At 38.8% G+C, this 144,179-nt stretch overlaps 1 protein-coding gene across 6 annotated transcripts; it reads right to left on the bottom strand.

Annotated features, from left to right (window-relative positions):
• Nucleotides 1-44,557: 44,557 nt before the first annotated feature.
• LOC137046365 (zinc finger protein 502-like) lies at nt 44,558-136,393 on the bottom strand. Of its 6 annotated transcripts, XM_067423555.1 has the most exons (5): nt 111,524-112,949; nt 110,535-111,116; nt 110,111-110,220; nt 46,043-46,148; nt 44,558-45,858 (listed from the first exon to the last, which is right to left on the bottom strand). In XM_067423555.1, exons 4-5 carry the CDS (start codon nt 46,098-46,100, stop codon nt 44,999-45,001), a joined length of 918 nt encoding a protein of 305 aa, XP_067279656.1. In that variant the 5' UTR covers nt 46,101-46,148; nt 110,111-110,220; nt 110,535-111,116; nt 111,524-112,949; the 3' UTR covers nt 44,558-44,998. The 6 variants fall into 6 exon arrangements, 4 of the variants coding, with proteins under 4 accessions (XP_067279656.1, XP_067279654.1, XP_067279655.1 ...); XM_067423553.1 differs by lacking the exons at nt 110,111-110,220; nt 110,535-111,116 and adding an exon at nt 136,314-136,384 and having other exon boundaries at nt 111,882-112,013; XR_010898943.1 differs by lacking the exons at nt 44,558-45,858; nt 46,043-46,148 and adding an exon at nt 72,507-74,880.
• Nucleotides 136,394-144,179: the final 7,786 nt, after the last annotated feature.

Here is a 144,179-nt window from a genome sequence, read left to right as displayed (position 1 = left end):
TCCAGTGCATCCAGTGAGATATATCTTCCTGTTTGTGATGTGAATTGCTTAAGCTGCGGTCAAAGAACGAAAGACGCCATTGGAAAGACCGAAGACAGTCGTAGACACTAGGTCAACTGGAAGCAAGTCAGATAAGGTATGCTTTCAGCATGTGTCATCTATCTATCTATCTATCTATCTATCTATCTATCTATCTATCTATCTATCTATCTATCTATCTATCTATCTATCTATCTATCTATCTATCTATCTATCTATCTATCTATCTATCTATCTATCTATCTATCTATCTATCTATCTATCTATCTATCTATCTATCTATTCATCCATCCATCCATCCATCCATCCATCCATCCATCCATCCATCCATCCATATATAGGCATCCATCCATCCATCCATCCATCCATCCATCCATCCATCCATCCATAATAAAATTATTTTTGTTCCTCAGGAACATTTAAGGAGCGCTGACTCAAGAAAACATAGGAGTTTAACAGTTTCTATAAACAAGAACTATGGACCATGCTGCCAAGGAGAAGACCCCTCCAAAAATAGATCAGCAATAGGAATAGAAAGACCTCCACAGGTCACAAAAAGTAGTAAAATGACTGCTTTACTCCATCCACAGCACTGGCTTAGCTGTAATGAGATTGATTTTGCATCTTACTTGCTTGCAAGTGAGTACTCAAACATAGATGGTTTTCAATCATGTCTTTTATACAGTGTGTTACACAATGGCGGCATTGTGGGTACTCCAGGTAGCCCATTTATACAAATAATACACACAGGTGGAAACCACTGGGTAACTGCAAGCAACTTTTTTGCAAGAACAATCAAATGTGTATATATGATAGTCTTTCCACAGTTCTGCACAGTAAAGATGAGCAAACTTTTTCTCCAGTATTTCAATATGTAAATGGAAAGTATAAAGAAAATATAAAACTTTCAGGCATCAATTTAAAATAAATATAATTCTTCTGAAGTTGTCTTTATAGGCCTCTGGAGTAGAACAATATATATATTACAGTACTAGTCGGGTCATTCTGAACAGGAATCAATTAAAATATTGAGCAAACTTATAAAGAAAAACATTTTATGAATGTTGGGAAATGTGACATGGTGCACATTTGGTATTGAACTTTGGTATTGAATGCACTTTTATTGTTGGGGTATTTGCCTTAAATTTTCTAAAAAACAATACAGTAAAATAACTTGTAAATTAATACAGCAATAGGCAGGATAATTCTGAACAGGAATCAATTGAAAAACGTGGAAACCTATTAAGGAAAGATTTTTAATGGGTTTTTAAAAATTGGACGGTGTAAAATGATTTTTGGGGCAAGTTTGATTGTACTTTTCTCCAAAACTATACAGTAAAATGACTGGAAACATAAAGTCAGACAGGTTCACTCCGAAAAAAATATCAAATGACAGAATAAGCCAACCTATAAAGGAAAGATTTTTATGAATTTTGAAAATTGGACTGTAAGTGCTTGAATATATTTTGGGTCAAATTTGACTGTACTTTTCTACAAAACTATACAATAAAATGACTTTAAAAGAAAAACAGTAATAGTCAGGGTCCCTCTGAAAAAAATTCAAATGATGGAATGAGCAAATCTATAAAGGCAATATTTTTATGATTTTTTTGAAAATTGGACAGTGTTTAAATTCAATTTGATTTTAGGGCAAGTTTGATTGTACTTTTCTCTAAAACTATACAGTAAAATGACTCGTAAATAAATACAATAATAGTCAGGGTAACTCTAAACAAAAATCAAATGACAGAATAAGCAAACCTATAAAGGAAAGATTTTTATGAATTTTTGACAATTGAACAGTTTGAATTCACTGACATTTGGGACGAGTTTGACTCTACTTTTCTCTAAAACTATACACTAAAATGACTTGTAAAATAATACAGTAATAGTCAAGGTCACTCTGAACAAATATCAAATGACAGAATGAGCAAACCTATAAAGGAAAGATTTTATGAATTTTTGATATTTGGAGTACAAGTGCTTGAAAGAATTTGGGGCAAATTTGACTGTACTTTTCTCCAAAACTATAGAGGAAAATGACTTGTAAATAAAAACAGTAATAGTCAGAGTCACTCGGAACAAATAACAAATGACAGCATGAACAAACCTTTAAAAGGAAAGATTTATATGAATTTTTGAAAATTGGACAGTGTAAGTGCTAGAAGAGTTTAGGGGCGAGTTTGTTTGTACTTTTCTCTAAAACTATACAGTAAAATGACTTGTACATAAATACACTCATAGTCAGAGTCACTTTGAACAAACATCAAATGACAGAATAAGCAAACCTATAAAGGAATGTTTTTTATGATTTTTTGAAAATTGGACTGTAAATCCTTAAATGGTTTTTGGGGTAAGTTTGACTGTACTTTTCTTCAAAACTATACAGTAAAATGATTTGTAAATAAATACAGTAATAGTCAGGGTCACTCTGATCAAATATCAAATGACTGAATGAGCAAACCTATAAAGGAAATATTTTTATGAATTTTTTAAAATTGGACACAGTGCAAGTGTTTGAATAGACTGATTTTTTTGCAGTTTGACTGTACTTTTCTCCAAAACTATACAGTAAAATGACTTGTAAATAAAGACAGTAATAGTCAGAGTCACCAATAGACTCCTCATGTTTCATCAGTAGTTCAAGTATAAACTTTTGAACTAATTTTTGGTCAAATAGTCTTTGAACTTTATATTTATATATATAGACTTAAATACTTTCTGAAGTGTCATCAGTAAATCAAATATAACTTGTTGAAAAAAAATTCTGACTCTAGATTCTATGAACTTGATCTTCTATGCATAACAATAGACTCCTTATATTTTATCAGTAATTCGAGGATGAGCTTTGAACTTATTTTTTCCACAACGAGTCTATTAACTTGAGCTTTTTTATGCATACCCATTAGACTTCTGTTTCATCAGTGTTCAGGAATGACTTTATTTGAAAAAATTCTGACCCTGGATCCTATGAACTTGAACTTTCTATACATAGTATTGGATTCATCAGTAGTTCCAGTGTGAAATTTTGAATAAATTTTTTGGCCAAGCAGTGTTCGAACTTTAAATGTATAAACAGACTTATGACTTTTATGGTGTTTCTTCAGAAGTTCAAACATGACTTTTTGGAGAAAAAAAAATCTGACCCTGGATTCTGTGAACTTGAACACTTTCTATGCATGCCAATAGACTCCTTCTGTTGTTTCATACGTAGTTCAAGAAGGAAGTTTTAAATTTATTTTTACCAGAGTGTTTGAACTTTAACTTTCTATATAAACTAATAGATTCTGTAGTTCAAGGATGAACTTTTGAGCTTATTTTTTGCTTAAGAGTATTTGAACTTGAACATTCTATATACGTATAGATTCCTATAACGAATAGATTCCATCAGTAGTTGAAGGATGACTTTTTTTGAAGAAAAAAAACATCTGAACCTGGATCCTATGAACTTGAACTCTCTATTCATAGTAATAGATTCATCAGTAGTTCAAGTGTGAAATTTTGAATACATTTTTTGGCCAAGGAGTGTTTGAACTTTAAATGTAAAAACAGACTTATGACTTTTATGGTGTTTCTTCAGAAGTTCAAACATGACTTTTTGAAGAAGAAAAAAATTCTGACCCTGAATTCTGTGAACTTGAACTTTCTATGCATACCAATAAGACTCATTCTGTTGTTTCATACGTAGTTCAAGAAGGAAGTTTTGAATTTATTTTTACCAGTGTTTGAACTTGAACTTTCTATATAAACTAATAGATTCCAGAGTTCAAGGGTGAACTTTTTAACTTATTTTGCCTAAGACTATTTGAACTTGAACTTTGTATATACAAATTGAATCCTTCTGTAGTTTCATCAGTAGTTGAAGGATGACTTTTTTGAAAAATAAAAATTCTGACCCTGGATCCTATGAACTTGAACTTTCTATACATAGTATTGGATTCATCAGTAGTTCCAGTGTGAAATTTTGAATATATTTTTTGGCCAAGGAGTGTTTGAACTTTAAATGTATAAACAGACTTATGACTTTTATGGTGTTTCTTCAGAAGTTTAAACTTCAAACATTACTTTATGAAAAAAAAAAAAAAAAAATCTGACCCTGAATTCTGTGAACTTGAACTTTCTATGTATACCAATAAGACTCATTCTGTTGTTTCATACGTAGTTCAAGAAGGAAGTTTTGAATTTATTTTTACCAGAGTGTTTGAACTTGAACTTTCTATATATACTAATAGATTCTGTAGTTCAAGGATGAACTTTTGAACTTATTTTTTACATAAGAGTATTTGAACTTGAACTTTCATATAGATTCCTATAACGAATAGATTCATCAGTAGTTGAAGGATTACTTTTTTTTGAAGAAAAAAAAAATCTGAACCTGGATCCTATGAACTTGAACTTTCTATTCATATTGTTACGACCCCCGGTCTAGGGGTGCAGGGGTGAACATAAAAAAAAAACAGTCCCAAAACAGAGTACGTTTAAAAGGAACGTTCTCGGGTTCCTGATTTTAATTTCTTTGTGAGGACAAAAAGGTGAGTATTGCCACAAGTCAAAAATGAAAAGTAAATCAAAACTCAGGGATAACTTCGGGGCTAGGCCAGGCCAAAATAACAAACAAAAAGTAAACTAAATTATACCAGAAGAAACTAAATTCCCTGTCAAACGAAAAATAGAACCAAAGAAAAATACTATGTCTTACCTATCTCCCTAACTAAACATAAACAGGAGAAAAAATGTAATTAACAAAATAAAAGGCACCTAGCCCCTATGGTTTATAAATGACAAGCAAAATAATATTACAGTGGCACACATGCCACTAAAGTAACCAAAAAACAAGTGATAAAGGAGAGGGAGTAACTTAACCAATGGCTCACTCACTAATAATTCACTCATACAACTTGTGTTTTACAACAGTACACAGGACTAAAATCACACGGATCAGTCTCTAGCTCTCTCCCTCTCCCGATCACGCGCTTCCGCTCCTGTTTTAAAGGGCCGCCGCACCGCCGTGACCAACCAGCGCTCTCTGTCACGTCCAATTTGGGGCGGAACAACCTATTAGAAACAATAGGAGGAGAGACAGTGGAAAACAACGGGAAGAGAGAAAAACAGCAACATATCCGAGAATACAGTCACAGATGTAACAATATTAATAGATTAATCAGTAGTTCAAGTGTGAAATTTTGAATACATTTTTTGGCCAAGGAGTGTTTGAACTTTAAATGTTTAAACAGACTTATGACTTTTATGGTGTTTCTTCAGAAGTTCAAACATGACTTTTTGAAAAAAAAAAAAAAAAAAATCTGAGCCTGGATTCTGTGAACTTGAACTTTCCATGCATAGCCATAGACTCCTTCTGTTGTTTCATATGTAGTTCAAAAATGAAATTTTGAACTTATTTTTTTCCAGAGTCTTTGAACTTGAACTTTCTATATATAACGAATATATAGAATAGCAATATAATGCAATACAATAGATTCTGTAGTTCAAGGATGAACTTTTGAATGTATTTTTTGCATAAGAGTATTTGAACTTGAACTTGAACTATATACATAGATTCCTATAACGAATAGATTCCATCAGTAGTTGAAGGATGACTTTTTTTGAAGAAAAAAAAACTGAACCTGGATCCTGTGAACTTGAACTTTCTATACATAAACAATAGACTCCTTATATTTCATCAGTAATGAGGTTTGAACTTATTTTTTTTCCAAACAGTCTATGAACTTGAACTTTCTATACAGAATAATAAATTCATCAGTAGTTCAAGTGTGAAATAATTTTGAATACATTTTGGCCAATATCTCTTTATTGCACCGGGATAACTAGGATAACTAATCTTATTGCGCAAGATCTATGCAATGAGTTTTTTATGCAATGCAAAAGCAATAATCTCCCCATTGCACAAGTTTTTTTTTTGCATGCAATGCAATGCAGAATAACTAATCTTATTGCACAAGTTTTTCCGTATTCAATGCAATACAAAAACACTTACTCTCAGTGCACAGTGACTTAAATGCAATATATTAGAAACCACTAATTTCTTGAATGCACAAAAGGTTTTTGTATGCAATGCATGCAAAAGTCTTCTATGCACGAGTTTTTTCGTATGCAATGCAATGAAATGCAAAAGCACATCTCTTTATTGCACCGCGAATTCTTATATGCAAAGCAAAAGCACTAATATCTTCATTACACGAGATCTATGCAATGAGTTTATTATGCAATGCAATGCAAAAGCAATAACCTCCTCATTGCACAAGTTTTTTTGCATGCAATGCAATGCAGAATAACTAATCTTATTGCACAAATTTTTCCGTATTCAATGCAATGCAAAAACACTTACTCTCAGTGCACAGCGATTTAAATGCAATCAATTAGAAACCACTAGTTTCTTGAATGCACAAACGGTTTTTGTATGCAATGCATGCAAAAGTCTTCTATGCACGAGTTTTTTCGTATGCAATGCAATGAAATGCAAAAGCACATCTCTTTATTGCACCGCGAATTCTTATATGCAAAGCAAAAGCACTAATATCTTCATTACACGAGATCTATGCAATGAGTTTATTATGCAATGCAATGCAAAAGCAATAACCTCCTCATTGCACAAGTTTTTTTGCATGCAATGCAATGCAGAATAACTAATCTTATTGCACAAATTTTTCCGTATTCAATGCAATGCAAAAACACTTACTCTCAGTGCACAGCGATTTAAATGCAATCAATTAGAAACCACTAGTTTCTTGAATGCACAAACGGTTTTTGTATGCAATGCATGCAAAAGTCTTCTATGCACGAGTTTTTTCGTATGCAATGCAATGCAATGCAAAAGCACTTATCTCTTTATTGCACCGCAAATTCTTATATGCAAAGCAAAAGCGCTAATATCTTAATTGCACGAGAACTATGCAATGAGTTTATTATGCAATGCAATGCAAAAGCAATAACCTCCTCATTGCACAAGTTTTTTTTGCATGCAATGCAATGCAGAATAACTAATCTCATTGAACAAGTTTTTCCATATTCAATGCAATGCAAAAACACTTTCAGTGCACAGCGACTTAAATGCAATGCATTATACGCCACTAATTTCTTGAATGCACAAAAGGTTTTTCTATGCAATGCACGCAAAAGTCTTCTATGCACAAGTTTTTTCATATGCAATGCAATGCAATGCAAAAGCACTTATTGCACCGCGAATTCTTATATGCAAAGCAAAAGCGCTAATATCTTCATTGCCCGAGATCTATGCAATGAGTTTTTTATGCAATGCAAAAGCAATAATCTCTTCATTGCACAAGTTTTTTGCATGCAATGCAATGCAGAATCTTATTGCATAAGTATTTCCGTATTAAATGCAATGCAAAAGCACTTACTCTTAGTGCACAGCGACTTAAATGCAATACGTTAGAAACTAATCTTATTGCACAAGGTTTTCCTTATTCAATGCAATGCAAAAACACTTTCAGTTCACAGCGACTTAAATGCAATACATTAGAAACCACTAGTTTCTTGAATGCACAAAAGGTTTTTGTATGCAATGCTTGGAAAAGTCTTCTATGCACGAGTTTTTTCGTATTCAATGCAATGCAAAAACACTTATCTCTTTATTGCACCGCAAATTCTTATATGCAAAGCAAAAGCGCTAATATCTTCATTGCACGAGATCTATGTGTCACAGAGTGACTTAATGTGGCGGAACCTAAAATGGCGGAACCTAAAATGGCGGAGATTGTTCCGCCCGGACCGTTGTCCATGAAACACGCGACCAGTTCCGGTAACTCCGGGCAACTGAAAGGGAGGATTATTAAGAACAGGTGTGCGAATGGACGTGGCGATTGATGGTTGGACAATTCAGAGAAAAGGAGGCATATAAATAAGGTAACCGGAGAACAGGAAAGGGCGAAGTTGATTCTGGCCAACGCTGCAGGGTGGGTGAAGTTGATTCTGGCCAACGCTGCAGGGTGGGTGAAGTTTATCCCGGCAAATGCCGTGGGCGAGATGGAGCGATTGGTGGGTTGGAGGGATGGATTGAGGTGGATGGTACAGACTGGGCGAAGTGAAAACAGAGCTGGGCTGAAGAAAACATGGAGCTAAGTGTTTGAAGCATTCCCTTGTTGAAGCAACTGTGTTGATTGTTTACATTGAGAAGTCATTGGGAACGTATTGAGAAGAGGAAGGAGTGTGCTAAAAGGTTGTGGTCTTGATGTTTCCATATGATCATCCTCTGCACCGACCCTTTCTACTATCCAGGACCTATTTCCTGGCCCAACGGGGTGATCCTGACCCTAATTCACCGTGAGTGTGGGTGGAGTACAGTGGGTGAGTCTTTTTGATGTGTCCACCTGAAGAATTATAGTGTTGTGCTGTGCAAACGTTGTCAGCGATCCCTCCCCAGGCCGAAGAGGAAGCCCTGCATTAGAGGAAGCGAATTGGTGACGATGGGCGATTGTTGCATATATATATCTCCACCCGACTGTGACTCGTCAACCCCTTTCCCCCACCTGGTGGTGGCGGGCAACTGTATGAAGTAAGAGCTTGCGGTGAATAGTGTGTGGAGTATAAAAAGAAGGGGAGTTGAATTGGCTGCTGTGTAGAAGGAGCTTATGTGCTGTCTCTGGATAATCGTATGTCTGTGAAGTGCTTTCAGGACTGAGCCAAGGGCTCTGCGTCATCGTGGGACTGTTCTACTATGTGTGGGAAGTCAACGTCCACGTGTTCCTTAGAAGTCTGTCCTAGTGAGGAAGGCTGGAAGTCCGCTGTGTGTAAACACACTAAAGCTAAGAGCCCAGTGTACTGCCCTGTATACTCACCTACACGTCCAAAGCTAAGAGCCCAGTGTACTGCCCTGTATACTCACCTGTACGCCCAAGACTAAGAGTCCAGTGTACCGTCTGTATATTCACCTGTAAGCCTAGGCTTGTACGAAGAAGAGAGAGCTGGGAAGATCTGTTGAGAGTCAGAAGCGACTCAGATCCCAAGGCCCCCAGTCCTAGAGGGCTGGTTCCCCCTCTTTTAGTATCCCTTTCTCCCCTTTCCTATAAATCTCTTTTTAAATTAATAAACCTTGTTTTTAACTTACCCTGTCCTCGTCTGTCTGGTCATTGGCGTGTTTCTGGGACCTCCTCGGGGTGGAAACTGGGGGGAGGAGCGGGACTCGCGCTAGTGGCGGTCCGCTCCGGCCTGTGACATATGCAATGAGTTTTTTATGCAATGCAAAAGCAATAATCTCCCCATTGCACAAGTTTTTTTTGCATGCAATGCAGAATAACTAATCTTATTGCACAAGTTTTCGTATTCAATGCAATGCAAAAGCACTTATCTCTTTATTGCACCGCGAATTCTTATATGCAAAGCAAAAGCGCTAATATCTTTGCACGAGATCTATGCAATGAGTTTTTTATGCAAGTGCAATGGGGAGATTATTGCTTTTGCATTGCAAAGTTTTTTTGCATGCAATGCAAAAACACTTACTCTCAGTAAGTGTTTTTGCTTAATGTTTGAATTTAGTCAACATGCTGCTTGGTACTGCTTTGTATTTATTTTACTTATTTGATTTATAAATAAGTACAATCATTTATAATTAACATAGTTATACTTAAATATACGCAATTATTCTTAAATATACATAAAATCCCCCCCCCCTTGGTTTAGTGTATAGTTTTGGAGAAAAGTACAGTCAAACCTGCCCAAAAATCATTCAAGCACAGTCCAATTTTCATAAATTCATAAAAATGTTTCATTTATAGGTTTGCTCTCTGTCATTTGATATTTGTTCAGATTGACCCTGGCTATTACTGTATTTATTTACAAGTCATTTTACTGTATAGTGTTGGAGAAAAGTACAGTCAAACTCACCCCAAAAAATCAGTGCATTCAAGAACTTGCACTGTCCAATTTAAATAAATTGATTAAAAATGTTTCATTTATAGGTTTGCTCATTCTGTCATTTGATATTTCTTCAGATTGACCCTGACTATTATTGTATTTATTTACAAGACATTTTAGTGTATATTTTTGGAGAAAAGAACAGTCAAACTTGCCCAGTCCAATTAAAAAAAAATCATAAAATTCTTTCCTTTATAGGTTTGCTCATTCTGTCATTTGATATTTATTCAGAGTGACCCTGACTATTATTGTACTTATTTACAAGTCATTTTACTGAATAGTTTTGGAGAAAAGTACAGTCAAACTTGCCCCAATAATCAGTGCATTCAAGCACTTGCACTGACCAATTTTCAAAAAATTGTAAATATGTTTCCTTTATAGGTTTGTTCATTCTGTCATTTGATATTTGTTCAGAGTGACCCTGACTATTACTGTGTTTATTTACAAGTCAGTTTACTGAATAGTTTTGGAGAAAAGTACAGTCAAACTCGCCCCAAAAATCAGTGCATTCAAGCACTTGCACTGACCAATTTTCAAAAATTCGTAAATATGTTTCCTTTATAGGTTTGCTCATTCTGTCATTTGATATTTGTTCAGAGTGACCCTGACTATTACTGTGTTTATTTACAAGTCAGTTTAGTGTATAGTTTTGGAGAAAAGTACAGTCAAACCTGCCCAAAAATCATTCAAGCACAGTCCAATTTTCATAAATTCATAAAAATGTTTTCTTTATAGGTTTGCTCATTCTGTCATTTGATATTTGTTCAGATTGACCCTGACTATTACTGTATTTATTTACAAGTCATTTTACTGAAAACTTTTGGAGAAAAGTAAAAATCAGTGCATTCAAACACTTGCACTGACCAATTTTCAAAAATTCGTAAATATGTTTCTGTAACAAGTTCGATATAGTAAGGAAGGAAGAGGACACAGGGGTCGGCTGGACTGTTGATGCGTTCTCTTTATTTTCTCTTTAGCAATGTCAATAACACACTTCTTCGTGTGTTTTCAGTCAAACTCATAAGCAACAATAACTTCCGGTTCGCGGCACTTCCGGCTTCCGGGTCAACTCAGTCTCTGTGTTTTCGCACCAACAGTCCGACTCTCTCTCTCCCTCGTCTGCGGTTCCACCGGTGTTTTATACCCTCTCCGCGCCCATTACTGGAACAAGAGACAGGTGTTATTAATCTGCTTCCAACCCACTCACTTACCGCTCGTCCCGCGGCTCTCTCTCCCGCTGCAGACCTCGCTGAAACACGCCCCCCTTGCCACATACCCCCACCGCCCGACTCAGGCCGGGGAGCCGAGCGCTGAAAGGTAGCGGGCGCCCCGAACAACCCGAAAGGAAGCGTAACAAATTGGTGCAATCCAAACGGCGTGGTGAAAGCTGTCTTTTCTTTGGACAATGGAGACAAGGGGATCTGCCTATAGCCCTTCGTTAAGTCCAATGTCGAATAAAATCGAGCCGTGCCCAGCCGATCAAGCAACTCGTCAACCCGCGGCATTGGATATGCGTCGAATTTCGACACTGCATTCACCTTGCGGTAGTCCACACAGAACCTGACCGAGCCGTCGGTCTTAGGGACTAAAACTATCGGGCTCGCCCAGTCACTGTTGGACTCCTCTATTACTCCCATATCGAGCATTGCCCCTAATTCTTCCTGAACTACCTTTTTCTTATGTTCAGGCAAGCGATACGGCCGGCTGCGAACTACCACGCCCGGCTCGGTCTCGATATGGTGCTGAATTAAGTTGGTACGTCCCGGTAGGGGCGAGAACACTTCGGCGAACTCCGCCTGTAGTTTTGATAAATCAGTGAGTTGGGACGGTGAGAGGTGATCTCCCCCAGGGGCCAGCGCGACTGATTGTGCTTTGATGCTCGCCTCTGGCCCGAGATCATCCTCTCCCCCGATCACCGTCGCCAGCAACACTGATTCCACCTCATTCCATTTCTTAAGGAGATTGAGGTGGTATATTTGACGTGCCCCGTTCCTATCGGATCGTATCACTTCATAATCGAGGTCTCCCACCTGTCGTGCGACCTCAAACGGCCCCTGCCACTTTGACATTAATTTAGAGCTCGATGTAGGGAGTAATACGAGCACTTTCTCTCCCGGTGTGAATTTGCGTAGTTTCGTACCCCTGTTATATGACCGGCTCTGGCGGTCCTGGGCTTGCAACAAATTCTCCCTAGATAGCCGCCCCAAGGTGTGGAGTTTTGTTCGCAAGTCCAGCACGTATTGAATTTCGTTTTTGGCCAAAGAAGGTCCCTCCTCCCAAGTTTCTCGTAGGACATCCAGCACCCCCCGTGGCTGCCGTCTGTAGAGAAGCTCGAAGGGGGAAAACCCCGTGGAGGCTTGTGGAACCTCCCGCACGGCAAATAAGAGGGGTTCTAACCACTGATCCCAATTTTTGGCGTCTTCTTGTACGAACTTACGGATCATGGATTTAAGAGTGCGATTAAACCGCTCGACCAAGCCGTCCGTTTGTGGGTGATAGACGCTTGTTCGAATGGATTTAATGCCCAATAACCCGTAGAGTTCGCTCAACGTGCGTGACATAAACGCCGTGCCTTGGTCAGTGAGGATTTCTTTCGGAATCCCCACTCGGGAGATCAAACGAAACAGTGCGTCCGCAACACTTTTCGCGGAGATGTTGCGGAGAGCCACTGCCTCCGGATATCGTGTTGCGTAGTCCACGATGACTAACGCAAAACGATGTCCGCGTGCGGATCGCTCTAATGGCCCGATGAGGTCCATCGCAATTCTCTCGAAGGGGACCTGCATTAATGGAAGGGGGCGCAACGGCGCTTTTGGGGAGGCCAGTGGATTCACCAACTGACATTCAGGGCAAGACGCGCACCACCTGCGCACATTGTCATGAATGCCTGGCCAAAAAAATCGGGTCATTAAGCGATTCAGTGTGGCCGCCTGTCCCAGGTGGCCCGCCATCGGGTTCGAGTGAGCCGCCCGGAAAAGCATTTCCCGGCGGCTCTTTGGTACTAATAACTGGGTTGTATCCACACAGCAAAAAACATGTTGGGAGATTTATCACCACGGGTGTTAAAATTATCACTTTCCGGGTGAACATACAGGTCCATCTTTGCTAGTGTTAAAACAACACTGACGAAAGTGTTCGTTATACAAACACTGTGTTAGTGTTTGTTTTTAGTCACTCAAGGTGTTGAGAAATGTATTACTCATAAGTGTACATTTAACACTTTATGGTGATTAATCTCACACACCCAGTGTATTTAATGTTTATTTAATGTAAATACTTAAATACTAAAATGGCACTGTGAATGAAATTTAAAACAATTTATATATATTATTTTATTTTTTCCCCCAAAAAATCAAGTGACTACAAATTTATTTGAATATTTATTGAAATTGTAATATATCAATTCCATTACATTTATGTATTTGGCAGACACTTTTATCCAATGCGACTTACACTGCATTCAATACCATTTTTAATAAAAATAAAAAAAAACATTTTTGTCAGTTCTTGCTTTCGCCGGGAATCGCTACAGTAAAGCCATTGTAGTCACACATACAATTGAATAAAACAATTTCTTGTTATACTCCAATGCTATAACATCTTACCATGATAAATCTCTACTGCGTTTCAAACAAGATTAAACAAAGAAACATTCCTCAAGTAATGTTTTAATTGAAAATACAAAAATTCAACATTGTATATATTAAATCAACCTTAATGTTAAAAAACTGTCTGGTTTGTAATTCATTCTGATAAAAAATACTATTCCTTTATAAATTAATACATTTACATTTGTCAGATGATTTTATCCAAAGCGACTTACATTGGATTCAATGTACGCATTTTTACATTTTGTCAGTTCTTGCTTTCCCAATTCATCGATCCCACGATCTTGGCGTTGATAGCGCTCCTCAAAATGATCCAAACACATAGTATCGCTCCTGTTAAAGAGACACATTTGGTTAAAACAAACACATTAAAAAAATCTAAGATATAAAGTTTCAAACATCTTCAATCAACAAGCAGAGATACTTACATAGCCTGTCTTCCTTTCAGGATCGTTTAGGTTTGTAGAGTAATAATGCCAAGGGCATACATAGATTGTGGCCTTAAGTGGTTTCCTTCTGCAATAATAAACAATATTCCATGAAACAAAAATCCTCCAAAGCAGAAAGCAAACTAAAAGACTCAAAATAATCAGGTCACTTTGTGTTTTACTTCAGGTTATCTTTATACCAACACATAGCAAGAAAACGTTATATTCAAAACATAAGCACTACTGTTACAGATTTGCAATACTACAACTAGAAAAGGCTAGAACTAAGTTGTACAGAAAAAATCGCGCATGGAAGGGCACTAATGCATGTCTGCTCGACTAATACAAAATAAGACGAAAAATGTCAAATAGTATGAGTGTGCAATGTCGTGGAATGTATAAGCCAAAACTCATTTCGGCGTGCATATGATACACACTTTATGGCGTATATATGACACGCTCTCTTGGGTAGGTTTAGGGTAGTGGGGTGGGGGGTTCGTATGTATAATACGCCATAAATTGCGTATCATATGCACGCAAAAAACAGCGTATCATATGCAGGCCAAAATGAGTTTTGGCGTATACATTCCACGACATTGCACACTCGTACTCGATCTTGAGTTTCTATATGACTGAGGCAGTTCATGAAGAAAAGCGTGTCCTACGATGTTTTCGACATTTTGGAGCGCTGTACAGAATGGTCGGCGTATGTTATCAAAGTACAACGAGAAGAACGCTAGAACACACAGAGCATTTCACTCGCAAAATGTTGCAGGCCGATCAGTATGCGCAGCGCCGACAATGATGGACCGTGCTATCCGTGGGTGCTCGGGATCGAGCCCCGGCGTCACACAAGAAAAAAAAAATTAAGAGCAATTAATTCATTCGATTAACGTCTGCTTTCTCATTTGAATGACATTTCAAAACACCAGAATTAACTCGTAGTTACGGGGTGAAAGATATAAACGGTCTTATAAAGGTTGGAAGCCCTAAAGATACTTAACGTTATGCCAAATGAGAAGAAATAACTATCCAAGTCCAGTGAGTTAAAAAATGACACATAATGTTAATGCTGCTACATTATTAAAAAATTAATACAACGAAATTAAAAAAACGCTAAGAGTTAAGTCATCCACATCGGCTACGTTACTCATTATACAAGCTCATTAATAAATCACAAGTTGATAAGATAATAATACTATACTATACCTTGTCCTTGTAACCGTTGTGTGTGCAGGGAAATCCATAAAGATGGAGAGACCGAAGGATGAGCTGGGAAATTTAAAATGCTCTGCACATGCGCAGATGTTGATTGTTAACACCCAAAGGAAACACTGTGCTTTATCACCCAAAGGAAACACTGTGCTTTAACACTAAACAAGTGATAAAGCATATAATATTTGTAAATTAACACCAGATTTTATCACTAGATGCCCAACACCAGGTTTTTATCCCTCAGTAATTTGCTGTGCACTTTTGTCTGAGTGTCTTGGGTCACTCGATACAACCGATCCTTAATTATGGCAAAATAAGGATACGTGACGGGCAATGCGGGTTGGAGAGACTGACCGTCGATAGCGCGGACCTGCTGAAATGCATGTTTTAGGGTCTCATCTTGAGACTGCTCCAGAGGGAAGTCATCGCGGTCCGAGAGAATCAGCCTCTCGACCCCGCTCGGTTCCTCTGGAGCTGTTCCCAAGGGTCCCGTATCAGTCTCGCCGACCTGCACTCGCGCCGCCCCGTTCCTAGCCTTGTTCTCCCAAGCGGCATCCGCGCATAACGACCCCAATAACGTCGGAAAGGCGGGCCAATTCGTCCCCAGAATTAGCGGATGCCGGAGGTGGGGACTAACCGCCACCTCAATGCTATGTTTTTCTCCCCTGAACTGTATCGTGACTGGGACCAGCGGATACTCCACCACATCCCCGTGCACACACCGCACCTTAACCACGCGGCCAGTATCCAATGCCCCAGGCTGCATCAGGCTTTGATGGATCGAGGTTTGGTTACATCCTGAATCCACCAAGGCCTGATATGTACCCCCCTTGATACTCACAGGAATTTGGTACTCTCCTGCTTGATCGGGGGTGGTCCGCTGGAAGTCCGGGACCCGGATCATTGTCCCGACGTCCATCATCGGACATCGGTCCACAATATGGTCCGGGTCGCCGCACCGCCAGCAGGCCAGCCCAGGCCTACCCGCCGCCCCTGCGGCGGGGAGTGGGTTGGAAAATGAGCGCGGAGGGGGGGTGGAACCGGATCCGTTATCCCCGCCCGACCCCATATAGTAAGGAAGGAAGAGGACACAGGGGTCGGCTGGACTGTTGATGCGTTCTCTTTATTTTCTCTTTAGCAATGTCAATAACACACTACTTCGTGTGTTTTCAGTCAAACTCATAAGCAACAATAACTTCCGGTCCGCGGCACTTCCGGCTTCCGGGTCAACTCAGTCTCTGTGTTTTCGCACCAACAGTCCGACTCTCTCTCTCCCTCGTCTGCGGTTCCACCGGTGTTTTATACCCTCTCCGCGCCCATTACTGGAACAAGAGACAGGTGTTATTAATCTGCTTCCAACCCACTCACTTACCGCTCGTCCCGCGGCTCTCTCTCCCGCTGCAGACCTCGCTGAAACACGCCCCCCTTGCCACAGTTTCCTTTATAGGTTTCCTCATTCTGTCATTTGATATTTGTTCAGAGTGACCCTGACTATTACTGTATTTATTTACAAGTCAGTTTAATGTATAGTTTTGGAGAAATGTAAAGTCAAACCTGCCTCAAAAATCAGTGCATTCAAGCACTTGTACTGTTCAATTTTCAAGAATTTATAAAAATGTTTCATTTATAGGTTTGCTCTTTCTCTTTGTGTCATTTGATATTTTTTCAGATTGACCCTGACTATTACTGTATTTATTTACAAGTCAGTTTAGTGTATAGTTTTGGAGAAAAGTACAGTCAAACCTGCCCAAAAATCATTCAAGCACACAGTCCATGTTCATAAATTCATAAAAATGTTTCCTTTTTAGGTTTGCTCATTCTGTCATTTGATATTTCTTCAGATTGACCCTGATTATTACTGTATTTATTTACAAGTCATTTTACTGAATAGTTTTGGAGAAAAGTACAATCAAACCTGCCCCAAAAATCAAGAATTCATAAAAATGTTTCCTTTATAGGTTTGCTCTTTATGTCATTTGATATTTGTTCAGATTGACCCTGACTATTACTCTATTTATTTAGAAGTCAGTTTAGTGTATAGTAGTCAAACTCGCCCCAAAAATCAGTGCATTCAAGCACTTGCACTGACCAATTTTCAAAAATTCGTAAATATGTTTCCTTTATAGGTTTCCTCATTCTGTCGTTTGATATTTGTTCAGAGTGACCCTGACTATTACTGTATTTATTTACAAGTCAGTTTAATGTATCGTTTTGGAGAAAAGTAAAGTCAAACCTGCCTCAAAAATCAGTGCATTCAAGCACTTGCACTGTTCATTTTTCAAGAATTCATAAAAATGTTTCATTTATAGGTTTGCTCTTTCTGTCATTTGATATTTGTTCAGATTGACCCTGACTATAACTGTATTTATTTACAAGTCAGTTTAGTGTATATTTTTGGGAGAAAAGTACAGTCAAACTCGGCCTAAAAATCAGTGCATTCAAGCACTTGTACTGTTCAATTTTCAAGAATTCATAAAAATGTTTCATTTATAGGTTTGCTCTTTCTCTTTGTCATTTGATATTTTTTCAGATTGACCCTGACTATTACTGTATTTATTTACAAGTCAGTTTAGTGTATAGTTTTGGAGAAAAGTACAGTCAAACCTGCCCAAAAATCATTCAAGCACACAGTCCAATTTTCATAAATTCATAAAAATGTTTCCTTTTTAGGTTTGCTCATTCTGTCATTTGATATTTCTTCAGATTGACCCTGACTATTACTGTATTTATTTACAAGTCATTTTACTGAATAGTTTTGGAGAAAAGTACAATCAAACCTGCCCCAAAAATCAAGAATTCATAAAAATGTTTCCTTTATAGGTTTGCTCTTTATGTCATTTGATATTTGTTCAGATTAACCCTGACTATTACTCTATTTATTTAGAAGTCAGTTTAGTGTATAGTTTTGGAGAAAAGTAGTCAAACTCGCCCCAAAAATCAGTGCATTCAAGCCATTGCACTGTCCAATTAAAAAAAAATAATAAATATGTTTCATTTATAGGTTTGCTCTTTCTGTCATTTGATTTTTGTTCAGAGTGACCCTGATTATTACTGTATTTATTTACAAGTCAGTTTAGTGTATAGTTTTGGAGAAAAGTACAGTCAAACCTGCCCAAAAATCATTCAAGCACAGTCCAATTTTCATAAATTCATAAAAATGTTTCATTTATAGGTTTGCTCTTTCTTGTAGATTGACCCTGACTATAACTATTTATTTACAATTCATTTTAGTGTATATTTTTGGGAGAAAAGTACAGTCAAACTCGGCCTAAAAATCAGTACATTCAAGCACTTGTACTGTTCAATTTTCAAGAATTCATAAAAATGTTTCCTTTATAGGTTTGCTCTTTCTCTTTATGTCATTTGATATTTGTTCAGATTGACCCTGACTATTACTGTATTTATTTACAAGTCAGTTTAGTGTATAGTTTTGGAGAAAAGTACAGTCAAACCTGCCCAAAAATCATTCAAGCACACAGTCCAATTTTCATAAATTCATAAAAATGTTTCCTTTTTAGGTTTGCTCATTCTGTCATTTGATATTTCTTCAGAGTGACCCTGACTATTACTGTATTTATTTACAAGTCATTTTACTGAATAGTTTTGGAGAAAAGTACAATCAAACCTGCCCCAAAAATCAAGAATAAATAAAAATGTTTCCTTTATAGGTTTGCTCTTTATGTCATTTGATATTTGTTCAGATTGACCTAACTATTACTCTATTTATTTAGAAGTCAGTTTAGTGTATAGTTTTGGAGAAAAGTACAGTCAAACTCACCCCAAAAATCAGTGCATTCAAGCCCCTGCACTGTCCAATTATCAAAAATTCATAAAAATGTTTCATTTATACGTTTGGTCATTCTGTCATTGATATTTGTTCGGAGTGACCCTGACTATAATTGTATTTATTTACAAGTCATTTTAGTGTATATTTCTGGAGAAAAGTACAGTCAAACTTGCCCAAAAATAATTCAAGCACGTACAGTCCAATTAAAAAAAATTCATAAAAATCTTTCCTTTATAGGTTTGCTCATTGTTTCATTTGATATTTATTCAGAGTGACCCTGACTATTGTTGTACTTATTTACAAGTCATTTTACTGAATAGTTTTGGAGAAAAGTACAGTCAAACTCGCCCCAAAAATCAGTGCATTCAAGCACTTTCACTGACCAATTTTCAAAAATTCGTAAATATTTCCCTTTCGAGGGAACTTCACACTGCGTCCACTAGGGACAGCTTTGGGAATGCTCCCAGCGTGATAGCGTCTGATGCCTGTATGTCAACTCAGCCAATGGCAAACGTGCACGGGCGGGTGACGTCACGACCAGGAAAGGATAAATACACCTCTGATCCGATCAGACCTCAGCTTTTCTGCCTCAGCTAAGCGATCTGTGTGAAAACTGTCTCTGTCTATTTATTGTTGTCTGTCAAAAACACAATATTATATCTGTAACAACAACGACTTATGAGTTTAATGTCTCGGGGAATAATTAACTCAAAAAGGATTTAATATTCAATATTCATGAATTTATGAATATTATTTGCCAGTTGTTCATTACGTATTAAAATTTTCCGATAGGGAAAATTGTTTAATTAAATACAAGTAACCCTTTATGAAATTGCTTGAAATTATCCTACTAAGTTTGTCCAGCAAATTAGTTATAGACTTTTCAAATCAATTCTCAATAAGGGATTACTGCTTTACGAGCGCATAAGAAACATTAACTTTACTGATCAGGACAAGTTCAATATTTCAAATGGTCATACAGTTTACTTTACTAACATAGTAGCATAAGCAGTTAGGTAACTTTAGATCGCAAGTTTCATTGACTTCGTGTATGTGGCAGAATAACAGATTCAACTCATTAAATGTCTTTTGGAGGTTTAATAAACACAGACTAAAAATAACACTACAATTCACACAGAAAGTACATACTAAATATGCATCAAGAGAGTAGAAGTATAGATATTAACGAAAGAATACATAAAAGAGAATAATGAATAGACTGAAGTTAGAGAGAGATAAAAGAGAGAGAGAGAGAGACAAAGAGAGGGAGAGAGAGAGACAACGAGAGTGGGGGAGGGTAAGAAACAGCTTTCCTTCAGTTCCTCAAATACGACCTTCACGGAGTTAACTTGTCCCAACGGAAAAATAACACACCCTCTTTACAGCAGTTGAATTTGGAAGATAATACTTGCTCTAGTTGTGGCTTCTCACGTGTGTGCGTTTGTTCCTGCGTATCCGGTGGTTCTTTCCGAGGAAGAGAGGAAAGCGGCTTTTCTCTAGCGGCGCTTCGTGTTGTTGAAGATCGGATTGTAGAAGAGAAGATTTTTGGAAGAGATGAGGCCTGCTTGGAGGGCCTGCATTGGTGGCATGGCTTAAGTGCCAGCCCCCCCGTGGGTGTTGGCTCCCACAGGGAGAGAGTTGGAGAAGTAAGAGCAAGAGATTTTCGGAGAAGAGAAGAGGGAGAAGATTGTCTCCACTGATCTTTTAAGGTCTGGAAGAAGTCCCACCCTCCAGGGTTAGACTTAACCAATGAGAGTGTTGGGATTTCCCGGCGGGAAATTCCTCAGCAGATTTTATAGCTCTTTGTTCTGAAAGTTTGACTCAGTGGGTCTCTGAGTCTTCATACTATAATTAATGCAACAAACACACACTGCATTTTCTGAATAAGTGATATACATGGAAGTGTAAGTCGTGAAGTGAGCATTAATTTGATAGGAGACATGACATATATGAGGTTATCTGAACTAGTACTTTGTTAAGACACAGACAAAAAGATGCAAAATACCATACAGAATAAACATTTTACAAGACAGTTATGTGTTTACATATAATGTCCTGGGGTGCATGTTCATTTATAGATGGTTTGTCTATAATTTGAGGGAAAAGCTCTGTGTCTTAAACTCTTTGTGTCTGAAGCTTCATGTGGCTAAATTCCTTTCGGCCATAAAACATCTTATCAGATGGTTTCCAGGGTGACGAAGAATCTTTCTCTGTTGTGTTGGGGGAAGGTCTGTCAGTAAGCACAACGCTTTCAAAAACATATTTGTTAAATATTTGTTAAATGTAACTGGCAATTGTGTGTTTGATTCGCCTGAGTCGCTACATATTTAAAAAAAAAAACAGTTAAACACAGTTAAAAAAAATGGCGAATGCATCAGTATTCAAACAGTGTACTCCTCCGTGTCCCCGTTTCCTTACGGGTGGAGATACACATGATTTGTGTGTGATGTGTTTGGGAGTGGAGCATGCACTGTCAGCCTTCGAGGGGTCTGACTGCGAGCACTGTGAGAGGCTGCCGCTTCGCACGCTCCTCAAAAAGGGCGATCAGGTTCGCGTTTCCTCTGGTTCTGGACCCGCTGCTGCCGAGGCACAGCGGAGAAGGACATCATGGGGATCGCAGATGGATCTCACGGAGGGGTTTGAGACGGGCGTGAGCACTCTTTCTCTGCCTTCACCCGCGAGATCTGTCGCTCAATCTCTGGTGTCGGGAGCCCGCGCTGCGGCTTCTTCCGCCCAGAGTGAGAGCCCGTCGTTTCAACACTCCAGCTCTGAGGTGGTGGATGTGTTAAGCGTCGGATTAGGGGAAGATGATTCGCCATCTCCTTCCCCAGCATACGAAGAGCTGGTGGAGGTGATTACTCGCGCTGTGGCGAAATTAAATATTGATTGGGCAGTCGAGAAAAAAGGCGCTCGTCCGAAAAGCAAGTTAGACGAGCGCTTTTTGTCATCAAATGTGTCACCTTCACCACGGGGTCTTCCTCTCTTTCCTGATTTACACAGTGAGCTGTGTAGATCATGGAATAAACCATACAGCACGTCTTTTCAGCCCTCAAGTAAAAACATATAGTGATATAAGGGGGCTGAAAGAATATGGTTATGGGGCAATGCCTAAAGTGGATCAGACGCATGCGAGTTATCTGTCCCCTGCTTCAACATCGTCCCTGAAGGCCCCCACGCTCCCCACTAAACCATTAAAAACAACATCAGGGCTAGTGGGGAAAGCGTACACGGCAGCAGGACAGGCTGGTGCGTGTTTGCATACAATGAGTATTTTGCAAGCATACCAGGCTGAACTGCTGGGGGATTTGGATGGCGGTGAAACTATGAGCCCTGAGGCGGTTCGCGAACTGCGTCGGGCCACAGATTTATCTCTGAGAGCCACCAAGGAGACCGCCAGGCTATTGGGCGGTTTATAGCGAGGAAGGCTTCAGGCCAAAAGAGGTCCTGACGCCAACAGCGTCAGGTCTCCAAGGGCGCCCCCCCGTGGGGTGGATTGGTGTTCACCTCAGTATACGGTGCCCACTCCACTCCGTTGCCCTTAGGGGACCGTTCTGCCAACCCCGCCACCCTTGGTGCTTCGGGGCGCAGCGGTTTCCAGCGAGCTCGTGACTCATCATCCACAGGACGAGGTGTCACACACGCGGACTTCAGGGAAGTTAGAAACGCAGCCAGATCGGTTAGGTGCTGCCATTATGCTTCAGGCCACCGAGATGGTTGCAGTGGAAATATCAGAGACCAGCCTCGAGAGGCTGGTTCCCTTAGTAGATTTTCTGGCAGAATGGAAACTTCTACCAAATATATCGCTATGGGTCCTGCAGACAGTAGAAAAGGGGTACAGAATTCAGTTTGGATTCCAACCACCTCATTTCAACGGAGTGCTGGTAACGTCAGTGCGTCCCGAGCAGGCTCTGATAATGGAACAGGAAGTAGAAACCTTGTTAAAAAAGGAGGCTATAGAACAGGTTCCTGTACAAAACAGAGAGTCGGGTTTTTACAGCCGGTACTTCCTAGTTACAAAAAAGGATGGAGGGTTGCGCCCCATATTAGATCTTTGTCGTCTGAATTGTACAGTCATGAAACTAAAATTCAAGATGCTGACGCTAAGTCAGATTGTGACCCAAATCAGATCCGAGGATTGGTTTGTCACAATAGATCTGAAGGACGCATACTTCCATGTCTCCATCCTTCCACAACACAGGAAGTTCCTGAGGTTCGCTTTCGGGGGCAAAGCGTACCAATATCAGGTTCTTCCATTTGGTCTAGCTCTCTCACCCCGCACGTTCACGAAATGCGTAGATGCAGCTCTGGCCCCGCTCAGGCTGCAGGGCATACGCATTCTGAACTATATAGACGACTGGCTAATTCTGGCACAGTCGCAGGAGATGGCGGTTCGGCATCGAGATGTCGTCCTCGCACATATTCAAAAGTTGGGGTTGAGGCTGAACGCGAAGAAGAGTGTGCTTTCTCCAGTACAGAGGACCACTTTTCTAGGCGTGGTTTGGGATTCTGTAGCAATAAGGGCAGTGCTTTCACCCACGTGCATCGCTGCGATTCTGTCAGCTGTAAAGAGAGTATAACTAGGCCAGTCATTCACTGTCAAGCAGTTTCAAAAGTTGCTGGGGTTAATGGCAGCGGCGTCCAACGTGATTCCTTTTGGCCTGCTGTACATGAGGCCCTTACAGTGGTGGCTCAGGACCAGAGGGTTTTCCCCGAGGGGGAACCCTTTTCGTATGATCAAGATCACGCGGCGGTGTCTCCGCACCTTGGTCATATGGAAGGAGGCCTGGTTCCTGTCCCAGGGTCCGGTGTTGGGGGCACAATGTTGTCGAGTCACCCTGACGACAGATGCCTCTCTCACGGGCTGTGGAGCGGTAATGGAAGGCCGCTCAGCCCAGGGTCTGTGGAGGGACCATCATCTTTCGTGGCACATCAACTGCCTGGAGATGATGGCAGTCTTCAATGCGTTGAAGTTCTTCCTCCCGGACCTGAGGGGCCATCATGTGTTGGTCCGTACGGTCCGTATGTAAATCGTCAGGGGGGTCTGCGTTCGCGCCCACTGTGCAAGCTGGCGCACCAGATCCTCCTGTGTTCTCTGGAGAAGTTACTCTCCTTGAGAGCAATCTTTATCCCGGGGGCCCAGAATATAGGAGCGGACATCCTGTCAAGACAGGGGCTGAGGCCAGGGGAATGGAGACTTCACCCCGAGGTGGTGAAGCTCATTTGGGAAATTTATGGCCAGGAGGAGGTGGATCTGTTTGCGTCTCAGAATATGACACACTGTCCACTCTGGTTCTCTTTGACACATCCAGCTCCTCTGGGACTGGATGCCATGGTGCAGACGTGGCCGAGGCGGCGTCTGTACGCATTTCCCCCAGTTGTTCTGCTCCAGGGAGTTCTGGAGAAAGTTCGCCGGGAAGGGATAAGTCTACTGCTAGTAGCTCCTTACTGGCCGAGCCGGATTTGGTTCTCAAACCTCGTAACACTACTCGATGGCTCACCTTGGAAGATTCCCATCAGGAGGGATCTTCTATCTCAGGCGGAGGGCTCAATTTTTCACCCCCGCCCCCAGAAATGTGGAACCTGTGGGTTTGGCCACTGAGGGGGCCGAGCTCATAGAGTCTGGTCTCTCTACCTAGGTAGTGGAGACCATTCGTAGCTCCAGAGCTCCCTCCACGAGGAGACTATATGCCCTGAAGTGGAGGTTATTCACTTCTTGGTGTCAAGAACAATAAGTTAGATCAAGTCAACTGCCCTGTTGGTTCAGTGCTAGATTTTCTACAAGATCGTTTCTCTTCCGGGTTAACCCCTTCTACACTAAATGTGTATATGTCAGCTATTTCTGCTTACCATGCCCTTGTGGATGGTATCACTGTGGGGAGGAACCTGTTGGTAACTCGTTTCCTTCGTGGCACTAAGAGGCTGAGGCCTGCGGTGCGCACTAGAGTTCCTACTTGGGATTTGGCTATAGTGTTGGAAGGTTTATCTGCGGCTCCGTTCGAGCCACTTGACATTATCTCAGAGAAGTTTCTGACTCTGAAAACCATCTTCTTTCTTGCCATCTCTTCTATTAAGAGAGTAGGAGACCTTCAGGCCTTATCAATATCCCCGTCGTGCCTGGAGTTTGCACCAGGGACGGTTAAAGCTTTCCTTTACCCTAGATTAGGGTATGTTCCGAAGGTATTAACCAATGTTCCACGGCCTATAGTGCTGCAAGCTCTCTGTCCTCCTCCATTTGTTAATCCAGACCAGGAAAGATTGAACCTTGTATGTCCAGTGTGAGCAATGCTTATGTCCACAGAGCTTCCCTGTGGAGGAAAGAAGATCAATTGTTTGTTTGTTTTGGATCTCATAACAGGGGTCTCCCTGCGTCCAAACATACAATGAGCAAGTGGATAGTCGAGGCTATCTCACTGGCTTATGGGTCTTCTGATCAGCAGTGTCCATTAGCTGTCAGAGCCCACTCTACTAGGAGTATGGCAGCCTCTAAGGCCTTGGTATCAGGGGTTTCCCTCAAAGAAGTCTGCGACGCGGCCGGTTGGTCCTCGCCTCTCACGTTTGTGAGATACTATGATCTTGACCTGGAGTGTGCTCCAGGTTCTTCAGTGCTCCTGTCTTGAATGCGCCACAGTTTCACACGACAGGCATTTGGTATTATGGCGTTTTGGTATTTCGTTCCCAAAGCTGTCCCTAGTGGACGCAGTGTGAAGTTCCCTCGAAAGGGAATGTCTCAGGTTATAACTATAACCATAGTTCCCTGAGAAGGGAACGAAACACTGCATCCCTTTGCCATACTCCCTGCATCCCTGTGATCCCTTGCTTCGGCAGTTTTGCTGAGGTCTGATCGGATCAGAGGTGTATTTATCCTTTCCTGGTCGTGACGTCACCCGCCCGTCACGTGCACGTTTGCCATTAGCTGAGTTGACATACAGGCATCAGCTGTATCACGCTGGGAGCGTTCCCAAAGCTGTCCCTAGTGGACGCAGTGTTTCGTTCCCTTCTCAGGGAACTATGGTTTTAGTTATAGCCTGAGACAGTTTCCTTTATAAGTTTGCTCATTCTGTCATTTGATATTTGTTCAGAGTGACCCTGACTATTACTGTATTTATTTACAAGTCAGTTTAATGTATAGTTTTGGAGAAAAGTAAAGTCAAACCTCCCTCAAAAATCAGTGCATTCAAGCACTTGCACTGTTCAATTTTCAAGAATTCATAAAAATGTTTCATTTATAGGTTTGCTCTTTCTGTCATTCAATATTTGTTCAGATTGACCCTGACTATAACTGTATTTATTAACAATTCATTTTAGTGTATATTTTTGGGAGAAAAGTACAGTCAATCTCGGCCTAAAAATCAGTGCATTCAAGCACTTGTACCGTTCAATTTTCAAGAATTCATAAAAATGTTTCATTTATAGGTTTGCTCTTTCTGTCATTCGATATTTGTTCAGATTGACCCTGACTATTACTGCATTTATTTACAAGTCCGTTTAGTGTATAGTTTTGGAGAAAAGTACAGTCAAACCTGCCCAAAAATCATTCAAGCAAACAGTCCAATTTTCATAAATTCATACAAATGTTTCCTTTTTAGGTTTGTTCATTCTGTCATTTTATATTTTTTCAGATTGACCCTGACTATTACTGTATTTATTTACAATTCATTTTACTGAATAGTTTTGGAGAAAAGTACAATCAAACCTGCCCCAAAAATCAAGAATTCATAAAAATGAATTTATAGGTTTGCTCTTTATGTCATTTGATATTTGTTCAGATTGACCCTGACTATTACTCTATTTATTTAGAAGTCAGTTTAGTGTATAGTGTTGGAGAAAAGTACAGTCAAACTCGCTCCAAAAATCAGTGCATTCAAGCACTTGCACTGACCAATTTTCAAAAATTCATAAAAATGTTTCCTTTTTTATAAACTGCAGGACTCAACAAGAAATATTTGGCAGATTCTCCCACTCTGCCGCAAAATCTACTAAGGGTACCAGCCTCGAGAGGCTGGCCTCTGATGTACTCTGCACAGCGAGTGCAGCACCCTGAAACATCGTAACCCGTGAGAGCCCTCCACACCCCGGCGCTCGGGCGGGGTTGGTGGAATGACCCTGTCAGGGCACAGAGGGCCGACGGGTACCGTATAATGAGGTAAGCACCGCCTGCCCCCAGAGGGGACCACCCTCACCGTCCTGAACACACAGCCGTCAGGACTTTTTCGATGCAGGCTACTTCGAGATAATGACTGTCCTCAGATGAGTCCTACCTCTAGAAGGCTGCACCTGAGAGCGCCGCCCACCGCCCCACCCTTTCTGCGGGAGTGTGCGGGTGGCGACGATCTGCTTTTACTGCGCTCGATGGGAGGAGCTAGCACTCGGCATCTGCTGCTCTCACACAGCAGCAGATGAGGCCTGGGGTTTACGGGGAAGGAATTGCTTCAGCGCCGCTGCCTCCTTTTTGGCCTCCTTGAACCTGTCTTTGACGGTAGTAATGGCGTCACTGAACAGGCCCTCAGGAGAGCGGTGCATCAAGCAAAAAGGTTTTATCCTTCTCCTTGATCTTGGTCAGATTTAGCCAAAGATGTCTCTCCATGGCCCAGGGCTGCCATAGAACGGCCAATACATCTGGCCATCTCCTTGGTGGCACGGAGGGCTAAATCTGCCGAGGATCGGAGCTCATGAAATATATCAGCCCCGATCTCATCACTTTCCCCCAGGTCCTTCAGCATGTCAGCCTGGAATACCTGCATAATAGCCATTGCAGACATGCGGCGGGCTTACCTGCTGCCGAGTATGCTTTACCCACTAAAGCAGATGTTGCTTTTAATGTGTGTAAAGCGGGAGCTTTAATGTCAGATGCCGAATCAGGAGAGAGATGGCTAGCGAGCGTCTCTTCCACCCTCAGCATCGAACCACACTGTAAAAAGTGAACATGTGCAGTTGTTGACTTAAGGAACTATTTTTACCTGATTCTACCAATAAAAAGTAATTTTGTTGATGTAACCTACTTTAATCAAGTTTATGTAATGTAAAACAAGGGAATGCTGTTTAAATGTAATAAGGTACATTGAATCAACATACAATTTCTAACAGAGCTGGGGATGGGATGTCAACCCCAGACATAGAGGACGGTATTGAGTTGTGTCATCTACAAGCCACACTCTAGTCCAGATGGTGGTGGTAATAATGATCCAACCTGGTTGCCAACCACCATTCAAAAACATAAGAAGAAGAAGAAGAATACCTGATGGCATGATGAGAAGCAGCTGGAAGTGGTGTTTCTTGTTTGGTACAACTCATTTAGCAGCTTTAGATATTTTTTTAAGATTGTTAGAGTTGAGTGATACTTTTCTTTTGTTGGCAGAATGCATCACACAAATGTATTTTGTTGTCATGACACACTAACATTTCAGTGTAAGAAATTATTTTGGGTGTTGGAGATTTAAAAAAAATAAAAAATAAAAATAAATAAATAAATAGTGTAAATGGTCAAATAAAATTCACCAAGTTTCTTAATGCACAAAATTGAGAGGTCAAAATGATTTTTTAACGTTTAAGCAGTGTTGATTGCAAAGCATTGTGTTGTATATAAAATAGTCTTATATTGTTGTCTTTTAGAACATTAATGTGGACATGCAAAAATTGTGATGCATCTTTTCAAAGAAGATCTGTGCTCCTAAAACACTACAGACTTGACCATAACCACCATGGAAGAGGTCATTTGTATCCATGAACATATTTGACCTGCCCCTGCCGCTTTAAAACCTGGAATGCTTTAATAAGCCATTTATCAAGAGGCCATCCATCTAAGCAACAACATCAAGCTGTTGAAGCTGTTCTATACGTATGTCATGTTTGTGGCTGCAATCAGCTTTCATCAGACAGAGAGTACTTTCAACACATTAGTGTGCATCTTAAAATCTACGAGGCAATCAATTGTATATTTTTAGGTTGCTCTTATAAAACCAACATTTATAACAATTTTAAAACCCACAAATACAGAAAACACAGAAATTTCAGATTGGAAGACTTCAAGCATGGAGTTATTGAACTAAGGGCAATTTCAGGCTTGTCAGTAGAAACTGATAATACATCAGAATTTGAGGAACCAACTAAGGGATGTTCAAGTCTGGGCTTTTCCAATGAAGAACAAGACCAGTTGAATGACATTGAAGCAAACCTAGCTTCACTGTTATTAAAGCTAGAGCACATATCTTGTCTCTAGCTCAGCTATTAATGATCTTCTCTATGAGTTACGGTACTTAATTGGCTCTCTAAGAGTGCCAGCTACACAGAGCATTGTTAGTCAGGTCTTTCAGCATCACAACTACCAGATAGAGAGTGTACTGCATGAGTTGGCATCAACACTTTGTAACCAATACATGTTGGCATTTGATGAGGTACAGTAAAATGAGTTGTTTGCTTTGTTTACAGCCTGCTTTAGTTTACATTTTTGCTGTACTGCCTTTATTCATTGGTATTTACTGCTGATAAATCTTTAATTTTCAGACTACTGACAAATATAAGGAGAGAGTGTATCCTTAGATCCATCATTCTCTACCTTGGTGAGGATGAAAAAAACCTGATAAAAGACTACATGGTAAGGACAAATACACAACAGTTTTGGTTGATGATGCCCACTGTTCTGTTGTAATATCGTAACTTGTTTGTAATATGTATAAAAATTATTTTTGATCTACATTTTAAATGAAACTTATGTTATTTTTATTATTTGTGTACATTAGAAATGTGTTAAATATTGAATTTTAAAGTCCTGTTGTGTAGCTGAAGTGTTTAAAAAAATGTCATAGTGTGTGGTACTGGTTTTGGCAGGTAAACCTTTTAATTATGTGGTGTACCATTTTTCTTTACATTTCTATTGCTGTCACTTTTTAAACAGGATATAACAGATGGGCAGGAATCAGATGATCTCTCATCTGCCTTTTCTTTTCTTTTTGGCCTTATGTATTGTCTAAACCTCAGCTACCCACGAGATCTAAAATACACATTTGAGACAATCCAAATGTTATTTATGGACCTTGAAGGTCAGAAAAAGTCCAGCAAAGTGCACAATCTTTATGTGAAGTTGCTACAAACGGAGTAAGCATTTGGGTGGTGGGAGGACAAATAATTTATGTTATTGTTTTGCTGAAATATTTTTGATAACTAGGAGAGATGGTTTAAAGGAATGTAGCATCTACCCCGTTTAGGTTTGTCTGAAGTCTTTTCACGAGTTCACACTTACATCAATTAAATAGAGTAAAGATTATGCGTATTTGGCGTGCTGTCCGGGGAGGGCTCCGGGCTCGGAAAATTTGCCCGAACCCAGAGTATCCCCCCCCAACATGGATAGTTTAGAACTAGATTGCAATTTGTGATTTGTTTTGATATTTATAGCAGTTGATTTAAGTAAGTGCAGAGAAGGGGTGGTGGTGGGATGCTGAGAAACTGTCAATGACAGGAAGGTAAATCGGCTGTCTATATACACCTCCTATCATTGATTAACTGATTAGTTTAATGTGCTCCTCTTGTGTTCCAATTGGGTTAATGGTCTGAGCCTGCTCCACCTGTGTTTAGTTAGACTTAATTGTCTGCGCGTGCTTCTCCCGAAATTAGTTTGTGAAACTTCAATTCACGAGTTCAAACTTACATCAATTAAATAGAGTAAAGATTATGCGTATTTGGCGTGCTGTCCGGGGAGGGCTCCGGGCTCGGAAAATTTGCCCGAACCCAGAGTATCCCCCCAAAAAGCAAAGAGACAAGGACAGCCACCGAGCACCCCAAATACGCATAGAAATGGTGGGCTGTCTGGTTACCTAGCCAGGAGGGCCCGTGTTGCCTTTGATGGGAGCCACTCATGGCGTCGGCGGACAAGCCTACTGGCTGAAAATTTGGAAGCATTCTTAGTTTAGAACACCTGGCCGGGAGGGCTCTTTCAACATCCGATGGGAAGCCAATGCTCACTGTATCAGATGGAAAAACCCTACTAGCCAGTAACTGGGAAGATAGATGGTTTTGTAAGCCTGGCTGGGAGGGCTCTTTCAACATCCGATGGGAGGCCAATGCTCACTGTATCAGATGGAAAAACTCTACCAGCCGATAGCTGAGAAGCAGGATGGTTGTGAACGCCTGGCCGGGAGGGCTCTTTCAACATCTTATGGGAGGCTAATGCTCACTGTATCAGATGGAAAAACCCTACCAGCCAGTAACTGGGAAGCAAGATGGTTTTGAACGCCGGGCCGGGAGGGCTCTTTCAACATCCGATGGGAGGCCAATGCTCACTGTATCGGATGGAAGAACCCAACCAGCCAATGACCGAGAAGCAGGGTGGTTTGGAACTAGCTGGCCGGGAGGACCCGTGTTGCCTCTGGCGGGAGTTCACAGCGCCTGGCGGGACGGGCCCTACTGGCTGGTAAATGGAGCGGTCAGAATTTAGGGTGACCGACTGGTAAGGCTTTTTTCAACATCTGATGGGAGGCCAATGCTCACTGTATCAGATGGAAAAAACCCTACCGGTCGAAAAGGGGAGCACATGATTTAGTCCGTCCAGCTCAGCCGGGAGCGTCCCGGCTGGTGGATAGGGGGCGCGCTGTTTGGGACGGTCGATCGGGAAGGCTCAGCCCTCATCTGAGAGGAGATCAATACTCGTGATGTCAGGTGGGTGAGTCCTACCGACCGAAAGACGGGACGACGCAATTAAAAGAAACGACTGACCGAGGGGGCCCACCCAGCCTCTGCCAGGAAGAGAGGAGTGGGTCCTATCGGCCAACGGTACGGTGGAGGAGATGTGGAACACCCGGCCAGGAAGCTCTTGCCGACATCTGATGGGAGGTCAATACTCGCTGTATCTGATGGGTAAGCTTCGCTGGCAGACGGGTGGAAGGTAAAGCTTAAATGAGCGTCCAGGAGAGGTTTTGCAAGCATCCAAAAGGAGATTAATACTCACGGTATCGGGTAAGCCTCGCTGGACGATGAAAAGAAAAGGGATAGGCATAGATCTGGAGAGCTCTGTGGTGTCCAAAGGGAGAGCAAGACTCACTGTATCGGACGAGCGAGCCTCGCTGGATGGAAAAAGAAAAAGATTGACAGCAACCTCGAGGGCCCTCGCGGCATCCGATGGGAGAACAATTCTCAAGGCATCGGAAAGGGAATCCTCTTTTGCTTCAGAAACAGCATTTTTGATATCACCCCACAAGTTCTCAATTGGATTAAAGTCTGGAGATTGGGCTGGCCACTCCATAACATTAATTTTGTTGGTTTGGAACCAAGACTTTACCCGTTAACTAGTGTGTTTTTGGGTCATTGTCTTGTTGAAACAACCGTTTCAAGGGCATGTCCTCTTCAGCATAGGGCAACATGACCTCTTCAAGTATTTTAACATATGCAAACTGATCCATGATCCCTGGTATGCGATAAATAGGCCCAACACCATAGTAGGAGAAACATGCCCATATCATGATGCTTGCACCTCCATGCTTCACTGTCTTCACTGTGTACTGTGGCTTGAATTCAGAGTTTGGGGGTAGTCTCACAATCTGCCTGTGGCCCTTGGACCCAAAAAGAACAATTTTACTCTCATCAGTCCACAAAATGTTCCTCCATTTCTCTTTAGGCCAGTTGATGTGTTCTTTGGCAAATTGTAACCTCTTCTGCACATGCCTTTTTTTTTAACAGAGGGACTTTGCGGGGGATTCTTGAAAATAGATTAGCTTCACACAGACGTCTTCTAACTGTCACAGTACTTACAGGTAACTCCAGACTGTCTTTGATCATCCTGGAGGTGATCATTGGCTGAGCCTTTGCCATTCTGGTTATTCTTCTATCCATTTTGATGGTTGTCTTCCGTTTTCTTCCACGTCTCTCTGGTTTTGCTCTCCATTTTAAGGCATTGGAGATCATTTTAGCTGAACAGCCTATCATTTTTTGCACCTCTTTATAGGTTTTCCCCTCTCTAATCAACTTTTTAATCAAAGTGCGCTGTTCTTCTGAACAATGTCTTGAACGACCCATTTTCCTCAGCTTTCAAATGCATGTTCAACAAGTGTTGGCTTCATCCTTAAATAGGGGCCACCTGATTCACACCTGTTTCTTCACAAAATTGATGACCTCAGTGATTGAATGCCACACTGCTATTTTTTTGAACACACCCCTTTCAACTAATTCAACTAATTGCCCAATTGCACAGCCTTAAGAGCGTGTATATCATGAATGCTGGGTCTCATTTGTTTTCTGAGAATCTACTGAACCTATTGGTAACTTGTTTGCCACGTAGCAATAAAAAAATATACGAAAAACCTTGATTATTCTGGTTAGTCACATTGTACTGCTATTATTTTGAACAATACTGTACATGTATCCCATCACCACCGTTTAACTGCCCTGACAATCGTCGTCAGATTTGTCACAGTTAAAATCCTACACATTTAGTTTTTATTTCCTACCGCATTGGATAGCTGCACGTTGATTGCCATGTGTGGGTCTTTAATTCAGAGACTCCTCTCGTGTGTTTGCAGTTTAAATATAATGACGCATTTAAAGCTACTGGCCAAACGTGAAGACTATCATTTGGAATGTCCAAAAACTATGATTTTTGCATACATCACATTATTGTGTAGTGGCCCCTTTAAGAAATTGATCACTTGACTTATGACGTGCACTACGTGTTGATGACGTAGATTATCGGTATCTTCAGGGTGATGGCAGCAACGGTGATGATACGTATTGCTCTACCTTATAGTGATAATATTTGATTACTTTTATTTGAGACGCTGTGAAGAGTGAATCCCTCATGAGGCAGCATGTGTCTGTGTACCTATCATTAAACGTGTGAAATACGGACTTTTCGCGTTCACGCTCTTTATTTTCGTGATTCAACAACAGTTATCTGGGTCAAAGCGTTACACATTGGTCATGAGAATTTGCCTAGCATATAATGCACGGTATTCATTGACCGCACACTGCTCTGAACTTAAGACAGTCTTGAGCATTGTAGTGTGCAGGCTATAAAATCCTCTGGAAAGTGAGCTCACGTTTATTTAATGAAATCATGGCCTTGAGGTTTACAGAATCATGATATACGTTTTCTCTCCCCAGAATATGAGATGACTAGATACAGTGCAGCTTACTGTAAGGTATTGATGTTATATTCTTGACTCACTGGGGCCCAGGTCAGGAAGCAGACAAACTGGCTAAACCAACCGTCTGCTAGCTGTCTCACGTCACCAAAGTCAGCTAAATCCCAGCACATAGAGACTCTTTCACCTAGATATTATCATATAGAGACTGTGTCTGTTCCCTGAATTAGTAAATACAAAAAACCATCAAAACCATTCAACAGTAAAAATTTAATTGATGTCCAACAAATAAACAACAGATATAATACGGATGAACAATTGATAAAGCTTGGGTTGCTGAATATTCGATCCCTTTCGCCAAAAACGCTTATTGTCAATGATATGATTATAGATCATAACTTAGATGTGCTGTGTTTGACAGAAACCTGGCTAAAACCTGACGATTACATTACTTTAAATGAGTGCACCCCCCCCGAGATTATTGTTACAAACATGAGCCACGTCTGAAAGGTAAAGGGGGAGGTGTTGCTGTAATTTATAATAATATTTTCAGTATTACTCAGAAGTCTAGTTTCAAATATAATTCCTTTGAAGTTTTGGTGCTTTATGTAACGCTGTGTAGTGTAAATGATAAATCCCGTTTGACATTTGTGTTGGCTACTGTATACAGGCCACCAGGGCACAATACAGACTTTATCAAAGAATTTGCTGGTTTTGTATCGGAGTTAGTATTAGCTGTAGATAAAGTACTAATTGTTGGGGATTTTAATATCCACGTAGACAATGAAAAAGACGCATTGGGATTGGCATTTAGAGACATTCTAAACTCTATTGGAGTTAGACAACACATATCGGGACCCACTCATCGCCTTAATCATACTTTAGATCTAATAATGTCACATGGAATAAATGTTGATACTGTTAAAATTCTGCAGCAGAGCGATGACATCTCAGATCATTACCTAATATCATGTAAACTTAATTTACCTAAGGCTGCAAAGCCATCCCCTCGCTTCAAATAAGGCAGGACGATAACCACTGCCACTAAAGATTGCTTTGTACATAATCTTCCTCATCAGTTCCATCTCCTCAGCATTACAGATAGCCAAGAGGAACTTGATGCTGCAACAGAAACTATTGACTCTCTCTTTACTAGCACTTTAGACATAGTTGCTCCCTGGCGCTTAAAGAAGATTAAAGTAATCCAAAGCCGTGGTACAACGAGCACACTCGGGCCCTTAAAACAGCAGCCAGAAAAATGGAGCGCAGCTGGAAGAAAACAAAACTGGAGGTTTTTCGCAATTTGTGGAAAGAGAGCATGATGGCATATAGAAAGGCCATAAAAACTGCTAGATCTGCTTATTTCTCAACTCTTTTAGAAGAAAACAAACACAACCCTAAGTATTTATTCGATACAGTGGCTAAATTATCAAAAAATAAAGCTTCAGCTTCTGACGTTTGTAAACAACACAGCATAATGACTTTATGAGCTTCTTTACTAGTAAGATTGATAATATTAGGAATAAAATTATAACCATGCAGCCGTCTACTACCGTATCACTTCAGACAGAGCATTGTAGTGTCACTGAGGAAAAATTACACTCATTCACTACTATAGGAGGAGAAGAATTGGCTAAACTTGTTAAATCATCAAAATCAACAACATGTATGCTTGACCCTATACCGACTAGGCTATTAAAAGAGATACTTCCAGAGGTCATAGATCCTCTGCTTAATATCATTAATTCATCTTTGACATTAGGATATGTACCGAAAACTTTTAAGTTGACTATAATTAAACCACTTATTAAAAAAACGCAACTTGATCCTAAAGAATTAGTCAATTACAGGCCAATCTCGAATCTACCGTTTCTTTCAAAAATACTAGAAAAGGCTGTCTCTTCACAATTATGTTCCTTTTTAGAAAGAAATGGTATATGTGAGGATTTCCAGTCAGGATTTAGACCGTATCATAGTACTGAGACTGCTCTAATTAGAGTTACAAATGATTTACTCTTATCATCTGATCATGGTTGTATCGCTCTATTAGTGTTACTCGATCTTAGTGCTGCATTCGATACCATCGATCACAATATTCTTCTGAATAGAATCGAAAATTATGTTGGCGTTAGTGGAACTGCTTTGGCATGGTTTAAATCGTACTTATCTGACTGTTATCAGTTTGTAGCAGTAAATGAAGAGATGTCACACCGATCACAAGTTCAGTATGTGGTACCGCAAGGCTCAGTGTTAGGACCGTTGCTTTTCACCCTGTATATGCTACCACTGGGAGATATCATTAGGAAGCATGGCGTTAGTTTTCATTCTTATGCTGACGATACTCAGCTCTATATTTCCTCACGCCCTGACGAAACCTACGAATTTAGAAGATTAACGGAATGCATAGCTGATATAAAAAAATTGGATGAATAGTAATTTCCTGCAACTAAATTCAGATAAAACTGAATTTTTAATTATTGGACAGAAAAGCTCAACAAGTAGTAACCGAGAATACTGTCTAACACTTGATGACTGCTCTGTCAAGCCCTCGTCGTCAGTGAGGAACCTGGGTGTGCTCTTTGATACCAATCTTTCATTTGAAAGCCACGTTTCTAGCATCTGTAAAACCGCATTCTATCATCTTAAAAATATCTAAATTACGGCACATGCTTTCAATGCAAAATGCTGAACAGTTAGTACATGCGTTCATGAGCTCAAGGCTAGATTATTGTAATGCTCTACTGGGTGGTTGCCCTGCTCGCTTAATAAAAAAAAACTCCAGCTAGTCCAAAATTCAGCAGCTAGAGTTCTTACTAGAACCAAGAAGTATGATCATATTAGTCCAGTTCTGTCAACACTGCACTGGCTCCCTATTAAACATCGCATACATTTTAAAATCTTGCTTATTACTTACAAAGCACTAAATAGTTTAGCTGCCCGGTACTTAAGCGAGCTTTTAACACATTATACTCCATCACGTCTATTGCGGTCTCAAAACTCTGGCCAGTTGATAATACCTAGAATATCTAAATCAACTGCAGGCGGTCGATCTTTTTCCTATTTAGCTCCTAAACTCTGGAATAGTCTTCCTAGCATTGTTCGGGAAGCAGACACACTCTGTCAGTTTAAATCTAGACTAAAAACACATCTCTTTACTATGGCATACACATAGAACATTTTTACCTTTCATTATTCAGATCAATTGACTGATTGTTAGGCTGCATTAACTAGGTCAGCCGGAACCGGGAACACTTCCCATAACACCTGATGTACTCGTTACAAAAGAGTGGCATCTACGCTAATGTTAGTCTCTCTTTTTATCCCGAGGTTTATCCCGGATCTGGGCCCTGTCCGGATCGGATGGTGGACCTGCCTGGACATGACCAGCGCATACTGGAGTGCCTGCTGAGCCGTGTCAAATGGTGTCTCCTCCGAATTTGCCTCACTGGCACGACATGCTCAAAACCCGTCTTCGGCGCTATAATTCCGATCTTTAATGTATTCATACTCTTGTGTAATTGATGCCCATGTCGTGATACCATGAAATTTTGAATATTCCAATCTAATATGATTTCCGACCTGTAAGGTTGCCAGAATAACAATCTTACACGGTGTGTTAATAGGCCAGAGGAGAACTGGCACCCCGACTGAGTCTGGTTTCTCCCAAGGTTTATTTATTTTTCTCCATCATGCCCCGATCGAGTTTTGGTTCCTTGCCACTGTCGCCTTTGGCTTGGCTTGCTCAGTTGGGGACACTAAAATTATGATCTAAGTTATTCAACTTATTATACAAATAAAATGTATGAATTAGGTCTTATTTAATTCTATAAACTATAATACTGATCTGCCAACATTGTCGCTATATGATAAATCAAAATAAGCTGATAACATCACTGTTTTCTCCAGTACGACTGTACAGCCAAATCTAATTTTGTCGCAATATTGTCCTGTTTGACACTGTGAAGCCGCTTTGACACAATCGTGATTGTAAAAGCGCTATATAAATAAAGTTGATTGATTGATTGATTAATATTTAAATAACAGGGTTCTCTAAAATACATTTTACTGTTGGTCCTGATTTTTTGACGTTCGAGAAGAGCATGACATGACTCAAACGTAATGAGGTTGTTGAATTTAAAAGAAGAAACTGTTAAAATATTGAAATAGAATAATACGGACTCACTTCAATTGTAAGGTAATCATTAACCATCAGTCTGTGTTGTTACACTGTTTTAATTACAATGGTAAGGTGTATATTTCGCTCTTTGCTGCAATATGCTACCTACACGAGCAGAGCTCCACCTTTTCACTATTGGTATGTTCAACGACCGGTTCACTTCGTTTAAATCACTCGTTTCATGAACATCATGCACCAGTTTGTTCAATTCGTTTGCTAAGTTCTCCTGTTCAGAGTCAGACTCAAAGCATCTCAGTCAGTAAGGGGCATATGTGATTAGTTGAATCAATGAACAAATGCTCCGTCACATCTCGTACTTGAATGCTATGGCTTGAGGTTTGTCATTCTTTGGCAGAAATGAAAGAGTCAGGGGCTGCGTATGCGCTCGTTGCCAATGGCTCCACGCTGTTTGTGGAGGGAGGATTTGTTTTTTGGTGAACTAAATGAGACCATAGACCACACGAATGAGTGATTCGATCACCTAGAAGATTCGTTCAAGAACGAACGTGACTTTCAGACCATTTACAGGCAGTTCCTGTTTATGTCAATGTTTCTCGTCAAAGTTATCCGCCGAATGACAACACGCTGACATCAGACGCATGTCAGTTAAGCCAATCAATGACAAAATGCAGCCCAGATAGATGAATATAACTTACAGGACGCAAGTATCCATGTAAAATGTTTTAGTGTGCTAGCCTAGCGGCTCGCATGATTGCAATGTGAAACCAAAACACTTACCAAATGTATCAAATCAAATATGAACTTCGGTTCGGATGTTGGGGCAGACTTTCAGCTGTGAAAATGCCCTTAGTTGAAAATACTAGCAAGATGGTAGTACTCACTGAGTCAAGCCCTGTGTTACCAAGCTTACGTGAGCCTCGAGTTGAGAAGTGTTGAATCAAAGGCAATGCTGAGAATCTGTCAATGACAGGAAGGTAAATCGGCTGTCTATATACACCTCCTATCATTGATTAACTGATCCGTTTAATGTGCTCCTCTTGTGTTCCAATTGGGTTAATTATCTGAGCCTGCTCCACCTGTATTTAGTTAGATTTAATTGTCTGCTCGTGCTTCTCCCGAAATTAGTTTGTGAAACTTCAATTTTTTAAAAATGTTTTTATTATTTTTATTATGCACACTTGTCTTCTCTATAGGTTGCTGATTAGTTGTAACTATCAGCAAAGAAAAAATGCCAATGATAAATTGACTATTAAATACAAGAATTGACCAGATGAGAAGTTGTAATTCATTGTGTTGCGCTTATATTTGATTTTAAATGAAATCAAGTGTCATGTGTAGCCTATGGTGTCAAAATATAGTTAGGAGAGCCGAATCCACCTTTGAGGTTCACATTGTCTGAACCTCTGTTTTTCCAAGGTGTAACAGAGATTCAGACCATTGGAATGGTATGTGCAAGACGATTAATATCCTAGGTTCACCACTGAAGAAACATCAGAGCCAGGTGCAAATGTTGTGTATTTGCCATGACGAATTCTGTGGTGCGACTTCTGAGCAATCACTACCGCCGAGAAGGGGGCGGTTGGGGCTTAAGCCCATGCCCATTTGATCGCAAAAGAGATCATTGATTAGAATTAGAAATGGCCAAATTGTCCCCATGTTAGGATGATAACAAGGTTAAAAAGTGTAATTTGTTGTCTGGTCTGCCTCAGCAGTTGTCAAAATGATTGAGCTGACCAACCAAATTTAAAAGTAGGCTAAGCGGGGTTTACGTTCGGGTTTGCTTGTGCACAATCTTTACAGCACAGACGCACGCGTCCGTCAATCGATCGTTTAACGGCGTTGTAGAGGTTTGGCTATATTTTTCTGGTAAAATCACAAAACAAATGCACACAAACGTGTACCTGCTGATATACAACCACTGATGGACATCTTCAACTATTTAAAAAAAGAATTAATATGGAAGGCCGGATTAGAACGCGAAACCTTGCAAACTGCGGTTCATGATTCTACCACTAGACCACTGGGGTAATTGAACATTGTTTGCGGTCTGATGTATTTATATACTAAGTGAAAAAATCTCGAAACTACTATTATGAGAGACATTAAATAATGTTTTCAATGTACTATTGAAATTGATTTCTGGACATTCATTTTTTCTACAATTGTTATTGTACCTATCTAATATAGCATGATTGTAGCAACAATTCTCCCCTGTCCCCGAACTCGCTTGGGCCCCTGCCCTTACGGAGGTCTGTGCACGCCACTGCGCGTGGACCCCATTTACTTCCATATTCCGTATTCTTTTTTCCTAATAGAGTCCCGACCTTTAAGAGACAAAATTGCACTAGCTGTTTTGTAAATAAAATAAAAAAAGCTTTAGTTGTCATCATGCTAGAAAAACATAGCTGTCATTGAAGTAATTCCTACTGTGGTAGTTGTAATACAACTATGATATACGATGGCATATTGTTTTATTTTACTGTAAGTACTGAGCACCTTTGACCATTGATAAACTTTATGACCGTGACATGCCGACACCCATTCCGAGCTGCAGCAACCCGTACTTGATTACAGCTGCCTCCTGCACTAACTGCCAGGGCACAGCTGACCCTACTCTAGTCATCAGGGAGAAAGTGATATAAAGGCCGCAAAAAGCAGCAGGGACCGTTTACACGAGACTGTTTTCAACTGGAATCTAAAACAGTTATAGCATATATATATTGCAAAGGAAGGTTGTAAAAACAGGTTTTAATGTAAAGGTTTTTAATAATTATGTTGCTATACTCTCAGTTTAGACTACAAAAAACAAATCTGTGAAAACTTTGACAGGGTGTGGGTGCGTTGTTCATGTTGACTCTATTAGGTGCTCCGTTCAGAATGCACATGTAGGCCTATAGGCTATTGAGACGTGTAGTCCATAATGTAAGCAATGATGGGTCAGGTATACATCATACGATATTAGTCGTTTTCATGGATCTGTGTGATCAGATTTTTTGCCAACATTGTCATCTATACAAAGAAAAACATTTAGGCCTACATCAACATGTCAGTACAATAACCTGTCTAATGTGTGTTCCCTTTTCCTAGGAAACGACTTAAGACCCAGGCTGAACTGACATAGCTATCCACAGCACGAAGCAAGTGATTTCCCGAATTCACCCGGATGCCCAAACTCAAAAGAGGCACCCACAAAGCCCAGGAGGACCCCTCAGCCCCTCCCTTAATTTCCTCCTTTTCCTTGACTATTTGAAAATAAAATGCCCCACCTGGGCATTTAAACATCTGTTTGTGTCCTGCCTCCTTCCTGCCCTGCTAAAAATAAAAACAGATTTAAAGTATATTGAGAAACTGATTAGAAGTTGTAAGTGAATGAGACTTCACCTTTGTACAGAAGTGATTAAGGAGTTAAAACATGATTTTTATGCTACGCATGATAAGAGTGAAAATATAGTTTTTTGATTTTACAAAAGAAATGACCTTACATCAAAGGAAAATTGTGTTTTGAAGTTCTGCTACATATGATGTTACTCAAAAATTAAACTATATTTTGATTTTATAAAAGAAATAACCTTACATGAAAGTGTATACGTGATTTGAAGTTATGCTTCACATGAAGGTACATCAAAATGAAACTGCATTTTGACCATATAAAAGAAACTACCTTACATTTAAGTAAAAACTTGATTTGAAGTTAAGCAACACAACTTTACATCAAATTGAAACTGGATTTTAGCATTATAAAAGAAATTACCTTAAACCAAAGTTAAAAGGCAATTTAAAGTTATGCTACATATGAAGTTACATCAAAATGAAAATGTATTTTGAGCTTATAAAATAAATAACTTTAAATCAAAGTAGAAACATGAAGTTACATTAAAGTCACACTGACAATTGCCTTTATAGAACACATGAGTTCACATCAATGCAAAATTGGGATTTCAGGTAAAACAAAATATGAAGTGACATCACACTTAAATTTAGATTTCAACTAATATAACATATTTAAATCAAGGTGGAAATTAAGTTTCATTATGCAATACAAGCTAATATCAAACTTGCAAGCTGAATTAAACTTGCATGACAAACCAAGGTGTAACCAATGACAGTTATGTCTTAGTAAAACCTTGGAATTTCGGGTTGGTTTAATTGAGTTATTCGCAGTAATCTAAAATGAGATATTAACTTCAACAAACTCAGTTAAAGCAGATGTTACCAAATGAAGTACAATTTCTAAGTTGATCTGACAAAACTTTTTATTACAGTGCATAACTATGTCTTTTCAACCCTGCGATGTTACTACTGCAGTGTGGGGGTTGAAAACTCTAGATGACATGGGCCGCTTCCACGATCTCGACACCTGGGAAAATGCAAATGCAAAATGGTGAACGTCTGGAAATTTAGAAATGTTCTTTAATTTCAGTGCTAAAAGCACAATTAATCTTTTTAAAACATTTTTAGAAAAAACATTTTTAGTGTGGTAGGCATTTTACCCCATCAGTGTAAAAAAATAACTTTTTGAATTGATGTATAATACACTCTTGCAGAGAGTGATACACAGTGTACACTTGATTATATTGTACACTTTTGATGTAAAACAATGTACACTGTCAAGGGGTAACTTGAAAGTGTTACTTAGTTCACCCAAAAATGAAAATTATTTCATTAATTACTCACCCTCATGTCGTTGGACAACCGTAACACCTTCGTTCATCTTCAGAACACAAATTAAGATATTTTTTGTTGAAAGCTGATGTCTCAGAAAGGCTTCAGACAGGCCTCCATTGGCATTAAGTACATGCACACTCATAAGACCCCTAAAAGGCAGTAAAAACATTGATACAAAGTCCATCTCACTACTAGCCTAGAAATCTAGACACACCCTAGCAGCAGCAAATCTAATCTGCCCGCGAGTGTCATCTGGCAACTCTCAATACCCTTCTGAGCTGTAATCGCCTAACTCTTGCCGTGCCAATCACATCCTGTATAGAGTCGGTGGGCGGGGCCATAATGACGACGGCCGAGTTGTGTTTGCGTGCTTCTAGTAAACACAGAAACTGGCGAACGGCGGTCTGTCGAATCAGCTTTGACCTCAGATACTTCCTGTGCTGCGGAAGGATGGAGATATGAAAATATGCATCCATATGATCTATGGTCACAAACCAGTCCTCAGACCTGATCTGTGACACAATCTGGTTGCGTGTGAGCATCCTGAACTTGAGATTTGCCACAGAGTGGTTCAGGACGCGAATATCTAAAATAGGGCGCAGCCCCCCATCCTTCTTTGGCACGATGAAGTACCTCTGGAAGACTTGGAGTTAAGCTTTTCTCTGAGAAAAGAACAAAGAACGGCACTGAAGTCATTCTTAAAAAGGGAAGATGTGTTCTGAGTTTTGCTGACCAGATACGGCGAATGTTTAATCTATCTTCAAGCTCGGTTTCACCTTCGTTGCTCTGGTTGGTGGTAGCGCTATCCTATCACGTGCAGAGGGAGTTTGAAAGACAACCGTTTATCCCGCCCCTCGAACTGAGCCCTGTCAATGGTGAGTTTCCAGACCAAACATCTTGATGTGGGTCTGGCTTGACAGGCTATCTCACTACAGTGGCTGTACAATAATTTTACAATGCGACGAAAGTCGTTATTGTGCGCACAAAAATCAAAATAATGACTTTATCCGCCAAGTTATTGTCTTCCGTGTAGGTTTCGGACATGAACTCATGCGATAGCAGCACTCCTCCTCGCTTCTGGGTCATGTATCCGAACGGCGGCTCTGCGTCATATTCTCATGCATGCATTAAGTTCACATCAATAGCTTGGTGGATAAAGTCGTTATTTTGATTTTTACATTAAAGTTGAACCTCTGTAGTCAGATGGACTATTTTAATGAGCTCTTTACTACTTTGACTCCTATTCCTACTTTACAACTTACTACCATTTTCTGGGCCTTGAAAGTGGTCGTTTTGTTGCTGTAATGAAGCTGTCAGAAAATTTGTGGATTTCATCAAAAATTATGTGTTTCAAGCATGAACAAATGTCTTACATGTTTGGGACGAGTAGTTATTGACCGAATTTGAATAATCAAGTGAACTAACCCTTTAAGATATCTTTAATATGAGTCACAGGCATGCAAACTTTTGGCAAAAAAACAAACAAAGTTTTTTTTTTTTTTTTAAACTACACCGTTGGCATATAATGCAGCAAATATATCTAAAGTAAAAATATCGAACTAAAAGACCAACCAATCTCTATGTAAATATAAAATAATGATGCTGTTCTTCAATTTCCAATCAATTTCAATTTACCTCCCGTCAAAAATCTCAGGTAAAATTTGCCATTTTGTCCCCCTCTACAAAATATTAAATTATTCCATAACATTCATCACATAATATCCATCACATTTAATACATGGGCTTTATTCTTTATTTTCTTTCTGCAGAATTATTTTTTGACAAAACGTTTTGACACAAAATGACCCAAATATGTTTATGTCTGAGAACCTTTTGTACAAATACTGCAGATACTGAAATTGCATTGTGTGGTACAGTATAAGCGTTGTACTATTTTGAGTGTCCCTTATTTTCCGATAAAGAACCATGATTGTGCCTTATTTTCCTTTCCAGAAGTTGGCAACCCAAGATTTAGAGCCAATTCTCCATCCACAAAACCTTTAAATGACTGACAAAAACAACCAATGCCGCCACCTACAGTCAAATCTGTGTAATTGTTCACTTCATATAGAAACATACAGATTTATTCTGATAAGAATCTGTTTCAAAAGAAGTGTTAGAATCAGGCCAATGTGCTCATGCACATTATTTGACACCTTCAGTCAATGCTTTTTCTTATGAGTCTGTAGAGTAGATAGTTGGGTGAAACTCTTTCCACAGTGTGAACACTCATACGGTTTCTCTCCAGTATGAATTCTCTCATGATCTGCCCAGGATGATAAATAAGCAAAACTCTTTCCACAGTGTGAGCACTCATAAGGTTTCTCTCCAGTATGAACTCTTTTGTGTATTTTCAGGTTTCCTGACAGAGCAAAACTTTTTCCACAGTGTGCACACTTGTACGGTTTCTCTCCAGTATGAATTCTCTGGTGTTTTTTTAAGTCGCTCGATGTAGTAAAGGTCTTCACACAGTGAGAACAAACATGAGGCCTCACACCAGTATGAATACTCTCATGCTCTTTTAAATTTTGCCGTAGTGAAAAACTCTTTCCACAGAAAGAACAAAAGTGAGGCTTCACAGCAGCATGAACTTTAAGGTGTTGTTTCAAGTATGATGCCAAAAGAAATGTTTTATTACACTGATCACAGCTGAATGATCTCACTCCAGAGTGAGACTGCAGATGATTGTTGAAAGCAGTTTTGTGCTTGAAACTCTTTCCACACTGAGTGCACGTGAACGGTTTTTCTCCAGTGTGAACTATCATGTGCTGATTAAGGTGTTCTTTACGTATAAAACTCTTTCCACACTGAGAGCATGTATAAGGTCTTTCTCCAGTGTGAATTCTCATGTGTCTCTTATGGTCTGATTTATGTGTGAAACTCTTTCCACACTCAGAGCAGGTGAAAGGAACGGCTCCAGTTTTTCCAGCTGGTTTCTGTGTGAAATTCTTATCAGTCTGTGAAATGATGTTCCCATCTTCATTTGTGAAATGACATTTGTCTTCAGTAACTTCCATCGGATCTAAAATCAAAATTAAATTCCCATGATTTAACTGAAGACAGACAAGTTAGAAACAAAATCAGGGAGCACCAAATTAGCTAAATACAGTTAACAACTGAGTCTAGTTTTAGATGTATTGTTCTATGTCAATTTTCATCTTAATGTTCTTTATCAGTCACTAAAGAGAATGAAGGAAAACACCAACCTATTTGTTCCTCTGTATCTTCATCTTTTAATTGTGAGGATTCTTCCTCAAACTCCATGGTGTCAGTAGTTTCTATTTGAGTAATTCCTCCTGCTTGCTGCTTCTCCTGTGGGAAGACAGGAATATTCCTCAGCATTTAAAATCTCATGACTGACTGTGGGAGCTTCTTCACTGACTGAAGGTGTGAACTGTGGTCCCTGTTACTCATTTAGCAGATTATTATCACACTTACAAGCACTTTTAATTATCCAGGTGCATTTTTTGGCTCAAATAGTTAGTGTTGTAGTACTCAAGAGGGTCTTAAGACCATTTTTTTGAAGGTCTTGGTCCTTGTCTCATGTTGTCTCAAACACATTTGTACTCAGACTTAGAGGACTCAGGATTTTGTTTCAAGAACTATCAATACCTGGGGTATTACTAAATTGCTATTAACATAATTTATGTGATTGGATGCAAAACTTACTGCTTCAGATGCAATCAAAAACTTATTTCTACTTTGATTTATAGTGCCAGTTTAGAAATGAGGGACTGTCAAAAATGTCACCAAAATTAATACAAATGCTCACAAAAAGAGTAGGGAGAGCAGTGTTACCCCTTGGGTAAACACAGAAGCAACACTGTATTGCAGATAGCATTAATTCTGACTATTAAAAAATATAAGTATAATTTAGTCTGATTTAGGGAGAATCAGATGCCAAATTCTAACTGAAATTGTGGGCATCTTCCAGATGATTCGATCAAACATAATTCCACACAAAACCATGTAACTTTTGAATGAGTGATTGGAAGTGCACTGTGCTTGATATCTTTTTGTTTGTTTATAATCCAGAAGATGGAAAATCTTTCTAGAATGATCGTGTTCTTATAAAAATAATTCATGTTATTTACTCTCTGCTTAGAGCAGGAACATAAGAGACCACAGATAATAACAATCTTTAGTAGAACACAAACTAAGATTTTTAACTCCAACTGTTGCTCGTCATGTCAATGGGGTCTAATTGACATGCATTATACAAGCAACGGTTGGAGTTAAACATCTTAATTTGTGTTCAACTGAAGAAACAAACACGCCTACATCTTGGATGCCCTGGGGGTAAGCAGATAAACATACATTTTATTTTTATTTTTGAGTGAACTATCTCAAGTTTTTTTTTTCTTTCGGTGTGTCTCGTGTTCCAAGTTATCTGCCTTAATGTGTCAAAAATGACAAATCACAAAATGCATCTGACAAATAAGATACTATACTCCTAATATACGTGTTTCCTCTTTTTCATGATCTATATAACCCTCTAATCTGGTCAGAATTGTAATATGTTGGAATTTCATGCTCGTATCGAGTTGTTCATGAGAACTGATTGTGTTTTTTCAAAACTCTTCAATTTTGTCATATTTTCGTTAGTTGGGGTGCGTCTCAATCTACTCCCTAGTTCAGTTGTCAGCCCATTGACTTATGTCCTAATCAGTGCCCTGACTAGTGGACTAGGAAGCTGATTGAGACACAGGGTTGGTCTCTCATGCTTGTCCTATCAAGTTGTTCATGAGAACGGTTTGTGTTTTTGTGATGGTTGGATGGAAGGGATGACATTTTCATTCAACCTGGATTACCATAGTGACACACAGATTCCGCCATAGTTGTTGCCTGGGTTACGTACATGTGTAGAGGGAGCTATCAAAAAAGGGGCCTGTTTGCTTTGGTGATTTGAAATATCAACGCAGATGTTTCCAATAACACTGTAGTTTTAAGAACAAGCGGATTATAATTCATGAAGTATTCAGGGATAAATGGAGAGACGTGTCGTGATGTTTGATCTTCTCTTGATATCCTTTATGTGGTGAGTGCAATTTTTATCTGAATTGTTCTTGGTTTAGTTAGTGAAAGATCATGTCAACAATGCACAATATAAGAAACAATGCCAATGTCAACAATGCCAACTCAGTTACAGATCAGGCAGTTTACAATCAATGCAGCGAATGACATGTTCATGTTTACTAACGTGAATGAATTTGTGGTGAAATCCATGTCGAAAAGAATTACGCTCGCTAAATCCAGATTGCACAATTCCTAGTGAGATGATGTGGTTTCACCCTCTAAATAAGTTAGCTCTGGAGAAATGCGATGACAGCTTATAATACTGAAGGAGTTTAAATATATATACAGACGCTGGTCATATCATCGGAATATCATCAAAAAGTTGATTTATTTAACTATTTCCGTTCAAAAGTTTACATTATACTCATTCACATTACACATAGGCTGATATATTTCAAATGTTTATTTATTTTAATTTTGATTATTATAACCCCTTAAGCCCTGAGGGTATTTTTTAGAGTTTTTTTGTCCGAGTGATATTCACAACTTTAAAGACTCATAACTACAAAACAATAGAAAGGAGAGTCAAATGGTAGGTATCGTTTGTTAGCAAACTTTTTATATTTTTCGAAAATATAATATATTTAATATATTTGGACAATCTAGTGCTGAAAAACTGCTTATAAAATACTTTTTTTTTTTTAAATATATATTTTTTTATATTTTACAAATATTTTTTAATTTGATATTCAATAACTCAGGTAGGAAATATGGTCGAAGCCTAATTCTTTTTTGGTGATGTAGAAAATATAAATTTTGATTACATTTGTACAAAATAATTCTGAGAAACTGCTGATAAAAGACAAAAATAGTATTATTGTTTATTTGACATGCAATAACTCAGGACGGAAATAAGGTATCATAAAAATATTATTTTTTGGTGATGTCCCCCTACATGTGTCTTAACTTAAGAAAAAAAGTTACATCATTGGGAACAAAGTCATATTTTATAGTATTACAATATTATTTAAATTAAATACTATTATATATATATGTGTATAATATAATAACACAAAATAGATGTCATTTTAAAGCTTTGAATCTCAGCTTTCCAAAGCATCTATCCATTTTGATGATAGATGCATTGGAAAGTAATGGGCAACTCGTAACGGGCACTGAGTTATTCATCTAAACCGAAGTGTACCGCCCACGGGCGCCCCCTGGCCATACAAATGGCCATTTTATTCAGAACTCCACTGATCAACGCAACATCGGTGAGGAATATTTCGAGATCTACTCAATGGATCATGTTGATTTTGGACTCATTTCAATCGGGGGCATCCACTTCGGGTTTAAGGGGATAACTGACAACTAAGGAAAATCCCAAATTTAGTATCTCAGAAAATTAGAATATTACTTAAGGCCAATACAAAGAAAGGATTTTTAGAAATCTTGGCCAACTGAAAAGTATGAACATAAAAACTATGAGCATGTACAGCACTCAATACTTTAGTTGGGGCTTCTTCTGCCTGAATTACTGCAGCAATGTGGCATGGCATGGAGTCGTTTAGTCTGTGCCACTGCTCAGGTGTTATGAGAGCCCAGATAGTGCTCTGATAGTGACCTTCAGCTCTTCTGCATTGTTGGGTCTGGCATATCGCATCTTCCTCTTCACAATACTACATAGATTTTCTATGGGGTTAAAGTCAGGCGAGTTGCTAGCCAATTAAGAACATGGCCCTTAAACCAGGTACTGGTGTGCAGGTGCCAAGTCTTGTTGGAAAATGAAATCTGCATCTCCATTAAGTTAGTCAGCAGCAGGAAGCATGAAGTGCTCCCAAACTTCCTGGTATACGGCTGTGTTGACCTTGGACCTCAGAAAACACAGTGGACCAACACTAGCAGATGACATGGCACCCCAAACTATCACTGTGGAAACTTTACACTGGACCTCGAGCTATGTGGATTGTGTGCCTCTACTCTCTTCCTCCAGACTGTGGGACTTCCAAAGTAAATGCAAAATTTACTATCATCAGAGAACAAAACTTTGGATCACTCCAGTCTATGCAGTCCAGTCTTTTTTGTCTTTAGCCCAGGCAAGAAAGTTCTGACGCTGTCTGTTGTACAAGAGTGGCTCGACACAAGGAATGTGACAGCTGAAACCTATGTCTTGCATACATTTGTGCGTAGTGGTTCACTGAACCAAGCTGCAGTCCACTCTTTGTGAATCTCCCCCACATTTTTTAATGGGTTTTGTTTCGCAATCTACTCCAGGGCGCGGTTATCCCAATAGCTTGGACACCTTTTTTCTACCAATCTTTTCCTTCCCTTTGCCTCTTTAATAATGTGCTTAGACACAGAGCTCTGTGGGCAGCCAGCCTCTTTTGCAATGACCTTTTGTGTCTTGTGGTCTTTATGCAAGGTGTCAACGGTCATCTTTTTGACAACTTTCAAGTCAGCAGCATTCCCCATGATTGTGTAGCCTACATAACACTAACAGACCAGTCCTTTGCAGGTGTTTTTAGTTAATTAGCCTGAGAGTGTGGCAACAGGTGTCTTCAATATAAAACATTTTGGGATACAATTAATATTCAGCGCAAAAATGTTAATTTAACTGAAATCTACTGTTGGGTGTTAAATTTTGTTTTAAAAGTCAACATGTAATTGAAGTATTTTATGAGAGTGGTAACTATAAAGCAGAGTGGCCCAGCTCATGGTTTCGCCCATAGACATAATTAATTAATATATTAAAGTTGCCCTAGAATGATTTTTTTTATTAACCTTGCACATGGTAAGGTTAAGACTTCAGTAATAAGACTTCAGTATATGGACATCACATACTGTGAGTCTCAAACATCATTGCCACCTACTTCTTGTGTAAATCTTGTGAATCCATAACACAAGGGAAAAAAAGTGCTTCTCAACATAAACCCAGCAGTGACGCTAGCATTGGGGATCATTTATATGCATCCCCCCAACATTTGCATGTCCAAACATGTGCATTGTTGTATGGTTGATGTTTATAATCCGATACCACAACAATTTTATTTAAGATTGTTCGCTTGTTCGGGCAATTTCAAGCAAGCTTCGCTCAGCGTCTCAAACTGAAGAAAGTGGCAACTGTATTCCTGCAAGCAGTAAGTAGCGATTTATCCACTTATTGACTGTTTAAACAATTTCTGATTAAATTGAAAGTTTCTTAAGCCCCTTTCACACTGCGATTCTGGCAAATACACGGATAATGCGACCCGGCATTTGTTCCCGGGCCGCTAGATTTGGTCCATTCACACTGCCAGTGAAATACCGTAATATGTGCGCTTTCACACACAACGCTTAACGGTCCCGGGTCGAGTTGACACATGACATCCTGATGTGACGTATAATGGCGAGCGATCTCAGCTTCAGCGCGGATAGTAAGGAGCTCCGTGGTCTCGACTTGTGTCCAGTTTGAACACATTTCTGCTCGTTTCATTTTAGTTTCTTTTGTATACGAACACTCTCTGCCTTTAAAACACCGACGACTCTTCTGGCACTGCAGGGTTGTATTATTGAAAAAACAAGCTCTAGGAGTCGCACGATAACTACGTACACGTTGCGGCATTTGTTTCGGCTTTTGTTCACACAGCGCTCGTCCCAGGTCGAATACCGCAATATTACTAGGTCCCCGACCCGGGTCGAATTCGGTAATCAATCCCGGGACGTGGTTGCTTTCACACAGAAGGCGACCCGGCAATGTTCCGGGAATATTGCGGGTCCGACGTGCAGTGTGAAAGGGGCTTTAGAGAGACAGCATTGTCTAGATAACGCAAGATGCTAGTACAGTAACAATAGGAAACTTCAAGTACCATACAAAAGTAAATAGTGTGGTAGTATTATTTTGTATTACAAAATACAACCGTAGATACTTTGCTCACTCGATCCTTCAACATCCTGAGCAAACGTCACCTTTTCCACCATATAAGTTAAAACGATAGTCATTTGACAAGGCTATTCATTTTGTAAAAATATAAGTTATATATTTATATTTTTGAGAACTGAAGTATGGTGTTTCCTATGATGTTTTTGCCTATTTCCTAGATCCTAGATCCTGATCGATTGCTCCTGTCTGTCTGCCTGCTGCTGCTGCCACCACAGTGTTTGTAGCTCTGTATAGCTGTGTTTGAATCTCTATTTGATATATTTTCTTTGTAATTTACACTGCTAAATATAACTTACTCATCACCATATAGTGTTTAATATAGCCTATCAATTTAAATTTGACATTACTAGCTTTTAATCTAAATCACTACCACACGTTAGCTTTTCGCTAGCCTGGTAGCTTTCCATCCCAGCATCCAGGTCTCCTGTTTTCTGAGTTCTATAGACAACTGTGGTGAGTTGGATTATTAAAAAGACTCCATCAGACAACTGTGGTAAGTTTTGGATTCATCAACAAATACGGTAAGCCATGTCTTCTTCTCCTGTCATTGTCACTTGCACTGCATGCTACATGTTTAGCATATCTATCTCCGTTGGCGAACAGGGCTTCACATGTGATAAATGTAAGGAATTAATCAGGCTGACGGAGAAGATTTCAGATTTAGAGACACGCATCCAAGCTTTATGTGAGAGTAGTGAGAATGTAACAGCTTTAGATACTGCTTTGGATGCGACTAGCTTAGTGAACACTCATTGTTTGGTTCCGGCTGAGCCCGCGCAGCAGGGCTGGGTGACGATGAGAAAGCATAGTCGCGGATCAAAAAACCACTCTTCCGTTCCGATTAGAACATCAAACAGGTTCTCCCCACTCAGTGACGCACCCACTGAGGATCCTGTTGAAAGTGCCCTAGTTATTGGCGATTCTATTACACGGAATGTGAAAATAGAGACACCAGCCACCATAGTCACATGTTTACCGGGAGCCAGAGCGCCTGACATCAAAGCAAATTTAAAAGTGCTGGCTAAAGCTAATCGTAAATTCTCTAAGATTATTATTCACGTTGGCACTAATGATGTTCGACTTCGCCAGTCGGAGATCACCAAAATTAACATTAAAGAGGTGTGTAAACTCGCAAGTACGATGTCAAGAGCCGTATATTTCTCTGGTCCTCTCCCCGCGAAAAGGAGTGATGAAATAGTTAGCAGATTATCATCACTCAATGGCTGGTTGTCTAAGTGGTGTCTGCAAAATAACATAGGGTTCATAGACAATTGGAAAAGTTTTTGGGGCAGACCTGACCTGTTGAAGATGGACGGCATTCATCCCTCCTGGGCTGGTGCTGCTCTTCTCTCTAGTAATTTGGCACATAGTCTTAGAGCTAAACCTTGACTCACTGGGGCCCAGGTCAGGAAGCAGACAAACTGGCTAAACCAACCGTCTGCTAGCTGTCTCACGTCACCAAAGTCAGCTAAATCCCAGCACATAGAGACTCTTTCACCTAGATATTATCATATAGAGACTGTGTCTGTTCCCCGAATTAGTAAATACAAAAAACCATCAAAACCATTCAACAGTAAAAATTTAATTGATGTCCAACAAATAAACAACAGATATAATACGGATGAACAATTGATAAAGCTTGGGTTGCTGAATATTCGATCCCTTTCGCCAAAAACGCTTGTTGTCAATGATATGATTATAGATCATAACTTAGATGTGCTGTGTTTGACAGAAACCTGGCTAAAACCTGACGATTACATTACTTTAAATGAGTGCACCCCCCGAGATTATTGTTACAAACATGAGCCACGTCTGAAAGGTAAAGGGGGAGGTGTGGCTGTAATTTATAATAATATTTTCAGTATTACTCAGAAGTCTAGTTTCAAATATAATTCCTTTGAAGTTTTGGTGCTTTATGTAACACTGTGTAGTGTAAATGATAAATCCCGTCTGACATTTGTGTTGGCTACTGTCTACAGGCCACCAGGGCACAATACAGACTTTATCAAAGAATTTGCTGGTTTTGTATCGGAGTTAGTATTAGCTGTAGATAAAGTACTAATTGTTGGGGATTTTAATATCCACGTAGACAATGAAAAAGACGCATTGGGATATGCATTTAGAGACATTCTAAACTCTATTGGAGTTAGACAACACGTATCGGGACCCACTCATCGCCTTAATCATACTTTAGATCTAATAATGTCACATGGAATAAATGTTGATACTGTTAAAATTCTGCAGCAGAGCGATGACATCTCAGATCATTACCTAATATCATGTATACTTAATTTACCTAAGGCTGCAAAGCCATCCCCTCGCTTCAAATATGGCAGGACGATAACCGCTGCGACTAAAGATTGCTTTGTACATAATCTTCCTCATCAGTTCCATCTCCTCAGCATTACAGATAGCCAAGATGAACTTGATGCTGCAACCGAAACTATTGACTCTCTCCTTACTAGCACTTTAGACATAGTTGCTCCCCGGCGCTTAAAGAAGATTAAAGCAAATAATCCAACGCCATGGTACAACGAGCACACTCGGGCCCTTAAAACAGCAGCCAGAAAAATGGAGCGCAGCTGGAAGAAAACAAAACTAGAGGTTTTTCGCAATTTGTGGAAAGAGAGCATGATTGCATACAGAAAGGCCATAAAAACTGCTAGATCTGCTTATTTCTCATCTCTTTTAGAAGAAAACAAACACAACCCTAAGTATTTATTCGATACAGTGGCTAAATTATCAAAAAATAAAGCTTCAGCTTCTGATGTTTGTAAACAACACAGCAGTAATGACTTTATGAACTTCTTTACTAGTAAGATTGATAATATTAGGAATAAAATTATAACCATGCAGCCGTCTATTACAGTATCACTTCAGACAGAGCGCTGTAGTGTCACTGAGGAAAAATTACACTCATTCACTGCTATAGGAGGAGAAGAACTGGCTAAACTCGTAAAATCATCAAAATCAACAACATGTATGCTTGACCCTATACCGACTAGGCTATTAAAAGAGATACTTCCAGAGGTCATAGATCCTCTGCTTAATATCATTAATTCATCTTTGACATTAGGATATGTACCGAAAACTTTTAAGTTGGCTATAATTAAACCACTTATTAAAAAAACGCAACTTGATCCTAATGAATTAGTCAATTACAGGCCAATCTCGAATCTACCCTTTCTGTCAAAAATACTAGAAAAGGCCGTGTCTTCACAATTATGTTCTTTTTTAGAAAGAAATGGTATATGTGAGGATTTCCAGTCAGGATTTAGACCATATCATAGCACTGAGACTGCTCTAATTAGAGTTACAAATGATTTACTCTTATCATCTGATCGTGGTTGTATCTCTCTATTAGTGTTACTCGATCTTAGCGCTGCATTTGATACTATCGATCACAATATTCTTCTGAATAGAATCGAAAATTATGTTGGCGTTAGTGGAACTGCTTTGGCATGGTTTAAATCGTACTTATCTGACCGTTATCAGTTTGTAGCAGTAAATGAAGAGATGTCACACCGATCACAAGTTCAGTATGGGGTACCGCAAGGCTCAGTGTTAGGACCGTTGCTTTTCACCCTGTATATGCTACCACTGGGAGATATCATTAAGAAGCATGGCGTTAGTTTTCATTGTTATGCTGACGATACTCAGCTCTATATTTCCTCACGCCCTGACGAAACCTACCAATTCACAAGATTAACAGAATGCATAGCTGATATAAAACATTGGATGAATAGTAATTTTCTGCAACTTAATTCAGATAAAACTGAATTTTTAATTATTGGACAGAAAAGCTCCACAAGTAGTAACCGAGAATACTGTCTAACACTTGATGACTGCTCTGTCAAGCCCTCGTCGTCAGTGAGGAACCTGGGTGTGCTCTTTGATACCAATCTTTCATTTGAAAGCCACGTTTCTAGCATCTGTAAAACCGCATTCTATCATCTTAAAAATGTATCTAAATTACGGCACATGCTTTCAATGCAAAATGCTGAACAGTTAGTACATGCGTTCATGAGCTCAAGGCTAGATTATTGTAATGCTCTACTGGGTGGTTGCCCTGCTCGCTTAATAAACAAACTCCAGCTAGTCCAAAATGCAGCAGCTAGAGTTCTTACTAGAACCAGGAAGTATGATCATATTAGTCCAGTTCTGTCAACACTGCACTGGCTCCCTATTAAACATCGCATACATTTTAAAATCTTGCTTATTACTTACAAAGCACTAAATAGTTTAGCTCCCCGGTACATAAGCGAGCTCTTAACGCATTATACCCCATCACGTCGATTGCGGTCTCTAAACTCTGGCCAGTTGATAATACCTAGAATATCTAAATCAACTGCAGGCGGTCGATCATTTTCCTATTTAGCTCCTAAATTGTGGAATAGTCTTCCTAGCATTGTTCGGGAAGCAGACACACTCTGTCAGTTTAAATCTAGACTAAAAACACATCTCTTTACTATGGCATACACATAGAACATTTTTAACTTTCATTATTCAATTCAATTGACTGATTGTTAGGCTGCATTAACTAGGTCAGCCGGAACCGGGAACACTTCCCATAACACCTGATGTACTCGTTACATCATAAAAAGAGTGGCATCTACGCTAATGTTAGTCTCTCTGTTTATCCCGAGGTTTATCCCGGATCTGGGCCCTGTCCGGATCGGATGGTGGACCTGCCTGGACATGACCAACGCATCCTGGAGTGTCTGCTGAGCCGTGTCAAATGGTGTCTCCTCTGAATTTGCCTCACTGGCACGACATGCTCAAACCCGTCTTCGGCGCAATAATTCCGATCTTTCATGTATTCATACTCTTGTGTAATTGACGCCCCATCCTAAATAAATCTGTCTCTTCCGTGATACCCTGAAAATTTTGAATAATCCGATCTAATATGATTTCCGACCTGTAAGGTTGCCAGAGTAATAATCTTACACGGTGTGTTAATAGGCCAGAGGAGAACTGGCACCCCGACTGAGTCTGGTTTCTCCCAAGGTTTATTTTTCTCCATCACGCCCTGATGGAGTTTTGGTTCCTTGCCACTGTCGCCTTTGGCTTGGCTTGCTCAGTTGGGGACACAAAAAATATGATTAAAGTTATTCAACTTATTATACAAATAAAATCTATGAATTAGGTCTTATTTAATTCTATAAACTATAATACTGATCTGCCAACATTGTCGCTATATGATAAATTAAAATAAGCTGATAACATCACTGTTTTCTCCAGTACGACTGTACAGCCAAATCTAATTTTGTCGCAATATTATCCTGTTTGACACTGTGAAGCTGCTTTGACACAATCGTGATTGTAAAAGCGCTATATAAATAAAGTTGATTGATTGATTGATTGATTGATATTTGTATTTCAGATTAGGCTACATCACAGTCACTGCATAACGTTAGCCTACATTGTGACTAATGTTATATAAATATGCAATATCGTTGATGAAAAAAGTCTAAAATGTAGGCTGAATGACACTTTAAGCAGAACATCTCAAATGGAAATTGATCAAATGCAGCTTACTTGTTTATTGGTATTTACAATTCACCGGCGCGCAAGAGAGAGCTTGCGTGCATATGGTTGCCAAATTGAACACGTTTAGGTTTAACACTGGATATCATACAGGTTTTTTTCACAGAAAAGCTCTGTTTGGGAGATTTAATTACTGAAATCTGGCAACCGCACGAACGCGAGCTCTTTCTCGTGCGCGGATGATCTGAAAACACCAATAAACAAGAAAGCTGCAATATCTCAGTCTCCATTTCAGATGTTTTGCTTAAAGTGTGTCATTTAGTCTGTCTGTTTTGTCAGGAAGGTCAGGATTCACAAGCTGAACAGCTAAACTGCTGTGAGCTGCTGAAATAAGCTAATTAGAGCAGAGCTCAACATTAATATTCATGACCCTTCCAAATAAGGCAAAAACAGAGCATTACATCCTAGGGACAATTTATAGGGTTGTAAATGGACCTGTAAAACTGTATCTGGACAATTTTTGCCCCTAAATAAGCCACATACCCTATATGTAGATATCAGAGAACAATTTAACATATTGTTTCAAATCATTCTAGGGCACCTCTAATATATAAAGTATTTATTATGTCTATGGTCCCGCCAAAAACACACATTCCTACGTAAATTCATACAGTGAATTTAGTAACACAAAGTAGAATATGCGTAGCCGCGTTTCCATTACCCTTCAAATTGCGCAAATTGAAATTGCGAATTGACCTAACGCCCAATGGAAACGCATCAATTTTGCAAAAACACCCATATATTACAAAAATATCTTACAAATATATGCAAAAACACCATATATTACAAAAATATCAAACTCTTTTTATGCTCTTGTGGTGACCTACAAGTTAAACGGTATGAGACATTCACCCAGACGCGGGCCCTTTAAGGGAGCGGGTTTTGCCGGCAGAAGAGTTCCGGTTTCACGTTGTGTGACAGTTGTTTACATTGCTCGCTGTACAGTTTGGAAAATTATGTTGAAGTGTTAGTAAAGCTGACTCGACGCATCTCCGTCTCGTCTCATCACTTACTGCACTCCACATTGGTGACCCGACGCGAGTTGAATAAGGTTGGATTATGTTACACGACGGCGGTGGTGAAAATGATGCCGTTGCGGCGCCTGCCGCTGCTATCGGCGCGGCTAATGTCGGCGCGATTTACGCTGCCACCATCAAATTGCCGGACTTTTGGCAGAACAATCAATGGCCATGGTTTCAACACATCGAGGCCCAGTTCCAGCTAAGAGGAATAACGCAGGACGTTACGAAGTATTTCCATGTGGTAACAGCTTTGGATGCCTCGACGACAGCCAGGGCTATGGCACTATTAGAGGCTCCTCCGGCTGACGGCAAGTACGATGCACTTAAAGCATTCCTGTTGCGCCTCTTTGAGCTGTCAGAGCTGGAGAAAGCAGACCGCCTGCTGTCCCTGAATGGCTTTGGCGATAGCAAGCCGTCAGAGTTAATGGAGAGGATGCTGACTGTGTTGGGAGCGGCGGATCCATCATTCCTCTTCGCCCACATTTTCCTGCGGCAGCTTCCAGCAACCGTGCACACCGCACTGGTCAGTTCTTCCCTCCTTTCCTCCAGGGACTACCGGGCGCTGGCTGTGGAAGCAGACAGGATTTTCCTTGCCAACCGGCAGCAGTTTGTGCATGCGCTGTTGCCCCCTCAGCACACGTCTGCCCCATGTCCGCCCCCGGGGGACGACCATGGCACGGCAGCTGCTGTGACAGCCCGCCGACAGCGTGAGGACGGCTGGTGTTATTACCATTCCAGGTTTGGGGCCAAGGCCAAACAGTGTCGTCAGCCTTGCAGTTTTGGAGCCCAGGGAAAACCCAGGGCCGGCGCTCATTAGCAGCTATGGGTGCTGGCCGTGACTGCAAGCTGTTATTCATCACTGACGCCTTGTCTGGCCGGCGGCTGCTGGTTGATTCTGGGGCTCAGCGCAGCATCCTGCCGGCGAAAATTGTGGATACTATGGCTGGCGGGCATGGCCCCCCGATGGATGCCGCTAACGGCACACCCATTCGTACTTATGGCACGAGGTATGTGGAAGTATGTTTCGGCATGGCCGCTGTGTCTACGTCTCTCCTGGGGGCAGATTTCCTCTGCGCTTACAGACTGTTGGTGGATGTTACAAACTGCCGCCTTATCGACGCACTTTCTTTTGCTTCGTACCCCTGCACGCTGGGAGGGCCGGGGGCACTTTGTCTGTCGAATACGCTTGCCAGACATCACCACGCCCACATTCTCATCAGCTGTGGCTAAGCACGGCGTGGAGCACTACATCACCACGGTGGGCCCCCCAGTCTATGCACGGCCCCGACGCCTCGACTCTGCCAAGCTCGCGATCGCCAGGGAGGAGTTCGCCACTATGGAGCACCTCGGCATTGTGCGACGCTCCAACAGCCCGTGGGCTTCCCCCCTGCACATGGAGACCAAAGCTGATGGCAGTTGGCGTCCCTGTGGTGATTTCCGTCGCCTGAACAACGCCACCACCCGATCGGTACCCTGTGCCGCACATACAGGACTTCTCCGCCCACCTGGCCGGCGCCACCATCTTTTCAAAGGTGGACCTGGTTCGTGGTTACCACCAGGTGCCAGTCCACCCGCAGGATGTCCCCAAGACAGCAGTCATCACGCCCTTTGGCCTTTTTTAGTTTTCTTCGGATGCCTTTCGGCCTCAAGGGGGCAGCGCAGACGTTTCAGCGCCTTATGGACTCTGTGCTGCGGGACATGCCTTTCCTGTTTGTTTATTTGGATGACATTCTCGTGGCCAGCGCGTCTGCAGACGACCATCTGGTGCATCAGGCAGTTGTTCGGCCGACTCAGTGAGCATGGTCTCATCATCTACCCGGCCAAGTGCGAGTTTGGCGCATTGGCCAGTGCAGTTTTGAAAAGACTCCGTCATCTCTGGGGACCAATCCAACACATCCATCACTTTCCTCGGCCACCATGTCACCCCACAGGGGGCCGTTCCCCTCCCGGCTAAAGTGGACGCCGTAGCCAGTTTCCCATGCCCGCGCACTGTAAAGTCCCTGCAGGAGTTTCTGGGCATGGTGAACTTCTACAACCGTTTCCTCCCCCATGCAGCCCAACTCATGCGACCCTTGTACGACGCCTTGCGGGGTGGAAAACCGACAGACGTGTTGGATTGGTCCCCAGAGATGACGGAGTCTTTTCATGCTGCCAAAACTGCACTGGCCAATGCTGCTCTGCTGGCGCACCCGTCTCCAACCGCCCCCGTTGCTCTTACCACGGATGCCTCTGATTATGCCGTGGGGGCTGTGTGTGAACAGTGGGTGGGCGGAGCCTGGCAGCCGCTAGCCTTTTTCAGCAGGAAGCTCCGTGACAATGAGAGGAAGTACAGCACCTTCGACAGGGAACTCCTTGGTATTTTCCTCGCTACTCGGCATTTCCGTTTCCTGTTGGAGGGCCGGCAGTTCACGGCTTTCGTTGACCACAAGCCGCTGACGTTCGCCATGGCCAAGTCTTCGGAGCCATGGTCTGGTCGACAGCAGCACCAGCTCTCTGCCATCTCCGAATACACTACTGACATACAGCATGTGGCTGGCAAAGACAATTTCGTCGCAGACTGCCTCTCCCGGGCGATCACTGGGTCTGTCCACTTGGGCCTTGACTACGCAGCCATGGCTGAGGAGCAGGCTGCGGACTCTGAGGTGCAAGCCTACAGAACAGCCCCTACGGCGCTGCTCATGGAAGATGTGGCGTTTGACACGGCCAACGCTACACTCCTCTGTGACGTCTCCACGGGCCAACTGCGCCCCATGGTACCTGCTAGCTGGAGGCGAAAGGTTTTTGACGCCATCCACAGCCTTTCCCACCCCGGGGGGAAGGCCTGCACCAAGCTGGTGGGGGCCAAGTTCGTATGGCCAGGCCTACGGAGGGACGTTAGGGCCTGGGCTGCTGCCTGCGTTGCATGCCAGCGCGCAAAGGTGACTCGTCATACCAAGGCCCCTTTGGCACCCTTCAAAGTGCCGGAGAGACGTTTTGATCATGTGAATGTGGACCTGGTGGGCCCGCTTCCCCCCTCCCATGGTTATACTTACCTCCTCACTATGGTCGACAGGACCACGAGGTGGCCAGAAGTGTGTCCCCTGTCCTCCATTACATCAGCTGAAGTAGCCCGGGCGTTCATTATGTCTTGGGTGGCCCGTTTCGGCACACCGTCAGACCTCTCCTCGGACAGAGGTCCGTAGTTTACATCAGAGCTGAAAGAATCCAAAATAATCAAAGATATTTGATATTTTTCTTTGAACAAAGACATTTGTTTTATTGTGTTTCACCCCCTCTCTCTTATCAGTGGGGCTGTTTGGGATTCCTAAAGACAAAGAGATGTTGAGGGCCTGTAGGCCAAATGGTGCCACACCTGTAGTACAGTGGGGGAAGTCTGGTCTGACTGGTCAGTTTGAATAAATCCACCCTTCGGGGGAAATTCACCTGCCCTCCTGTGTCGTGTACTTCTTCACCCCGTCACAAAGTATATAAGCTATATACAAGCATATCTCGTATATAATCTATTTATTTTGTGCAGCTGTTCTGTACATTACTATGTTCTAGGTACATTACTATGTCATGTTTTTGTATTGGTAATTAATTTATCAGTCAAAATAATTCAGAACATGTTTTTGCTCCCATTAGAGCAATCAATTACATATTTCAAATAAATGTTTTGCGTATGTATGTGTGTACTTAGTATGGCAATGAATTCATAGTTTATTTTTAAACAATTGCTTGTCCAGAACCATGTATAACAACTTTTGATCAGGCATTTAAAACCGCTACCACCGGACACGATTTCACAGGGGGGCAGGATTTTTCATGACACCTGCAGTCTCCCTCTCATTTACTGAAGCTTTCGCGCCTCGATCGCCCCCCGGTAACCGGTCCCAGTATAGCCGCCCCTCTGTGTTTTCTAATGGACGCGAGGCAAACTAAATAATAAAATTACACTTCAAATATTTTTTCCCCAAAGTTAGTTTATGTCACTGAAGGCAGTTATCATCACGATGAGTTCATTTCAAGTGTTCGTTTTTAAAATAAGTTTAGTTTTAGTTAGTTATTTGATGCTATAAAAACGGGGGGTGTGACGTCATGATTGACATCTGAGACTGACGGCTTCTCTGAATAAAGTTGTCACTGAGGCACTGACAGACTTTTTTCGAAATTTTTGGGAGAAGATTGGAGCTTTAGCTTTAATTTCTACATTTCCATAACTGTTTATTTCACACCAACATAATTAATTGTTCTGCATCTGCGAGAGTATGGGCGGGCTTTTGATATCGTAACTGTACTTCCTGCGATCTACTGCACAACTCCGGTCCCGAAATCGCTACTGCGCAGACTCTGTCCCAAGATGTCCGCACTGCGCAGGCCGCCTAAAAGCTTCAAATCTGGCAAGCGAAAACGGATGATGTCGAGTCGTCCATATTTTTTTACGGTCTATGTCTCAAGTCGGACAACATTTCTAACCGGCATGCACTGCTTCAAGTCAGCCGCCGATCGGTCTGCGCATCGCTAGGTGAAGTCGAACAAGCCTTTTCTGAATCAGTCACGTGGGTGTTTGTGAAACGAAGCTTTCGGACGTCATTGGTCACATGGTTTTGATAGAACGAATCAAGCATCGATACAAAGCTTCACAGAAAATAGTTTCATTTTTTTGACACATGCTTCGGAGCTTTGGTGTCACTGTTAACATCACTAGTCCCGAGTATAACGCCCACGTGCGTCCTTTTTGATTTGATCTAATCAAGAGTTGAATAAAACGCAAGTCCCAGTCACGCTGACCCCGTCTTCTTCTTTCATATCCCACGAACATTCATTACAGTATTATTTGTAGCTTATTCACAAAATCACTTTTAATTTTTAAAGTAGTAATCTGACTATACATTTCCTTTACATAAAGACTTTAGACCTACAGTACTGTTCAAAAGTTTTAGAACTGTTTTTTCTCCTGCTCACCAATGCTGCATTTATTTGATCCAAAATAGTAAAAACAGTAATATTGTGAAATATTTTTACAATTTAAAATAAATATTTTCTATGTGAATATATAGTAAAATATAATGTATTCCTTTGATCAAAGCTGAATTTATCATCATTACTCTAGTCTTCAGTGTCAAGTGATCCTTCACAAATTATTCTCATATGAGGATTTGATATAAAAGCTCAACAAACATTTCTTATTATTAAGAATGTTGAAAACCGTAGTCATTTTTTCAGGATTATTTTATAAATCATATAACCCATTTAACCCTGAGAAATAAATCTTTGATTAATGGAAAGTTCAACAGAATAACATTTATCTGAAATAAAAAGATTTTGTAACATTATGTCTTTACAGTATTTTTGAGGACTATATGACATATTTATGAATAAATGTATTACTTTTTTTACTTTTATTAGATTTCCATTTCAGAGAAATGCTTTTTTTTTTAAATCCTGAAAAAAAAATTACACAATTTTTTCAACATTCATAATAATAAGAAATGTTTCTTGAGCAGCAAATCAGCACATTACAATGATTTCTGAAGACCCAAATAAATTGCATTTAAAAATATATCCAAATAGAAAACAATTATTTTAAATTATAAAAAATACTTAAAGGGGTCATATAATGGTATGCACTTTTAAAGCTGATTGTATGGAAATGTGTGTTGGCAGTGCATGTACACAACATCCTACAATGATAAAAATCCAAGTGTTTTTTTTTTTTTTTAAATCTCCTTATATGTTTTCCTGTCTCAAATCGAGTCATTCGACCATGTGACGTCACACGGTCAGACACCCCTCCCACGATTGTTGATTGATAGGGATGTCCCGATCAGGTTTTTTTGCCCTCGAGTCCGAGTCATTTGATTTTGAGTATCTGCCGATACCAAGTCCCGATCCGATACTTCTATAATACATAAAAAAAGAATAAAGAAGAGCGAAAAAACGAACCAGGATGTTCCTTATTTTTTATTTTATTCACCTTATTTTAACATTCAACTCTAACAAACAGAGCTCTTCTGTGAGGTAGATTGAACAATCAAGTAATAAATAACAAATTCTTCACTTTTGGATTTAGTGCAACAGTAAATATAAAAAAGTCTGGGACCGGAGTTGCGCAGAGCAGGAAGTACAACGGCGATATCAAAAGCACACCCATACTCTCATTGATGCAGAACAATTCATTATGTTGGTGTGAAATAAACAGTTATGGAAATTAAATTAAATAAAATAATCTGCTCCCAAAAATCCTGAAAAAATCTGTTAGTGCCTCAGTGACAGTTTCACTCAGAGAAGACGTCGATCTAAGCTCTCAATCATGACATCACACAGCCGTTTTATAGCATCAAATAACGAACTAAAACTAAACTTATTTAAAAAACAAACACTTTAAATGAAATCATTGTGATGATAACTGCCTACAATGACATAAATCAACTTTGGGGAAAAATATTTGAAGTGTAATTTGACTGAAGTGTAATTAACAATGCTTTTCAGGTTTTTATAGGTCTAACATTAGTTTTTAGGTAGAGAATTTGAATAAAGTAGGCTAATGAAATGTAAAATAGCTGCATATTTAACTGTTTAAATTAAAGAATAATCCTTACAAAAGCTATTTAATCAAGAGCAGTGAGTGATTCCTTATCTTTTGTTTGACATTAAACAGACAGCAGTAAAGGCTGCCCCTTTAAGACCTAATGGAAGGCTCTGCGTCGTCTTTCTCGACTGTATAAAGTCCTCTTAAGGCATATTCAGATTATGTCTGCTTGGATACTCATCAAGATGGACATGCTGACATACTTCTTGTGTGAGTTGGTCCGTTTAAGCGCAAGTCTTGAAAGAGAACTGAATATTTGCGCGCTGTGAGACGAGTGCGCGCTTTCGATGATGCACAGAGACAGATCAGCGCGCGCGTTCTCATTCTCGTCTTCTGGCGAATATACACGGGTGATATTAGCGCTGTTGTAATGTATCACCGAGGAGCCAGCACGTGTATCCATCTACAGAAACATACATAAAGCATTATTTTCAAGTTACAACCCATATTATTGATGCGTCATCATGCTCAGCTCACCCCAGAATATACATTATATCCGAGTCCTGATCGGGATGTAACGTCCGATTCCGATCGAGTCTGAAATCACGTGATCGGGCCCGATTTCCGATCATGTGATCGGATCGGGACATCCCTATTGATTGATATGCAGCATTTCACCTCAGACCCGCCCTGAGCGAGCTCTGTCATCATCATCAGTCCCCCATTGTTGATATGCTGGATCTGATTGTGGTGTTCTATAATAATAATAATATACACAGGGTGTAATAATATACACAGCAGTCATTTTGATGTTCCTAAATCCGAACTGCTAAAGACCCAGTGGCTGAGTTTAATTTTCGTCAATGCTTTTTTGTTTAAGCGAACCACGAAGCATTTCTCACATAAAGCAGGTTTTGTTAAGAAGCTGCTCCTGAATAAAGGATTCAGATTCACGAACCAGCCATTCGTGTTCCTGCTGCCCCTCCAGAAGAAGTGAGTGTAGTTTGAAACGCGTACACGCTTCACGATGAATGCGGCCAAATGGTTTAGTTAAATCACGGCATGCTTTTTATGTATGAGGTTCTCAATATAATTAATCAAGTTGATTAGAAATTTTTCATTGAAATTTTAATAAATAAAACAAATGGTTTTAAGTTTGTTATAATAAATGTTTTATTGTGTGGAAATCTCATTCTATCACAACACTACACTAGAGAGTCCCCGACCCATTATAAAAAAAAGTAACTTAGTAACTTTTACTCTGAGTACATTTTTAGAGCGGTAATTTTAGAGTTAGGGCCTTCTTACACCTGGTCACTTCATTCGTTTTCTCTGACCAGATATCTATCCAGTTGTTAAAATACCAGGGGTAACATGACTTCTGAAATTCAATTTGCCCTAGTGAAAAAAAAGTATACTTTATTGTATTTCAAATATATTCTCTTTTCCGATAGTATATTAGAAATATACTTACAAAAAATGTACCATTTCTAAATATATAAAAAATATATTAGCATCATATTTCACAATACAACTTTTAACACACTTTAAGATAATTGTATTTTAGTATATTTTCTAAAAATATATTTTAGAAAAATATACTTTAAATGAAAGTTCAGTGTACTTTTGTAAAGTGTACTTATTTGAACATTACTTTAAAATATATGTTTTATATATTTTAAACGTATGCTCAAAATTGTCATTGTTAACAATGGACTAAAAGCATATTTTAAAAATACATAATTAATATCATTAAGCTGTATAAAAAGTTATAAATACTGTTTAAGGTTATTTATTCATGCTTAACTGTTCAAGCTTAAGCATGAATAAATAAGTGATAATAAATTATTATTATATAAATAAATTATTATATGGACTAAAAAACCCTTTTTTAAACGTGCAGTATGCAACTTTTGGCCACTAGGGGTCACTCATTCAAAATAATAACAACTGACGTACTTTGATGACGTGGGGAAAGTGCGTGGGCTCATGGGAGTTGTTGTCATTATTGCCACTGTCAACCAGCGAATCTGGCATCTCCAGCAGAAAACATGTTCACTGACAAGGTAATTGATTGTTATATTACATCTCTATTATTGTTAAGTTTAGTTACGGCTTTTCACTTTATGTAATGTCAATCTAATGAAATAGCAGCAAGCTACCGTTACTTAACAAACTTATCAGTAACGTTAGATAATGTGCGAGACAGAATGTTGTGCGGGCGGTCGCTATGTCAACATACCTATAAGTTGGTAGGCTATGTTGACATATTAACCGCGCATCATAATTTGAGTTACTCAAATTATAGATATGTTGACATGGCATCCGCGATTGTCGAACATTCTGTATATAAACTGTTCAATAAGGAAATAAATTTCAATTTAGTTTATCATTACCAACATAAAACATAGTAAATGAGAGAACCAGCACCAGCAATACGTTGTTCATTGGAACACGCGCTGTGTCGCTCCCCACGTTCATCAATCATTCTAATAAACATTTATTTTGGAACTCAGAGATATATGAATAAGTAGATCATTATTAAATCAATATTATATGTAGCTAGTATTAACATATGATAAAAGTGACGGTCACCTTATATTAACTGACCAAGATAGTGGCATATTACCTTATGAAGCTAACGTTACTTTCTCCAGCTACATATAAAACCAATAATAGCTAGTCCATCTGCGTTTTACACATGACATCATCGTGTCACCAAATATACGGATAGAAATATACTTTTGAATCAGTTTTAAAAAGTCTCAGTTTCAGTCTCCAAAAACACAGAATCCGCCTGTTTGAAAAGCCGATACAATACAAAATGTATAGGTATTCAGCTAAACGCGTCTCAATGTGGTCAAGCTTGTTATGATTATATGATTATTATGTTAGCCGAATGGTTACTTAAATGACCTGTTTATTAAAACGCAAGCGAGATCAGCATCTCTCTGCAGTACGAGCTTGTCACGAAGATTTCGCCATCTTTCAAAGGCTTCTCCAAGGTTTACACGTCTCTTGCTTCTTCTACTGTCCCAAAATCTTCTCGGGTCATTTTTTTCACCCCTTACGTTTGCGCTTTGTTGAGCTGGCAGAACGTACAGGCAAAGAGTAGTCATGATCCATTATCATACAGACTTTTTTATACGGGTGTTCCCCTTATACTGTCTGTCAGTGTTCCTCTTTGAGTTTGGCGGTTCCGCCCATAGATATCTATGGTTCCGCCGAGTTCCGCAGGAAGCAAGACGCAAACGTGGATATGACGTGAAAGACTGGCGACATAACGGAAATAAAGACACGGTCCGTGTCTTCGAATTAAAATATTAATTTCTCTGGATTTAGAAGTTAATTGGAACTGTCGGGATAATGTAAACACACAACTTTAAAAAATATATAACATAGATATAGTGATCTTTTATATTTTTAATGCTGAAACATTACATATTGTGCCTTTAAATATATGCAGTGTATGCTATAGCCTACGCCCTACTTTAGTTGTGATTTAAGTGTAAATATGTTTATTAAGTTTACACTGGCAAAGAAGAATCCAACAGCACACTTAAAATAAAACGCAAGAAAATATGAGTTAAATAGTTGTTTCTTATCGGAATTCAAATGTCTCTTCATTGATCTGTGACCAATCAGATTGTGTTGCTCACTGCCTGCAGCCAATCAGAGGCAGAGCTGCTGACGGTACTCGTCCTTATGATGCTCACTCGCGGGAGGTTTGCAGCCTTGCAGGTGAAGTACAATGTTGCGTTACATAATTTATTTAATAAAACACTGAGAGCGGAAAGCACATTGCTCATTCTTCGGACCAGTTCAATTACGTCACATCACTGCTGACCTTGATGATGACGATACATTTTTTTGGAATAAAATGGCCAAACGTTACGCGATCCCGGAAAAAGTCCTTCTGTTTGGAGGTAAGTAATATGTAATGTCACTAAACGTGAATAAAAAGTTGAATGAACATGCACCTGACCTTATCTCGTATATTCTGTTAACAGATTGCGTTCTTCACGAGTGTTTGCTGTCAACTGTCCCAGATTTATGTGTAAGCGGCCATCAGACGCAAGTGTAATGAGCAGCTCACCAGAAAATTGAATATAATGTGTAATTTATATGTATGTATAGAGATGGTCAGTGGAATTAGTTCAATTATATGTTTTCCAACAACTTCCAGTGTTAATTTAATGAAAAACGTAGTAAGTTCATTTTGTTTAGCTTTGCTGAAACCATGTGAAACAATTTATAAAAATCGTTGGGCTTGTTTAATGAAATGTCTCTTCATTAGTTATGTGTGTTAGATTTGATTCATTTATTGTAATGTCCTTGAAAACAAATGCATTCAACATTGGGAAAGTAAGTCAGTAAGTAATTAATTAAAATTTAAAATACTGTATTGTGTGACATTATGTAATTCAAAGTATATTGTACAATGTATAGTTAAGTAATAACACATTGTATTGTTAATTTTTTTGTCATTTGAATGAGTCAAGGTAAATAAAATATATATTATATTCATAGTATATTGCTTGTGTGTTCTGAATATACTGGTAATTAATTTGTAATTTATTAAAACACAAATAAAGTATGCTATAACACAAAGTGTACTATAACATGAATAAAGTATACTTATAATACAAATAAAATATACTTAACACTAATAAAATATACTTATAATACAAATAAAGCACATTTAATATCACTAAAGCATGTAATTAGTCATTATACTTAAAGTGTACTAAGTATACTTAAAGTTGTTCCAATTTAGCACACAAAAGTATACTAAATACACTTAAAGTTGTGCTTTAACACTATTTAATTACAACTTAAATATACTTAGTACAAAATTAGTTGTGTCAAAATAGCACACTTCAAGTTAACTAGTCATTAACACACTTCAAGTATACTGAAAATGAGTCTGGCCGCAAGTATACTTAGTATACTTTTTTTTTCACTAGGGTGTGCTCTCCCTGGGGAAATAGTGAACAATTTCAGGAAAAAATTACATGTTTTCAGAGAGAAAGGTCTGCAATATGCATTTGAGGATGTGCATATGCACATTTTCAGGATGTAAACGTGACTGAAATAAACAACATTTCGAAATGAAATAAACAAAATAAATAGTTGGTGGTTGAGGAGAGACCCCTGACATGAGTGTGAAGTGCTTTGGGTGTACAGTTGTACAGTATTGTTCAAAATAATAGCAGTACAATGTGACAAACCAGAATAATCAAGGTTTTTAGTATATTTTTTATTGCTACGTGGCAAACAAGTTACCAGTAGGTTCAGTAGATTGCCAGAAAACAAACAAGACCCAGCATTCATGATATGCACGCTCTTAAGGCTGTGCAATTGGGCAATTAGTTGAAAGGGGTGTGTTCAAAAAAATAGCAGTGTCTACCTTTGACTGTACAAACTCAAAACTATTTTGTACAAACATTTTTTTTTTCTGGGATTTAGCAATCCTGTGAATCACTAAACTAATATTTAGTTGTATGACCACAGTTTTTTAAAACTGCTTGACATCTGTGTGGCATGGAGTCAACCAACTTGTGGCACCTCTCAGCTGTTATTCCACTCCATGATTCTTTAACAACATTCCACAATTCATTCACATTTCTTGGTTTTGCTTCAGAAACAGCATTTTTGATATCACCCCACAAGTTCTCAATTGGATTAAGGTCCGGAGATTGGGCTGGCCACTCCATAACATTAATTTTGTTGGTTTGGAACCAAGACTTTGCCCGTTTACTAGTGTGTTTTGGGTCATTGTCTTGTTGAAACAACCATTTCAAGGGCATGTCCTCTTCAGCATAGGGCAACATGACCTCTTCAAGTATTTTTACATATGCAAACTGATCCATGATCCCTGGTATGCGATAAATAGTCCCAACACCATAGTAGGAGAAACATGCCCATATCATGATGCTTGCACCTCCATGCTTCACTGTCTTCACTGTGTACTGTGGCTTGAATTCAGAGTTTGGGGGTCGTCTCACAAACTGCCTGTGGCCCTTGGACCCAAAAAGAACAATTTTACTCTCATCAGTCCACAAAATGTTCCTCCATTTCTCTTTAGGCCAGTTGATGTGTTCTTTGGCAAATTGTAACCTCTTCTGCACATGCCTTTTTTTTAACAGAGGGACTTTGCGGGGGATTCTTGAAAATAGATTAGCTTCACACAGATGTCTTCTAACTGTCACCGTACTTACAGGTAACTCCAGACTGTCTTTGATCATCCTGGAGGTGATCATTGGCTGAGCCTTTGCCATTCTGGTTATTCTTCTATCCATTTTGATGGTTGTCTTCCGTTTTCTTCCACGTCTCTCTGGTTTTGCTCTCCATTTTAAGGCATTGGAGATCATTTTAGCTGAACAGCCTATCATTTTTTGCACCTCTTCATAGGTTTTCCCCTCTCTAATCAACTTTTTAATCAAAGTACGTTGTTCTTCTGAACAATGTCTTGAACGACCCATTTTCCTCAGCTTTCAAATGCATGTTCAACAAGTGTTGGCTTCATCCTTAAATAGGGGCCACCTGATTCACACCTGTTTCTTCACAAAATTGATGACCTCAGTGATTGAATGCCACACTGCTATTTTTTTGAACACACCCCTTTCAACTAATTCAACTAATTGCCCAATTGCACAGCCTTAAGAGCGTGCATATCATGAATGCTGGGTCTTGTTTGTTTTCTGAGAATCTACTGAACCTACTGGTAACTTGTTTGCCACGTTGCATAAAAAATATAAGAAAAACCTTGATTATTCTGGTTAGTCACATTGTACTGCTATTATTTTGAACAATACTGTACATTTGAAAGCGCTCTATAAATGCCTCATTCATTCATTCATTTGAAGCCATAGCCTACAGGTCACAAAGTAAAACTGAACAACCACATCACCTGGCGAATGAGACAGGATAACAACATTAAGGAGCCACACTGTTCCTGTAAAGCTGGGTATATAACTCTATATTCACTATTATAATCATTAAAAGATAATATATAACATCCTATTCAGTTATTCTAGCTAGTGTTAGCTAACAACCATAACATTATTAAGTGTGCTGTAATGACATAATGTTTGGTTAGCGCCACAGGTGTCTGTGCTAATGTCATTGGTCTTATCTATACCCTGGACCTCTGTAAAGCCCAAAATATTACCAGTATGACAGGCCAGTCCTCCACAAGCCTGCAACAACAGTGGCATAACCAAGAGGCAGAAAAATAACACCATAGCCCGTAACAGCTGTTGTAGTGCCGAAGGCGAACTGAAAACGGAAGCCCATCTTCTGTCATTACAGCAGTGACAGGTGAGTTGTTTTTCACGCTTTTTAAATAAGGATATAAATACCAAATATAATAAACCATGTAAATTACATTGGTATAAATTACTGTACCAGTAAGCTAGATTTATATGACACAAGTAGACATTACATTTGTATATTGCAGAGCCATGTCTGAAATGACATATGAGGATTTCGAGTTACTGAGAGGAATGACAGGGATACCTATGAGCTACATAGCAAACAGGCCACCAATAGATGTAGCAGTAGGTCAGAAAAGTACCCTCTTGGAAGTGGTCTGAGCTACCAGGTAAAGCAGTGATAAAGATTAAAACTTGATACAGTTCAAGATTAATTTATTATCATTTGCAGGCAGGTACAGTTAATTCAAAATAAAACAAAATAAACACATTCACAATAACACAAGAACATTAAAGAATGGTGTACAAAATGCAAAATCATTATAACTCATGGCAATATGATAGAGTAGATCACCAATAATAATAAAAGAAAATTCTGTCATGTTTCTTCAGCAGCCTATGCTTGAATGATGTGTTGTTGGAAATTAGACAACATACACACTACAAACCATATTTGATTTACACTTACCTAAAGGATTATTAAGAACACCTGTTTAATTTCTCATTAATGCAATTATTTTATCAGCCAATCACATAGCAGTTGCTTCAATTCATTTAGGGGTGTGGTCCTGGTCAAGACAATTTCCTGAACTCCAAACTGAATGTCAGAATGGGAAAGAATGGTGAGTTAAGCCAATTTGAGTGTGGCATGGTTGTTGGTGCCAGACGGGCTGGTCTGAGTATTTCACAATCTGCCCAAGTACTGGTATTTTCATGCACAAACATTTCTAGGGTTTACAAAGAATGGTGTGAAAAGAGAAAAACATCCAGTATGCGGCAGTCCTGTGGGTGAAAATGCCTTGTTGATGCAAGAGGTCAGAGGACAATTGGCAGACTGATTCAAGCTGACAGAAGAGCAACTTTGACTGAAATAACCACTCGTTACAACCGAGGTATGTAGCAAAGCATTTGTGAAGCAACAACCTGCACAACCTTGAGGCAGATGGGCTACAACAGCAAAAGATCCCACTGGGTACCACTCATCTCCACTACAAAGGCTAAAATTTGCACAAGCTCACCAAAATTGGACAGTTGAAGACTGGAAAAATGTTGCCTGGTCTGATGAGTCTCGATTTCTGTTGAGACATTCAGATGGTAGAGTCAGAATTTGGCGTAAACAGAATGAGAACATGCATCCATCATGCCTTGTTACCACTGTGCAGGCTGTTGGTGGTGGTGTTATGGTGTGGGGGATGTTGTGTGGATGTTTGGACCATGTCCATCCCTTTATGACCACCATGTACCCATCCTCTGATGGCTACTTCCAGCAGGATAATGCACCATATCACAAAGCTCGAATCATTTCAAATTGGTTTCTTGAATATGACATTGAGTTCACTGTACTAAAATGGTCTCCACAGTCACCAGATCTCAATCCATAGAGCATCTTTGGGATGTGGTGGAAGGGGAGCTTCGTGCCCTGGATGTGCATCCCACAAATCTCCATCATTTGCAAGATGCTATCCCATCAATATGGGCCAACATTTCTAAATGCTTTCAACACCTTGTTGAATAAATGCCACTTTGAATTAAGGCAGTTCTGAAGGCGAAACAGGGTCAGACACACTATTTTGTATGGTGTTCCTACAAATCCTTAAGGTGAGTGTATATAACAGATACTATCTTATTTTTTATTTTTTTTACTTTGGCTAATGCTCTTGCTACGTGCACTCTGTTTGGCAATTTTCTTTATCTCAACATCGAGGACTGGCATTTGAAGATTTGATTTAGCAAACGGAGGAATGTTTAAAGGCCATGCTCCTTCACATCTTTCTCAATGAGAAACCCCTTTTCCACCATGAGCCCATCCCCTCCCAGTGTCCACACTGAAGTAATTTCATTTCAGTAATTCTTTGATATTGCTATCTAAATAGCTCTTGGTCAGAAATTGATCTTGTGTAAAGTGTAGATGCAAACATAATTGAGCCACGAAGATTAGAGGCTATCAGAGACTAAAGTGTGTTAGTAGACTTATAGTTAGAGCAAGTCTGACTTTATACTAACATTGAGCTGGGTTTCCTGTATTGTTATCTCTGTGCAATCAAGAATTGCAAAAGTTGTTGGAAACACTGCTTTATAGTTGTCAGGAATGTTTTCTGTGATGATGTCCCTGTGTGGCCAAACAGACATGCTACCTAACCTTCCATACATGTAGTCAATCCATGAACTGAATAAAGTGCTAACACTTTGCATATCAATTTGAAAGCTAACTCTTTGAGGTCAAAGTTTTGTCTTAGTCTCATAAGTGCAAGAAGAAATTGTTGACGTAAAGGCATAAGGCGGACATGTCTGTTCAATTTATCGTACGTCAAGGGGATGTGTGTTTGTGGGACTGTGTCATTATGTGTTATTCTGAAAAATGTGCACAGTGTGTTAAATTTATTGTAAGTGAACCCAGAGCAGTATCTGAAGTAGTTAGGGACACTGCTGTTTTTTATAATCTCTGGTGTTAGTGGGTAAGGAGCCTGGTGAGTTTGAATTGTCTCCTTTAGCAAGGTATTTTCTTTTTCTTTTTGAGCAAGAAGATTCTTCTGTCTTTCCAGCTTCTCCAGTTTTTTTTGTTTCATCTGGAGTTGGTCATCTGTGTACTCTGCTAACATAAGAATGTAATAATTAAAACTAGTGTTTCATTAACATAGGACATAAACACAATGTAAACACAATGCTCCCATTATTCACATGATTTTAGCAGTTTGACGCGATCTAAACTGCTGAAATCATGTGACATTGGCGACCCGAATCATTGATCGATTCACTGATTCATGAACCGTTTGAATCTTTTTGGAGGAACACGGAAGAGAAGACAATGCTGAATAAAGTTATAGTTTTTGATATTTTTGAACCAAAATGTATTTTCGATGCTTCAAGAGATTCTAATCAACCAACTGATGTGACATATGGACTACTTTGATGATGTTTTTATTAGCTTTCTGGACTTGGACAGTATAGTGGGCATAGACTGCATATGCTCTGGGACTAAAATATAAAATATCTTAAACTGTGTTCCGATGATGAACGGAGGTCTTATGGGTGAGGAACGACATTAGGGTGAGTCGTTAATGACAAATTTAATTTTTGGGTGAACTAACCCTTTATTATCATTTAAACTAGGGGTGTGAACCTACACTGGTCTCACGTTTCGGTTCGATTACGATTATAATGTCATTGAGTCGGTTCAATTCGATATCACGACGCATCACAGTGCATTGACGGTTTGCTGCATCCTCATGTATACAATTTTGTCAGTCAGATATATGAACTGAACCTTTAATTTTACCTGCTCAAAGAAAACACGCTTCTTAAATGTATCAAACAAAACAAGTCTGGGCACAGAAGACAACAGGAGCATTTAGAGCAACTATACAAAATACTAAAAGCCACTTCAGGAGATGGTCTGGGTCTCTTTACATTCAAAAAGTCTATATACATCTGGTTGTATTTAGAAACCACATATGTAAATTTTACACTCACTCGCTTTTCACCTCCCTCTCCTTGTATGCCTGTATGCAGCAACAATACGTGACAAATAGCATACCTGACGTCAGTAACATTATAACCGGTTATGGTCTATTACTGAACCGATACAGATTCGTCCTCGTCTGCATTGTGATGCATCGAAGAAACAATTAATTTCCAAAACCCCTAATTTAAACTAATGATAAAAATAAAATAAAAACGGTAACACTTTACGGTAAGGGTACATGAATTATCATGAATTCATGCATGACTTATGCATTACTACATGCATTAATATCTCATGAATCATCAGGAACTAACAGGAATTCAAAGTCTTTCATTCATGACTTCATGGATGAACACCTTAATTAAAACATTAACTAAGGTGAGTAGATCATCATACATTATGATTTATTACACATGGTCATGATGTTCCCTTTCGAAAGGGAACTCGAGCTGCGTCAGCTGAAGCTACGGGGAATGCCTTCAGCGTGACAGGTGTCTGAAATCGCTATCAAATCACAATCCTACTGAGCGTCGGCAGCTGGTGACGTCATCACCATGCGACCAGGAAGTATAAAAGGGCACCGTGCCAACATGACGCTATCCTTTCGTCTTCAGGGACTGTACTGTCTGACTCGTTAGAAAGTCCAGAAAAACTAAAGATGAAGTGCACGCAAAAGCGTAAAGGTGCATACAGGAAGTGCGCTGACCCGTGTCCCAGGTTTCTCACGCCTGAGGACATGCATACCCTTTGTGTGCTCTGCCTGGAGGAAGAGCACACGCGGGAGGTTCTCGAGGGGGCTTCCTGCACGAACTGCGAGCGTTTTCCTCTGAGGACGCTCCGCTCTCGTCTGGCCTTCTTCTCGAGGGAAGAAGAGCCAGCATCTGGGAGCGGTCCCGCTCATGCTGAGGCTGAGTGGCGCCATCTGTCCTGGGGCTCCCAGATGGACCTGGCTCATCATCTGGAGAGCACGGTGCTCGCAGGCGATCAGCCAGGTCGCAAGAGCAGGCTGATGGAGGAGGAGTCGGATGGAGACTCCTCCTCTTTGTCAGCCCTCGCTCTTCCAGTCAATCAGAGGATGGCTGTGGATGAGGTGGATAATGAGGCTGAGGCCGAATCCTCCCAGCCATCCTGCCCCGTGTATGGGGAGCTGCTGGATGTGATGGGGCGTGCGGCACTGAGGCTTCAGTTGCCGTGGCAGAGAGCTAGGGGAGAGGCCGCCCGCCCTGATAGATTGGGCGATCGGTTTCTCCCCAACCATAGTCGCCCAGCTCCCGGGAGCCTTCCATTCCTCCCCGACCTTCACGAGCAGGTCGTGGGGGCATGGAAGAAACCCTACTCGGCTCGAATCCATCGACATCAGCGCTTTAATTTAGCTGATGACGAGGGATTGGCCGAGGCAGGGTATGTGTCGATGCCGCCCATTGACGAGACGTTTGCGAACTCTCTCGCGTCTGGGCAGCAATCAGCACTGAGAGCTCCAGCCCTGCCATCGAAACCTCTAAAGACAACTTCACGTCTTAATGGCAGGGCATACACGTCGGCGGGTCAGGCGGCGGCCTTGCACACGATGTCAGTGTTGCAGGCTTATCAGGCCGACCTGCTGAGGGACCTCGATCAGGGGGAGGGCCTACCCCCTGATGCGATGGCCGAGTTGCGCCGCACCACGGATCTTTCTCTCCGGGCTGCCAAACAGACAGCAGTCGCCATCGGACAGTCGATGGCGGCTATGGTGGCCACGGAGAGGCATCTGTGGATGAACCTCGTGGACATCGGGGCGAAAGAAAAGGCCTTTCTCATCGATGCCCGGTCTCACCCTCTGAGCTTTTCGGCACCTCCGTCGAGGCGGTGGTGGGAAGGTTCAGAGAGGCGAGGGCGTGCTTGGCGGCTTATAGAACATGTATCCCGCTGAGGTCCGGGGCGGCGCCCAGGCAGGAGGGTGTCCCTGGCCCGTCGAGATCCGAGGATCATCGGCTGGGCTAGCGTGGTAGCGTGGCCTCTAGTGCGCCCCCTCCGTGGAGGGACACCCACAACAGGAGAAGGGACATTGGGGAGAAGAACCACTTCCAGCGCCGGAAGCGCGGTGAGTATCCGCCCCCGAGGGCGTGGAGAATGTGATGTTGTGTCCCTTCCTTTCTTCCTTTTTCTCCCCGGGCGCGCTTACATCAGGCCGGGTGGGCCTATGATGAGTGGATGTGAGACTCTGTCGGCCTGTAAAGAGCAAAGTAAGAGCAAAGTCCGGAGGCTCTGTTTCTACAGACAGGGTTGGCCGAGCCGGGGTGTCCCACAGAAGTGATGCCAGGTTAGGCCGAATAGTGAAGGGTTTCCCGAGTAGTGACTGGCTGGGGCGCCCTCGGGTCCCCTAGCCACATTCCCTTAAGGGACTCCTTCTGTTGAAGTAGTAGCTCCCAGGCCTTTAAGGAAAGCCAAGGGTAGGAAACCTCAGATAAAACTTGTTAAGGTTCTCTCTTAGGCATATAGCTTAAGCTATGACCGTAGGGAATGCTGTCACTGGCAGCCTGGTGTGACCAGAGGGGAGTGGTTCAGACTTTCTTCAAACTCTCGTCCAGGCAGTGTTCACTGTTTGTAAGGGGCGTGCACTCCCCTCAGCATGGCGGCGTGGGTATATCGTTCCCCATAGCGTCAGCTGACGCAGCTCGAGTTCCCTTTCGAAAGGGAACGTCCCCGGTTATGTATGTAAGCTTGGTTCCCTGAGAACAGGGAACGAGACGCTGCGTCAGGTGGCCATGCTTCAAGATGTGCCTGCCCACAGTCCCTTCAGACAAAGTGGATAGCGTCATGTTGGCACGGTGCCCTTTTATACTTCCTGGTCGCATGGTGATGACGTCACCAGCTGCCGACGCTCAGTAGGATTGTGATTTGATAGCGATTTCAGACACCTGTCACGCTGAAGGCGTTCCCCGTAGCGTCAGCTGAGGCAGCGTCTCATTCCCTGTTCTCAGGGAACCAAGGTTACATACATAACCGGGGACGTTTTCTACGTTTAAAAATTGGTCTCATTCATGCATGTAAGACTACTTTCGAAACCAGAATTTATGTATATTTGAATGTATTTACGTAATTTGTGTATATTTTACCTACTATCATGTAATGATGTTGTTGTAGTTGCAATGTAACATTTTAGAATGGCAACCATGATTGCTGATTGCAGACTTTCAAGCTAATGGGACCCATAAAAATAAACAAATAAATAATACTAAGACTACTTTAAATTGATACATTTTATTTATCGGGAGGAGCACATTCAGACAATTAACTGAATTAATTTGTGTTACTCTAGTTGTATAATGCAAGTGTGAACTTGTGAATTATTAAAGGATTCTTAATATTCAAAAATCAACGTTACCTTATGCATGCAGAGGCTAGACCAGTATATAAATTAATGTGATTAACTAAAGTTTTTTATTAATCATGATCTCTGAGTTAAGCATGTTCATGTCTTCTTCATAGTAGCCTGCAGGCAAATGGTCAGACCCCAAAACTGACCACAGGCTCAGCACATAGCACATGAATTCTGTTGCCATTATAATACAGTAGTCATCATTAATTAAGCATTAGCTTCTCAAGACTTCATCATATTTGTGGCCCCTCAACTAAAGTGGTGACATGGTCGTTTGAAACTATGATGAGGGGTTATTCAAAATGGCATTGTGAAATGACATGGATATGTACATGAAAGTTCAAGCCTTTACACACAGTTATCGTAAGTTTTTTCATAGTTTAATGGGAGGTACAGATGAATATTGAAGTCGATAAATTCAAGTTCACGTAAACTCTTCCCTCCCTCTGCTGCCTCGTCGCGTTATGACAGTCAACACGATGATGATTATAATTTCAGGAATATTGACTTAAAATAGTTTACAGAAAAGGCTTAACAAACTATTGCATAGATAGGCTATATTAGGCCTACAGTACACATTAATATCTCTTTCCTTTGAGCTTTTAATGTTGTGAAGCGGAAGTGCTGCCTCTGCACGTGTGTGCTTTGACTCCGTGTTGCTTCAAGCACATTATTCTGCACACGGGAGTGCAATAGCACATGCACGCTTTATGCTGCCTATTGAAGTATTTCATATTATAATACTTTAGCACAATAAAAAATTATCATTTATTTTTCAGTCCTGTATATCCTAAGTTGCTATTTTTGTCTTGTTTAGTCTAAATACCTAAACATTCTTAAAGCAATTTGCATTTACTAGATAAGTAAAATGACTTAAGATATTTTTTCTTGTTTAAAAAATAAATAAAATCCAAATCAAGTGAGCTTTTGATTAAAACAAGCTAAATAATTTGCCAGTGAATTAAGAAAAATAATATTGTTTCTGATTGAAATCTTGTTTCTTGTTTTTGTCCCAAACAGAAAGAATATTATTTCCCTCACCCGAATGGCAGATCATTTAGCTTGTTTTAAGCAAAGACTCACTTAATTCTGATTTATATTTGGACTGGAAACAAGAAACAAATGCCAAATAAGAAGATAATTTTTTGCAGTGTAGTCAAATCTTTTGATAATTTAAAACATAATAGCCTAGGCCTTTGTAATGTGCCTTTGTTGATTCTAAATAAATAAATAAACTACAAAAATATATTTATATACAGGACTGAAATAGAAATGATAACCTTTTATTGCGCAACAGTATTATAATATGAAAGACTTCAATATAGAGCAGCACAAAGCGTGCATGCGCTAATGCACATCCCGTGCGCAGAATGATGTGCTTGAAGCAACACAGAGTCATAGCGAGCACACATGCAGAGGCAACGCTTCCGCTTCACAACATTAAAAGCACAAATGAAAGAGATATTAATGCGTACTTTAGGCCTTTAGCTTATCTATGCAACAGTTTGTTAAGCCTTTTCTGTAAACTATTTTAAGTATAATAACAGGAATACTGAATCATCATTGTGTTGACTGTCATAACGCGACACCGCAGCAGAGAGGGAAGAGTTTACGTGAACTTGATTCACGTAAATTTATCAATTTCAATATTCATCTGTACATCACATTAAACTATGAAAAAGCTTACGGTAACTGTGTGTAAAGCTTGAACTTTCATGTACATATCCATGTCATTTCACAATGCCATCATTAATGAGTTACTTCAGCAATTAGCATATGGCTCCGTATCAGTAGAAACCCTGGCGTATATATTCAAATGATTGTGCTTTCCCCCCTCATATCCCCCTGAGACAAGATATTTATGCATTTTATTTCTGGAAAAATTCCTCCTATGATGCAAATTGACAATATTTGCATCATAGGAGGAATGTTTGGCCAAAGGCTAAAAGTAGCTCATAACTTGCAAATATAGGAGAAACTCTTAAAAATAATGACCTGTCAGTCCTAAATTTAGGACTCCTATATTTGTACACCTAAGTCACTAAGACCAAATCACAAACAATCATACTGACTTTTGTAGACCTTTCTCTCTTCCACTTTGCTTCCTATTATTTATTTCATACATTTAAAAAATATATAATCTCTGATAACCTGTGGCAGTTGTTTCACAAGCTCAAACGTACAAATTAAGATTAAAAGAGTAAAATAAGCCTATTTGCCAGCCATGTTGTCCCAAAGACGATCGAGGTCTCCAAGTCCAAACCCAGAATAGGCCTACTCCCCTGAATCCCCGGCTGGGCAGAGTCGAGGTGGTGGAGGGATGCAGAAAACATTCAAGGTAACCAGGCTGTGTGTAGCCTACTTTTTAAAATGTTTATTTGAAAATAAAAGTTCTTAGTTATGAGTTTTCTCTTAAAACCTATTCACAAAGCTGCTGAGAGCAACTTTTACTAAGGAATGATGGGGAATTTTAAGCTAAGAGTAAGGGCGGGGTTGACCTCAGTGATTGGCTGATAGGGGAAAGGTCTCTTTCAGTGATTTAATTATAGAAATATTTTGTTAAACAAGTTATGTTGCTTTATCAGGGCCCAAGCCCTGAAAGGGCGCAGAGCCCTATTGTTCTTCTAAGGACAATTTAGTTTTTCGACTATTCAGGCACTTTCGGGGCCCTTATCATGCTCGAAAACTCTTGAAACTTTGCACACACATCGGAATCTGCGGCCATCAGGGCCGGACCAAAGCTGGTACCCGGGCGTGGCAGGGGGGCTCGACAGCGCCCCCTTAATTGGGGTCTGAAAACTTGGTCCATATATCAAACACACTTGCACTTAGATGTATGTCCATATATCAAACACACTTGCACGTAGATGTATGAAACTCGGTACACATATAGATCTCATAGGGCCAAACAACTTTTGTGCTCTAAGTTATGCATCAGCCCAACAGGAAGTGAGCTATTATGGGTTGTTCAGAAAACGCATGCTCTGGAATTTAACATACTTCTCCTAGACGATTCACCCGATCAGCACCAAACTCAGTCAGCATGAAGTCAAGACACTGAGGATGCTAAATTGCGAGCGGATTTTTGATATCTTAAACGGCATGGAATTTATGGCAAGAAATGGGAAACAGGAAACAGTGTGTTATTAATTCTGTATACATTGACTAATTTGGATGAAACTTCAGCTGTGTTCATTATAAGAGGCCGATCACATGGATGTGACTATTGTGTCAAAGTTATAGCGCCACCAACTGGCAGCAGGAAGTGTGTCACTTTCAAAATTCTTTGAAATCACCATCTTATTTCAAACGTAATCAGTACAATGTCAAAACAAAGCAGATATAAAGCTGGTAAGCACTTCTTGATATTGTAAATACTGTTGCCACGGCAACACATCAAACTATAACATTATTTTTCGCTGCTTTTGAGACTCTTAAAATGCATCAAATTACATGAAACTCGACATACACATCAGACATGCTGTCCAGTCGATATGGGCAAAGACTTAAAAACGGGCGTGGTGGAGGAGCTCAGTAGCGCCATCTTTTGACAAAAGTAATGCAATCTTTTGTCAAAAGTGGGGGGGTTAGTTTTATCTTCAGTCACCAAACTCTGTATATATATTGTTCTCTTTGAGCCGGACAACTTTCTAATTTACAGTCATCAGCTCCGACCAACAGGAAGTCAGATATTTAGGGCTTGAGGTGTGAGGGCCTTATTTTAATTGCTCAGTCCATCATTCTTCTTCTCCCAAATGAATTACATTTTTGAGGGCCTAAACACACATGAAAACTCTTAAACTTTGCACACGCATCAGAAGTGGTGAAAATATACATCTGATATGGATTTCAGAATTAGGTGTGGCAAAATGGTTCGATAGCGGCACCTACAAAATTTAAATTAAGCGTCATTCGCGCTACGTTACATGTATGAGCATGAAAATTTGGTAGACGCATTCAACAGCCCAATACCTACAAAAAAAAAAAAAAAACCTGGGCGCCAAACCTGAAAAACCAACAGGAAGTGAGATATTTTGAATTTTCTTTGGTAAATTGGTGCAGTTTTTGCCATTGCCAGACGTTGTACTTTAACAAACTCCTCCTAGAGATTTAATCATATCAACATCATATTTGCACAGTCTAATCTAAAGGCCTTTGTGGCATTAAATTGTGAAGATCAACCAAGAATCAGCCAAAAAATGTTGATCACAAATGTTGATGTTTCGCCATGAAACAGGAAGTTGTTGTAACTCAGCCATACAATGTCCGATCTGCCTCAAACTTCACATGATTGACAAGATTCCTGGCCTGAAGACATCTACATGCCAATATTCAGTCAAAGTTATAGCGCCACCATCTGGCAGCAGGATGTTTGTCACTTTTTGAAAATGTTTTGAATCACTGTCTTACTTTCACCCGATTTACTTCAAATTTCATCAGTATAATGTAATTGCGTGTGTGTGTGTGTTTTCTATACAAGGGCTTTACAGAAGGTTATTTGCTGTATTTGAAAAGACACATATGTCTTTAAATAAATTATTTACTGACATAAATCAAATTGATTTTAAAAGTCAATTTTCACATGATATTCTAGTTTATAAATTGTCTGGCTATCACCAGACCAAGCTCAATTTAAGATTGAACATTGGTCTGGGGAGTCTGCTCTGTATTTTCTACTGCACATGCCTCTTGTGCAGTAGAACGAGCATTATTCAACGAGCATTATTCAAATGACTCTGTATGCAATTGGATAGTCAACTAAACAGACTACAAGAGCCATGATCAATGAGCAACGATCCATCGTTTCTCTAGCCGTCATCGTGTTAAACCAGGTGGATAAGTTAGTCTGTGATTGTTTCCCACAAAAGTGTAACAGAAGCAGTAGAAATTAATGTTTGGGTTTTCAGATGGTGTTGCAGGGCGAAATCAAATCACCAGCAGATCAGGCTGGGTTTACACAGTGTAGTTTATAAGTAAATTTTATTAAAAAGTTTATAATAAACTTCCAGAAAATTTAGACACGCATCTTACTCTTACCTGACACTAATGGTAAAATCATTGCTGCAGTTTCTGTGATTTGGCACCATTTGTTAATTTTGTAATTAACATTTTTTTATTGGATGCCACAAATATTGAAATGAAAGCATGCCTTATTGCATAAGATTGTAAGTAGCTAAGGTAAGTCAAAAACACATGAAGAGAAGTGTTAGGGTAATACAATATGACCATTCGGATGGGATTCTGCGCTCATTTGAAATTGACGTGACATCATCTGACATGAAATTGATTCATTAAATTTAACTGATTTCATAGATGTGACTGTTGTGGTTCGTAGTCATAGCAGCACCAACTGCTGCAGTTAATGTGGTAAATTCAACTTATTTTGTAGGGCACTAACAATATAGTTTTATATTAATTATTTTAATAATTGTGTTAATAAAAAATATAAAAAGACCTTGAATTAAATACTGGCCTTCTGGAGTTACAAAATTTTGAGCTGCAAAAGATAACTTTGCATATTTGAAAATTACCTATTATATCATATCACATTAGAATAGATCTATATTTAAATTACATCATGGGTGTGGCTTGTGATCAAAGCGCCACCAACTGCTGCGGTAAATGTGGCATATGTGAGCGATTTTAAAATACTCTCCTGTTTAAATGTATATTGCCTGTCGTGCACAATTTGTCTGAAGCCACCGGCTTGGGCCCGTCATTGCTGCTCGCAGCTTTAATTCAAATTGCTTTTTTAAATGTTTTATACTTTTGTCTGATGTTAGAGCTGGGGTATTGTTCAAAATCTTTCGATCTGGTGCCAATTTCGATACCTTAGTTTCGATACTGGTTCCTAACGATACTTTTTCGATACCATATGCAACTGACTAGCAGCACAATCTAACGTACATAAAGTGGTAGTCAACGTTATGGGGATGCATTCGGTTCAAGTAGAGAATTAAGTAGACAATTTGCCCAAGCACGATTGTCCCCACCTCCCTTATCCCTCGCTAGCCTGCACTCACACTTGACGTACCGGGCCGCAGGCTTGCGTCATTCATGATGCAAATTTTTGTTTTGAAAAAGAACAGAAGAAAAAAGCTTTCACAATAGACTGCCTAATAGATTTAACATTTATGCCACACAGCGATTTTCACTTGACTGCACGTATCAGAAGATTAATACGGAGGCAGCTGACTTTGATAGAGGAATATACAGCCTTACTCACAAACTACAATTCATGTTAATCAATAAGGTGATAATCAGGACTGTTATAAACCTAAATACTTGATTTAATCGAAAAGTGTATCCAAGTAGTAATAATTGGGTGCTTGCTGTCGTAATGATGAATGAGCTATTCCACAGCTCTGGCGCGGTTAGCGCTCACTGCATGCGGACTGCACTCGAGCCCAGCTGAACTGCATTCTGGCCAACCTCTTCCAAGCGGGCCAGGGCCAGCCAAATGAACCACGCCAGGGCACAGAACAGCTCACATTTGTCAAACGAACCAGACTTTGGGGCTCAAATGTACTCAGGCACAGTTCAGAGCGACTAGTGTGAGTACACCGCTGCCTTTGGTTGCAATATTCTTATTGCATATGTTGCACTTTGCTGACTCAGCATCCACTTTTACTTTAGACCTCTTTGGCACTTTAAAATGACGCGATAGAACACATGAGAAAAAACAACTAAACTTGTGTTGTGTTGAATCTAGTATGACTGCGAGTATCTTCAGAAATCCTCCCAGTCACGGGGTGGTGGACAGCCAATCACTGGTACTTTAGGTCCTTACATGTAAATTTGCTACAGGCTCACACAGACACAGCTGCTTTGGCTTTAGGAATCAAAATTTGGCACCAAAAGATATTTTTTCCAGGGTATCCATAACTCCACAAGCTCCATAACTCCTCATTGTGTTGCCCAAGAACTCCATGCAGGAATATGTCTAGTCTGGTTTCTGTTGGCCAATATAACAGAAAGCTCATTTTCAACAGATAAAAATTCATTAAACTGCTGGATTATAACATCACCTGTAGAAAACAACAAAATATATTAATATTAATTTAATGATATTTAATTTTAATTTTATGCATTTAAATTAATACAAATTATTTCCACAAGCCATTTTTTTACATTTAGAAGCACATTTTTTAAGGAACCAAGTTCAGCGAGTGAGTGTGTGGGAGTCACTGTCTAAGAAAATAAATAAAATATATTATGAATAAACAAACTGAAACTGAGAAAAAGATTACTAATGTCAGATCTCCGCAAGGCTGTGTCTTCTCACCTTTACTGTTTATTTTGTATACAAACAACCGTACAAGTACACATCCAGGGAGATACCTAATTAAATTAGCTGATGATACAGCATTAGTTAGTCTCCTTCAGCGGGGATGAGGAAAAAACTGTTTTAAATTAATTTATTTCGATATTGATATCGATATTTCGATTAGTTTATTTGAGTATTGATTTTAGAAAAGAGTCTTTGATGAGTGTGACTACTATTAAGGGAGAGCCTATTGAGAGTGTTAATGAGTATAAATACCTAGGGATTGTTTTGGATCACAAGTTGAAATGGGATAAATGGACTGAAGCTGTGTGTAAAAAGGTACAGCAAAGACTATACTTCCTAAGGAAGTTGTGTCATTTAATGTAAGTTTCCCAATATTAAGATTGTTTTAGAACTCTTTTATTGAAAGTGTTTTGACGTTTTGTATTACCTGCTGGTATGGAAATCTCTCTCTAGTTGTGCTATATATATATATAAATAGTTCCCTTAGAAAAGTTGTAAGTACTGCAAGTAAGTTAACTGTCCTCTGTCAGGTTTAGTACAAATATATCAGACAAGATGTCGTTCTAAAGCCATGAAAATTATTTTGGATAATAGGCATCCTCTGTTTAACAAGTTTGAGAGATTACCATCAGGTCGCAGATTTAGAATACCAGTGTTTTTAAAAAATAGGGGGAACAAATCTTTCATGCCACAAGCAGTTACATTTTTTAATGAAATCTATTGTTTTTGTAGTGTCTTCTGAGCGTGTCTCAGTGATGGTTTATTTTATTTTATAGATAGATACATGACATACGTGTACTATGAGCTATACATGGGCTACGTGGCATCCTGACTTAAACAACGGCCTGTATGGAAATGTACTGAGGGGGGAGGATGCTGCCAACATTATAAGAGATTGTGACTTCTGTTTTGACTTCAGTGTACGCTTGGTGTGGCCTTGTGGTTGCATCAACCGTGCCTCTTTCTTGCAAGAAACTTTTTATTAAATAAACCTTTATAATTATAATTGGGTAAGGTTTGTCTCTTATTCAGTGAAGCGACGGAGTTAATTATTTTGCCATTACAATTTGGTGTCAGATAGTGGGATTCCTTGGATGTGCCGTCTGGACCCCGTGAGCGGATGGTGACTGATCATCCTGGACATTAGAGTCACAGCCTTACCCCGACAGGATTGAGGGAGAAGGGCCGACCGCTCAGGGGGGTCCGACCACTGAAATCAGAGAAAACGAACCCGAGGTGGCAACGGGACGCTTCTGGTAAGAGACAAACTTAAAATTCAGGGGAATTTTAATGTTTAAATGAGAGTTTAATTTGAGAACTTGGTTTAATTTGAGAATTTGGGTTAAAAGATTTGAGGAAACCTTAATGGTAAAAGAGAAAACCATAGTGAGAGCCTGACTCTGTGATCATCTTGACTAAGATATTCTTAGTCACGGCAGTGGCTCGGTGGTTCATGTAGGTTGTCTACAAACCGAAAGGTTGGTGGTTCGATCCCCGGTTCCACCTGACCAAGTGTCGAGGTGTCCATGAGCAAGACACCTAACCCCAGCTGCTCCCGACGAGCTGGATGGCGCCTTGCATGGCAGACACCGCCGTCGGTGTATGAATGGGTGAATGTGAGGCAATATGTAAAGCGCTTTGGATGGCCATAGGGTCTGTTGAAAGCGCTATATAAATGCAGTCCATTTACCATTCTGGGAAAACTGAGATCATGGAACGTAATCAAGAAGTTTTGGGAGAATTGAGGTTACGTGGGTGATTAAAATATTCTGGGAGAATTGAGACCACGCAAGTGGTTAAGAAATTCGGGAGAAATTTAAATCATGCCAGTGGTTAAGATATTTCCATGAGGATTGAGACTACGTTAGTTGGGGAGGATTGATATTTGAGGATTTAAACTTGGAACGAGTTTTGGAGAATTCATATCCGAGGAAGATACTAAGGGGTTAAGACATCCGGAAGAAATTGAGATCACATAGAGGGCGCTTGGAAAAGCGTCCGACCCGTCTGTCCTGGGTGAAGGATCAGATCTGTGAGAGACGTTCTACAGATTAATAGCGTGCACGTGAAAGATCACAGAGACAGACTATCAATATTGGGAAATCTCAAAGCAAGCTAGCAGAATATACACCGGTATTTTGACAAATGAGAAAATATATGGGAAAAAATGCATGCAAGGTATAAGGAAGTAAAATAATTTGATTATGATTCCCAGAAGAGGGAATGCTGTGTTTCACCAGACTGAGAGTCTGTTGAAGAGGGGAGATAAATCAAAGAGCTGTTGTGGGAAATGTGTGTGAGAAACGTGAAATGTGCAATGTGAAGCAGATAACAGGGAAAGTGAAAGCGTTGTCTTGTCACACAGAAGCCACGGCTGTTTAAAGATCGCTGGTGAGTATGAACTTTGTGTAAGCTATGGATAACAATTTGTGTTAACTAAATTAGAGCTAACAATTTGAATGACATGATCAGTAAATCAGTAATGTGATCAGTCCGGTAAAAGATTGAGACTAGAGAGAGAAATTGCTGTAAGCAGCTCTGCTCTGAAGCCCACAATTTAAAGAAATAAGCAGAACGTATTAAGGAAATGGGCAGCAATGTTTTAATTCTGTTTAAAGAAAAGTAAACAGCAACCTAACAGGCTATAAAAAAAATTGAGAACAAGAGAAATTCAAATTTCTAGATGTTAAAGCTTATTCGTGGATTTTAAAATGGCTGGGGTGTCATTTAACCCCGGAGGGAAAATCCCTGAAGGATTGTATATTTAAAAACTGAAGGATTGTATATTTGGAAAACCAAATGTGATATTTGTTTTTGGGGAAAAGGCAGATGTAAGATACAATTAATTGCAGGGCATTGTATGTTTTATTGGACCAGAGCTCTCTTCTCTGACTGTCCGAGCAATCGCCGCTTTAGGCACCGCCTTAAAGACCAGAAACCAGACCGAAAAATGCAAGGTTCCTGAAGGTTTTAGTGGGGACACTAAAAATATGATTAAAGTTATTCAACTTATTATACAAATAAAATGTATGAATTAGGTCTTATTTAATTCTATAAACTTAAAAACTGATCTGCCAACATTGTTGCTATATGATAAATTAAACTAAGCTGATAAAATTACTGTTTTCTCCAGTACGACTGTACAGCCAAATCTAATTTTGTCGCAATATTATCCTGTTTGACACTGTGAAGCTGCTTTGACACAATCGTGATTGTAAAAGCGCTATATAAATAAAGTTGATTGATTGATTGATTGAAGTACAGAGAGGGTTTTATTGTGGTCAGCAGGGCCATTTTACACGTAACTGTGTACATGCACCCACAATGTCAATGTCAATGTCAATTTTATTTATATAGCACCATTTCCACAACACATGGTTGACCAATGTGCTTTACATAGAACACACAACACTGGGACACTAAGTAAAAATAAGATTATGAAAGATAAAAAGTACAAAAACCAAAAAAAAAATTATAAAAAAAAAAAAAAAAAAAAAAAAAAAAAAATTATAATAATAAAAATAAAAAAATTATGATAAAATACAGTGCTTCAACCAGAAATAAAAGCTTTGTCAAACAGATAGGTTTTTAATCTCGACTTAAAGGTGAACACAGAGGGAGCTAAGCGAATAGAAGAGGGCAAGTCGTTCCAAAGTCTTGGGGCGATAGATGAAAACGCACGATCGCCCCTGGACTTCAGCCTCGTCATTGGTGTAACCAATAGTCTCTGGTTTGATGACCGGAGAGATCGTGTTTCTCTGCGTTCAATTAAAAGTTCTGAAATATACGAAGGGGCCATACCATGTAGTGACTTAAACACGATTAATACAATTTTAAAATCAACTCTATAGCGTACAGGCAGCCAATGTAAAGACTGTAGAACTGGAGTGATATGATCCCTCTTACGAGTCCTGGTCAAAAATCTGGCTGCCGCGTTCTGAACCATCTGTAAACGAGAGAGAGCTGTTTGACTAATCCCAGCCTATAGTGAGTTACAATAATCCAATCTGGAGGTAATGAAAGCATGGATCACTTTTTCAAGGTTTTTAAAAGATAGGAAATGTTTTACTTTAGCAAGAAGCCGCAGTTGGAAAAAGGAAGATTTAACCACAGTATTTATCTGCCTATCAAATTTCATTTGCTCATCAAATACAACACCCAAATTCTTTACATGTTGCTTAACATATGGTGATAACACACCCAAATTTAGATTTGTAGCAGTCACAGAGACAGAGGGTTTGAAAACAATCAATTCGGTTTTGCTATCATTGAAATTTAAAAAGTTTAGAGACAGCCATTTCTTTACATCCTTCAAACAAAGCAGTAGTGCATTCAGTCCATCCAGTGCATTCTGTTTTAAAGGCAGATAAACTTGTGTATCGTCCGCATAGCAATGGAACGATAGCCTGTACTTTCTAAAAATCGAGCCAAGAGGGAGCATATAGAGAGAGAAAAGAAAGGGAGCTAAAATTGATCCTTGAGGAACTCCACTGGTTATCGCAGCTTTTCTTGAGGTATGATCTCCTACCTTCACTGAAAAAGTCCTATTTGTCAGATAGGATCTAAACCACTGCAGGGCACTGCCAGTAATGCCGGCGCAATATTCCAGTCGATCAAGAAGTACAGCGTGATCGACCGTATCAAACGCAGCAGTGAGATCTAAAAGGAGTAAAACAGCATAGTTGCCTGAGTCACAAGTTAATAGTATATCATTTGAAACTCTCAGCAGTGCAGTCTCAGTAGAGTGATGTTTTCTAAACCCAGATTGGAAAACCTCAAAGATCGAATTTTCAGCCATAAAAGATTGTATTTGATCAAGAACTGATTTCTCAACAATTTTTGAAATGAAAGACAAATTAGAGATGGGCCTAAAATTTGTCAGAATAGTAGGATCCATGCCCTGTTTTTTAAGCAGAGGGCGCACAGTTGCATGTTTAAGTGACTCTGGAAAAGTACCTGTCTGTAAGCAGCGATTTATCAAAGACAAAAGATTTTGAACAACCACGTCTATAACTTGCTTAAAGAAGAGAGGTGGCATTACATCAGTTGCGGAACCAGATGCTTTCAGATGATCCACTATTTCTATCAGATAGTTATCTGTAACAAGAGAAAAACAACTAAAAGCAGCGGTACATCTAGTGAGAGTTGAAGGGTCAGATGAAACTGTGTTAGGCCCCATTCTTAGGTCATCTATCTTTTGTACAAAGAAACAGAGAAAGTCCTCACAGGAAAGTAATGGCACTTCTATATCGAAACCAGTGGAGGGGTTGATGGTGGAATTTATAACATTAAACAGAGTTTTTGGTTTATGACAGTTCTTGTTTATAATATCAGTGAAATAAATTGATCTTGCCGTTTTCACTGCTTTCTGATATTGAGTTAATGAGTCTCTGAGCAATTGCATTGAAACCTGAAGTCTGTCCTTCCTCCATTTTCGCTCAAATCTTCTGCAAATGCGCCTTAGAGAGCGAGTTGTATCATTAAGCCAAGGCTCAGATTTCGGTTTATGGAGATGAGTCTTTAAGGGTGCCACTTGGTCTAGAGCATGAACACAGGTGGAGTTAAAACTGTGGAGTAGTTCTTCAGCACTCAAATCGGTGTTTAAAACGTCCTTTTGTAGCAAACTTTTACTAAAGGCTGAGCGAAAAGCTTCTCCGGTAGTTGATGTGATAAGCCGGGACTGGCGAGCCGAATGCATCGGTGTAACAGTCTTGTTAAAAGATGGAAACGTAAACATAACAGTCTTGTGGTCAGAGAAACCATTTTCACATACCTCTAGTTCATTCAGAGAGCAGCCGTAAGTTAGCACTAAATCCAGTGTATGGCCATGCTGATGAGTGGGTACATTGACCTGAAGCGTCAGATCAACTGCATTCAGCAGATTGATAAATTCCTTCGCTAAGGAATCTGCTGCACAACAGACATGAATATTAAAGTCCCCAACAATCATTAGTTTGTCATATTTTGCAATGAAATCTTCCAAGAAGTCAGCAAAGTCCTTCAGAAAGTTTGTGTTGGATTTTGGTGGACGATAAATCAGTGCAAACAGAACAGGGTCACATAGCTCCAGAGTAAACAACTGTAGTTCAAAGCTTTGGTATTCCTTTGAAACTACGGGACGGCAGGAAAAAATGTCTTTATAAATAGAGGCCAAACCACCACCTCGTCCCGTTGTACGTGGTGAATTTAAAAACAGTGAGTTTGATGGAACCATTTCAGAAAAGGCACTAATATCCCCTGGAGTAATCCAAGTTTCAGTCAAAAAGAGAAGGTCTAGGTGGCGAGCAGAGAAAAAATCATTTATAATGAAAGTCTTGTTTACTACCGACCTGGCGTTAATCAAAGCCATTCTGAGTAGCGTTGGAAGTTCAGGAGAGGCCGCAGGTTGTTTCGCCCGAGGTAGCAGCCGAAGATTCCCCGGACAAACTCCTCCCTGCGCAGGGCGAGGCGTGCGAAAAACCGGGAGCGTCTCCAGCGAGGTGGGAAACACGGGAATAATCCAACCGTGCACGCGCTCCAGGGAGCGCCAACGCGGGTAGCACTTCCCGAAGACTTTCATGAAACTTCCCGGGGAAAAACGCGACTCCCGATGGAATCGCAGGTAGCATTTTAGCTTAACAGCTAGGCCACCCCGTCGTCCACGTCGTCTCTTTCGCCGTTTGCCCGGCAGGGAACAAGGCCAACGTCGTATACAGTCCGGAATCGACTTCAGAAAGGGAGGTGGAGCATTATGAACACTGGTGAGTTGTTTATATGAAAATTCTTCCAACTTTAAAAGAGTACATCGGTCATATGTTAAAACTGGTGAAGCACACTGTGTCAAACATTTCATAAATGAGCTTAAAACAAACAAACTCATGACTATATTGAGCGACAGACGGCATGCCAGCCACAACGGCGCCATCTTTCTCTTAATCTCCAAGAGAAAGGTGTTGAAAATGTGGCAAATGAAGCCACCAGACTAAAATCTGTAATGAAACTCAGTAAAGAGAAAGAAACAGAGATGACATTTACACTCTGTTTAAGAAAATAATGAAATAATAAGGTTAATAAATGTAATTATTTTTGGGAAGGAAGGAGCTGTGATCATTTTAATTTTAATCATGAGGTAAAATTAAAGACGATAAAACATTGTAAGAATATGATTTTGTAGAGAGTTTAAATGACAAACAAAAAAAAATGATAATAAATATGTTATTGCTCTTCTCACTTTTGCAAAACTCTGATAATGCTTATTGGAATACTGGTTGTTGTTGAAATAACTATAGTAATATGTGGGAAACCAGAGAAGCTGAAGTTTTGGTTTCAAAAGATAAGCTTGTGCTGAGCTAATAAAACAATTTGCTTATCTGAATCTGCTCCCACCATTTCATTTCTGACTGCTGCTGTGGCCTAACTTGAGGAACAGAGACTCAACCTGGAGTGGAAATTTATAGATTCATGTAAAAACAAAAATTATGAATATTTGAAAATGAGATTTTAGTCTAAGGATAGAATTAAAAGGAAAAGGATGTTTTAATTTGAAAACAATTTTTAATTCCTAGCCAGATCTTACACTGAGCTAGTGTGAAGAGTGAAACGTTTATGAGAATGCAGTGTGCCAGCCCTGAAGGCCTCAGAGTATCTCTCTCTCTCTGATTCCAAATCAGCTCAAAGCTGATATTTGGGCCAGTGTCACAAGATAAAGGCACAGGGCAGCAGTTAAAAAAAATCATAGAGACAATGATTTGGTAAAAATGAACGATTGCCATTGAGAGGGCAATGATGAATATTCATGATGAAACAATGTGATGTTTTTCAAATATAGACTTTTAAATGAACTGAAATTTGAGACTAATGTGTTATTTGACCAGTAACTTCCATGTCTACTCTTAGCCACCACCATGTACAGAACTGATGGCCTTGGTCACAGAACATTAAATTGTTATGGCTAGATGCACTGAGTATAATCTACGCACTATGTTGCGGTTTGGAAGATGTAATTGGTATCAGTGATTAAGTAGTGTTATCTCCATAAATGTATACCTGTAGTATACCTGTCTCCATAAATGGCTCTGTTGACTCTTGAATGCACTTTCTCCAAGGCTCCAGAAAAACATCTGATCCATTTTAAGGGTCAACAATCTCAAGCGATGACCAATGTGAATGAGGGTGATTCGCCGAAGACGGGTAAGATCCTCTTTTGGCCAGCAGGGGGACGACCTAAGACATGGGGGTCACGTCCGTGTGATGGTAAGAAATACTGCCTGACGACTTCCGGTTTTGGCAGCCATGTGAGAAGACGTGTTTTCGCTACTCTGCTGCTAAATTCGCAAAAAAAAGCTCTCCTGCTCACTTAAAGTCTCAAATAGAAGAGTATTCTGAGGTGTGATGCCTAGCTCGGTAAAGTCGCAAAAGGGGAAAGGTGGGACAACCAAACAATCGAGCCTATTTGACTGTAATATTCGTGACGAAGCGACCAAGTCCAACCAGGCCATGACTACGCAAACTGAAAATGAAACTGAACCAGCAGGCACCAAAGCTGATCAAATACTGGCAAAGTTAAGCTCAATGGAAACAGGGTTCACCTCTAGGCTTGACAGACTGACAACGACTCTACAAGAGGTGAAAAAGGAGATCAGTGACTGCAGTGAACGCATGTCGCATGCGGAGGAGCGCATTTCCACCGCGGAAGACGATCTAGTTAGCTTACAAGCTAAAGTCAATACGCTACAAGCTAAAAACAAAACTATGGAAGATAAACTTGTGGATTTAGAAGCCAGATCTCGTTTAAACAATCTAAGGCTTGTGAACCTGCCAGAGGGCGCTGAAGGTAGGGACATGTGTGCCTTCTTAGAGAAATGGATCCCCGAGGCGTTGGAGAATGAAGGGCTACAGTCTTCAATTACTTTGGAAAGAGCGCACAGAATTGGACCAAAGAACGACAACGCATTGCGCCCGAGGACCGTGATAATGAGGTTTCACAACTATAAGGTCAAGCAGGCAGTTTATACCGCCGCACGGGAGAAAAAGGAAGCCTATTACAAAGACCAACAAGTCCGCTTCTACCCGGATTTGGCTACGGGAATTGCCCAGCTGAGGAAGAAGTTTGACCCAGTTCGCGCGGAACTACGTAAACTGGGTATTCGCCATGGAATGTCTCATCCTGCGACCTTGCTGGTGACTCACGAGGACAAAACTCACTCTTTTCAAACACCTGCCGAGGCACACATTTTTCTCAGGAGAATACAGTAACATTTACATGAAGAAGAGACAGGAACTAAAATGATAGAGTCAATTAAGGTGGTTTGTGATTTGTTGTAAGTACGACACAAATAACCACAACAAGCCCTTTTTTCTTTCTTTTCCATTTAATTATTGACACGTAATTATTCAGTACTAAAGTTTGAAGCTAACTATTCACAAAGTGTATTATACAACATGACTGAATACTTCTATTCAACAGTGATCATAAGATACCACATTATTTTGAGAGAAATTAAGGTGTTGTTACCATATAACAAACCGAAAGTCAATAGAAGTGAGCAGGAATTATAAGTTAATACTTGTTAAAATGTAGCAGCAGCAGTAGGCTAGTAATTGGAGTAGTTTGGAACAAGAAAGTGGTTTGACTGATCCTCATTAGTGTGGACCGGTCTTAGCAATAACGGGAGACCAACAGCAGCGGGGGGGTTAGGGTTAGGGGGGGGGGGGGGGTACCCTCTTGAGTGGGGGATGGGAGACGGGGGTTATGCTAGTTCAGAGCGTTGGATGTTTGTTCTAACATCCCTATTTGTTATGCCTATAAGCAAGGATAATTTTACATTGCAAAGCAACCTGGTAAAAAAATTTTGTTTTCACAAGTATTGTCTCAAGAAGTGAATCTTAATTTTATTTCATGGAACTGCAGAGGTCTGCAACGTCTTCAAAAGATAAAACAAGTTATGAATAAACTGAAAGAAATGAATGCTAAAATTGTACTGTTGCAAGAAACTCATCTCACTGATGATAGTATAAGGGTGAGAAGGAGGTGGAAGGGCACTGTGTATGCGGCATCATTTACATCTCAAGCTAGAGGGGTTATGACACTAATTCATGAGTCGGTTCCATTTAAAATAAAAAATGTTATTAAAGATAAAAGGGGAAGATTTCTAATACTTCAAGGATCTTTGTTATCAGAAATGCTAAATATAACAAATGTTTATGGTCCTAATGTGGATGATAGCAAATTTTATAACGACCTATTTCTTACTCTCTCAACACTTCCAGGACTTCATGTGATAGCCGGGGACTTTAATTGTACATTAAACCCAGAAATAGACAGATCAACTGGGGTTGATAATTCACATAACAACTGTAGGGCTACAATCCACAGGTTTATGAAAGATTTAAATTTATTAGATATATGGAGAAAGAGAAAACCGAATATTAGAGCTTATTCCTGTCATTCAGGTACTTTTAAGACATATTCTAGAATAGATTTCTTTCTTGTCTCTTCAGAATTGCAATCTAAAATTTCTGACTGCTCTTATGATAATATTGTGATCTCGGATCATGCACCATGCTGTTTGGTCTACAGAGATGATAAATTACTAAGAGATCCACCTAGATGGCATTTTCAACATAAATGGTTACAAGATGAGGATTTGGTGAAATATTTAGAAAAACAGATAGATGAGTACTTTCAAATTAACACTACACAAACTACTGCATGCATTAAGTGGGAAGCTTTCAAGGCTTTCCTGAGAGGGCATATAATCAGTTATACAGGTTCTAAATCAAAAAAGACACAGGAAACTAGATTAAAATTGGAAAATAGAATAAAAGCCCTTCAAACGAAAGTAAATAATTCAGAAAATATTAATAATTCACAATTGGAAAAAGAATTATTATTATTGAGAGCTGAATATGATAAGCAATCTGCCTTTAGAGCTGCCTCAAGTCTTCTACGCTTGAAACAGACATTTTACGAACAAGGTGATAGGGCTGGCAAACTGTTGGCATGGCAAATAAAACAGCTTGAAATGAAATCGCCAATTACTTCAATAATATCAAATGGGCAGACACTATTGGACCCAATAGAAATTAATAATGCGTTTAAGGGCTATTATGAAGAATTATATAAAGCACAAGCATCAATTAAACTTGACGATATAAATATCTTTCTAAATAAAATAGATATACCCATTATTTCGGAGAATGATAGAGTTCATTTAAATTCAAATATTACAATAGAAGAAATTGGACAAACCATTGACAGCATGAAATCGGGGAAAAGAGCAGGGCCTGATGGCATTCCTATAGATTTGTATAAGAAATTTAAGAATAAACTTTTGGTACCTATATTGGACATGTTTGAAGAAATCTTTCAATTGAATTCTCTTCCTCCTTCACTAAATACAGCCTTGATTACGCTCCTGCCTAAACCAGGAAAACCTTTAGATAAATGTGAAAATCTAAGACCCATTAGTCTTTTAAATTCAGATTTGAAAATTATTTCTAAATTATTAGCAAAACGATTACAAAAAACTCTTCCTTTTGTAATAAATCTAGATCAAAATGGATTCGTCACGGGAAGGCAGGGCTTTCACAACGTACGAAGATTATTAAATATTATTCATTATAAAAAAGATGCACCAAATACAGCTCTTTTATCATTGGATGCTGAAAAGGCCTTCGATAGGGTTGAATGGCCATATCTTTTTCAGGTATTAGAAAAGTTTAGATGTGGTAACAATTTTATTAAATGGGTCAGAATATTATATGATAGCCCCACTGCTGAAATCATCACTAATAGAAATATTTCTCAAGCGATATCAATAAAGCGCGGGTGCCGTCAGGGTTGCCCGCTCTCGCCTTTATTATTCACGTTAGCAATAGAACCATTTGCGATTGCAATACGCTCCCATCCCCAACTTAGTGGAATTACAGTAGGACCATCTGAACATAGGATTTCTTTATTCGCAGATGATGTGATCTTATTTATTTCGAATCTAAACACATCAATACGGATCATTCTGGAAATCATCCAGTCATTTAGTGAAGTTTCAGGTTACAAGCTCAATAAAACCAAATCTTCTATTTTATTATTAAATAAACATGAAAGAGCAAACCCAATCCCAGATGCTATACAGTTTAATGTTGTTACACAGTTTGAGTACTTGGGGATACAGATTTTACCAAGCTTAGAAAGAATAGTCGAGGTGAATTACAATCTTTTAACAACAGGAATACAAAAATCAGTTGATAGATGGATGCCGCTGCCTATATCGATAATTGGGAGAATTAACATTTTAAAAATGAACATCCTTCCAAAGCTACTATATCTGTTTCAAAATATTCCCCTTGAACCCTCATTTGATTTTTTCTCGCAAATGAAGAAAATGTTTATACGCTTTCTCTGGAATAACAAAAGGTCAAGACTTCGTTTGTCTTTAATGTACTTGCCTTATGAACGTGGAGGTTTGAAATGTCCTAATTTTAAGCTATACTATTGGGCTGCGCAACTAAGGTCTATAATGTTTTACTATACTAATCATTCACCGCATTGGATAGAACTGGAATCACAGGGATTGAATTTACCTCTTCCCTCATATATATATTCAAATACAATAAAGAAACTATTAAGAGAAATTAAAAACCCAATTCTTAAGAACATGATAAAAGTGTGGAGTGATGTGAAGACAGTTCTTAAAGATCCACACTGTCTGTCTCAATTTAGTCCATTATGGGGCAATCAACTTTTCCCACCTGGCAGGGCAGACGCAACATTTAAGTTATGGGAAACTAAGGGACTGGGAATGGTTCGAGATATGTATTTACCAAAATCTGACATACTTATGACCTTTCAAGAACTACAAGATAAATTTCACTTAGATAAAAAACATTTCTTTAAGTATCTCCAACTTAGGAGTTTTATAAGAGTAAGTCAAAACAATATATTAACGAAACCCATCACTTCAGACTTGGAAGAAATGTTATTAAAAGATAGTCAAAAGAAAGGCATTATTTCTCAGTTTTATAGTCTTACGTTTCTGAAAGTTCTCATGATAGATTTAGAGCTTGGAAAGATGATTTGTCGACGCAACTTTCAGAAGAAAAATGGCAGAATGCATGCACTTTAGCCCACACAACATCAATAAATACTCGTCTTAAAGTTATCCAATTTAAATGGTTAATGCGAACATATGTGACTCCAGTGGAACTCTGTCGATATAATGGAAATATTCCTGATGTGTGTTCAAAGTGTAGACAATGTAGAGGAACACTGGTTCACTGTATGTGGCACTGTACAGAAATTACACTCTTTTGGGAAGAAGTAAGAGACATTATTCAAAATATTATTTCCAAGCAAATAATATTAGATCCAAAAATGTTTTTATTGGGCTTATATCCAGAGAAGCACAACTATACTAAAAAAGAACGTACATTTATAGACCTTAGCCTGCTTAACGCCAAAAGATGTGTAGCTTTATTTTGGAAAAAAGCATATAGACCAAGAGGCACTTTATGGTTACGGCAGATGCTGTCTGCTCTGCCACTAGAGAGGATTTCATATGTGCTAAAAGGCAAACAGAGGCTTTTTGAGAATATCTGGAATACTTTTATCGATTATGTCAAGGATTTAGATTTAACAGATGACAATGACTGAGATGTGTAGACACTGCTGTCCATTTTTGAACAATAACTTGTATCACATGATTTATACAACTCATGTATCTTATTTTATATCTTTATTTTAAAGATAAGTGATGAATATTTGTAAACAGTTGCTTTGCACAGATATGGCTTTCTGATAGGCATTGTGGTTGTTTGTCTTGTGTTTATGTTTGCACAAAACTTAATAAATATATTCTGGCAAAAAAAAGAAATACTGCCTGGTAATGGTTGACATGTGGTCAAAATGGGTAGAGGTATTCCCAACCTCCAAACAAGACGCAGCAGCAGTGACAAAAGCCTTGCTGACTGAAATGATTCCCAGGTGGGGAATTAAAAAAAAAAAAAGTTCAGTTCAGATAACGGAACACATTTCGTGAATGAGGCAATCAAACAAGTGGGTCAGTTTTTAGGAATAGACATGAGAACACACTGCAGATACCATTCGGCCTAAGGAGGAGCCGCAGAGCGAGAAAGCACAAAAATAAAGAACAAATTGGCAAAAGTCTGTGAGGACACTGGACTCACATGGGTAAAGGCCCTACCAATTGTGTTAATGTACATGATAATAAAAAAAAAATACCCAAAGCAAATTTAAGTCCATTAGAAATAGTCTTTGGAAAACCACCTTTTATGGGCATGGAAGGGGGTAAACAACAGCTTCCATCAACAGATCTGTGTGAGAGTGTGTTTGTTGAACTATTGAAAGGAAATGTGTTTTGTCTGTGTCTGTGTTATCTAACATCTGTGTGCAGGTAAAGGTGACTCAGGGAAAGCCAGCAGAAATTCCTCTATACAATATCGAACTGGGTGATTTTGTGGTGATTCGACCCTGAGGAGGAGCTGGAAGGTGAAAAGGTGGCTAGGACCTTTCGTGGTGCTGTTGACGACACACACCGCCGTCAAGGTTGCAGAGAGAGCGACGTGGGTACATGCAAGCCATTGCAGAAAGGTCCCAGCGGTGACCGAGGAGGAGGAGCCGAGAGGAGAGGAACAGGAAGCACATGTCGGTGCTGGCAGAGGTCAAACATAAACATCACCTGCCATGATCAATACAGGAGCAGAAACATCTGCCAAGAGTGGTATTGAGAGAGCCAACATTCAAGTTAGAGCCTATTGAAAGATATCAAGCGACTGTTTCTGTGAAAAGTTGAAACCAGAGACAATTTCAAAAGCTAGTGATAAGAGATCCGAGCATCCTTGATGTGTGCTCAAAAGTAGCCCACACATTCCAAACGGAAACAGCAGTGACTATAAACTAAAGGAATGGGTTGGCGTGGACTGTACTAGCTAACAGCACTAAATATCTTTTAACAATGGTAAATGGGGAAGTGAATTAGTTTAGATGTGAATAGCAGAAAAAGGGGGAGTTTGAAAAATGTTGGGACTCATGTTGTTTTTGAAATTCCAGATTACAGCAGTAACATCACAAACGTTATTGATCATATGAGAATGGCAGTGAAGGAACCTGTGGAAGCTGATGACACATGGTTTGGGTGGATAGCAAGCCTAGAGGGATGTTAGGATACACTGTATTGCCAATCATGGCTGTAATTGTTTGATATTGATATGTTTACCATGTGTTTTTCAATTAGTAGCAGGGACTGGTAAGAAGACTGGTGACATTTATAGTATCACCTCAAATGGCTAAAGTGACGGTAAAATGGAGACTATCTCGCAAAAACAGCCTTTTGCATATTTTCTAACTTCCTTCACAAATTCGAGAGGGTGACCACTTATGAGAAAATCAGAGAGGAAGGGTATAAGTGTGATGTGACTTGAATTTGCTTGAATAATTGATTGTATTTTATATTTTATTGTCATTTTTATTGTCGTTTTATTATCATGTTTAATCTTTAGTTTTGAATTAGGTTGATTTTAGTTAAATAACATTTAATCTTTAACTTTTAAGTTTAATACTAGTTTGATTTTAAATACCATTTAATCTTTAACTTTTTTAGTTATAATTCATTTAATCAGTATTAATTTAATAATATAAGAGCATTTTGCTCAAGTCTGATTTTAGTTTTACATTTATAAAATTTAGCATTAATCTTTAAGTTTACATTTAGTTTGATTTTTAACATTTAACTTTTAAAGTGTTTACCATGATTTACATTTTTAATCTTTGTCTATCAACGTGTGATAAAAAGGGGGGAGTGTTGTGGCAAAATGCAAATCTTGGTATAACCATATGTTTACCATAGTACATGACATACGTGTACTATGAGCTATACATGGGCTACGTGGCATCCTGACTTAAACAATTGCCTGTATGGAAATGTACTGAGGGGGGAGGATGCTGCCAACAGTATAAGAGATTGTGACTTCTGTTATGACTTCAGTGTACGCTTGGTGTGGCCTTGTGGTTGCATCAACCGTGCCTCTTTCTTGCAAGAAACGTTTTTATTAAATAAAACTTTATAATTATAATTGGCTAAGGTTTGTCTCTTATTCAGTGAAGCGACAGAGTTAATTATTTTGCCATTACAATAGATAGATAGATAGATAGATAGATAGATAGATAGATAGATAGATAGATAGATAGATAGATAGATAGATAGATAGATAGATAGATAGATAGATAGATAGATAGACAGACAGACAGACAGTCTAGTCAGGGTCAGACAACATCCTGCTAGGGTCCAAACAGGCCACCTGCCTCACTACAGGATACTTTAATGGGCTCTTGTCCTGTACTTTCTGGATGATGGTACACATCCCCTTGACAGTCCTTCCTAAACTCCAGGACTGTGAGTTAACCTATCTTTTTCTGTTTCTGTAGTTCCTGATAGGAGGATGCAAACAACCTTTTATAACCTGTAACTACCTATTAAAATCAAGTTTTCTGCTGAATTCATCACAATTTATAGGTGAAAAATACCTTAAGGAGTGATTCTGCACCTAAGCCTATGTTTACTTCCTTAGAGTTGACCCAACTCTGCTCATCACTGACATCCAGCCTGACCAGCTGCAGTGGACTGATTTCCATGAGCATATCTTTCTTAACGAAACGCCTCAGCAAACTCTGCCAAAAGACACACAAAGAATTGAAACTATTTCATTTATTTTATTTAAATTTAAAGCACCACTAGGTAACTTTTGCTCTCGGGGTCCCCCTACAGTTGGGAAACAGTATTGTCCTCTACTACTGTCGTAAACTCTATCATACTACATTAGGGGATCCACTCGTGGGGGCGTGGCCAAGATGGCGACCGAGACACCCGCTTTTTTTCAAGCTTAGAAAGCAACTTTCTTTTACGCCATATGAACAACGATAACACTTAACATTTAATGGTGTATAGTATTCATTTGTGAGACACATCAAGTAAACAGCAGTTTTACGTTTTGAGTTTTCTTCCGATTCTTCTGTATTCATCTACACAATGGCAGAGAAATGACCTGCAAAAAGTAAAGATAAAGTAGCGTCTGGGCGCGTAAAGGATTCCCCGGATCAGACAGCCGTGCATTCATATGCACGGAAAAGCGATAGCAGTATATGTCTCATGCCTATGCCTCTACCTGATTCTGAGCCCTGTACTCCGGACTCTAAAAGAAGTCGACCTGAACCCACACTCAGCGAGGTACAAGATAATATCGTCAAGATATTAGTGGAGAAAATGAATCAGAATACAGCTGTTCTTGATCAAGAGATAAAACACAACCGAGAATGCGTTAATTCTTTGAAGGAGGCTACAGAATTTATCTTTCAAGAATTGAAGGATGTAAAGGCAGACATCTCCAACATTAAAACGACGGGAGAAAACAATCAGAAACGGATCACGGAACTGGAGGACAAGCTCAACGAAATGGAAAGGTACCAAAGACGGTGGAATTTGAGGCTGTATGGACTGGCTGAACAGGAAGGTGAGGATGTTAAAGCCCGGATGGTTGAAATCTGCCGCTCTGTCATCCCAGGAAATGACGAGACCTATCAGCAACACATTGATGTTAGCCACAGGGTTGGCAGAAAGAGCGCAGAGAAGATTCGACCAGTTATCATCAGGTTCATAGCCAGGTCAACAAGAGATCTCATTTGGAAGAACGCGAAAGGGTCGGAATATCTGAAATCGAGGAAACTGCAATTTGGGGAAGATCTGACAACAAAAGATAAAGAGGCTCGTAACAAATTGTGGCCACAAATTGATGCAGCACGTAAAGAAGGGAAACGAGCCTTTTACGTGGGGGCTAAAGCAATAATTGATGGAAAAGAAGTTTGAGTATCGTGAGCAAATTCGATACGATACATGTGTCTTTTTTGCCTTTGTTTTTTGAGATTCATCTTTAAGCCCCCGTATCACTTTACTTATTAGAGTGTTATTTTCTAAGGATATTTACGATGTCTCACATTCCTCTGACAGATGTATTTAAATATACACAACGTACTATTGGTTGATCTTTTTACTGACGTTGTTCTATGGCGTGTGATGTTCTTTTTTTCACTGCTAACTCTTTTTCTACGTAATGCCATTTTGTTTATATTCGTTTAATGTGAGGGGTATCCGTGACATGATAAAAAGAAAAGCTGTTTTTTTATATCTTAAGAGATTCAAGGCCGATTTTTATTTTTTGCAAGAGACTCACGCTTTGGGATCTGACTACAAGTTTTGGAAAAATCAATGGGGAGATGACCTTTGGCTGTCATATGGAAGCAGTAACTCAGCAGGTGTTGCGATTTTGAGAGGAATGTTTAATGGGAAAATATTGAAAAGTAATGTACACTCAACTGGAAGATGGATAATTTTGGTTGTAGAGAAAGATGACAACACTGTTATTTTAGGAAACATTTATGGTTATAACAACAAAACTAACAATCAAACTTTGTTGCAGAGTTTTGAGGATGAGATTTCAGAAATATTGTTAACATTTTCTAATGCTAATTTGGTTTTGGGTGGAGACTGGAACACCATTAGTGATCCCTTATTGGATTGTCTACCTCCAAGGCAGGTTAAACAGTATTTTTTTTCCTCACATTAGTGATTTATGTTTGCATCTTAATTGTCTTGATGAATGGAGAAATAGGAATCCTGGTAAAGTTGAATTTACGTGGAGTAATAAGGATGGTTCCAGACAATCCAGAATTGATTTTTGGCTATTCTCTAAAGAACTGGCACAAAAAGTTAATGAAATTGATATAATACCATCAATTCTTACTGACCATAAAATGGTCCATGTTTCTTTTAGTTTTGACAATTTGGCAAGAAAAAGATCTGCATTCAATTATTGGAAGCTAAACAACTCTCTACTTGGATATGAACAATTTCGAAAGGTAGTTAAAGATATTATAAAGGATTCATATAATAAGGCAAATGCTACTAAAATGTATGGGAAACACTGGGAATTTATGAAATATTTAATAAGAAAGTCTGCTATTAGTTTTGGTAAAGAAATGGCCAGGGCCAAAAGGGTCAAGGAGGACTCCATCATTAAACACATTACTCTTATATATGAAAAAAATAACTTGGTGCAAACAGATAAAGACATATTAGCTAAAGTACAATTAGAATTGGATCAAATATTTGAGAACAAAGCTAAAGGAGCATTTGTGAGGTCAAGACGCAAATGGTTGGAAGAAGGAGAAAAGAACTCAAAATATTTTTTTAATCTCGAAAAGAGAAATATTGAGTTGTCATCTTTAAAAAGACTCAGGATTGATGCTAAAGTTTCGACAGACTTAAATGAGATCTCCCAGTTTGTAACAAATTTTTATAAAAAATTATACACAAAAGATGAAGGTGTCGGAGGCACAAGGATTTTTTTGGACAATATTAAAGCAAATTCTACAGTAATAGATGAAGACTCAAAAAAAAATTGTGATCGGGAAATAACTCTAGATGAAATTCATAAAAATATTGCTAAACTGAAAAATAACAAATCACCGGGTAATGACGGTTTAACCGCCGAATTTTATAAAACCTTTCGGGAAGATCTCTCCGTGTTCCTTTTGCATGTGTTTCAGGAAATACTGGAAAATGAGAAAATGTTGCCCACAATGAATCAGTGTTTAATAACCCTTATCCCAAAGTTAGGTAAAGATCCACTTAGTATTGAAAACTGGAGGCCCATATCACTGATTAATAATGATGCTAAATTGCTATCGACTATATTTGCAGAAAGGCTGAAACTCTGTTTGGATAAAATTATTGATGATTGCCAATCTGGTTTTATGCGTGGCAGATATATTGGAAATAATATTCGTTTAGTATTGGACCTAATTGATTATAATTTCTTAATTCAGGATGAAAGTTACATATTATTCATTGATTATTATAAAGCCTTTGACTCAGTCGACCATGGCTTTTTGATGGATACTCTTGATTTTTTTGGCTTTGGTAAAACATTTATTAGAGGTATTCGTACAATGTATAATGATTGCAATACTTCTATTAAACTACCTTTTGGAACAACTCCCAGATTTAATATTTCTAGAGGTGTGAAACAAGGAGACCCTGCAGCCCCTTTCTTATTCCTATTAGTAATGCAAGTGTTGTGTCTTCATGTTAAAAATAGCCCATTTCAGGGTATCTGTTTATTAGACAAAGAAATAAAATGTTCACAGCTTGCAGATGACACAACCATATTTTTGAAAAGTGACAAAGAAATAGATGCAGCACTCAGATGTTTAGATATGTTTTCATCAGTATCTGGCTTAAATATGAATATTAATAAATCCGAATTATTCCCTTTGAAAGATATACCTGATGGTTTGGTGGAATTGTGTGGCATACCAGTTAAAAAACAGGTCTCTTATCTGGGGGTCAAAATATGCAAAAATCAAAATGAAAGAGTTGACTTAAATTATCTTCCAATAATTGATAAAGTACAAAAGAAATGCAATGCCTGGCTAATTAGAGATTTGTCTTTGGCTGGTAGAATATTGTTATCAAAGGCAGAAGGGTTGTCAAGATTATCTTATATAGCAATGGTTTTAGATGTTCCAAAGTCAATTATTAAGGAAGTTAATAAGAAAATGTATAATTTTATTTGGAAGAATAGGCCACATTACTTAAAGGGGGGGTGAAATGCTGTTTCATGCATACTGAGCTTTTTACACCTTTAAAGACTTGGATTCCCATCCTAAACATAGACAAAGTTTCAAAAACTAATGTTGGACGTTTGATGGAGTATTTCTGTGTTAAAAATACTCCTTCCGGTTTCTCACAAGTTTCGGCGAGTTTTTTTCGAGTATGGGTCTACTTGACGTTAAATAGATCGGAAGGTCCTTGTATGGGCTGTACGGGCTCTTCTCCCGGTAGGGTGCGCGCACGCGTAACTAGAGGGAGAGAGAGGAAATGCACGCTGTAAACAGTCTCTCAGGTGCAGATCCAGTCCTCCGTGAACACTTATGACTCCGTGAACGCTCCACTTTATTCCTATGGGTGACGTCGAGCGACTTCAACGCTTCAGCACAGCATTCCGGGAAGGCAGCGCTGCATTTGAACCGATTTGAACGCAGAAATGACGGGAAGCTTCAAGGCATCGCTTCAGTCGCGTCGCAAAGTGGATTTCCACGGTCACTGCTGTCACAGGACTTCACCAGATCATACCAAAGAAGTGTGTTTTTGACAGAGCGGTCCCAGCGATAAAGTTCGGTCCTGCTTTGGAAGCAGCCGGTGAGTTAATCAACTTCAAATGTCTCTGCTATTGGCTACCGTCGCATGAGTAAACATCAGTAAACGATACGATCGCGTGCTTCTTCATTCAAATGCGCTAACGGTTACGCCATTGTTGTTCTGTATAACACTAGTCTGACTCTGACTCTGACGTGCAAAACCGTTTTGCTTGCTACCTCTAAGGTCTAGTCACATACAATAGTCCATAAACCGAATCATGTCCTCATAAACTGCGCGTAAAGACACACAAAGGCCCCTAAATACAGTACATACCACAGAGACGGACATCCTGATGTTGCCATTTCTCCTGTTCAATTTATTTCTGACTCAGATTTGATTGTGGATCATTATCTGTATTAGCTGAGATAGCCATGGGTTTCTCCACGCTTGAGGACATCACCGCTTTGTGCACATTCGTCATTCTTTAGCTCCGCCCACACGATACGCCTCCAGGCGCTAGTTTTTTTCCGGAAAGACTCGGTACAGCCCATATTTATTTTATAAATATGATAAAACTAAAGACTTTTCGGAGATATGAAGGATGCAATACTACTCTATAGGTACTCAAGATTGACATGAGATTGACTGAAACTGAGTGTTTCACCCCCCCTTTAAATAGAGGTATTTTAGGGAACTCATTTCATCAAGGTGGTTTAAACGTTATTGACTTTGAAGTTTCCAATACAATCTTTAAAATTAAATGGATTCAGAATTGTGTTAAATCTAATAACAAATTGTGGTATTATATTCCAAATTTAATTTTTAGCAAAATTGGCGGTGTTAAGTTTCTCCTCAAGTGCAACTTTGATATTAATAAAATTCCCATTAGGTTGTCCAACTTCCATAGACAAGCTCTGTTATCCTGGCTGCTGGCGTATAAACACAATTTCTCTCCCCACAGATGTTTGATATGGAATAATAAAGATATTAAATATAAGAATAAAACACTTTTTTGGGAATATTGGTTTAGAAACAATATTTTATTGGTGACACAGTTGCTTCGTCATGATGGTCTTTTGCTCTCATATGGAGAATTTCTTGATAAATTCAAACTTCCAATACCTGCAAGGGATTATGCAATCGATTTTGATGCTATACCCTCTGGTATCCTTCAGTTATTGCGGGGTGCTGATGCTGTTGATTTGAATATAACCATTGATTTTAACTTAAAGTTAGACGGTATAAATATTGTGGACAAAAAATGCAACAATAACTTCCTTAGACAAGTTTGTAGTTCATTTACGACCCCCCCAGCTAAAAGTTTCTGGAATTCATGCTTTCGGGATATTGAGTGGGAGGAGGCTTTTATGATTCCAAGGAGATACTGTGTCATCAATAAGGTCCGTGAAGTTTCATTTAAAATTATTCATCGCATTTACCCGGTAAATCAGGTTATTAGTAGATTTAAGAAAGATATTGATTTGAAATGCGTGTTCTGTAATTTAATTGACGAAACTATCTGTCATCTTTTTTTTTTGATTGCATTTGTTCCAAACTATTCTGGTATGATTTTAAGATCTTTTTTAAGGAGATTTCTGGAACTGAGATTACTCTGGAGGACAAAAATATATTTTTTTTTTATGACAAGCCGTTAGAAAGAAACATTTGTTTTGTTCTTAATTTGTTTATTATTTTAGGAAAATATCACATTCATAAATGTCGATGGGCAAAAAAATACACCTAATTTGATTCAATTTAAATTTGAGCTTTGTCAGTATCTTAAATCATTGGAGGATGTAAGGAACACCAAGGCAAAAAAACCTTTAGACTGCTGTAAAGCCTTGAATTTTTATCCTTTATAAGGACCTTTGTATTTACTTTGTAACTAGAAATATGGATTTGTTTTCAATACCCCTGTGTATATAGTTATTCATCCTTATGTTGTTGTTCATTTTAATTATTTTATTTGTATTATTGCATTTTGTATTATTATTGTTACTATTTTTTTTCTCTTGCTGTTAATAAAAAAAAAAAAAAAAAAAAAAAAAAAAAGGGATCCACTCGTGCATTTGTTGACATGACAACCATGATAGCCCTGAGAATACATGATAGCCCTGAACTCTGCAGGAGGAGTTCACATGCAGGTGTTTTGCTTGCGTCGCGTGTGAAATGTCTTCATTCCAGGTACAGTGGCATATGTTTCAGCATGTCATATGAATATAATTTCATGGGTATTTTTTTTTTTCAAATGGCAAATGATCGCGATGCTCACGTTTACAAGCCAGTGTCATTATAGTAGTCTAGTCTATTGGTTACCGTTTTACAGAATCGATATTATACTTCAATGTTGAGTGGTAGGTAATAAACATATATCGTCAATATTATAATATCAAGCTACCATAGACGAATCTGCAAATTTGAAAAATCGATGTGCATTATAGCTTGAGGCAAGATAAATAAACAAATATCACAGACATCATGTTAGGTATCCTAAAATATGATATGATAAAATATGGTACTTACATCTAATGTATTTACTTGTCTTTACGTCGGGGTGGTGGTGGAAGTGACATATATGCCGTAAAGCAGTGGAATTTTGTAGTTCTTGTTGTTCTCGGGTTACTACCCGAAACCTAAAGTTTAAAAGTATGATTAAAATCGATACAGACCCCGTCAGGCTATGGCAGATGTGTCATTCAAACTATTGTAAGTCGATGTATCATCACAAGAGTCTTGAAAATATATTATGAAGGTTGAAAAGTTACCTAGTGTTGATTTAAAGAATTGACATTCAACAAAAAATACTACTGTAGTATATTATTGTAACATGTATTGTTATTTGTGTTTGCTCATCCCGTTGTCCCTTAAACTATGCAAACTTTCATAAGATTGAAATTAAATAATCAGATTCATTATTAGCATTATCAGAGTGCTGTACTAGAATTACCTTCATCAGCTCAGCCAAGTCTTTGGCAAGGAACGGTATCAGTGGTACATCTGTTTAATAGAAAGTAAGGAAAGGATTGAAGGTCCTGGTTGTAGCCATGTAGAAATGTAGCTTTGCCAGGATAAGAGGGTGTTTTTCAGCAACTTCAAGATTGTCATAAGACGCTGTTCCCGGATTTGGTAGCTTCTTTTTCCTGACTGCATCCATGTACATGGTCACTGATGGCCAGAAATCCAAAGCTCTCTCCATGACTGGTAGATTTTCAAGCCACCTCTGTCCACAGAATGGAAGTGGAAATTTTGCGCATTTGGTTAGAGCAGTGAAATCCTCCCTCCTAGCTGGCGCATTGTGGAAGAGTATGTGCAATGCCCTCAGAGCCTTCTCTAGCTTCCACAAGGAGAAGCCATGTTTTCAGGCGTTATGTAGGGTGTGGAGGCCACAGCTCCCCACCACAATTAGCTGTGTTCCACCAAACTGCTCATGATGCTCTTGCTGCAGCAGTTCTAAAAACCTCCAATTGACATTCGGTCCATCCATGAAAGCAGATAGAAGCTTTTGCAAGTATAGCTGTAGTGCACATTCCTGCAAAAAAAAAAGAAAAAAAAGAAATATAATTAAATTAGATCAAAATTGACCATATTCGTATGCCAATATTGGTATCGATTTAGCTCATGTATTGTAAATTACAATAAAGTTAACATTGATATAACATTACCTTGCATTTATGTCTGTGCAATATCAAGGTTTTTCTGATTGTATTCGTTTCCAAATTATTAATATTTACAATTTTATTAACGTTTATCTCAGACAGCAAACAAACATGTTCTAGCAACAATTGAGATTATGGATTAAGAAGCTTAATCACACAAAATATACACATTATCTATATACATAAATACACACACACACACACACACACACACACACACACAGAATAATTACAGTTAGCTAGAACACAGACAAATAATTTGTGGTTGGTTGGTACTTACTTTGAAATGGTGATGCAAATCCTGTACTGTCCCATGTCCCATGAATTGCGACCCTAGATATCTTGCCTTGACGTGACCTTGTCCCGTTGAATATTGGACATGCAAGTCCAATTGATTATTTTTGGATGTTTCATTAAGAATCTCAAACAGCATTAAAACAAACACGTCCTTGTCCACAATGAGGAGCTGGGTTATGTAAGGAGTAGGTCCAAATCTAGCAATGTATGCAGTTTTCTCTTTACCGCACGCAAAAAGTCAGAGCGATTCAGAGTCGGAAAACATAGTTCGGAAAATGTCCCCGACAGCTTCGTTAGCGTTATAGGACTGGTGCTTTGTTACCGTATGCAGACCAGAGTACCTCTGATCTAAGAGTTGAAGTGGAGCCAAAGGTTGGCAAGTCTGTTGGAGTAGAAGCCGCGGTGATTGAAGCTGATGCAGATGCCGAAGATGAGGGAGTATAGCGTGAAGCAGTGGACACTACAGAACAAAACTGAGAAATGCCTTGTGTTTGTCAACAGATTTCCAAAGCCGCTTTGTATTTATCACACTGCATGTGGGTCTCCAAAGCTCTTATTCCCATTGTTCCCAGTTTTAAAACATTATTGGACATTACACACCAGACCTCAAACACATTGCCACTAACTTAGGGTTATGTAACCAGTTCATTAAATTTGCACTTCCCCATGGTTAACGCTCAAACTTTTCTCCATTTGCTATTGTCCAGTCCACACACCTAGCGAACCCCTGGCGAATGTGTGATTGTTAGTTGGTTTCGCTTATAATGTATTACGTGTCAAATAGACGTCTGCCTATACGATTTTAAAAAGCAACGCACAAAAATAAAAACGTCTTTACATTTTAGGTTCGATTGCATTTTTAAGACCTTTAAAACATGGATTTAAGACATTTTAATGCTAATTAAAGCCTTATTTTTACATTATGGAATTTAAGACTTTTTAAGGGAACAGTTCAAAGGGACACCGTTTTTCGTTCAATACCATAAATGTATTGTCATTCGGTGCCCAGCCCTATCTGAGGTACTTATGAATCAATTTATGGCATTTGCATGGTTTTTACATTCAAAAACATCATAACTAATAAGTAATAGGCTATTTTCTACACTGGTTTTGAGGCTCTCTCCAAAATCATCAGTTTTGATAGGCATGTCACACTGAAGACCTTGCAGGAAACGTCCATGGCTAGGATTGGATAAGATTTGCATATTTAATAAGCTTCTGCTCCCCTGTCAGTTTACATGAGTGAGAGGTTGTTTTGAAAGCGGCTGGAATAATTCTCTGACGGGGCAAATGGTCTCAAAACGTATTTATCAAACAAATACAATGATTTCTCTCTCATCCATCCTTGATTGATTACATTTTTATTTTTATTTTTTATTTGTGAATAGGTTTTAAGAGAAAACTCTTAGCTAAGAACTTTTATTGCTATATAGGAGAACTCTTAGCGCCAAGATAAAATGTTTTGTGAATACAGCTCCTGAACATTTAAATATGATAAGCAATACACACGCCAAAAAAATAATTTTTTATATTATATATGTGTGTATATATATATATATATATATATATATATATATATATATATATATATATATATATATATATATATATATAATTTTTCTTTTTCTTTTTTTTTGGGGGGGGGGGGGATGAAACGGTATTGAAATTTAACATCACGGTTATAGTGACCCAAATTATCACGGTTTTGTTCAAATGAGATAAAGAACCAACGCACACACCGAAAACATTTAAACAAGTTTTATATTTGAAAATCAACAAACAACAAATAAATCAAGCTGCTCTATGCCCTTTTTAAAAACAAGATTCTATTCTGTAGGATTTCCTTCCTTATATTGGCTGTCAATAGCATCCCAATGCATAAATAATAATTTGGTGTAAATCTCTAATATTATCTTTATAAATATGTTAAAGCAATATTCTCATCAGTGTCCTATATCAGCTATGACACATTTAAATCTAGCATATTTTGTGTATGAGCCCAAACAGTATCCCAGTATAATAAATCTTATCCATATTTTCATATGATGAAAATCATAAGAATTTTCATATGACAGTTTATTTTATTAAATATCAAAAATCCAAAAGGTGTGCATTATACCCGACAACTAGATGAACAATTTACAGTCAGTTTTATACAAACGCGCATACAAATGTATGTAACTTTAGAGACAGTCCCTAAATTTGCGACTCTTGAACGCCAAGCCAACTTTATGCCAGTCATATAAGATGCGCTATGGTTCTGCAGTGTTTGTTTTAAACTATTTTCGTTGCTGAAATAGGCTAAAACAAAAACATTCAACCGTATGCTGAATGAATCTCCTGCGTACAGCGCACAAACATCTCTCCTTTGAATGCAGATTACAGTGAGGGAGAGCGCGCTCTGAACAAAACTCCGGCTTATCTGAACGCATCTGATTATTAGACATTGCATTCATAAACTCAATAGAAACACGTGTGTTATAATGCACAACACGATTATAACAGATGGCTTTGGAGAAGCCTATAATAAGTAGGTGACTTGTGGGTCCTGCACACTGTGCGATTTTTCAAAATCCTTTGCGAATGTCCCTTGTCAGACTATACGAACATGCATTCCCGATGTAAGCCATGTCACACTGTAAGATCTCAGTTGTCATTAATGTCAGACTGAACAATAGTGAAGGTGTGTTAAAAACAGACGCGTACAAGAAAACTCGTCCGGAGTTTTATATCATCAATGAGTGACAGTTCGGTAACTGTGATATGCAGTACACGCGGGACTGAAATGCTGGCTACAAAGAAATCTCTAGCTCTTGTATTGGTCATAGTTTGTCTTGAAAAACGGAGATATTTTACGGTCATCGTAGGAGAAGTCACACTGCAGGATTGTGTGCCAAATCTTCTGACACTGCCAGAATTTCGTCTGAGGTAAAATTTGATCGCAGCGCTCATTAATCGGCTGCCGGTAAACATGTCAAACTAACGATCAAAGACGTCAGATTTTAGCCTAGGATCAGAGGAATCTTTTAGGATTTGCTAAATTTGTCTCAGACGGCCAAATCGTGGCCAAAAATCGCACAGTGTGCACCCGGCTTTAGCCTGACAAGCCAGATCCACATCAAGATGTTTGGTCTGGAAACTCACCATAGACAGGGCTCAATCCGAGGGGCGGGATAAACGGTTGTCTTTCAAACTCCCTCTGCACGCGATAGGATAGCGCTACACCAACCAGAGCAACGAAGGTGAAACAGAGCTTGTTGATAGATTAAACATTCACCGTATCCGGTCGGCTAAACTCCGAACACATCTTCCCTTTTTAAGAATGACTTCAGTGCCGTTCTTTGTTCTTTTCTCAGAGAAAAGCTTAACTCCAAGTCTTCCGGAATCGCAGTCAAAGCTGATTCGAAAGACCGCAGCCATTCGCCAGTTTCTGTGTTTACTAGGCAACAGAAGCACGCAAACGCAACTTGGCCGTCATTATGGCCCCGCCCGCCGACTCTATACACGATATGATTGGCCCGTCCAGATTTTGCGGAATACAGCTCAGAAGGGTATTGAGAGTTCCTAGACGACTCTTCCGGGCAGATTAAATTTGCTGCCGCTAGGGTGCGTCTAGATTTCTAGGCTATAGGTGACTAGCAACAGTGAGTGACGCTACAGCCGAAAAACACCAAATAAACATGTTAATGTCAAGCCCTGAATATTATTCCTTAAAAGTCACCCTAGTTGTGTTATTTCCTCTTTGGCTCAAGCGTCACGTTATTATTTCCCAGACTTAGGTTTGGTATTGAGGTCCACTTGCCTTTCGTTCACAAATCTTCGCAGATTTGAAGTGTTTCCCCTATTACAGAGACTTTCTTCTGGCATGTTCTGCTGCAGACCTGACCAGAGCATCTTCGATTAATTTTCCCTCAGGACTTTTGTAAAAGCCAAAATATGGCCACGCCACAGATTTTAGAAGGCTGGAAAATCTCCCGGTGCTGTCACTGCCTTCTGTCATTTCTTCTCATTCAGAAAACAGCGTTGCGTCACGTGCTGCGCGTGCCTGCACCAGACTGGATAGGATTTACAGCGAGTTTTCAAAATCGTGATAATCACTGACGGTTTTAATGATAATTAAATTTTAAACGATATTACTAACCGTCAGTACATTTTACCGTGGTTTATCGTGAAACCAGTAATCGTTTCATCCCTAATATATATATATATATATATATATATATATATATATATATATATATATATATATATATATATATATATATATATATATATATATATATATATATAAAGTAAACAAATGTTTCAAACATATTAAAAGTGCAAAAGAATTATTAAGAACAATATATAGGCTATCACTTTACAAAAAGGTTTCACAGGTAGTTTAATGCATTACTAACATTAACAGAGCAAATAGCTACAAAGTTATTATTCTTTGATAAAGTCAGTTAAAAAATACAACTAAATTAATGTAAGCTCAGGTCAATTAAATAATATAGCAATACAACTTTTAATTTTAATAATGTGTTATTAAATGTTGAAATGTATAATTAACAAAAATTAATAAATGGTTTAGAAGTATTTTTCATTGTCAGTTTGTTAACTAATGAATTAACTAGTGGTAAATAATAAAGCCTTATTGTAAAGCATCTGTCTGAACAATAAATAATCAGAACATATTCAAACAATGTTTAGGGCATGTAGTCCAGATTAAAATATAAAATGTTTAAGTTTGAAAATGAATAGTCTATTAAGTGATGAGCATCATAGTGAATACAGAAAACTGAATGGCTGTTTGGAACATTTAAATGTTTAGTAGCATCTTTCAGGTAGGGCTGCACAACTAATCGAATTTCTAATCGTGATTACGATTATGGATGCTACGATTATGTAAGCGTTTAAAGCCGGGATTAAAAAAATAAAAATAATGATTCTGCTTGTTTAGATAGCATGTTACGCTGTGACAGCAGTACGCTGACTGGTCTAATGCATGCAAAATAGCACAGAAGCCATGCACACAGCCTATATTTTGTTTCGTTTAGCTTCAAAACACAAATTAAGATGCTTGTTATAAAACCTGCAATTTCTGTACCTTCATTTAAGTCCATTCCCTGTGCCTGGGTTTAATATGTTTAATAGACCATTAGCATAGTTGAACTGAAAGAACTAGCATGTTCATGTGGTTGTCCTTGGGACAAGTAAATCGGTCATTCACTCAAAAAAAAGGCAGGTCCAAGACAGTCCAATGTAAACAAAGGAGAAGGAAATAATTAAAAAGTGGGCACTTGGAAAAAAAAGCACTTCGCTGGAAAAAAGTTTGATTTGTGTGTTTGTGTGTGTTGTAAATATAACTTATTCTCAAGCAATATTCTCACCAGTGTTTAATCAGCTTTGACATATTTTAAATCTGCATATTTGTGATATTTTACCTTTTATAACGGGCATTTTCCCCCCAAATCTTATAAGCTATGCTTCAGGTTTCATATTATATTCTTAAATTTGATCTATACATTAAATTCGATCTATACATTAAATTCAAATAAGACACTGTAGGGCTGTTACCAATCAAATTAAATCATTTACATAGAAAAATTACATCTGCATTAAATAATGTTATGACATTTGCATTTTCTGAATAAACAAAAATGTTGAAAAGTATATGAAACTAAAACACTAGTAGGTTGAAGCAGGTGATTCTTATTGAGTAAGTAATTAAGTCATTAATTCAAACAATTCATTCAAACGACTGATTTATTCAAGAATGAGGCAGTTGTTTACAAACAGGTCATTGAATCTGATTCAAACACTGAATCATTCAGTAACACGTGAGAGGTGTTATGGTTCTGCTTTTTGGAACTTTGTTGCTTGGAATCTTTGTTTTGAACTATTTTTGCAGCTAAAATAGAACAAACACTGAATATTGCATCTAAAATGTAAGTAACTAAATGTTAATTAAAGGTGCCCTAGAATGAAAAATGTAGTTAACCTTGCCATAGTTAAATTAGAGTTCAGTACATGGACATCACATACTGTGAGTCTCAAACACCATTGCCTCCTCCTTCTTATGTAAATCTCGTGCATGAAAAACACCACAAAAAAATAGGCGAATCTCAACATAACACCAACTGTGATGCAATTGCTGGGAACATTAATATGTACGCCCTCAACATTTGCATATGCCAACCCATGTTCATTATCAGGCGGAACTGCGCAGCCGAATCATCGGGAATTCTACAAGTAAACAAGCGTCAAGCGAGGATAGCAAAATGGCAGATCATGGGCACAAATGCCTAACTCCCAGGGGACGTTGGGACTTTTCATAGCCATCCCACAGATAAAAAATGTTAACAGTCATGGTTGATGTTTATTATAATCGGATACAGCAACAATTCTAAATTGTTTGTTTGCTCGGCCCCTTTTCACTGCGGACAGTTTTTCTAATCTGGGACAATATCAAGCAAGCTTGCTCGGCGTCTAAAACTGAAGAAAGGGGCAATTCCAACGATATTTCTGCAAGCAGTAAGTAGTGTTTTATCCACTTATTGACTGTCTAAACACTTTCTGTTTAAATTGAAAGTTTCTTAGAGAGACAGCATTGTCTAGATAACGCAAGATGCTAGAACAGTAACAATAGGAAACTCCAAGTACCATACAAAACTAAATAGTGTATCTAATGACAAAGGTTAATATTATTTTGTATTACAAAATACAACCGTAGATACACGTCATACATTCACGATACCAAAAATTATAACTTCAAAACGATAGCAGACTAAAATACCTTGATACCTATACTAAATCGATACCACAGTAAAAAAAATAAAAATAATAATTATAATATGAATAATATGACAACAGAACTTGTTATATTATTCATTGTTTTATTTTCATCGTTTTGATTTGAACAATTATTGATCATTTGATCAATTACTATTAAAATAAATTCACAAATATTTGCTAACTCAATGTATTTTTTTACAACGGGGTAATTGATGATGATGTGATGATGTTCGTCTGTTATATGACAACTTAGTTTGTATAAATAAGCAGACACTGATTAGCTTGCTATAAGTTTTTATATATATATATATATATATATATATATATATATATATATATATATATATATATATATATATATATATATATACTTATAGCAAGCTAATCAAGCAATCATATATATATACAGAGATTCAATCACAAATGCATTAACAGTCTGGCAGTCATAAACCGGACTAATGGAAAAATAAATAGTTAACTTAATGTTTAAAAAGCAGGTTATCACCTTAATCGATATGAAGTGCCACTATGCAATCATCACAGCTTTCAGTTTGTCTACCGCATTAGATGTCGACGCTGTCCTCTCTAGCAGATGGAATGTGTTTACGGATGCCTTAGCAACTCTCAACGGCCACCAGAACAATACGGTTTTATAAAAGCTATTTATTTATTGTAAAGTGTAATAATCTTCTCAGAAAAAATACATTCTAATGTCAGGCGCAGTTGAAGTCGTTGATTGTTTGCTTACATGGGTAGGTTTAGGGACCGTGTCATTATGCCAACATTATCTTCATAACTTCTTATGAAATAAAAAGTTTATCCCTCAGAAAAATGTACTTTCCTTTCTTGTCAACATTATAGCTTGGTGCATGTGAGCGCGGCGCGCGCTCTTCAGTGGTGTAGGCGCGCGTTGCGTACGCCATATAAGGATGCACACACAAAAGTAATCCAGTCAGGTCGTGTACATGGTGAAATGTTTCGTTTGATCGACTCATGAAAAGGTTTATCCCACCCATCTCAAAACGATTACAATTTCATTCAGTTTGGGCATTTTTATTACGATTGAGGTGTTTATATGGAGCATTTTCAATCAGATTGGACTTTTAAACTGATTACAGTGCTCCGTGTAAACGCACCCGACTGTAAAAATATTGCGCTACATGGCACTTTAAAAACCGCGCGCTCTGATCGGTAAAGGGGCAGAGATTTCAGACCTCCGTTTATTAAGAAAATCTCCAAGATTTCTCTTCTTGGTAGGGGGTGGTTCACAGACCTCTCGCAAATCATCCCCAGCAGTAGAAGCCTCCGAAGCACCACTAACTCTGCCTCCGTTTCCCTCGTCAGCTGATACAATTTCCCCCGGAGAGCATATATATATATTTATTTTTTATGTTTGTAAAAAATATTTTAATAACAGTTTTGGCAGTTATAGAGTTCCAATGACGGTGTTTAACTATAACCGTCAGTCTCAGAGTTATATACTAACCATCACACCCCTATCGATCACACACTAACACACGCTGACATGAGGAAAAATCCAGCAGAACGCGAAATAGATATTTTTGTCAACACTACTGCACAATCACTTTCAAATTACTGTAGAGCGGTGTATCCCCTCTCCCCCTACCCCCTGACTCGAGGTTGCCAGATAGGCTGCAGGATCCTGCAGAGGGTGGTGGAATGTAATGAACTACAATCCTTTTTGTTACTTTATTTGAGTACATTTTTCACGTATCTGTACTTTACTTAAGTAGAATCAATAGTGCAAACTTTTGACTTTTACTTTGTTACATTTTGCAGCAATTATTATTCTTTCTACTCTACTACATTTCTACAATGTTTCGTTATATTTTCTGATCAGTTTCAGGGCTCGAGATTAAAGGTGGGATAAGTGTTATTTCAAAACCGTTTTAGAAAAAGGACTCGGGCTGAGTGGAATAACCAACTTGTAGCCAATCAGCAGGTAAGGGGCGTGTCTATGGTGAGAAGAGAGGCCGAGTGCACGTCATAATTCAAAACCCACGAGTCACACAGGATGGACATTAGCCAAGAAAGAACTAATATATGCTGGCTTTTGCTTGATTATGCTCGTGTGTCATGTTCGCTTGTTTGTCCATTTGCGATTGTATTGTGGCTCACTTCAGCGAGGATAAAGACCCATTCATATCCACACTGTATGGAGCATCTAAATCCCCTCAGTGTTTCAAGGTTTCAAGCGTCAGCTCACAAAATGTGTCCGACAGGTAAGATACTACACTCCTTATATACCGGTATTTTTGCTTCCTCTTTACATCTATATTACCCTTCCGGTCATAATTGTAAAATATGTCGTTAGCTGGACTATCAAGCTTGTATAGCCTACTAACTTTATCAAGTTGTTCATGAGAACTGTTTGTGTTTTGTGATCGCTATAACTCTAAACGTGTCATAATTGTAATATGTCATTAGCTGGACTGTCGGCTTGTGTACTATCGAGTTGTTCATGAGAACGGTTTGTGTTTTTGTGATGGAAGGGGTGACTTTTTCATTGAATATTCGACCTGGATTAGTAACACACAGATTCTGTCATAGTAGTTGTCTGGGTTACATATGTGTGGGGCGGAGCTATCAATATAGGGCCAAGACCCTTTTTGGGGGTGGGGCGTGTTTGTTTTGGTGATTTGAAATAACAACAACGGTTACCAGATACCACTTATCCCACCAAGTCTTGTCCGGATAATTAGTGGATAATAATATATAATCTATAATGAACTGACGGTAACTGCGCTGTTTAGGCTCGCGCAGCCTCTTGAGCAGAAATGGAAACAAATCCACCTCGCTCATACTCGCACAAAGAAACTCAGTAACATACTGCATAAAAATTCAGTTAAAAAACATTACAACACGAACAGGAGTGCTGTTTTCCTGAATACCATCATGACAGAAAATGTGACACTGATTTAATTTGACAGTCCCATAAACAATTAACTAACATCAAGTCACTTACATTTTAGATGCAGACAGTATTGACTACTTTTGGTCTATTGCAGGAGAGAAAATATGTGACCCCGTCTGTGAAACCCTGGCTAAAGTCGCAAAATTTAATTATGAGATAATGATCCGTCAAAGTGCCATAGCCATAAAAATGATGGAAATAGGTAATTTGTGTTTATTGCTGTAAATGATAAATTATACCAAGGGGTTTGAAATACAATACTTAATTTTTAATTCATAAAATTATAAATACTGCAATTAGTGATTTTATTGACACTACACTTTATACTTTTGCACAAAAAAAAAAAAATACAGGATGCGGGCTCCCTAAACATCGATTTTAATCATCTCAGGAGGTTTTCATCACAACAAGACCAGCTGATTCGTTATCTCAGATATCATTCGGTTCAGGAACTTCCTTTTTTTACCATTAGGAAGAGAAAGACATAATATAAATCGGCACGAGCGGCAATCAGGTCAGCGCGACTTAAGCCAGGTTCAGATGTCTGTGGAGATATTTTCGTGTCATCGCCAATATTTTCTTCTTTGTTTTTGTAGCTCAGCATTGTAATAATAATAACGATCTTAATTTAAAGTCATATTAGGCCTGCTATGTGTCAATATAATACATGTTGTGGATAGTGGTGCATCAGATTATGCAGCGTTTCCCAGTCGGGGTGCGCAGGGTACCGCGTAAAAGGTTTCAGCACGCACTTGCACCGCGGTTCATCTCACATCTGATGACGCATCTTTAATATAGGTTATAACCTGAAAATAATGCTTTATGTATGTTTCTGTCGATGGATACAGGTGCTGGCTCATCAGTTATACATTACAACAACAGCGATAATAAAAGAAAAACGTGGGCAAACGCTCTCTCTTAGTGAACTTTGTTTAATGCATGTGTGTGCTGCCGTATCTTCGAATATGAATATGGGTTTAGAGCCAGAAGATGCAATTGAGAACTCATGTGCAATCGCGATGTGAGAAGATTTGTCTCTGTGCGGTCATCCGAATGCGCGCACATGCACGCAACTATTGAGTTCTCTTTCAAGTCTTGCGCTTGAACGGACAAACTCACACAAGAAGTAGCCTATGTCAACATGTCCATCTTGATGAGTATCCAAGCAGACATAGTCTGAATATGCCTTAAGTGAACTGTATACAGTCGAAAAAGTGATACTCCTGGGTCTTAAAAGGGCAGTAGCCTTTACTGCTGTCTGTTTAATGTCAAAGAAGATAAGGAATCACCCACTGCTCTTGATTGAATAGCTTTTGTAAGTTTAATAAGGATTAATATTTAATTTAAACAGTTAAATATGCAGTAATTTTTCATTTGATTACTTTATTCAATTTATTTACGTAAAAATGAATGCTAAATACAAGCAGCAGCACAAATAATTACTGTTGAGCAAAGATAATAAAATAATGCTTTTTTCTTTTCTTTTCAGGTAGGTCTAAGTTATTTGTTTTTTATTTATTTTATTTGACAGTAGTCCTTTTTTTTTTCCATGAACATAGCAAATACCGAACCATACAGAAACCGTGAACCTGAAACTGTGAACCTAAACCTAAAACCGAATCGTGAGCAATCTGTACCGTTACACCCCTAGCGTAACGTATGCGAGGGGGTGCCACAAAATTTAGAAAATTTTCAAAGGGTGCCATGACTGAAAAAAGGTTGGGAAACTGGATTAATGAATTAAGTTATCTAGGCTGTTTGACATGGCAGCACTGCGAGCAGGAACAAAAAAATAGATGATTGCTTAAACAGCTTTTCCGATATTTATCTCGGTGGAATTACCCCGAATTATGATATAACCAGGTTTATTGAAGAAAGTGCAGGTTTGGAACAACATGAGGGTAAATAAATGATGACAGAATTTTCATTTTTGGGTGAACTATCCCTCTTTTACAATCAAGCTCTTGTACCCCCAATTCGTTTGAATGTTTTTGTGCTTTTTGGACACACGCATCATAATAAATAGGCCTGTTTTACAAAACTTTAAGAATTTTCCCATAAATGTGTCATATATCACTGATAATGGGAGAATCTCAACTTTAATGTGGTATATGGCTCATACGCAGGATAATTATGCATCAAATATGTTGCGGTTTTAAAAATAAGCTTGTGTTTACATTGGAATTTCTCAAAAACATGATTTTCTGAGCCTGAAATTCAGCAAATCTTTAACATAGCCATACTCAGTTAATATTAGCGATATCAAGGTTATATTTTAACAGAATGCTCTTTACATTATGTAGGGTGATTTTATGTAGAAAACAGTGAATCACAAAAAAATGACTTTAGGAGGGTTTTCACAGACAGGGTCACATATTTCTAAGATCAGATCAGATTTCCACATCAGGGGCCTATTGCACAAAACTAGGATAAGGGATCAAGCTGGGATATCTTAGTGATCATGGCTCGATTTATCCACAAATATACAGTTATCTTTCTTTATCTTTATTGTTCTTGGTTTGAGTGTGCCTTCAGGGTACGTTATCAAACGGTGCCATGTCAGAGGGTGACAAAAGAAAACAAGGAGTTGAAGGAAAGATGCCGGGAAATCGAGCGTTACGGAAGAAGATGGAATCTCAAATTGATCGGGCTACCATAGAAGGAAAACGAGGATACTAGAGAAGCGGTGATCGGTATTCTCACAAGAGTGATTCCGATGTCAGTGGAAAAACTACGAGACAAGGTTGATACTGTCCATCGTCTGAGAAAGAAAGATGATCCCACTTTTAACATGAGACCACGACCGATCATCATGCAGTTCGGTTTGCGGACGACGAGGGACGAGATTTGGAGCAGATCGAGGGAGGCCAGAGTCTGCAAGGAATTGCATGTTCATTTCAGACAGGACTGGTCAAAAGAAGATTGTGAAGCTCGGGCAAAGTTGTATCCAACGGTCCAAAGTTGTACAGGAGGCCAGACGTAACGGGAAGAAAGCTTACTCGAAGGAAGGGTATGCTATTATAGATGGAAAAAGAGTGGATGCACCTTTCTCAGGTTAAGAAGAGTGTCATTACCTTGATTCAGAAAGTTTGATTAAGGGGACTGTTATTGTTAATGTCAAAGTTGAAATCTATGAAAGATTGTTCATTTCTGCCTTAAACCACATTTCTTAAGCATATTAAGAGCGTGCATTTTGTTTAGTTCATATGTCTATTGGTTTTAGTCCTTTAAATGTTCGGGGTTTAAAGAATAACTAAGCGCAAGGCCATTTTTTTATATTGTAAGGAAGTCAAAGCTAACCTTATTTTGTTACAAGAGACACATTCTAAGAAGGACGATGAAAAATTCTGGAAGCAACAATGGGGAGACAATATTTTGTATTCACATGGAACCTCTCATTCTGCAGGAGTGATGATTTTATTTTTTAGGTTTACAGGGAAAATGATTGATTATAAAAGTGATGAAGCAGGTCACTGGTTAATGGTGGTGGTGGAAGTATTTGATTGTAAAATTATTTTGATTAATGTATACGGGTATAATAACAGGTCTCTCAATAGGAATATGTTGTTAAAGTTAACTCAAGCTATTAGGGAATGGAGTGCAACCTATGGCACGGCTAACATAATAACAGGAGGTGATTTTAACATAGCACCTAATTCCTGGCTTGATAGAAAACCTCCTAAAGGATCACAACCGGAGTATAATGATATATATAAAAAAATTGTTTATCTAGTGACTTGGTAGATTATTGGAGAGTGACACACCCTAACACAATACAGTTTACATGGATCAGCCCAGCAGATGTTAACATATGCTCAAGGTTATATTATTGGCTTGAATCTCCAAATATTACTAATCTTACTCCAAAATGTGATATTCAATGATCTCCTCTCACGGACCACTCTCAATAGTCAAACAAAAACATAAATCAAACAATATTTGGAAATTTAACAATACTTTGTTGCTGAATGATGAATTCTGTAACCAGATTAGAATAATATGTCTGAACTTCCGGTTATGGCGGCCGCGTGAAAGGACGTGTTTCGTACCGCCCTGCTGTTATTGTCATAATTTCTTTTAAAAAACCTCTCTTTTGCAACAAAGTGGCGCATTAAAACACACGTGTGGACAGAATTATGCCTAAAGCAGCAAAAGCTAGCCAAGAAGTAAGCGAAAAATCAAAACAACCCAAGCTGACGGACTATCATCTTCGTGGCGAAGTGCAGAAGGCTAATTCTAATGCTAACTCGAGCCCCTGCTCTAATGCTAGCTCTGTTTCAATGGCGGCGTCCGACGGAGAGCAGAAAACCCAAAACAGCAAGTTAGACGAAATACTGTCCACTGTTAATTCCATGAAAATGGATTTCTCTTCTAGATTTGACAAAGTGGTGGAATCCATTGACGGTTTGAGGAAAGAGATAAATGATTGTATCCGGCGAGTATCACAAACGGAAACCCGCATTTCTGATGCAGAAGACGTGATAGAAATCCTACGTGCTAAAGTGAACACACTGGAATCCAATGGGAAAGTACTGGAAGACAAAGTTATGGACCTCGAGGCAAGATCTAGACGAAACAATCTAAGACTGGTCAACCTGCCGGAGGGAGCTGAAGGACAGGACCCATGTGTGTTTCTAGAGAGGTGGTTACCGGAGATGCTCGGCACAGGGACAGTTGTCATTGAACGAGCGCACCGTATTGGACCTAGGAGGGATAGCAACGCATCACCTCGTACTCTCATAATGAGATTCCTCAACTACAGGGATAAACAGGTGATTTTTGCAGCAGCACGAGCAAAAAATGACATTCGGTTTCAAAATCAACAGGTACGAATGTATCCGGATACAGCAGCTGGACTACATCAACTACGAAAGCAGTTTGACTCGGTTCGAGCGGAGTTACGCAAACTGGGATTGCGGCACGGAGTGGCTCATCCGGCCAAACTATTGGTGACTTACAAGGGTCAGACTCACTCCTTCACAACGGCAGCGACAGCACGAGAGTTTGTGAAGAAAGTTCAGAAGGCAACAGAAGAGGATGAATCACTGCCAGCCCTGGACTAAATCACATTCTCTCTTTATTTTCTTATCAACGAGAAACTTCCAGATACGCTGTGCGGTAAAAACACCTGTCTGTTTAGATTTTTGACATTGAGTTGATTCGAAATGTCTGAAGGTTTGAAGTGTCCAGTTTTACTGGTGCAATTTTTTTATTATTTTTTTTATTTTTTTTCTCTCTCCACAAGGGCAGGGTGATTGAATATGGAAACGCACTTATTGTACGCTATAAAAGAGCACAAAGGGTGTAAACTTGCAGTAAAACAAGAGCGGTTAATTGATTGTTAATAATAGTGTACAGCATCGGTAGTAAAGGTTTTGGTTTGAGAAGAGTGGTTAGACTGCTCCTCAATGTATGTGGAGTGGTCATATGCGATAGCGGGAGACGTACTGTCAAGGGAGGGATTCGGGGAAGTAACGAGGGGTAGTTCGCGTTCAGAGTGTTGGATATATGTTCTCATATCCGGGTTGGTTACGCTTCTCTATGGAAAAATTCTATCCTATAAGGTAAATACCCATTTCCTGATTTTACAGTTTTGATATATCTCAAATGTTACAAGCATTGAACCTGAAGTTTGTTACGTGGAACTGCAGGGGGCTACAACGCATTAAGAAGATTAAACAAGTCATGACTAAATTAAATGACATGGACTCTAAGATAATATTTCTGCAAGAGACACACCTTGTGGAGGAGGATGAGAGGAGGGTTAGGAGGAGGTGGCGGGGTAGTGTATTTACAGCAGCATTTACATCTAGAGCAAGAGGAGTTATGATTCTGATCCATGATTCCATTCCATTTCATGTAAAAAATGTTATTAAAGATAAGAAGGGCAGATATTTAATAGTTCAGGGATCTTTATTATTAGAAAACCTAAACTTGGTTAATGTATATGGTCGTAATTTAGATGACCCAGGGTTTTATCAAGACTTATTCCTTTTACTTTCAGCACTACCAGGGCGCTTTGTGATTGCAGGGGATTTTAAGTGTACCCTTGACCCAGTGTACCATAGATCCGCAGGAACAGACCAATCACACAATAAATGTAGGATAACATTACAAAGCTTTATAAAAGATTTTGGATTGCTGGACATTTTTAGAGAATTGCATCAACAAACCAAAGTCTATTCATGTTATTCGGCAACATTTCAGACATACTCGAGAATAGATTATTTCTTAATTTCATCAGAACTACTATCCAAAATCCAAGATTGCTTATATGACAGTATAGTAGTCTCAGATCATGCACCCTGTTGTCTTATATATAGAGACGACAAACTTACATGTGATCCACCTAGATCGCTTTCAGCATAAATGGCTGCAGGATGAAGAGTTTGTTAAATATATTGGACATCAGATTGAAGAATTTTTTCAAATAAATACAAATCAAACGTCAGCCTGTGAGAGATGGGATGCTTTTAAAGCATTTCTTAGGGGCCATATTATTAGCTACACGGGCAATAAATCTAAGAAAGCTAGAAGGGATAGGTTGGAATTAGAAACTAAAATCAGGACTATTCAGGAAAGGGTTTATCAAACAAATGACAGAGTTGAAAAAAGAACTTCTGTTACTAAGAGCTGAATATGATAAACAATCTAGTTTTAGGGCTGCGTCTAGTCTTTTAAGATTAAAACAGTCATTTTATGAACAAGGAGATAAAGCAGGAAAATTACTAGCCTGGCAAATTAAACAACTCGAATCATCAACACCTATTACATCTATTAGAACACAAGAAAAAACACTCACAGACCCTAGAGATATTAATAATGCATTTAAAGCCTACTATCAGAAGTTATATGATTCCAAAAGAAATCACGATAACGATTTAAATACTTTTTTGAATACGCTAATTATTCCAGTTATTTCAGATGATTCGAGGGTTAATTTAAATATAGAAATAAACAAGGATGAAATATCACAGGCAATTGATGGAATGAGTTCTGGTAAGCAAGCAGGACCAGATGGTATTCCTATTGATCTTTATAAAAAATTTAAAGACAAATTGTTAATGCCTCTATTAGATATGTTTACAGAGGCATTCGAAAAAAGCGAACTTCCATCTTCCATGAATCATGCCCTAATTTCTTTGCTGCCAAAGCCTGGTAAACCCCCTGATAAATGCGAAAACTTAAGACCTATCAGTTTACTAAATTCTGATCTTAAGATTATTTGTAAACTCTTAGCATTAAGGTTTCAAAAAACCCTGCCGGATATAATAAATAGGGATCAGAATGGGTTTATAATAGGAAGACAAGGGTATCATAACTTAAAGGGGGGGTGAAATGCTGTTTCATGCATACTGATCTTTTTACACTGTTAAAGACTTGGAATCCCATACTAAACATAGACAAAGTTTCAAAAGTTAAGGTGGACGTTTGATGGGAGTATTTCTTTGTCAAAAATACTACTTCCGGTTAGTCATAAGTTTCGGCAAGTTTTTTGAGATCATGCGTCCCCTTTGACGTTAATGGGGGCGGAATTTCCTTTTATGGGCCTTACGGACAATTCTACCGGAAGCGCGTGAGAGAGAGAGAGGGAGAGAGCGAAAGTAACAGGCTACGCCCATCAAAGCGCTGGCTTGTAGGGTGCTGGACAGGTGATGTGCACATAACAATGTCACCAAAAAAGTGCGTTTTTGGTTGCCAGACCAAGACAGTCCTGCACAGATTCCCCCAAAACCCCGCGTTAAGGCAACAGTGGATGTAATTTGCTTTTCCGGATCAGCAACTGAGTTGCGCGAATGTTTATATCTGTTCGCTGCATTTCGGTGCCGACTGTTTCATAAACAAGGCCCAGCTCGACGCCGGATTTTCCCAATCGCCTAATGCTGAATGATGGAGCAGTCCCAACGTTAGAAGGGTGAGTGAGACTGCTTCAAATGTCTGTGTTTTTTTTAGTCCGCTTACTGTCTACACAAACCACGCGTAAGCACACAAACACACGTGCACAACTGCACTTCCCACATGTACACCTTCAAAGACAAAAATACGACGATATAATTCAAGTATAAATATGTAAATAACACAAGCCGCTAAGCATATTATATAGTTAGTGTATAACTTGTACCACATACAGACGTCCTGCTCTAGTCGTTTTTGCTGCTGCTCCTGTTCAACTGCAGCCTCTGGGTCTGATTCCGGATCATAGATGTATGGCTGTATCTGATTAAAAGCCATATTTTTATTTTGAATAAAGTTTTTTTCCCGCTGTTGACACAGCTTTACGATGCACTCGACTCAACATAGCAGCAGCGAGCACACGTCATTATTTAGCTCCGCTCACACGACACGCCCCCACCCGCTCGGCTTTTTTCGGAAAGACTCGGAACAGCGCATCCTTCTTATATAATTATTAAAAAAATAAAGACTTTTCGGAGATATGCAGGATGCAATGCTACTCTATAGGTACTCAAGATTGACATGACACTGACTGAAACTGAGTGTTTCACCCCCCCCTTTAAGAAGGGTTTTGAATGTCATTTGGTCTAAGGAAAACACTCAAGATACTGCGCTCCTATCGTTGGACGCAGAAAAGGCCTTTGATAAGGTCGAATGGCCCTATCTTTTTCATGTTCTGGAAAGGTTTGGATGTGGAACTAACTTTATCAAATAGGTCAAAATGCTCTACAATAACCCGACTGCGGAAATCATGTCAAACAAGTTATTTTCAGAGCCAATTAAAATCAAAAAGGGTTGTAGGCAGGGATGTCCACTCTCCCCTTTGCTATTTACACTAGCAATAGAGCCCTTGGCAACAGCCATTCGCGGCCATCCACAAATCTCCGGAATTACAGTGGGACCCACGGAGCACAGAATTTCTTTGTTTGCAGATGATGTCGTCTTATTTTTAACAAACCTCAAGACGTCAATACCGGCGTTGGTGAAAGTAATTGAAGAGTTTGGGAAAATATCAGGCTACAAAGTAAACAATACTAAATCCTCCATTCTCTTATTAAATGTAGCTGAAAGGAACAATCCTATTCGTGAGATTACTCAATTTAAAGTAGTGGAAAATTTTACCTATTTAGGTGTCCAGATTTTTCCAGTATTGAATCAGGTTGTTAAAACTAATTATGAGAATCTAATGAAAACAATAAATGATTCAATTAACAGATGGACATCCATGCCTATATCCGTAATGGGAAGAGTCAATATTCTAAAAATGAATATACTGCCAAAGTTACTTTATCTTTTTCAAAATGTTCCACTGCCGCCACCTCCTGAATTTTTTATTTGGTTGAAAAAAAATACTGTGAGCTTTATATGGAATAATGGTAGGCCTAGGATTCGTCTTTCCTTACTCTATTTACCATTCGATGGTGGAGGGCTAAAATGTCCCAACTTCCAATTCTACTATTTGGCCACACAGTTAAGGACTATCGTTTTTTACTTTTCAAGCAAAAACAATCCACACTGGGTAGAAATGGAGTCTCATGATTTAAAATTATCTCTCCCATTATTCATGTACTCTGACAGGGCAAAAAACCTACGAAAACAAACTAGAAATCCAATACTTAAAAATATGATTAAAGTCTGGCATGATGTATGTAAGTCCTTTAAAGAATCAAACATTTTGTCACAATTTAGCCCAATATGGGGCAACCAGCTTTTGGTACCAGGAAGGGCAGATGCAACTTTCAAACGATGGGCATCGGCAGGACTTAAAACAATTAATGACTTATATCCATCAAAATCTGATCTATTTATGTCCTTTGAAGAGTTACAATCCAAATTTAAAATTGATAAAAAACACTATTTTAAATACCTCCAGTTGAGAAGTTTTATAAAAAGTATTCATAGTAATAAGTAAACCTCCCCTTACACCGCTTGAAAAGTTGATGGTTAAAAACAAATTGAGAAAAGGCATTATTTCTGATTTTTATAATCTGTTGATCTCCAATGTAGCAGAGAATTCGAGGGATAAACTTATGTCATGGAATGCGGATTTGTCACTATCACTTGGAGAGCAGGAGTGGGAAAGGGCTTGTGTTAAAACCCATACTATACAAAGAAATGTATAGCTTTGTCTTGGAAGAACGTGAACAGACCCAGCGCCACCCAATGGTTAAAGCAGATGATGTCCAGCCTCCCCCTAGAGAGAATAACATACATCAGGAAATCTAAACAACATTTATTCGATAGGATTTGGGGACCTTTCATTGACTTTATTAAGGACTTAGACTTGACAGATGATTCTTTGGATTTTTGAGACAAGGAAACCAGTAGTTCCACAATTTTGAGCTTAAGTTTAAATGCCACTTTAATTAAAACGGAGGAATAATACTCCGAGATAAGACTATATGTTACACTATGTTCATTATTTTCTATGATTATTGACCTATGTTGAAGAGAGAAGCGTTGTTCACTGTGCTAGTTCATGTTTTTTTTTTTTTTTTTTTTTTTTTTACTTTTAATGGGGTTTAATTCATGTAATGCAGTCACTATGTTTTCATGGACAAATTTGTATTAACAAGATTGTGATTGTATTTACAGTAAGAAAATCTTAATAAAAATATTTTTGGAAAAAGAATAATATGTCTTGAAACTAATGATATGGATATGTCAGATATAAGTAAATGGGAATGGTTTAAATTTCGAGTTAAGCAACAAGCAATTGAAACTGGAAAGAAAATAGCCGACAACCGTAAACGTAAACAAAAAGAAATAGTTGAAATGATAGGTTTATCACACAATAGACTTAACATAACTGTAGAAGAGTTACAAGAGTTACACACACTTCAGAAAGAATTAGATGATATATACTTGGAGAAGGCAAAAGGCGCCTTTGTAAGATCAAAAGCCAAATGGATTGAACAGGGGGGAAAAAACTCATCATATTTTTATAGTCTTGAAAAACGGAGACAGACCAAAATATATATAACAAAATTAAACCAAAATGAAAATATTATTCAAGACAAAATTACAGAGGAAGTATGTCAATTTTATAGTAATTTATATAAGAAAAAATTTCAGAGTGACGACTGTGATACCTTTATGAAGTGTTAACAATAATGTAACTAAAATAATAGATGAAGACAAATTTATACTAGAAAAAGATGTAACTTTACCAGAAATTTAAACTGCTTTAAAACAAATAAAAAACGGTAAATCACCGGGCATTGATGGTTTATCTTTGGAATTTTTTAGGACTTTTTGGACAGAAATAAAAAAATGTATTATTTAATGCGTATCTGGATTGTATTACAAATGGTCAGTTATCCCCAACAATGAAAACTGGTCTGATAACTTTGTTGCCCAAACCCAATAAAAAAGTATTATTATTAGATAATTTGAGACCTATAACTTTACTTTGCAATGATTATAAATACTAGCTTTGGTATATGCTAACAGATTAAAAAGTGTCTTGAACAAGTTAATAGATGAGACTAATTATGGACATGTTGGATTACCAGAGCCTTATTGGTACAGAAAGTTTATATTTAATTTTGATTCCGCCACTTTGCTTGTTTGCCTTCCCTGTGCTGTGCTCGCCCCCGCTCGCGCGCCTCCCGCCTCTTGCTTTTGTTCCCCCTCCTTTCCCCCTGCTTTCCGCAACCAGGTGAGGATTAGTTATCATGTTGACAAGCGCGCGCGTTGTTCAGGACTCAGTTCAGAGACCATGTTTTCCTTCTAACACAACTGCTTGTTAAAATTCATAAAGAAATATTAATGTTCATCATAGTTCATATCGCAAGTATCACCCACAGTCAGGTGATTGACACTATTGGTGCGAGACGCACTCTCAGTCGCAATCATGCCAGTTTATGATTTGTGTCTAACTGATCGCATGGTTTTCTGTTAAAATGTCAAAATGATCGCATATCATTTGAAAACATTTAAAAAGTATTGCAATATCATTACTATTATTTTGTCAGCTTTATCACGGGATTATGATGAATAGGTCTATTCATGTTTTAACCAAGAGGGAAAAACGCGACATCCCGGGTGTCCTGAGACACGCGGTGCTCTTCTGTAAGAGAGCACCTTTATCATATTATCATATAGCCTACCTTCTGACATTCATATTTCGTTCTGTAACTGGAAAAGAAGTGAAATTCAGCTCATGTGTAGCCTACATGATCCGCATGTTGAGTTTGAATTTTGTCAAACTCATGACAGACATCACTGTTTGAATTTTGATACAAATTTAACAGGAAATGGTGTTATGACAAAATCAGTTTATTTATATCTCAGTCATGCCCCCATCTTTCTGCAAAATGCTTACTGTTTACTTTAAGTGTGAAAAAGGGTGTCTTTGATTAATCTCTTGAAAGCATGAAATAAATGAAAAGAAGGCAATATTATTTATTTTCTTTTACAGTTAAATTATTATTATTTATGTAATCAGGGAGTTTTTTTTTTAAAATGTCAAAAGCACTTTGTTCCTACATGAACTGACTACCTCTTTGCACTTCAATAATAAATAAATAAAAGAATTTGTGGTATTTGGCATATTTGTTTTTGCTGTAGTTTTTAGGGGGTTATTTTTCCTGTAAAGATAGAGATATATATCGTATATCGAGATATAGCAAAATATATCGAGATATATTTTTTGCTGCATATCGCCCAGCCCTAATATAGTTATATTTCACTTCAAGCAGACATCACTCCAAGAATCAATGTCTCTTGTGGAATAAGACAAGGATGCCCAATTTCACCAAAATTATTTATCTGTATGCAGCTTTTGGCATATTTTGTAGTAAATGACCTTGAAGGGATAAAAGTTTGTGACACCGAATTAAATATTAGCAACTTTGCTGATGATACTGTGATATTTCTGAAGGACAAATCAAGTCTTCAGAAGGCTTTAAATGTGATTTCTGTTTTTTTCTAGGGCATCAGGCCTTTGCCTTAACCTTAAAAAATGTGAAATTCTACCTTTGTATAATTGCACTGAGACTAACTTGGGGATGATTCCAGTTAAGAATGATGTAAAATACTTGGGCATTCATGTATCTAAAAATTTGGCAATAAGACAATCCAAAAATATCACAGAGAAATTTGAAGAAATAAAAAAAAGCCTAAATCATTGGTTAACAAGAGACTTAACTATTTTAGGACGCAAACTTTTGTCAAAATCAGAAGGGATTTTAAAATTATTTTAACCAAGCTATTCTCTTTATATTAGTCCACATAACATAAAAAAGCAAATACTATAATTTACCAATTCATCTGGTGTAATAAAACTCACTACATCCAAAAATCACAACTTGTAAAGGACTATAATAAAGGAGGGTTAAAAACAATTGTATCATTGCAAAAACAACAGTGCATTGCATCAAGTTATACAGGCCCATTGGCTACTTGCATAATAAGCAGTTTTAAATTTAAAAGGTTCAATGCCATATCGCGCTAACGTGACCGAGCCCGACCTGAACCCGAACGTCGTTTCTAAATATCTGTCCGAACCCGGCCCGACCCGTCGGGCTCGGGTCGGGTATCCATCCTCTAATGCACACTGCTCGTCTGAGGTAAATAATGCGTCTTCCAGCTGAGCGGCCGGTGTAGCGCGTTCATGTATTTTGGGAGCGTGGCTTTGGAAAGAGCCCAGAAGGGTGAATGGAAATAATGAGCTGTCTTTAAAATAGTCGTCAGAGGTCTACAGACACTCATTTTTTATACTTTCTTTTTCATAGTACTTACATTTTAATTATGTATCGATATATAAAGAAAGTTTAAACAATATTTGGAAAAAAAAAGTTTTTTAACCAATTCCTACCTATCCTACCTTTAAGTACTGACATTTAGTACTTCCTCCACCACTGCCTGCAGAACATTCCTGTTATCTGCTAACACTGAGTTTGTGTTTTTGTTTTTAATATCATGTATCGATTTAAAATGTAATTTCACTTAGTAACTTTTTTGCACATAATGTATGGCACAAACATATACTTACAAAAATTTAACAAAAAAATATCAAAAATATAAATAAAGTTATTATAGTAAAACCATGTTTTTTTGTTTTGTTTTTGTTTTTTGCCTTATCAATTATCATTTGTATAACCATATAAGTTAAACTATGGATTTGAAAACCATGATTCATTTGTGGTTATCATTGAATTGTTATTAATTACATTATTATGTTATTAATTATTATTGTTATTTATTATTATTATTATTATTTTAGTTTGTTTAGTTTATTGTAAAACCATGGTTAATTTATGTAATGGTATTTGTTTTCTTAAAGCACTCAGCTGACATGTTTGTTTTAAGGACTGCATAGGGCAGGATGCGTTTTGTAAATAAATACATAAAAATAGTATTTTGATCTGATAAATTGAACAGATTGAGTTTCTAACACCATAAGCAGCTTATTTATGGAGTCTATTAGTAGTTTTAGATGTATTCAGTTTTCATCTTAATGTTCCTCATCAGTAATTAAAGAGAATTAAGAATAACACCGACCTATATTTCCCCGACCTTCATTTTTTATTTTGCAGGGTTCTTCCTCAAACTCCATCTTTACAATAGTATGCCAGTAAATAATAATTATCAATAATTAGTGAAATTTATAGCGCTTTTTCTAGGCCCTCAGAGCGCTTTAAATTTAGAAGAGGGAATCTCCTCAACCACCACAAATTTCTGTTTGATTCTTCGTCTCCTGTTGGAATATGGGAATATTCCCCCAGAATTTAAACTCTCAACTTTACAGACTGAAGGTGTGAATTGTGGTCGATGTTGCTCATCAGATGATAAAACTATTCAGCTTGAAGTGTTTTGCACAATCTGTTTAACTATTAAACTCTAGCTGATGTAAGTTGCTCTTACTTTAGATATGATTTGCGTGTATTAAAAACGGTTTAACAGGTTTCATTACATAACATGAATAAACAAAACTCAATCTTCACAAATTGTATTGTGAAAAAAGAGTCAGTAAGAGTTTACGTTTCACGAGTGTACAACATCAGATCGGTTAATTTTTGAGTGATTCCCTAAATTAACCGACTCGTTTAGTCGTTTGGATTTTCCTATTAAATGATAAAAATGAATGTAGCCTACTCACAGTCTGAAACAGCTCATTTAGAGCAGAATAAGCTGTTGTGTTCCACTTCACATGAGCCATTCCCGCTATCACTTCTCTTCTTCTCCTTCTTTTTTTATTTGCGGGCAGACTCAGGCGCATCATTGGCGTATTGCTGCCCTCCTCAGTTCATTTAAAGAATTAATAGAACTATTAGATAATATCATATAATCCAGTCCGGTGCAAAAAGTTTCTAATTCTCCACATATACATCTGTCATCCCTGCTGAAAAATCCAGCTAAAACCAGCCTGAAAAACCAGCTATGACCTGGGAGACCAGCTAAAACCAGCCTGACCATTTTAGGCTGGTTTTAGCTGGATTTTTCAGCAGGGATCTGGATGTTTCCCAACTATTGCCAGTCCATAATTTAATGCAAGATGCCCCAAGTCTAGGTATAACCACACTATCACGCTTTCCTAAACTTGCATTTATTGAATGTTTCACTGTTGACTGAATAAAATAAAAAAATCTAAATAAATCATATTCCCCATTTTATTTATTCGATTCAATGTTACTAGTATTTCTACTAGATCTGGGTCCGTATCAAGCCTGATTCCCTCTCAGATACTGAAGCTTTCGCACCTCGATCGCCCCCCTGGTGACCGGTCCCAGTATAGGTCCCAGTATAGACCCTCTGTGTTTTCTAATGGACGCGAGGCAAATTAAATAATAAAATTACACTTAAAATATTTTTCCCCCAAAGTTAGTTTATGTCACTGAAGGCAGTTGTCATCACGATGATTTAATTTCAAGTGTTCGTTTTTAAAATAAGTTTAGTTTTAGTTAGTTATTTGATGCTATAAAAACGGGGGGTGTGACGTCATGATTGACAGCTGAGACTGACGGCTTCTCTGAGTGAAGTTGTCAATGAGGCACTAACTGACTTTTTTCTGAATTTTTGGGAGCAGATTGGAGCTTCAGCTTTAATTTCTACATTTCCATAACCACACCAACATAATTATTTCACACCAACATAATTAACTGTTCTGCATCTGCGAGAGTGTGGGCGGGCTTTTGATATCGCAGCTGTACTTCCTGCTCTACTTCCTGCGCTCTGCTGCGCAACTCCGGTCCCGAAATCGCTACGGCGCAGACTCGGTCCCAAGATGTCCGCGCCGTGCAGGCCGCCTAAAAGCTTCAAATCTGCCAAGCGGATGATGTCGAGTCGTCCATATTTTTTTACGGTCTATGGTCCGTATTCACAAAACATCTTAAGGCTAAAAGAAGCTCCTAACTTGTAACCTGATAAGCCACACCCACATCAACATGTTTGGTCTGAAAACTCACCATCGATAGGACTCAATATGAGGGGTGGAATAAACGGTTGTCTTTGAAACTCCCTCTGCATGGCGTGTACGCAATTGGATAGCACTACAACAAGAGCAACGAAGCTGAAGCAGAGCTATGCTGCGTTCCACTCCACTTTAAGACACACTCTTGCAAACTTCCCTAAGCACTTCCCCTTGGGGGAATCCCCGCCGCCATTTTGAAGTGCATTCCACTTCCTGAAGTGGACAAGGGAAGTTTATATGGACAGACCCTTGCTCCCTCGATTTTGACCGAGTGAGCGAGTCTACTTCATATGTACACTTTAGGCAGCTTCATATACCACAATGCAACGCGATTGTGACGTCACTACATACCGCGTTTAATTAACCCCACCACAAACAACTCTATGATATTTAAAAAAAAAAAATTAAAACAACCCAAACACATCCATATACATATAGAATGCTGCATTAAACAATTTCGTAAAGGAAAAAAATAAATAATAAATCAACTCCATAGTGGATTCCAAGTGATCAGGGCTTAGGGCATTCCAGTTCAGTCCATTGCAAACGTCATGCAATGACGCACATCCGAGTGAACGAGACGGAGGGAAGTTTGCGAGTGAAGGGCATGATAAAAACGAACTGGAAAGCAGCACTAGTTGACAGATTAAACTTTCGCCGTATCCGGTCGGCAAAACTCAGAACACAGCTTCCCTTCTTAAAAGTCCACTGAAATCTAAATTTAAGTTTTTTAGCTTTTAGTATGACTGTGTTAGCCTTAAAGTTATGAATAAGCTGGTATGTTTCAAATTTGCATTTAGGAGATATAAGCATTCAAAATGTACAATCTCCCACTTCCGTTATCGAATCTCAGAATTTGGTGACATCTTCTCAGACTTCACTTTTTTTGTCAAATCTTCTGTTCAATCAAAATTCTCTCTAGAATCTAAAGCCCGCCCCCTACACTGCTGAAGCTGCTGCTGAAATAGGTCAGTTGTTAACACCAACCCAATAGTACGAGTGTGCAATGTCGTGGAATGTATACGCCAAAACTCATTTTGGCGTGCATATGATATGCTGTTTTTCGCGTGCATATGATACGTACTTTATGGCGTATATATGACACACGCTTGGGTAGGTTTAGGGTAGTGGGGCGTATATATGACACGCGCTTGGGTAGGTTTAGGGTGGTGGGGTGGGGGGTTCGTATGTATAATACACCATAAAATGCTTATCATATGCACGCGAAAAACAGCGTGCCATAGACACGCCAAAATGAGTTTTGGCGTATACATTCCACGACATTGCACACTCGTACTATTTATACGCATTTTTGTGAGAATACCCTGGTTAACACACATTTACTAATTTCTACATGGTTTGATTTGATTTGATTTAATGGTTTATTTAAAAGGGGACAGTATAATTTCATAAAACACATGAACAAACATGGTTAAAAAAGCCAGAATTAGCCAAAAGGCTATTTTTCATCTGTAGTCCCCTGGCCAAGATGTAAAAAAAGCATTAAATACAAGCAAAAATATACATTTACAAGTCTACGGCAAATTGACTACAATATAAATGACACTGTAAAATAACTTAAGGTACATTGTATGTGTTACAATAATCAGACACACAAAAAACAAATTTTCAAAAAATGGCTATAGTGTATCTAATATACAGTGCAGCTCAATAGGCTCAACTTTTAACGTTGGCAGACATAATTGTTAATGAGCCAAATTTTCAATTTTTTTGTAAAGGCCTTATAAGTGTTGAGCTGTCTAACCTCCTCAGGTATAGAATTCCATTCTGTAGCACCCCTCACTGACCAGGCCGTGCGACTGGAAACACTCCTGCGCAGAGGGATGACACAGTCCCCTCTGGCAGAGCCTCGAGTAAAGCGCTCAGAACTGTTTCTTTGGCTGATGAACTCAGCCAGAGGAGCTGGTGCCAAATCATGTGTCACTTTGTATATGAGATTCAAATTTAAAAACTTATGAATACTGTTCCAGTCTAAAAGGCTGTTTTTTTTTTTAATTGCACAGTGATGATAGTGCCTTGGTTTTTTGTCCATTATTTTAATGGCATTGTACAATGTTTGTACAATGTTTCCAAAGGTCTTTTTGAACTCTGACTTGCTTGAGACCAACTTGTAAAGCAGTAGTTGAGGTGACTGAAAATCATGGAATGTAAAAAAAATTGTGCAGCTTCGGTTGACATGTCATTTCGAATTGAGCGGAAATTTGCAAGATTAAACTTGATTATATTACATAATTGTTCAATATGGGCTTTAAAGGAGAGATGTGAATCTATTACTAAGCCAAGATATTTATATTGATTTACGATTCGTAATTTTTCTCCAGCAACTATTATGTCAGGATTAAATGAAGCTCTATTGGTTTTACTGAGAAAAATGCCTACAGTTTTCGAAACATTTAGCTGCAGGCAGTTCTCCTGCAGCCAAGATGTAACACGAGTCATTGCTTTAGTAAGTTTATCTGCAACAATGTCTTTAGAGCGACCATGAACAAATTGAACGGTGTCATCCGCATACATTACACATTCTACTTCAGAGCAAACATTAGGTAAGTCATTGATATAAAGGCTAAATAAGAGGGGCCCTAATATCGAGCCCTGAGGAACCCCGGTAGTTAGCCTAAGCGACTCAGAACTGCAGTTGTTAATTAGTACAGATTGTGGTGAAAGGCACATAGCACACTATAGTAAACGATTCAGTGTAAATATGCTTTCATTTGAGGTGAAAAAAGTCTGTTTTCACGTTAGTTTCACACACCGCAGCAGCGCACACACCCCAACGGCTCTGGTCTAAATTTAGACTACAGACACACGTAGTGTGGATTATATGCTACGCGTGTCTGCAGTGTCTGCGAGTCTGTGCAGACAACAAACATATTGACCCATTTGAATTCTGCACAGAATGCTGCATTTCAAAGCGATATGGAGGAGATTATGATGGTAAACAGTGTTAGAGGAAACTGGCTTTACCAAACAGAGAAGGTCGACTCTTGTGCTCTAGTCAAACTGTATATTAATGAAACGCTTCAGGGGAAATTACATCAACACATTGAATAATGCAAAGCATTTCAAGGCACTTCAGTTGGCCTTTAAGAATGACTTCAGTGTCGTTCTTTGTTCTTTCCTCAGAGAAAAGCTTAACTCCAAGTCTTCCAGAGTCACGGTCAAAGTTGATTCAAAAGACCACCGTTCGCCAGCTTCTGTGTTTACTTGAAACACGCAAGCGCATCTCAGCTGTCATTATGTTAAGCCCCGCCCACCAACTCTATACACGATGTGATTGGCCTGACCAGAGTTTGGCTTTTACAGCTCAGAAGTGTATTGAGATTTGCTTGACACTCGCGGCAGATTAGATTTGCTGCTGCTAGGGTGCGTCTAGATTTCTGGGCTACCTAACTTGCCAATTTAGGAGAAACTCTTAAAAATAATGGCCATGTTTTTAGGACACATACATTTTTGCTCCTCTAAGAGTATTTTACAAAGCATTGTAGCAGAAAAAACTAGCTCCTAAATCTATGAAATGCTAGGAGTAGTCAAGAGGACTCCTAAGTTCTTTGGATCAGCTGATGAACAGTTTGAGTTTAAATGCAGCTTTCAATAAATTACTCTCTATTTTTTGTCTCTCGCTCCTGTTTCTTCTTTTTCAGCACTTACAACCCGGTTATGATCCACAAGTGCGAAATGTGTAAAACTTGCAATGCATCCCCTAGTCTTAAGATTTTGTTCAGGAGTGTATTTATTGAAGGGTAATCCAAAGTCGTAGTCCATAAAACACGCAAAAGGTCATACACAGGCAAGCATTCCGAAAAGGCAAACAAAACAGAAGGAATAGGCAAAAGGGTAATCCACGGAGAAGGCAAGAAATCAAACACCAAAATACATGAAACCAGGGAACCACTCAGAAATGCAGTTGTGACACTAAACAAGACTTCGCACTGAATGACTGAGTGAACAAGGTATATATAGGAAGAGGTAATGAGGTGATGAGACACAGGTGTAAACAGTGAGTGCTAATGAGTCCTAGGCAAAGGATTATAGGTAATGTAGTTTGTGATGGAGTGAAAGTCCGGGGTGGAGTGCCCTCTGGTGGTGATCATGGGCACCCACACTGGTGAATTGTGACATGACTGTTACTGCAATCTGCCCAAAGACACAATACAACATTGAGGCCATATAATAATTAATGTAATTTAACAGGGGCATAGCCAGCGGGCCCACAGGCCCACCCACTATGATGACTAGGCCCCCCAGTTTATTATTCAAATATAATAATATTTGATAAATAACATTTGTTTAAATTATTTTAATGTAATTACAAAATTATAACATATCAAATACTGAAATAAATAAAAAAATTAAACTAGTTTTTTATAGTGATTGATTTTTGAATAATACTTGATGAGTTTGATTGGCAGTTGTATTAGGCAATTGGCAGTATTATGTCTCATGTATGTGAAGCCTGTGACTTCATAAAGTGTGTTTACCTATTCACTTAGCTTATAATTTGCAGTTGTGCGATAGAGAAACAGCAGTGATGCAAAATTCTATAAAAAGGACTTTTAACGCCAGAGAGAACCCATCCATCAGTCCGCAAGTAAAATTGAGACTTTTCAAATCCATTCACAGTTATGATAGTGTAGGGGTAAAGTGTGCACTAAATTTTGACGCAATTCGAGCCCCGGTTCGAATCCGCCTTTTCTCATAATATATCAGATCGGAAAGGTGTTTATTTTCAATAAAAATTAAGAACTTATTTGAAAAGTGGAAATAAAGTGTCTAATGTTTATTGTAAACGCAGCTCATGTTTTGTATGTGGACAGATTGTAGCTACAGTTTTGGTTTATAGCAGTGGCGTAGCCATCTTTTCAGAAGTGAGGGGGACAGAAATGTCGTAATACCATTTTTTTTTTTTGACCGATAATCACTAATCTATAATATTTTTTCTCCTTTATTATATGCCAATTTTATTTTTGATTAAGTCTCCCTAGATTTTATACAATGTAATGTGTATGTATGTAATGTATATATATATATATATATATATATATATATATATATATATATATATATATATATATATATATATATATATATATATATATAGTGTCACTTCAGTGTCACATCTAATCAGTCTTCAATCAGGACTTCAGTCTTCACTAATCATTCCCATATAAGGATTTGATGCTCAACAAACATTTATGATTATTATCAGTGTTGAAAACAGTTTTGCTGCTCATAATGCTGCTTCATTTTTTAAAACCCATTTAAACATCAAAGAATCCTGAAAAATAAAATGTATCATGGTTTCCAAAACATTTTTAAAGCTACACTGTGTGATATTTTCCCCCATCTAGCAGTGAAAAGGTATATGACCATCCAGTGAATATTAGTTTCTGTTCCTCTCAATTCTGATTTCGTTTTAACTCCTATATGGTGGCCAATTTATTCCAAGATTAACATGGCAATCCCCTCTTCACATTCGACACGGTGCCATCGAGTGTTAAAACACGAAAGGCGACGCTTGAATTTAAGGGTATGTCCCTCTTTGGCTAATGTACTTTCAAGATGGAGGGGCAACATGGTGACCGGCATTCGAACCCCTCACCTGTATGTATTTTCAATGGCATATTATTAACTTACGAGAATACTTTATTACTTGAAAGAAGTAAATATACATTAATGAGCACATATATTTTTGAAAGAACTAAGTGTTTTTAGCTAAGAATAAACTAAAAAAGTTACACAGTGTAGCTTTAAGCAGCACAACTGTTTTCAACACAGATAATAATCAGTAATGTTTCTTGATTATAAAATCATCATATAAGAATGATTAGTGAAGGATCATGTGACACTAAAGATTGGAGTAATGATAAATTCTGCTTTGATCAGAGGAATAAATTACACAACATTTTATGCATTTGGCAGACGCTTTTATCCAAAGCAACTTACATTGCATTTTAAGGTACACATTTTTTGTCAATTCTTGCTTTCCCTGGGAATCAAACCCATGACCTTGGCATTGCTAGCGCCACACTCTACTAGTTGAGCTACAGGAAAGCCTACTCTACTAGATATTCAAATAGAACAAGTTTGTTTTAAGTTGAAATAATATTTCACAATATTACTGTTTTAACTGTATTTTTAAATAAATAAATGCAGCCGTGGTGAGCAGAAGATACTAAACATTTCAAAAAGCTGCATTATTCATATGATACTTTATTGTCAATAAATAAATAGCCTACATTGAGATGGCTTGAAAAACACATAAAGCATTGTCGTCACGTTTCATCTCTCATAACGATTGTTTTCCTTCAGCTGCAGCTCCAGCGTGACAGGGTATTACTTCTACGAATCCGCTTTTAGACTTTCAGTGAAAGAGCGCCCTCCACATATTTAGATTCGAATAAAATGACTCATTCGAATAAAATGGTCATGCATAGATTCTTTTTTTGTCTCTGAATTTAAATCTTGTTGTATCCACATTGGTTTCTATGTAAATACACTTCCCCGTGACCTCAAAAAGTGTGCTATCAACCGAGG

This window comes from Pseudorasbora parva, chromosome 18 (assembly GCF_024679245.1).
Source record: "Pseudorasbora parva isolate DD20220531a chromosome 18, ASM2467924v1, whole genome shotgun sequence".
Classification (NCBI taxonomy): domain Eukaryota; kingdom Metazoa; phylum Chordata; class Actinopteri; order Cypriniformes; family Gobionidae; genus Pseudorasbora; species Pseudorasbora parva.
Note: the sequence above shows the minus strand (reverse complement) of the source record. Positions and strands in the feature narration are given on the sequence as shown.

What these genes read in the sequence shown, in the direction of transcription:
- LOC137046365 (XM_067423553.1), bottom strand. Translation starts at nt 136,373, where the DNA reads ATGGCTCATGTGAAGTGGAACACAACAGCTTATTCTGCTCTAAATGAG. An exon ending in TAAATGAGCTGTTTCAGACT is followed by an intron (nt 112,014 to 136,313) that starts GTGAGTAGGCTA and finishes GGCATTTCTCAG; the next exon opens with TTTTGTTCTGTAGTGTCCAC. An exon ending in CTTCAACTCTTAGATCAGAG is followed by an intron (nt 46,149 to 111,881) that starts GTACTCTGGTCT and finishes GTCTTCCCACAG; the next exon opens with GAGAAGCAGCAAGCAGGAGG.